The 130,525-nt window shown below is 43.7% G+C and overlaps 24 protein-coding genes, 3 long non-coding RNA genes and 6 other non-coding genes across 49 annotated transcripts; 14 read left to right on the forward strand and 19 right to left on the reverse strand.

The window, feature by feature from the left end:
• The first annotated feature begins 796 nt into the window (after positions 1-796).
• LOC9270344 (uncharacterized) lies at positions 797-2,487 on the forward strand. The gene has a single exon (XM_015783632.3). It carries the CDS (start codon positions 902-904, stop codon positions 2,165-2,167), a length of 1,266 nt encoding a protein of 421 aa, XP_015639118.1. The 5' UTR covers positions 797-901; the 3' UTR covers positions 2,168-2,487.
• Positions 2,488-3,150: 663 nt separating this feature from the next.
• LOC4339457 (beta-galactosidase 8-like) lies at positions 3,151-10,281 on the reverse strand. 3 transcript variants are annotated; one of them, NM_001420762.1, is made up of 19 exons: positions 9,776-10,274; positions 9,534-9,647; positions 8,881-9,076; positions 8,299-8,387; positions 8,111-8,191; positions 7,890-7,984; positions 7,312-7,382; positions 6,926-7,016; positions 6,714-6,831; positions 6,538-6,633; positions 6,398-6,446; positions 6,116-6,306; positions 5,951-6,022; positions 5,724-5,870; positions 5,024-5,074; positions 4,741-4,933; positions 4,011-4,156; positions 3,850-3,915; positions 3,151-3,539 (listed from the first exon to the last, which is right to left on the reverse strand). In NM_001420762.1, exons 1-19 carry the CDS (start codon positions 9,848-9,850, stop codon positions 3,459-3,461), a joined length of 2,022 nt encoding a protein of 673 aa, NP_001407691.1. In that variant the 5' UTR covers positions 9,851-10,274; the 3' UTR covers positions 3,151-3,458. The 3 variants fall into 3 exon arrangements, with proteins under 3 accessions (NP_001407691.1, XP_015639208.1, XP_015639207.1); XM_015783722.3 differs by having other exon boundaries at positions 3,166-3,539; positions 9,534-9,642; positions 9,776-10,281; XM_015783721.2 differs by lacking the exon at positions 7,890-7,984 and having other exon boundaries at positions 3,166-3,539; positions 8,111-8,183; positions 8,268-8,387; positions 9,776-10,281.
• Positions 10,282-10,418: 137 nt separating this feature from the next.
• On the forward strand, positions 10,419-14,056 carry LOC4339458 (putative uncharacterized protein YDL057W). Of its 4 annotated transcripts, none has more exons than XM_015783725.3 (7): positions 10,419-10,504; positions 11,321-11,439; positions 12,051-12,133; positions 12,372-12,493; positions 13,006-13,170; positions 13,375-13,468; positions 13,560-14,056. In XM_015783725.3, exons 1-7 carry the CDS (start codon positions 10,474-10,476, stop codon positions 13,765-13,767), a joined length of 822 nt encoding a protein of 273 aa, XP_015639211.1. In that variant the 5' UTR covers positions 10,419-10,473; the 3' UTR covers positions 13,768-14,056. The 4 variants fall into 4 exon arrangements, with proteins under 4 accessions (XP_015639211.1, XP_015639212.1, XP_025881417.1 ...); XM_015783726.3 differs by having other exon boundaries at positions 11,324-11,439; XM_026025632.2 differs by lacking the exon at positions 13,006-13,170.
• Positions 14,057-14,366: 310 nt separating this feature from the next.
• Positions 14,367-17,824, forward strand: LOC9270318 (probable ADP,ATP carrier protein At5g56450). Its single transcript, NM_001420842.1, has 2 exons — positions 14,367-15,025; positions 16,773-17,824. Exons 1-2 carry the CDS (start codon positions 14,627-14,629, stop codon positions 17,397-17,399), a joined length of 1,026 nt encoding a protein of 341 aa, NP_001407771.1. The 5' UTR covers positions 14,367-14,626; the 3' UTR covers positions 17,400-17,824.
• Positions 17,825-17,839: 15 nt separating this feature from the next.
• NAP1;2 (nucleosome assembly protein 1-2) lies at positions 17,840-21,299 on the reverse strand. Its single transcript, NM_001420843.1, has 11 exons — positions 21,026-21,299; positions 20,871-20,914; positions 20,655-20,750; positions 19,901-19,993; positions 19,544-19,625; positions 19,296-19,360; positions 19,027-19,211; positions 18,763-18,940; positions 18,636-18,679; positions 18,373-18,547; positions 17,840-18,287 (listed from the first exon to the last, which is right to left on the reverse strand). Exons 1-11 carry the CDS (start codon positions 21,087-21,089, stop codon positions 18,219-18,221), a joined length of 1,095 nt encoding a protein of 364 aa, NP_001407772.1. The 5' UTR covers positions 21,090-21,299; the 3' UTR covers positions 17,840-18,218.
• A 3,104-nt stretch (positions 21,300-24,403) lies between these two features.
• LOC4339461 (protein REVERSION-TO-ETHYLENE SENSITIVITY1) lies at positions 24,404-27,500 on the reverse strand. 4 transcript variants are annotated; one of them, XM_015785214.3, is made up of 4 exons: positions 27,409-27,500; positions 27,138-27,264; positions 25,627-25,997; positions 24,404-25,027 (listed from the first exon to the last, which is right to left on the reverse strand). In XM_015785214.3, the coding sequence occupies exons 3-4, from the start codon at positions 25,906-25,908 to the stop codon at positions 24,608-24,610; spliced, it is 702 nt and encodes a 233-aa protein (XP_015640700.1). In that variant the 5' UTR covers positions 25,909-25,997; positions 27,138-27,264; positions 27,409-27,500; the 3' UTR covers positions 24,404-24,607. The 4 variants fall into 4 exon arrangements, with proteins under 4 accessions (XP_015640700.1, XP_015640699.1, XP_015640701.1 ...); XM_015785213.3 differs by having other exon boundaries at positions 25,627-26,010; XM_015785215.3 differs by lacking the exon at positions 27,138-27,264.
• A 1,999-nt stretch (positions 27,501-29,499) lies between these two features.
• LOC4339462 (uncharacterized protein ycf36) lies at positions 29,500-32,809 on the forward strand. The gene is made up of 4 exons (NM_001420856.1): positions 29,500-30,102; positions 30,188-30,216; positions 31,379-31,435; positions 31,809-32,809. Exons 1-4 carry the CDS (start codon positions 29,619-29,621, stop codon positions 32,022-32,024), a joined length of 786 nt encoding a protein of 261 aa, NP_001407785.1. The 5' UTR covers positions 29,500-29,618; the 3' UTR covers positions 32,025-32,809.
• A 603-nt stretch (positions 32,810-33,412) lies between these two features.
• Positions 33,413-37,373, forward strand: LOC4339463 (glycosyltransferase family protein 64 protein C5). The gene is made up of 4 exons (NM_001420846.1): positions 33,413-33,984; positions 34,077-34,199; positions 35,128-35,295; positions 35,383-37,373. The coding sequence occupies exons 1-4, from the start codon at positions 33,715-33,717 to the stop codon at positions 37,054-37,056; spliced, it is 2,235 nt and encodes a 744-aa protein (NP_001407775.1). The 5' UTR covers positions 33,413-33,714; the 3' UTR covers positions 37,057-37,373.
• A 1,565-nt stretch (positions 37,374-38,938) lies between these two features.
• FEN1A (flap endonuclease 1-A-like) lies at positions 38,939-42,970 on the reverse strand. 2 transcript variants are annotated; one of them, NR_175297.1, is made up of 17 exons: positions 42,876-42,970; positions 42,623-42,739; positions 42,135-42,193; positions 41,994-42,053; positions 41,865-41,918; positions 41,707-41,755; positions 41,553-41,600; positions 41,294-41,359; positions 41,079-41,129; positions 40,879-40,998; positions 40,723-40,807; positions 40,528-40,609; positions 40,191-40,299; positions 40,057-40,113; positions 39,912-39,977; positions 39,772-39,826; positions 38,939-39,276 (listed from the first exon to the last, which is right to left on the reverse strand). NR_175297.1 is itself a non-coding variant. In NM_001402619.1 (17 exons), the coding sequence occupies exons 1-17, from the start codon at positions 42,885-42,887 to the stop codon at positions 39,205-39,207; spliced, it is 1,143 nt and encodes a 380-aa protein (NP_001389548.1). In that variant the 5' UTR covers positions 42,888-42,970; the 3' UTR covers positions 38,939-39,204. The 2 variants fall into 2 exon arrangements, 1 of the variants encoding a protein (NP_001389548.1); NM_001402619.1 differs by having other exon boundaries at positions 39,931-39,977.
• A 207-nt stretch (positions 42,971-43,177) lies between these two features.
• Positions 43,178-44,281, forward strand: LOC4339465 (uncharacterized protein At4g29660). Its single transcript, XM_026025668.2, has 2 exons — positions 43,178-43,462; positions 43,945-44,281. The coding sequence occupies exons 1-2, from the start codon at positions 43,280-43,282 to the stop codon at positions 44,077-44,079; spliced, it is 318 nt and encodes a 105-aa protein (XP_025881453.2). The 5' UTR covers positions 43,178-43,279; the 3' UTR covers positions 44,080-44,281.
• A 159-nt stretch (positions 44,282-44,440) lies between these two features.
• On the reverse strand, positions 44,441-49,084 carry LOC4339466 (chaperonin CPN60-like 2, mitochondrial). The gene is made up of 17 exons (XM_015783834.3): positions 48,953-49,084; positions 48,711-48,857; positions 48,407-48,566; positions 47,782-47,957; positions 47,459-47,554; positions 47,250-47,354; positions 46,752-46,838; positions 46,576-46,665; positions 46,326-46,406; positions 46,163-46,231; positions 46,024-46,101; positions 45,816-45,911; positions 45,629-45,728; positions 45,404-45,507; positions 45,216-45,321; positions 44,972-45,050; positions 44,441-44,883 (listed from the first exon to the last, which is right to left on the reverse strand). Exons 1-17 carry the CDS (start codon positions 49,016-49,018, stop codon positions 44,778-44,780), a joined length of 1,746 nt encoding a protein of 581 aa, XP_015639320.1. The 5' UTR covers positions 49,019-49,084; the 3' UTR covers positions 44,441-44,777.
• Positions 49,085-50,044: 960 nt separating this feature from the next.
• LOC136351158 (uncharacterized) lies at positions 50,045-51,923 on the reverse strand. The gene has a single exon (XM_066310375.1). The coding sequence runs from the start codon at positions 51,821-51,823 to the stop codon at positions 50,192-50,194; it is 1,632 nt and encodes a 543-aa protein (XP_066166472.1). The 5' UTR covers positions 51,824-51,923; the 3' UTR covers positions 50,045-50,191.
• Positions 51,924-52,285: 362 nt separating this feature from the next.
• LOC107280889 (uncharacterized) lies at positions 52,286-58,503 on the reverse strand. Of its 5 annotated transcripts, none has more exons than XR_010741265.1 (6): positions 58,373-58,503; positions 57,616-57,652; positions 54,396-54,488; positions 53,858-54,327; positions 53,596-53,671; positions 52,286-52,675 (listed from the first exon to the last, which is right to left on the reverse strand). It is a non-coding gene; the product is annotated as an uncharacterized lncRNA (long non-coding RNA). The 5 variants fall into 5 exon arrangements; XR_010741264.1 differs by having other exon boundaries at positions 54,396-54,493; XR_010741268.1 differs by lacking the exon at positions 57,616-57,652 and having other exon boundaries at positions 54,396-54,477.
• LOC4339467 (uncharacterized) lies at positions 54,945-56,755 on the reverse strand. Its single transcript, XM_066310345.1, has one exon. It carries the CDS (start codon positions 56,743-56,745, stop codon positions 55,057-55,059), a length of 1,689 nt encoding a protein of 562 aa, XP_066166442.1. The 5' UTR covers positions 56,746-56,755; the 3' UTR covers positions 54,945-55,056.
• Positions 58,504-58,651: 148 nt separating the features above from the next.
• On the forward strand, positions 58,652-65,769 carry LOC4339468 (SWR1-complex protein 4). The gene is made up of 17 exons (XM_015784204.3): positions 58,652-58,866; positions 58,958-59,053; positions 59,379-59,444; positions 59,525-59,584; positions 59,668-59,724; positions 60,024-60,153; positions 60,674-60,741; positions 60,836-60,928; positions 61,033-61,080; positions 61,442-61,579; positions 62,036-62,146; positions 62,298-62,393; positions 63,539-63,610; positions 64,488-64,542; positions 64,638-64,672; positions 65,151-65,276; positions 65,368-65,769. Exons 1-16 carry the CDS (start codon positions 58,753-58,755, stop codon positions 65,226-65,228), a joined length of 1,317 nt encoding a protein of 438 aa, XP_015639690.1. The 5' UTR covers positions 58,652-58,752; the 3' UTR covers positions 65,229-65,276; positions 65,368-65,769.
• A 1,447-nt stretch (positions 65,770-67,216) lies between these two features.
• LOC4339469 (pathogen-associated molecular patterns-induced protein A70) lies at positions 67,217-68,591 on the reverse strand. Its single transcript, XM_015782033.3, has one exon. It carries the CDS (start codon positions 68,458-68,460, stop codon positions 67,330-67,332), a length of 1,131 nt encoding a protein of 376 aa, XP_015637519.1. The 5' UTR covers positions 68,461-68,591; the 3' UTR covers positions 67,217-67,329.
• Positions 68,592-72,101: 3,510 nt separating this feature from the next.
• Positions 72,102-74,994, forward strand: LOC4339471 (protein IQ-DOMAIN 6). Its single transcript, XM_015784918.3, has 4 exons — positions 72,102-72,467; positions 72,561-72,788; positions 73,922-74,035; positions 74,122-74,994. The coding sequence occupies exons 1-4, from the start codon at positions 72,189-72,191 to the stop codon at positions 74,725-74,727; spliced, it is 1,227 nt and encodes a 408-aa protein (XP_015640404.1). The 5' UTR covers positions 72,102-72,188; the 3' UTR covers positions 74,728-74,994.
• A 1,931-nt stretch (positions 74,995-76,925) lies between these two features.
• LOC4339472 (probable cytokinin riboside 5'-monophosphate phosphoribohydrolase LOGL7) lies at positions 76,926-79,354 on the forward strand. Of its 2 annotated transcripts, none has more exons than XM_015784919.3 (7): positions 76,926-77,362; positions 77,518-77,615; positions 77,783-77,813; positions 78,353-78,452; positions 78,581-78,651; positions 78,766-78,909; positions 78,991-79,354. In XM_015784919.3, the coding sequence occupies exons 1-7, from the start codon at positions 77,231-77,233 to the stop codon at positions 79,084-79,086; spliced, it is 672 nt and encodes a 223-aa protein (XP_015640405.1). In that variant the 5' UTR covers positions 76,926-77,230; the 3' UTR covers positions 79,087-79,354. The 2 variants fall into 2 exon arrangements, with proteins under 2 accessions (XP_015640405.1, NP_001407786.1); NM_001420857.1 differs by having other exon boundaries at positions 77,116-77,362; positions 79,012-79,354.
• An 8,951-nt stretch (positions 79,355-88,305) lies between these two features.
• On the forward strand, positions 88,306-90,143 carry LOC9269440 (Transcription factor LATE FLOWERING). The gene is made up of 2 exons (XM_015782994.3): positions 88,306-88,436; positions 88,668-90,143. Exon 2 carries the CDS (start codon positions 88,751-88,753, stop codon positions 89,999-90,001), a length of 1,251 nt encoding a protein of 416 aa, XP_015638480.2. The 5' UTR covers positions 88,306-88,436; positions 88,668-88,750; the 3' UTR covers positions 90,002-90,143.
• Positions 90,144-93,790: 3,647 nt separating this feature from the next.
• Positions 93,791-96,194, forward strand: LOC4339473 (uncharacterized). The gene has a single exon (XR_010741732.1). It is a non-coding gene; the product is annotated as an uncharacterized protein (transcript).
• A 1,662-nt stretch (positions 96,195-97,856) lies between these two features.
• On the reverse strand, positions 97,857-99,461 carry LOC107275701 (putative F-box/LRR-repeat protein At3g44810). The gene has a single exon (XM_026025780.1). It carries the CDS (start codon positions 99,459-99,461, stop codon positions 97,857-97,859), a length of 1,605 nt encoding a protein of 534 aa, XP_025881565.1.
• A 435-nt stretch (positions 99,462-99,896) lies between these two features.
• On the forward strand, positions 99,897-105,692 carry LOC9268470 (uncharacterized). The gene is made up of 5 exons (XM_066310346.1): positions 99,897-100,116; positions 101,540-101,833; positions 103,460-103,769; positions 104,937-105,014; positions 105,123-105,692. Exons 2-5 carry the CDS (start codon positions 101,559-101,561, stop codon positions 105,171-105,173), a joined length of 714 nt encoding a protein of 237 aa, XP_066166443.1. The 5' UTR covers positions 99,897-100,116; positions 101,540-101,558; the 3' UTR covers positions 105,174-105,692.
• A 1,554-nt stretch (positions 105,693-107,246) lies between these two features.
• On the reverse strand, positions 107,247-108,951 carry LOC107281109 (uncharacterized). Its single transcript, XR_003242422.2, has 3 exons — positions 108,811-108,951; positions 108,429-108,478; positions 107,247-108,267 (listed from the first exon to the last, which is right to left on the reverse strand). It is a non-coding gene; the product is annotated as an uncharacterized lncRNA (long non-coding RNA).
• On the forward strand, positions 108,938-110,386 carry LOC4339474 (jacalin-related lectin 19). 2 transcript variants are annotated; one of them, XM_015784205.3, is made up of 3 exons: positions 108,938-109,108; positions 109,236-109,463; positions 109,887-110,386. In XM_015784205.3, exons 1-3 carry the CDS (start codon positions 109,106-109,108, stop codon positions 110,286-110,288), a joined length of 633 nt encoding a protein of 210 aa, XP_015639691.1. In that variant the 5' UTR covers positions 108,938-109,105; the 3' UTR covers positions 110,289-110,386. The 2 variants fall into 2 exon arrangements, with proteins under 2 accessions (XP_015639691.1, XP_015639692.1); XM_015784206.3 differs by having other exon boundaries at positions 108,982-109,108; positions 109,214-109,463.
• Positions 110,387-110,868: 482 nt separating this feature from the next.
• Positions 110,869-113,866, reverse strand: LOC4339475 (large ribosomal subunit protein eL28z). Its single transcript, XM_015784207.2, has 4 exons — positions 113,802-113,866; positions 113,153-113,310; positions 112,883-113,049; positions 110,869-111,245 (listed from the first exon to the last, which is right to left on the reverse strand). Exons 2-4 carry the CDS (start codon positions 113,298-113,300, stop codon positions 111,117-111,119), a joined length of 444 nt encoding a protein of 147 aa, XP_015639693.1. The 5' UTR covers positions 113,301-113,310; positions 113,802-113,866; the 3' UTR covers positions 110,869-111,116.
• On the reverse strand, positions 111,351-111,442 carry LOC112939139 (small nucleolar RNA R24). The gene has a single exon (XR_003242681.1). It is a non-coding gene; the product is annotated as a small nucleolar RNA R24 (small nucleolar RNA).
• LOC112939141 (small nucleolar RNA R24) lies at positions 111,671-111,761 on the reverse strand. Its single transcript, XR_003242683.1, has one exon. It is a non-coding gene; the product is annotated as a small nucleolar RNA R24 (small nucleolar RNA).
• LOC112939142 (small nucleolar RNA R24) lies at positions 112,006-112,096 on the reverse strand. The gene has a single exon (XR_003242684.1). It is a non-coding gene; the product is annotated as a small nucleolar RNA R24 (small nucleolar RNA).
• On the reverse strand, positions 112,325-112,415 carry LOC112939143 (small nucleolar RNA R24). The gene has a single exon (XR_003242685.1). It is a non-coding gene; the product is annotated as a small nucleolar RNA R24 (small nucleolar RNA).
• LOC112939140 (small nucleolar RNA R24) lies at positions 112,660-112,750 on the reverse strand. Its single transcript, XR_003242682.1, has one exon. It is a non-coding gene; the product is annotated as a small nucleolar RNA R24 (small nucleolar RNA).
• Positions 113,867-116,775: 2,909 nt separating the features above from the next.
• On the reverse strand, positions 116,776-119,721 carry LOC4339476 (uncharacterized). The gene is made up of 3 exons (XM_015784208.2): positions 119,595-119,721; positions 117,615-117,697; positions 116,776-117,039 (listed from the first exon to the last, which is right to left on the reverse strand). Exons 1-3 carry the CDS (start codon positions 119,671-119,673, stop codon positions 117,004-117,006), a joined length of 198 nt encoding a protein of 65 aa, XP_015639694.1. The 5' UTR covers positions 119,674-119,721; the 3' UTR covers positions 116,776-117,003.
• A 299-nt stretch (positions 119,722-120,020) lies between these two features.
• Positions 120,021-122,595, forward strand: LOC107281117 (uncharacterized). Its single transcript, XR_001546123.3, has 4 exons — positions 120,021-120,209; positions 120,295-120,588; positions 120,675-120,886; positions 122,261-122,595. It is a non-coding gene; the product is annotated as an uncharacterized lncRNA (long non-coding RNA).
• Positions 122,256-126,247, reverse strand: LOC4339477 (uncharacterized). 2 transcript variants are annotated; one of them, XM_015784511.3, is made up of 11 exons: positions 125,821-126,247; positions 125,496-125,691; positions 125,041-125,123; positions 124,796-124,896; positions 124,586-124,681; positions 124,437-124,490; positions 123,834-123,982; positions 123,620-123,737; positions 122,980-123,067; positions 122,685-122,768; positions 122,256-122,593 (listed from the first exon to the last, which is right to left on the reverse strand). In XM_015784511.3, exons 1-10 carry the CDS (start codon positions 125,927-125,929, stop codon positions 122,686-122,688), a joined length of 1,077 nt encoding a protein of 358 aa, XP_015639997.1. In that variant the 5' UTR covers positions 125,930-126,247; the 3' UTR covers positions 122,256-122,593; position 122,685. The 2 variants fall into 2 exon arrangements, with proteins under 2 accessions (XP_015639997.1, XP_015639996.1); XM_015784510.3 differs by having other exon boundaries at positions 122,685-122,894.
• Positions 126,248-130,525: the final 4,278 nt, after the last annotated feature.

Consider the following 130,525-nt stretch of genomic DNA (forward strand, 5'->3'; position numbering starts at 1 on the left):
CGTGTAAATTGCAAGACGAATCTTTTAAGCCTAATCGCGTCATGATTTGACAATGTAGTGCTACAGTACATACATAGAATTGATACAAGGGTTTAAGTGTAACATAGAATTAACACATAAGGAAAGACATGTATAAGTCGACGTAATGACATGTAAAGCGTTATGTAGATGCCACGTGGAACAAAAATTAAGTCAAAACGCCACGTAGGATAAAACTGTTGTTCTAAAACACTTAGGTTATGTTCTTCTCCTTTCTTTCCTAACTCATATCTCTCCTTTTTCACGCACACGCTTTTTAAAACGGTATGTTTTTTCCGTAAAAGTTTTATATAGGAATGCTGCTTTAAAAAATCATATTAATTCATCTTTTAAGTTTTTTTGCAAATACTTAATTAATAATGTGTTAATGGGTAACACCGTTTTCCATTCCGAACTCAGCTTTAGGGACATGATTTACACGTTTTAATAGTTGAAGGACGTTGTATACCCGATTTTGCAGTTAGGGGATGAAAATGAATCTCAACCTATAGTTGAACTTTTTCCTTTACATAGATGGGCCGGATAATTCAGGCCCTTCTACGAATTGGGCCGCAAAGTTGGGCTTAGGTTGCGAAGCAGACTTCCACGGCAAGCAGCCGCGCGCTTCGTCTTCTCGCAACGCAAGTCGCAGGAGTCTTGCAAGACAAGCCATCTATCGCTCCCGGATCTCCGCGGCTTCCAGAAGCAAAATCGAATCAAACCAACGTTAGTTTCCCAGCATTTAAAGCGTCGTCTTCCTCGTCGAGTCGTCGTCGTCTCCCCGTCTCGTCCCCCATTCGCCGCAGAATCCCCTAGCCTCCACGACCCGAAGAAACCCTAAACCTCTCCACCACGATCCCCTCGCTCCCGTCTCCGATAATCAATGGCTGATCAGCCTCCGCGGCGATGGGCGGCGGCGAACGACGACGTCCTGCTCGAGATCGTCCGCCGCATCCCGTGCGGGATCGATCGCCGCAACATGGGCCGCGCCTGCCACTCCTGGCGCGTGGCGCTCGCGAAGCTCGAGCCACCGGCGCCGTCTCCGCCGCTCCCGTGGCTCCTCCTCCCGAGAGCCGACGGGCCGCCTACCTTCTCCTGTGTCCTCAGCGGCTGCCGCTCCCACCGCTTCTTCATCCCGCCCGGCGCGGTGCAACGCGCGCGCTACTTCGGCTCGTACGACGGCGGATGGCTCTTCCTCGCCATCGGCGGCCAAGGCCAAGCTCAGCGCCACCTTCTCCTCAGGCACAACCCCTTCCGGCTCCTCGTCCTCCCCAACGTGACCCACTTCCCCGACATGGTGTACCCGCCGGTACTGGGAGTGGTGAAACGGGACCATCAGATCAGCATCGTCGCCGCCACCCTCTCGTGCAAGCCAACCGAGGAAGGATGCATCGTCGCCGGAATCATCGATTTCGCTCACTCCCCCGGCCGCGCCGTGCGGCAGATCGCGTTGTGGCGCATGGGCGATCAGGTGGTCTTGCCGCCGTACTGGGAGCAGGTGCCGAACCAGCCGATGATTGAAGCAGTACCGGTGGACCTCATACACCACGATGGAGCCTTCCATTTCCTCATCCGATTGGAGCACATCATCGTGTGTGAAGAACCCCCGGAGTTCCAAGAAGAAGCCGTGCATCTGGTCCCGGTTTACATGTACTTCCAGCCGCGCGGCGGCGACAACGGCGACGAGACGGTCCTTGCTCGCTACCTCGTGGAGTCTCGCAAGAAGCTGCTCATGGTCGTCAGGTATTCCAGTGGGCGTCAGCACTTGCCGACGTCGGCGTTCCGGGTGTTCCAGATGAAGAAGTTCAACAATGGCGAAGAAGACGAGCCGCTCAACAATGGCGGGTTTCAGTACTACTGGAGCGAGCTGGACAAGCTCGAAGGCCGGATGCTGTTCGTCGGACGAGGCTGCTCCAGATCCTACGAGGCGGGTGACAGCTACCCCGCGGGCATGGAGGGCGTCTACTTCCTGGATGACCGGAGCTTCGCCGAGGCGGCCATGGCTTTCGGTGAAGGTGCAAACAAGCTGCCGTACCGCTGCAGCGACAACGGCAAATGGTCGGGAGCACCAGCTGATTCCCGGGTCGATCGCTGCTTCCCGTCGCGAGGCCCGTCGATCTACTCACCTCCGGTTTGGCTTCTCCCTTGAGTTGAGATCGACGACAGGTTTTCGATCGGAAACGTTGCTCAACAGGTCAAGTTAATTAGTCTCATGCCCTTGATCTACAGTTGTGTTGTTTGTTTCTTTTTGATGAGTTCGAATGGTGTTCGCATGTTGAAACTGTTTGCTGATTAGTCGATAGAACGGCCTGCATTTGTTTGTGGTGTAGTAAGCAGTAAGCTGGTGATGAACAGGATTCGTTTAGTGCAGGATTCAGTGAATACAGCTACACTTTGTTCTGTTCAATTTGCATTCAGTTCAAGATTCTTTTAAGTTGTAATGATGTTTCAATGTGCATCTCGACTCTGGAATACTCCATTACAGATCCGTATATCGTTGACACCTGCAGATTGTCCTGTTTCTTTGTGATTAGAGGAGTAGTTGCCAACATGATGCTCAATTGCTCATATTATATTGCTGATGAGCTGCATTCTGCACTACTGAATTTTAGTTTGTATGCACTCTGAACTTCTGAAGTTATTGCTGTTGGTTCAGTGCCATACTTCATTATGATTCAGTGCATTCAGCTGCACTTTGTTCTGTTCAATTTGCATTTTTCATTCAAGATTCATTTAAGTTGTGCTGAAGTTTCAATGTGCATTTCAACTCTGCAATATTACAGATCCGTTCATCTGTATATCGTTGACGCCTGTAGATTGTCCTGTCTCTTTATGATTTCTAGTTGCCAACATGATGCTCGTATCATAGTGATGATCTGCGCTACTGAATTTAGTTTGAAACTGCAAGATGTTAGCACATCCTTGTGTGGCAACTGATAATTTCAGTGTGGACATGTGCATGACCATGGTTGTGCTTTGATTTTCTGTGACCAGATCACGTCTTTTTTTCCTGGATGTAGATAGGGGTGTCCTTTGCGTGCAGTCAAATTTGGTTCTGCAAACACTGGCAGACTACTTTCCCTTGCTTGAATTCATTTGCTATGTGCAAGGCTTCATGTGGAGTAACTAAGAATGGGAACATTGAGGTTCTTAGCTCAAATGCAGAACTAACAAGATCTGAATGTTGATTTATACATGATTTGATACTTGGTACAGTATCTGCTGTTCATGTCATCATGTGCCATCCCTTTTATTTTGTTGGTACCACATTTCTAATCCTGCACTGCATATACCTAAGTGAATAGTATGCACTGTAGAATTCCGTCATTTTTGTGGAATCACAGCGGAAGAGAAGGAAATGTTCCTTCACCGGAATTGGGCGACAATGCCACAGAAACCTATACAAATCATACCGAATGGGAATAATCTATGCTCCAACTTCACTGGCCGCATGTGAAATCTGGATCCTTCACTAACTTGATGGTGAGCTCAGGGTTTGGACTATGCAGTTCAAAGATCACCTGTCAAAACAAATTGAACGTAAGTTAGTCGCGTTTTCACCTGCTAAACAACAGTGAATGCTCACCCTTACAAAAGGAACTATGCTTACCACAATTCAAAAACATTTGAGAAGTTACTTTTACTCTCTTTTTTTAGAGAAATATGTACCGAGATTTTAAGCAATAAACAGATCAGGTTACATAGATTACATGCATGTAAATTCTGAGCTCAGTGGAAGGGAACTATCTCTCAACAATCCGATATACTGTAAGGTAGTAATGGCAAAAAAAGAAAAGGGTCCCTTCATGCAAGAATAGATAGATCACATACAATGACATTATCTCCAGGTTTGAGGATCGGCGCAGGAACATACAGAGCGCATTGTGGTCCAATGGCCTAAAACATCAGTTAATTTTCATCTCATGTGAGCAAAACCTATACTGTATTATTTTTTTTAAAAAAAAACTGAGTATGAAGTGTCAGTATTTTACCGGCCAGAACCTTCCAATGTTGAAGTTGTTCACAAAAGCGACTCCTTTATTCCAACCTCGAAATGATATGAATGTGTCCTTTTTCTCAGATTCAGAGTCAATATGAAAATGGCCTTCATAGAATGCCGGTTCCTCTGAAATCCCTTCTGTAAATGCAGAAGATATAGATAGTGATGCAGCAATTAGACATGACGTCTAAATGTGAATGCAAAACCAGTTCAATATTCATGTATAACTAAGAAAATACTGAAAAAAAAAATCCAAGAAAGATGCATATTTTCTTTTGTGGGAATCTCAGTTCGAATTTTGTTGATTGGTACAAAATAAACTCAAATATTCGAGTAACTTGTCTTGCCTTAAAAACAAACATAGTATTAAAGGCCAATCTTTGTTCATTTCCTTGCTCTATACACAACTTGTAGACAAAGCAAGGTGCAGAAGTTTTTTTTTGCATTAATTAGTTTGACATTATCTAAGCAACTTATATCACCTCATAGTAACATCGGAAATAATATCCTAGAGTTGAACTGCCTCTTATAACAACATCACATGATGGCACATCATGAGTCATGCCTCAAAGAAAAGAACTGGACATGAGCATGGCTGTATGGGAGCTAATTATGACCGGATGTTCACCATAATCATGACTTCATGGGAATTAGTTATGCCTTACAGCCTTAGCTTGGTTATTTCTATGCTTGCATAGTAATCAACATATACATAAGTTTACCATTTAGATAGAGCGATACATCCTGCAACTTATTTTCTGAATCACCATAAATGGATACTTTGCTAGCTTCAGCATCAGTCATCTGCATGATTAGTTGAAGTTTTGAAAGGTTGCCCACCGCATTAAGTGAAACCGGATGCATTTTCCAGTGACGGAGAATAATGCCATCTATTTCAACAGAAGATAGTATGCCCTGTTAACAGAAACCGGTTACCAATCAGCACAAACTTATAACCGTGGCCCATGTTGATGCTGAAATGTACAGATGTTGTGATGGACTTACCTTCTGGTCAAAAATATATGGTCCATAATTTACTCGACCCATGTTTTCTACCTGTGGTCAGAGTGCAAATATGTGTTTGTAAGGCACAGGACGTTAATGTATGTAAATTAGTTTATTTGTTAGAACGCTTCTAAGATAGTACTCCCTCCGTTCTAGTTTACTTGTCATTTTTTTACCACAAAAGTTGTTTGCAAATACTTGTCCCTACAGGGAGTATTTAATTAATACAGTACTCTAATAGAGTGCTTCTTTTGTGCATACTAAGTAACAGTAGTTAGATATTTTTCTTTGCTAGGGTAACACTTGCACAATGGCAGATCTCCAAAAAAGTTATGGAACAATTACCAGCCATCCACTTGTGCAAGCAAAAAAGTTACAGAAGCATGCCATGTCTTCCCAGTCATCAATTTGTACAGAAAGCTTGAAGTCTGAACTCAATTTCAGGCAATCCTTAAGTGTCACGCGACGCCTATGCTTGCACATCACAAGCTACATCTAACTTTCACTGTTCGCGTCAAAAAACTTTCACTGCCCTCTAGTATAGACTGCAGCAGTAGTCTGAGTCTCGAGAATTTATGAATCATAGTAGGACTATGAAATAACAATTCGGTAAAACTGAGCTGAGTAACAATGAACCATACTATGGAAGCATAGAAAATTCATGTTTCATACTTCCAAGAAAAATATGCGATAATATTACCAGGATATATAAGCTGACATTAGATGAGCAGCTTAAGCTTGGTATTTGTAGTGTTTTACTCGACCATCTTTCAACTATGCCAACATATCTCGGTTTTCTGACATCACCGTGTGAGCAGGACACAAACACTTGAGCTCTGTCATGTACCTACACCATAATTTACAATTTTACATCTCAAATGATGATTTTGAATGTCATACCCACGGAACGAAGGATGAGTTGAAAACCTTTGGAATTGATAGGATGCTGGATGAATGTTTTTCTTGATATTCTGATGTGTACAGTAGAAAACCAAACATCTGTAATAAAAAAAACATCATCATGGATATACATAAACCTATTTGATAACTTCAGTACAGGAGAAGGGGAAAACAACTTGCATTGGTTCTTACCTGGCCCATCAGTTCCATGGATAGAGGCTGCTCTGAAAAAGCCACTTTCAGAGCATCACTGATGTTATGAATGACATCAAACAAAGAAGCGACCTTCTGTACTTCTACAAGCCCATAACTAGCTCTTTCAATTTTGGAAGGAAGTTGGAGAAGAGGAATGCCAGTGCATTCATGTATAACTCTTCTTAGTGCTGCTTGATACCACTAGATGTAATGAGAAACACAAAACCAAACAAAAAATGATTTAAAATATAATACAAGAACAAATATAATACAGCATACCTTTGTATTTTGCATTATGCACGTCCCCATACTCCCTAATTGGTGCATCCTAGTAAAGGACATCACATAAATATAAGTGGACTTGCAAAATTGGTTCAAGGAATGAAAGGAACTACCTGGACTCTTGCAGAACTACTTACATAGTCATATGAAGTGAGGTCTGCCTTGTAGTCAGATTCATTTTGACCAGTATTTGCACCATTGTAAAACCCAAAATTAGTCCCACCATGAGCCATCTGCAAGGATATCTCAGTAAGAAACAGATTTAATAGAGAGGCAAACGAAATGAACTAACAAATAGGCTCCAGAGACAGACATAAAGTACAGCAGAACCGTTGCGGCACAAAATTCTTTTAAGAGCTTTAGCTGTACTGCTAGCATCAGTTGTTGCAATTCTTTCCCCCCAGTGTGTTAGCCATCCAGTGTAAAATTCTCTGGAATGCAAGAGTTAACATCACCAGTAAAAGCTACATCCAAGAAAAGACTATGTGATAAATAGGGTATTGAACATGATGATAGCCCACTCACGAGCTTAAAGGAGCTGATTTTCCTGGCAAGTTGTATTCCTTCTGTAGTTGAAATATTGGCCATGGATTGGAACCAGTATCAAAATCAACAGCTGCATTTGAACCATATAGTTATTTGCTAAACATAATTACTGAGGAAAGCCAAAGGCATACTACAGCTATTTCACGATAATGATATTAGGAAGATCAAATTACTTCCAGACTCAAAAACCTTCTATGTTATTTATAAGTAAATAAACCAAAAAATAGTTAGTAACTCATCTAACACCCTAGAATGCTCACTTTGAACTGTATTTGGGGAACAAAACAAAACTGTGATTTCTAGCCATAAACAAAACTGGAAGCAACTAACATTACACATCGCACAAGTTTTTTATTTTATTATACCAGCGAAAACATCATCCTGAAGAATTGTTCCATTCTTTAGATTTCCAATGGCACCACCATCAGTTGTATACCTGAAAGATTATTTAGGGGAACTGGAGAATTCATAATCACAACATTGAATTTGAATATCACTGTTGACATAAAAAGAAGTGTATTGATGTTGATATCTGCACGTAAGCTTCGCTCTGAACCATCATTTAAATTAAAAGAACAGAAAATTAACTTTAATCGCATGACATCATATGGATGATTCTGTCAACAATTTAACAGTGATACTTGGATGAATATTTTCAATATTTCATAATGGCACTGCGCCAATAAGGCATGTCATAGATGCAGTTAAACTTAGTCATGCATGCAACCTTCACATAACAATACCAATGCCTGTATGGCAATATCGTTGTTGTTGTACCAAACCTTCTACTGTTTCCTACCCTAAGTATGCAATTTGTGGTGATAAACGGCAATGACTACATATAGAATCTGTAAAGCCAGTTATAAAACAGGCATAGCAGCCAATACTAAAATAAAATTGCACATATTTGCATTGTGAAAATTATAGTTGAGAAACTGTATACAGCATAATGTCATTCCCAAGATATCTTCTGGCAACTTCAACAAGGTAATGAAGATAATTCTTGTCATCTCCAAATGAACCAAATTCATTTTCAATCTGTCAGATCAGCTATAAGGTTAGATTTATTTTTTCATGCATACAGGATGTGGTTTGGTGCATATACAAGAAAGGCAAATGAATAGGCAGTAGTGAAAAAAGAAAAAGGAAACACAATTGACTTGCCTGCACCATGATGATAGGACCTCCATTGCTGTATAATAGTGGTGCGATTTTTGGGAGTAGTACTCCCCACCATCTGTCCACCTGGAAACTAGGTAAGATTGGCCAAAAAAATTCTCCCGAAATATTTCAAAGCAAGAATTGAAGTATCACATAATACCCCATTCTTGATGATATTTTGATAAGCATACCAAGGAAAGATAGGTTGAATCTGAAGAACGCAGTTCGATGGTTGGTTCTATGGTCAGTAACCAAGGTGGAAATCCCCCCAAGTCCCATTCTGCATTAACAGATTACAGAAATCATAGACCCTAAGTGCATAAAGCTCAAGCAAAGCACATGTACTATCACAACCCAATCAAATCTTAACTTTCAAACCACATTGAACCTGCACTAACATGACATTTATAAGCCAATAGAAAGTAGCATAAGTGAAAAAACAGTATCTGTTCTTCAACAACTTTAGGAATGCTGAGTGTGCTGTGGCAACTGAGCGACATGAGAATAGATCATACTGAAGCTTTTCCCTGATTTTCCCTGAACATAATTACTATGTTAGTCCCTTTTTACTTCTGCCATAAAGATTATCTTCTGCATATCATGCGAGATGAAGTGGCGACTTTGCTGGATTTTCAAATTATCACTGTGAAGTTTATAAATCTTATTTGATTATAATAGCTTTGTTTGTTCTACTTGGCAGTACAGATATTGAGAAAAGAGTGGTCCTGATAATCACATAAGAAAGTAAAATTTCAATCAGAACATGGAAATACCTCCACAAATATATGGACCTACACGAAGCATGACCAGCATATCTAATTCATGAGCAAGTCTTAAATATGATTCAATATCTGTGAAACCCTTGAATTCCCAGCTCAGCGGTTTTGGCTCATGCAGATTCCAAGGAACATATGTCTGAATTGTGTTCAAGCCCAGCGCCTTTGCCCTTAAAAGGCGATCTTTCCAGTACTGCAGCACAAAATGCAATGTAGAAGTAAGTTCACAATAAGGATAATTAGAAGAATATGCTGGCATAAACTAATGGGCCATGATATGTGATGTATACCTCAATCAAATAAATATGCAAATACTGTTCTTTTATGAATATATCAAATTCGTTAACCCAAAACATTACAGAATCACAATTTTGTCAATCTATGAGTTCCATCTGCAAGCTCAAGGTCATCCAAATATCCAATGTATATGCGGATTAGATACAAACAACAATACAATCATCCACAAGTCGTTTACCTAGATATAGAACCCCAAAATGTTCTAAATTAATCCCAACTCCCAAGCCTCAACTGAACTGAGATAAATTGTTCGATGACAACATTACCAAATCCTACACTCAGCTGCACCCCTCCAGTAGAGCGAGCAATGAAGTATCACGTCAAGATTGCACATTTGGTCGGGAAAACCTCACCTCAGGGACAATGCGGAAGTAGTGAACGTCGCCGCCGACGATCTGGAACGGGGCGCCATCCTTCCAGAAGGTGTCGTTCTCGACCCAGAACCTTCTCGAAGCCTCCCCGCTGGCCTAGCGGAACGCCCCCGAAGGCGACGAAGAGGATCAAACATTCAACAACACCAGCTCAGCCCATCGGAACCGAAACGCAGCGAGACGAGACGGAGAGGGAGGAGGAGGCAAGCGACGGGGGTACGTACCGCGGCGGAGCACAGGGCCAGCGCGAGGGGGAGGAGGAGGAGAAGAAGGTTCTGGAAGCTTCTGGACGGCCCCATTCCTCGACTCCGGTGGCTCACGCGTTCACGCCCACCTCGCTCCACTGACTTCACCTGCAGCTGCTGGATTCTTCTCCCCGCGAAGCGTGCCTTGCGAGCTACGCCCAAATTCTTTCAGCTCTCAGGCTGATGATGATGAAGACAGCGTGAGATGCCGTGAGCTGGATGCCTTCGAGATGGCGACGAACTAACGAATTCTGCTGCTCGGTGGTTGGGTTTGGACCGAGCGGGTGAAAGGGAACCGCGCGCGGCGCGACCCCCCACCGATTGTCGGGGCGCGGGGGGCTTACGGCAAGCAGCACGGGGGAGGAGTTCGCCGCGCGTGCGTGTGCGGGCCACCGCCGGCGCCGACGACGACGGCGGCCGCCGCCGCGCGCGTCGCCGGAACGGAACGGGCAGTGGGTGGGTGCGGCGTGGAGTGACGTGGCGGCGGGTGTGGCACTTGGGAGACGTCAACGCCTAGCCGCCTAGGCAAACTGTATTGGGCTGATAGGCCCAACTCAACTCAAGGCCCACTTAGGCCCAAACATGGCCCACCTTACGCTGCAGACCAGCTCGCCCACGAGGCGTGCGTCTCGCACACAGCACACTCTTCCGGTCTTCCCCACCGTTTGTCGCCTTTCATGTCGCCGGAGAAATCGCCGGAGTCCTCAGGTATTATGCTGTGCTCCCCTTTCTATCTCGCGCGTGCGCGTTCCGCGAGTAGGGTTCCTGTCTTGCTGACTTGCTGGTGGTTGGATCCCTACCGTGTTGCCTCCCAAATTTTTAGGTGATGAGTGCGATTCCCCAATTAGCTTGTAACTTGTGATGAATCAGATTGGGAATTCAGAATTCTGCACGGTTAATTAAAATCGCATAGTTCATATGATTAATTCGAGTTTTGGGGGGGTTAGGATTTTGCTGTCTCCCCTTCCATCTAAACATTAATGGGGTGGCTTTACACTTTAGTCATTCACCTGATTTAATGGAATTTTGGATTATTTTGCACCGCGGGCTTTTCCCCTAATGCTTCTCTTCAAAAGAACTGAGATGGAAGATTGTGTTTAGTCAGATCAGCATCTGAGCTAGGTCCAACTTGATAAATTCAGTCATGTGTGTGATGTTTATTTGGTTAAATCATTTTCTGAAGAGCTGCAAAGCATTATATACTTTTTTTAGATAATGGATTGAAAATATATAATGCCTTGCAGCTCTTCAAAAATTAAGATTGCCAAGCATGCATGTATGCTTCTAAGTTTGTTATCTTCAAATACCATGTATTTCTGTTGCACTCTCGGTAGCTTAGGGCAATCATTTGCTATCATCCACTAACAATATAAGAAAGCTCACGTGCATTGCTCGGCGAAAACTCACCTGTGTTAACTTGCCTCGACTTGCATAATTTGTTGTCTTGATGGAATATTATCTTCGTCAATGTTATTTCTTATTCTTGTGTGTGTTTGTACCATGATGAATATATATGACTTACAGTAGTTCGGGAACAAAGAGTTACAATTTCAAACAAGCATGGGGAAAATCTTGTTGGTCTACTGCATCAAGCATGTTCAAAGAATCTTGTGATCCTTTGCCATGGATTCCGAGCTACAAAGGCAAGTTGATCTGTAGCATCCAAGGATTTTTTACTTTTAATTACTTTAGGTATAGAGTTTATCTGCATAACATACTAACAGTCTTTACCTTTCCGGGACAGCCAAGGGACAGGCCGTGCAATCTCATTAAGATTAGGGATATATATATAGACACACACACACACACACACACAGAGTTCCAAGTTACATTTATATTGGAATTTTATGCTAAGATAAATTTGATATATAATCCTTTTGAAACCTCATAGTTCCTATTTTTTCCTTTATTAAGATATTTAGCTTAGGTGATAAATTATCTTGAATTTCTTGCACGCTTCATCTTTGGTTGTGGATGTGGATGAGATGCTGCTGTTTTTATCATCGTTTGTTTGAAAATGCAACACGCCAACACCCTACACGCTAAATGGGACTTACGATACAGATCCTTCTAATTGTTTTGTAGTTAAATGAGAGACAGACGGAAACGTATAATAACAAGGACATGCATCTGCAAAATTGCCATGCTCATAGTAGAAATCAATCTAACAAGAAAATATTATATTTTCAGTGGAGATCTATACTTTAGTCTCTCTAATACTAGTCTCACACTTCTAAAACATGGTAACTTGCAGGATGATAGCATCTTGGTTGACCTTGCTTATGCACTAACAAGGGAAGGTGTTAGTGCTTTTCGGTTTGATTTTGCTGGAAATGGGTAAGACATTTGTAAACGCAAGTGAAAATGTTTCTGAGTTATAGAGAGGAACTTTCTATTCTCAGTAGTCTGTGCTATGTCAGTGAGTAGCAGCTACCACAATTCTCCCATTAAAATTTGTTTTATCAATAACATAATGTTCCTAGAGTACTGTTCTTACTAGATGCCAGCTTGCCCACACATTAAATCTGTCTTCCAATGTTTACTCATAGTTAAAGGTGTTCCCTGTTTTTTCCAGGGAAAGTGAGGGTCAGTTCCAGTATGGAAACTACCGAAGAGAGGCAGATGACTTGCACTCTGTTGTATCATACTTCACAGAACAGGAATATAATATAATTGGTCTTGTTGGGCACAGCAAAGGTTAGCAAGCTGCTCTGACGTGCAACTATATTTATATCCATCAGTCTTCGGTATTGATTTATTGTTGCCTAATGCATACACGCTAACGTACATGCACATTCTTACGAGCAGCATTAGTATGCTTAGTTGACACCAGAAGTTGGTAGATATGCATATTTGGAGTCATACTGCTTTATGTAATCATTGCCGTGTGGAAGCGCATGCATACATGCACACAAACATATTTAACCATAAATAACTGAAAGTTTGAAAGTAATCACCTTATCTTGATCTCCTTTAATTTATTATCTGTGAAATATGATGTCTGAAGATCTGCTGGTATTGGTACTAACCAACATGGTTGGCTAAAGGACTATTTCTAATTCAATTAGCTTTCATTTTTAAATGTTCAGTCAGGTTTAAAACTGCATTCATTTTCTGATAATGTGCTTCCATCACTGAGACTCGAGAGTTTGTCACTCTGCTACTTTGGCAGTTTGATTTCAATGCTTTTATTGATATTCTTCCTACAGGAGGAAATGCCGTGCTTTTGTATGCTTCCATGAACCATGATATTCCTGTCATTGTCAACATTTCTGGACGCTTTGCGTTAGAGCGTGGTATTGATGGGCGCCTGGGGAAAAATTTCATGCAGAGAATAAAGAAAGATGGATACATAGATGTCAGGAACAGAAAAGGTAGAAGCTGCTTGGGTTATATGGCATTTTTCTTTTCTTTTTTTATTGCAAAGTTAGCACAAATCTCCGAATCAGTTGAAGGTTGCAGTTTTGATGTTGATTGATTTTGGTGTTGCTGTATCTGTATGCCTGTATCCACATCGCAGGCTTTCTCTGAAATCATAGCCCCATGAAGTCGTGACAATTATTTTCATCTATGTTCAGGGGAGTTTGAGTACCAGGTGACAGAGGAAAGTCTGAAAGATCGGCTGAGCACAGATACCCTTCTTTCAAGCCGTTCCATAAGCAAATGCTGCAGGTCGCAATCAAAAGCTACTATCACACACCTGTATCTCAGTATGTCTAGAAAAGAAATCCTTAAAGATTTCTTTTTTTGTTCTGATTTGCAGGGTCCTCACAATCCATGGCTCCAAGGATGAAATTGTTCCGGTGGAAGACGCCCTGATGTTCGCGGCAAATATCCCCAACCATGAGCTGCACATAATCGCAGAAGCCAATCATCGCTACACAGGCCATGAGAAAGAGCTGAAAGCATTTGTACTGGACTTCATCAAGTCCCAACCCAATTTCTCGTCGTCCTTGCGCCCGAAGTTGTAACTGTTTGACCTTTGCAATCCTTGATGCTTGAAGTTTAAATGTCATACTTTGCAATCCTTGACTACGTCTTAGCACAGTTCTGACTTCAAGTTCCATCAGAGCTGGGTATCTCTAGCTCCAAAAGTTTTTGAGTTGGAGCTCGGGGTAGAATAGCATTACTCCTACAAAGTTGAGACATCTTGTTAACATTCTAGACTAAGTTAGATGATTAGACAAGTTGAGACATCTTGTTTCTGTCCAAGAACTCATTTTTTTACTAGAATACAGGAACTGAGCTACTCCTGCTAAACACCAAACAGGGCCTGATTGTGTGTTCAATTCATCAGCTCTGAAGTTCTGAAGAACTACTACTACACTACTATAGAAGTCTAGAACACATTCAATGAAACTATCCAACTCATCCATTGCCTGTCATCTTCAATCACAATTCAGAGCCATCCTCACTCACACTGAGCTAGCCTAATCCAATCCATCATCACTTGCCAGAAGGAAGAGTCATTGCCATGCCTACCCTGACAGTGACAGGTGGGCCCCAGATCCCCTCTCCCTTTCTCTCGGAGGATAAAGCTCGCACACGCAGCCTTGCTACCTGCACACGCAACGCACGCAAGAAGAAAAAAAATGCTGCGAAGCCCATCACCTATCCGCGGCGCGATCATCATCGAGTCGCCGAGCCCAACCAACTCGGGTCAGGTCAGGTCGGGCCAGGTGCTCGAGCCCAGCAAGCTACACCAACAAACCGACCGAGCGAGCGAGACACTCACGCACACTCGCACGCACGCGAGCTGCACACGCAACGGCCTCGCGGCGGCAGAGGGGAGGGGAGGGGAGAGAGGAGAAGGGAAGGGAGGAGAGGCGAATGAGCGAGGAGGCGGCGGCGGCGGCGGCGGCGGCGGGAGCGGCGGGAGTGGAGGAGTCGTTAGGGAGGCGGAGGAGTAGGAGGGGCGGTGGTGGTGATGGGGTGGGGATGGGGGCGGCGGCGGCGGCGAGGGTGTGGGAGTTCGAGCGGGATCTGGTGGCCGGGGCGGCGATGGGCGGCGCCGTGCACACGGTGGTGGCGCCGATCGAGCGCGCCAAGCTGCTGCTCCAGACGCAGGACGGCAACGCGGCGCTGCTGGGCCGCGCGCGCAGGTTCCGCGGGTTCGCCGACTGCGTGGCGCGCACCGTCCGCGACGAGGGCGTGCTCTCCCTCTGGCGCGGCAACGGCACCGCCGTCATCCGGTACTACCCCTCCGTCGCCCTCAACTTCTCCCTCAAGGTTCCCACCCCCACCCCGAAACCCCCCCGCCATTTTTGTTCTTACTGTTTGTTTGTTCCTTGTTGTCCGAGTTATCGATTCGTACGTTACAACCGCATCAATATTGCTTCGGTTTGAGATAACAGTGCCAGTGCGATCTTGTGGGTGTTTTGGTGCGGCGGATTTGGGGTTCATGGTTCCATTCCTTGCTTGATCGGTTCGTATGCTTTAGTGTGTGATTCGATGAGCACAGGAATTGTGGTGATGTCGGTAACTTCTTGGTTTGGGGAAGCATCTGGTACTGGTTCTACAGCGTGCGGTGTAAATTCTTGAGGATGAGAGATTGTATTAGGTCATTAGATTCTGCTGGGATTTCACTTTCGGGGGAGAAATGTTTGCGGACGGAAATAGAAAAGGAATCAAAGAATAAAGTGCTCTCGAGTCTTATGAAAGAGCACTATAGACTAGCACTCATGAACACTAAATGGCATCTTGATGCACATATTCTCACAACATTTGTCGTACTTGTTAGTCATTGTTTCCAATAGCAGCAATGCCAGTTAGCATGTAAACCTTTTTGTTCTCTATTGAGGATCTAGGAGATAGGAACAGTACTGTACATCGATATAAATTTCATGATTGGTTCATTTGAATGGTACTCCAATTGTACCACACTAGCATCTTGCTAGTTATTGCCATTATGTGGTGGTATCTTGTGAACTGATCCGTAATGAACATTTGATTCCAACAACAGTGATGTAACTACTAAATTAGTAAGAAGGCATTATGTGGACTTGCTCATGCGTTAAGGACTGTCATTGTTGTCATGGTGTTCGATGCAACATATGTTGTTATTAATGTGTGATGAAATAATCATATATAGTTACTGATTACAAAAGATGTACAAAAAGATCTGATGCCAAATATGAGAAACTTAGAAAAGCTTTTGGGCAAGATGACAGCCATTCTCTAAAATAACAAATGGCAAAGCGACATTGCTAAATGGATATTTGAGTTGCACCTTTTTAAGCAGCTGTAGGACTGTAGGAGTTGCAGGCACTTCCTGCCATAGTCAAATAGCATGACCATGATCAAATCCCTTGATATATAGTCATATTATAACTCAAGAAACAAATAGATTGCATCTACTGCCAGCTACTATAAGAGAAATATACATTGTACGGCAATATAGAACATAACAGTGATAACTATTTGAAGATGGCCAATTAATTATCGTGTTTTTGCCTCTGCTGATTTTCGTGATACTATTTGAAGCCAGGTTGCCCTGTGACTTGTACCGAATGCATCTGAGCTTATCTAAATTGCAGCAGGGTACTGCTTTGCCTTTACTCACTTTTACCAAATTATTCTTGAAGATTTATGTTGTGGATTATGGCCCATGCAACATATGTTTGGTTAATGTTAACATCTCTTCAGATGTGTCGATTTGACTTGATGATTTCCACTCACACTTAGCTATGTTTCCTTGATGCTCAATTATGTTGAAACAAGAATTGCTCATCTTAGTGGCGAAAGACATCGAATGTATGATAAGTTGATAAACCATAATGGTATAACAGATAATAACCGATGAGCAACTATGCACTACTTTACAACAGAGGTATCTAAAATATCTTATTGTAGAATAAGAGTTTTGTAAGAAAGCAATTATGGAAGTACGAACAATGAAAATGATGGTTGGAGTGGCTTTTAATTATGAATGCTTATCTCAATTGGTATCTCTAATCACTGATCGATATTCTTGCAGGATCTGTACAGGAGCATACTGAAAGATGCAGGAACCTCAGCTGATAACAAGTTCTCTTCTATTGCTTTAACCAACTTCATTGCTGGTGCTGCGGCTGGATGTACTACTCTGGTCCTCATTTATCCACTTGATATTGCTCATACCCGTCTTGCAGCTGATATTGGCCGGACCGATACTCGCCAGTTCAGAGGCATTTGCCACTTCGTTCAAACCATCTACAATAAAAACGGCATCCGGGGTATCTACAGAGGATTGCCAGCATCACTACAAGGGATGGTCGTTCACCGGGGCTTATACTTTGGAGGCTTTGACACCGCCAAGGATGTGATGGTACCACTAGACTCGCCCCTGTGGCAGCGCTGGGTGACAGCACAGGCAGTCACTTCCATGGCGGGGCTCATCTCGTACCCGCTGGATACCGTGCGAAGGAGGATGATGATGCAATCAGGGATGGATGTGCAGATGTACAGCAGCACCCTTGATTGCTGGAGGAAGATCTACAAGGTGGAGGGGATCAAGTCGTTCTACCGCGGAGCACTTTCTAACATGTTTAGGAGCACTGGCGCTGCCGCCATACTTGTTTTGTATGATGAAGTTAAGAAGTTTATGGACAGGGGTAGGTTATGACTTACGACACGTATAGAGGGTTTGGTTCAGGTTCTCCACAGATTTTTGGATTCAGTATGGAGATTAGACCGCCAAAGGTACAGGGAGCAGCAAGCTCGAGCATTTTGTAATAGAGTTGTAGTACTGGATTCCTCCAGGTCACTAACCCAGCTCGATGTAACTGGCGTTCTTCATGGTCTGAAGATGGTAGCTCTTGTTTGTTCATTTGGTTTGAAGGCAGAGCTTTGCTTCTTGTGTTATTGTCATTGGTTGTATGCCAGCCTACACGTGTGACTCAAAAGTTCACTCTTCAGAGTTCAAACGGTAGTTTCACGGCGAATTTCGGTCAATTTCTGCGTGGCAGTCGAACAAAATTGTCTTGTCAAGAAATCGCTTATGAGCACGCAGACAAGGCACTTGCGAGATTACTTTACTCAAGCCTCGGTTGAATTGCAAAACTAAAAAAAAAAAAGAACAATTTCCTTGCCATCAAAGATGCAACTTGGTCGCACAAAAACATTGCCTCTCCTAGATCAAAATTTCTCAGCACTATGCCAGTGGTATTGGCAATATGATAATACCAAACCGGCGATATTCATCACTCAACCATAAGCTTCGCACAAGATATGTCGACCCAATACAACAATGGAAAAAGCTACCAAACATATAATACCATGTCCCGAAAAAAATATCCCCCGCCAGTTCCACTAAACCAACTCAATCCCAACACTTCCCCAACTGGCTCTCCAAACCAAATGGACGAGACATTGCATCAAGCCGAACCAAACATTCTTCTTCACTCCAGGACCGGACTTTGGAAACGCTCAGGTAGGAAGCATCTTACTGTTGCTTGCATTCTGCAGGTCGCTCTCCCTGCTGCCCTTCCCCTGCAGGAACTCGTCCGCCCTTCTGTTTCAGGAAGGAAAGCAAAATAGTAAGAAAAAGAGTTTGGTTGAAACTAGAAAGTGCATGAGAACCATGAGTTTTCCGTCACCTTTTCATCCTCGTCGTCTTCATCATCACCCTCGTCATCCTCATCTTCATCATCGTCGTCATCTTCATCGTCATCATCTTCATCATCCATAATGCCTTCGAAGTCCTCATCTTGAGCAGCCTCTCCAGTAAACCATGAAACAGCATGTGGAATGATCTTGTCTCTGATGGTAGATCTGGCAACAAAAAAGGGACATTTAGAACTAGTACAGTGTACTGGACAGAAAGCAGCCACTGCAAGTAACAGAATACACAAGGGCATACCCAATGTCATAATCTTGCTCCATTTGGTTCTGCAACTGTTCAGCCTATTCAGGAGATAAACATAAGAAGCATGCCCATGAATACATGCTTTAAACTTTAAAACATGCACAGAAAATATGAAACTTACTGTATCCTCATCAATTTCCTCATCATCATCAGGAACTTGAGGTGGGCTGAAGAAGTTAAAGAAGCTCTCACAGTTTTCAGTTTTTGTGATAGGTTTAGTGTTCTTTGAGCCCTTCTTTGGTTTCTTCTTGAGAACCTTTTGTGTCAAACACTTCCCAGGGAACCATTCAATTTCAGTACTGAAAACAAGAATGTCAGAGATATGTTGGTGAAACTGTCCATTCATCTAAAAGAGTAAAACTTCACGAGTTGAAATATTAGTTACCCAATGGCTTTCTCCAGAATTGGTTCATCTTCATCAATCATGTGGTATGTTTTGGTAAGCACCGAGTTCTTGAAGAATGGATTAGTATCGAAGTAAAATTCAAGCTTGAAACCCTTTGGCTCACTAATTCTGTACCATTTGATGTCCTTGAGGTACTTAAGAGCTTCCTCATCCCTCTCCTGGATCTGCATACGAGCCAGACAAATGAAACTTAAGACATGCTAGACCAAATTAGAAGAATTTTGTTTTATAAAAGTGCGAAGTCTCACCTCCTCAGACAGAATTTCATGGTTCTTCATGGCATTAAGCCAGAACTCTGGTACACCCTTCTCCTCTGCAAGGAAGCATTAAATTTTAATTGAAAAATAAAAAAAGATGATTTCTACTCCCTCCGTCCCAATATGTAGCAGCCTAGGATGGGATACCCTAGGTTGCTATATATTGGGACGGAAGGAGTAGTAAGCATTAAGCCAACTGGGAATAGACAAACATGTTAGTAAAGGAAGAATATGAGAACCTTTCTGCTCTGCAGGGGTTTCATCTGCAGCTTCTTTGGTGACACCATCTACCTCAACCACACCATTCACGATTTCATAACGCTGTCAACACACAGATGGAAAAAAACTCAGACAGATCATGACATCCATATGATACAGGGATGGCAAATGTTAGAGATATCTGTCTTGTGTGAGGCGATGAAGTATGAACCATGCAAAAACGAAAAGTCAAGGTCTGCGAGCTATTCAAGCAGTTGTTTCCATGGTGAGGTGATACATGCTTCCAACAGATCAAAGAGTTAAGAGTAAACATACAGCAGGGTGAGACAGCAAAAATGCATAACACAGGCAATAGCAGGCCATTAAAAATAGTTTACCTTGGAGTAAAGTGGTTCATACATCTTCTGATATTTAGCTTCAAGTGCAGCTCTCTCCTCAAAGAACTTCGCCTCTAGATCATCGTGTTGGCTCTGGCAGATATTAAACGAAGCAGCTTAGCACCAGATGCAACAGGGATATTCCAAAATTCAACCATTGTGCTTTGTAGTTCCACAATTAGTGTTGATACAGCACAGATAAAGCAATTTGAGTTAGTAACATAACCTGACAATAGCTAGGTGGAAACAATTCACATAAAGTAAAAGAACAAGGCTTTCAAGAAACTCCACAGCTAAACTGTTTTGTAACTGCTTGGACTCAATATCAATATTCATCGTTTGGGTTTGAAACAAAATAGTTCAACGAAGTACAAAAAAAATCTAGAGCTGGCATCACCAGTAACATCAAGTTGAAACGTGAGTCATCCTACAGTAGTTACTAGTAACACACACGCATAGTTTGTGGCATTTTTCCAGAATCTCCCATACAATTAATAAGAGCACCGGAGTAATCCAACTTATAAGCAAGCGTGCAACCTACACTAAAAGTCAGTCCTAGCCCCAACTAGGAATGAAATTTCTCGTACTAGTACACGCCATTCTGTGCTGTTTAAGCAAGTGACATAAGAATCACAGTATGAGTCGCTTCATCAGTAACCATTAATCATCCAGGATCGTGCAAAGTGCCACATCAAGCATGGTTGAAACGACCATAAAAAAGGTATCGTGCAGGGAAAGTGGAAATCTCCTATACCTGGATCTCCCTAAGCACCTCCACGCGCTTCCTGACCTTGGGCTCGAGGCTCTCGAGCACGTCCGTGTGCCGCGCCGCCAATCCCTGCAGCGTGTTCTGCGCAAGCAAACATCGAAATCACCACAAGTTTCATCAGAAAACCCCTCCCAAGCCCGCCCAAACCCCGATAGAAGCAGCAAGCAGCAAAAACAAAAACACCACCGCAGAAACCCCCACCTTAATCGACTCCACGAGGTTGGCCTTGTCCTCCGCGCTGAGCTCTGCATCACAGCCACCGAATCCAAATCCAGTATAAGCCAACCACACCAACAACAACAACAAAACGGAGCAACCGAGATCGAACTAGAGAGAGAGCGAGAAGAGCCGCGAACCTTTGGCGTTGGGGACGGCGGCGCCGAGGCCGGAGAGGTCGAGGGAGTCCTTGCCGTCGCTCATGGCGGCTATGCGAGGGTTCCCGAAGCTTCGGGTGGTAGGTCTCCGCGAGGTAGGCTAGGGCGGAGAGAAACCCTAGCTGCGGCGGCGGCGCGAGCTGTGGGGGTTGAGAGGAGGGGAGAGGGGAGTGGAGGCGGAGGGGATAGAAAAAGGGAAGAGGCTAGGAATGCGGGGATGCGATTTATAGCCGGGCGCGTGGGAACTGCGCTTCTTGCTTGCGGGGAGGGGAGGCGCCGGTTTTTGGTGTGTTTCGGACTCGAGAGCAGCGCGGTCGTGTGGGGGCCCACCTGTCGGCGAGAGGGGGCTGCCAGGCCGGAATATCCCCTACTACCTACACGATGCCACTGTTCGCGTTCCCATTGGCTGGCATGGCAGGGTGTGTTCACTTTGTTAAAAGAAAAAAAAAAGAAATTTTAGTAGTAGTATTAGGAATGTTGAACTTTCGTATTGTCAAATTTTGATAAGTAAAGGTTGGGTGGTGTTTGGTTTAGGTCTGACTACTAGTTTTGGTAGGTTTTTGATATTGGAAAGTTTTTGAATTACCGAAATTTGGTACTAAGGGGCTGTTGAGATTGATGTCATTTTTAACAATATTAATTTTTGGTAAAGTTGTCAAAAAATATATATGTTTAGTTTGTTGCCAAATTTGATAAATACATAAGAAATTCTTCCAAAATTTTAGCGATATTGCCATCTTAACTAGGTTTATTTTAGCTACAATCTGAGTAGGCCCTAGGTTTTATTTGTTAATGGTGTGTTTAGTTTGTTGTCGGAAGACATTCATTTTATCGTAAGATAACTTACTAAACTTTGGTAATGTCAAATGTTATCGTTATGAAAATTTGGAGAGGTAAGGTGAGATTAAGTGGTGTTTGATTTGATATTTGAGTGAGAGTAGTTTCAGAAAATTCCAAAACTTACTAAGGTTATGTTGGTAATGGTATGTCCAATTTGTTATCTTGAAAATAACAGCCTTGAGAATTCCAACAGAGTGAAAGCAGCTTATGCGCGAGATCGTAAGGCACATATATATGGCATAATTAATATTTTACTAGGAAAAAAAAGACAGTATCAATACAATTTTACTAGGGTAAAAAAACTGAGAAACGTCCAAGGGTCTTCCGGCTAGCTCCACGCCTCTACAGGGTGGTGGGCTAAACGACTTGGATTCGAAACCTCATCCCTTCTAATTATTTGATATTAGATCATACCGGTGTCTTTTTTAGATAAAAAACTGTCATTTTGATTTAATGGAGTACAGGAGCACTAATTTAGGGTTTGGGTTCATGTTCATTTGACCTTTTTTGGCCGTCTCGATTATAGTAGTGCGAGTCTGTATTTTTTGTCGGTAAAGCCCGATTTGCCTCGTTAGAAGTTGAATAATGGTCCTCTTCAGCCACCCCGTACGATTCCTGCAGGCAGTTCTCATTATTTTGAAGCAAATGGGCGGTCGAGACTCGTGTGAGGCTGTCACCTCCAAGGACCAAGGGCCCTCCTCTCCAAGTAGGATAATTGATTAGCGGGAAGCCGGGAAAGATGCAATTTTTTTTACTGAAGGGTTTTTAAGAAACTAAGAAAAATAGCTCACCTTATACAAACTTATAAAGGTGAAAGATCAATCAAGAACATCTATCACGCTTTAAAAGTGTATTGTTTGTCCATAATTTTTTTACCGACATTTATCCAAATGGTCATTCCTACTATTTTTCTGTGTTTTTTCAATCTATAGGATGTGAAGGTCCTCATCGGTTGCTCATATTCCATAAAAAGTAAAAGTAGCTTATTATAAAATAAAAATTAATTTATAGGTAAAACTTGTATATATGTGTTATTAGCGACTTAAAAGCCAATTTAAAAAAAAGAACCACGTTGAAAATATTTTAAAATCAGCTTTAGATTAAGTTTGAAAATTCAAATTTTAGTTTTGTCTTTGGCTTCTTAGGAAAACCAATGGGCTACTAGGACACTCCAATAATATATTTTTCATATTTTTGTGTCTTGAGAATTCTATGTTCCAAAAGAAGCCCTATATATACACGTGAAAACCCAATCTTTAAAAAAACACATGTTTGAAAAGTTTGGGCCTAGTTCTTTTCTTCATATCCAAATTACAACTTTCTCCTTTTTCATTAAACACATTTTTTAAATTGTTAAGTGATGTGCGTTTTGAAAAAAAATATAAGTTTCTTTTAAAAAATTAATTAACCCATTTTTAAAGTCTATAATAACTAATACTCAATTATTCATTCATGTACTAATGGTTTAGCTCATTTTACGTGTCACTAAAATGCTAAACCAAGTTGAAAATTCAAATAGGCCCTAAGTCGACCATAACTTAACATGTGAATCAAACTGTTTTTTTTTACAAATACTAATCATATGCTAAATTAGCTGATTTGATACTGTTTTTCTTTACAGGCGTCCTAATTTAAGGTTCGTCTTGAGTTTGCACCAGGCAAAGTATACTCCTATTGTGCAGTCCTTGAGCAATGAGTTTACTTTTTTCAAAAAAAAAAGAAACGACAGAAAACTGTGAAGTTTCAATGTTTCAACGAAGACGAAAGTATATTCCGGGTAAAATTTTAAATGGATTTTAAGAATTCAAATTCAAAACAGCAAATGTAACCGAATTTTGATGAAAACTGTCATACCGCCTGTAGTTGGGATCCAGCGCTGAGGGCCTGTTTGGGGGAGTTTAAGATTCTGAGAAGCAGCTGCTGAGAAGCTAGCTGGTGAGAATCTAGTTCATTTTCCTGATTCTACAACTACAGATTCTCAGAATCTGGATAAAAATCTGGACTGTTTGGGGGAGCTTCTGGCAACTGGAGATTTTAGGAGAAGCTGCAGCTACTAAAAGCTCCCCCAAACAGGCCCTGATTAGGAAAGGTAAAACTCTGGCTGGGCACAGCTTGATGCCCGGCCTCTCATTGCTGTGTGACAGATGGAAATCGAACTGGCATGGCAAGTTTCTTTTTTTTTAAAAAAAAAGGGAAAAAAACTGGCATGGCAACCAATCGCTCCTTGCCTCGCTGGCTCATGAGCTCATTGCATTCTGCCATACTCCTACTCACGCAGAGCCTGGTACGTGCCTTCAATGATGCAATCAATGTATCGTGGCACGAACACAAAGGATTACTCGTGATTCATGATCTGGAGTACTACCATCCATCTAGAGTAGGAATGCTCACGAAGCCGAGCAACAGGGAGAGTAGTGCCATCGATGAACACGATTTGAGAATGAGCAAGCTTGAATGCTTTTCTTTGATACCACGGCTCAAGTCACCGACGGAAAACGTGATGCGATCACTCGTGAACAGTACAGTAGAAATGGTCTTTTCATCGGTTCTCCTTCATCATCATCCATGAGATTATAGTTCCATGAAACTTCAAAGATGACTACAAGTGTACAACTCTCTGATTTCACTGTAAAAACTGTCTATAATTTACTGAAAGTGCGCGTTGCGTAACTGAAAAAAGATGCATATTCTGGTCGAATTTCAACAAAATGGCCTTCAGATCGATCAGCAGACCAAGCCCTTGAAGCAGTAGACGCCGAGGACGAACCAGCCGAGGAGGAGGGAGGAGAATGCCGCCATGCTGATGAGGAAGGACCAGCCGGCCATGAGGACGCCGACGCAGGCCACGGCGGCGAAGGGGAGGAGCGACCGGACGACGGCCATCTTGCCCAGCCACCGGCCGCGCAGCCACACGAGGGCGGCCAGGTTGAGGACGTTCCAGCCGACGGAGCCGCCGTAGGCGAGGCGGTTCAGGCAGCTCGCCACGAAGGAGTGGCTGTTGCAGGTGAAGAGGTTGTAGCACTTGTGCTCGAACCGCCTCGCGCCGGACTGCAGCGCGTCGTCCCACGAGATCGCCGTCCCGGCCTCCGAGTGCTCGTAGGACCTCGCGCACACATGCGCCGCGAGGTTGGCAGGGAAGCAGCACTGATCACCCCCAAGGCAGCAGAAAAATCAATATCAGCAAACCACAGCAAAGTCATAAAAGTTTCAGTACTAAAAGACAGTTAAGAAGAAAGAACATGAACCAAAAGACAGTAAATAAGTGGTTATGTTGGCAAGATTTCAGATCTTAGGATCACAGTTTATATGAAAAGAACTTTTTCTTGCAACAAGAAGAAACGCTGTAGGTTATAGACTGTTAGTCACAGCCCGCAACACCCCCATGGTCACAGTTTATATGGAAGCTTCCATCTGAATAACTGTATGAATGCAGGATCTGAATTAAGTGCCCAACAGGCAAGAATATGGCATGCCCGGCAGGCTTACTGCTTTACAATGTTTAAGATCACAGGCTCACAGTCACGTGGCAGGATGGTGTACCAAAAGAAAATATATGTAAGAAATAACCGTATCATTCATGTAATCATGCCCTCTGAATTATGATGGTGTCAAACCACTATCTCATTTCTGAAATGGAAGCAAAGAAGTTTTCATAAAGTAAACTGCAGGTTCATATTAGTGGCCTGGTTTCTAAAATATTCAGATATTAAGTGCAGCATAAATCCAGGGGAGAATAAGTATACCTTTCTCCTGTCGAGCTGGAGGTACCTCGCAGCAGAACCATATGCAAGGTCATCTACACTCACAAAATTTGAACCTGCAAAGTCCATGACAGTTCCATCCTCCCGGGCAATCCCGACATGACCTATGTAGGGAGCCAGCCAAGAAACCACTGGCAGAGGTGTCCAAACAATGCAACAAGGGAACCTGGTTCCCTTTTGGTCTACTTCACCTAGTGGCCACAATTCCTGCATCTCATTGCTTGAACTGACTACTCCATCACCACAAGCAGCTTCAACCTCCATTGAAGGCAATAATCTCAGAAACTCGGACAATCCTCGTACTATCAAACATAATCAAGCATTTTCCAGTTGCATGTCATGATCCTGTCAACCTACAATAAAACACTGTGCACCACTTGTTATGTTGTCCAAGAGAAATAAGTAAGGTTAGATATGTTTAAAAATAATGATGAATGTACAAATCAAAATGGTGGGCAATTACGCTATCAAGTGATGGGGTATGACAATGTCAAGTAAGAAAAAATAAAACGCGATGGGAAAACAGTAAGAACAATAGTATGATAGGTGTCGTCCCCCTTTATTTTTCCTCCTTATGGAAATAGGGTTACTATTTGACAATAGTTATGAAGACTAAAACAGTTTAGTACAATAAAATACTCCATTAATCCGCTCTAATAGTAGGTCCCATCAGCTCTCCAATAATCATGTTGTTGCTTATGAACAGCCAATCTTGGTTTTTATTGACATACTTACCATATCAATATTACATGATCATATAAGATGAATAGACTCTACAATACATTACGAAATTCATTTTATAATAACACAATATTAAATTGATAGGCCAAACTCTCCAAAGACAATCCTCTGGGGCACAAGTATTCAAACAGGAAAACCTAGATGTAGCCATAGCAATTTATCATCCAATTTTTAAATAAACTATGAACAATGTGATACGGCTGCCTTTAGTTCCATCCAAAGTTTGGATTTTGGTTGAAATTGGAGATGATGTGACTGAAAAGTTATGTGTGTATGACAGGTTGATGTGATGGAATTTTGCAAACTTTGGATCCAAAGTTTGGATCTAAACACACCCGTTGTAGCCATGCCATTCAAATGCCATGACAACCGCTCCATTTGTAAGAAACTCAATACCAAATTACCAGTCAAACATTCAGACAAATTTTGGCTAAATTTTAAATTACTTGTTTGGCATTATTTTGCATCCTCAAAACAACCGATAACACAGTGTGCTAAATTATTACTACTTTTTTTGTTAGATAATGGACTAAATTATTGCTACTGTACAATACAATACACCATGTGTTACACGCAAACATGTGTAACAACTTTGTTGGCACTTGGCATGCAAGAACTAATAAAGCAGACCACAAAAATCACTTCACCGAGATAATATTCAATTTTATCGCCAAAAAAAAAACTAATAAAGCAGACCAACTTACTAACTGAACACAATGAATCACGATTCACGCAAAATCTTTATCCTTTACCTCTTCGTCAACACCACACCAGAGCCCTCCCTCCCAGCTCAACCTCGCTTCCTCAGCAAGCAAAACATCCAGCCACCAATGCACTAGACGAAACACCCCGATGGCCTTAATCCCATTCGGACTCGTCCTACACACCCCCAGGAAAGAAAAATCCCAATCAAACCTCTCCTGCCACACCACTAACCAAAACAAAAACAAAAAAAAACCCAGAAATCTCTCTCTGAACCAAAGATCCTAGCAGAGCAGGATCGCGGGCGGGCGGGGGGCTTACCAAGAGCAGCGGGATCCTCCTGAGAAGTCGCATTGGGAATGGATTGGATTGGGACGCCACCGCTCCGAGCAAGTGCAGGTCAAGTGTTTGACGCATTGGGGAGGAGGCGGAAGCTGTACACTTATAGCGGGGTGGAAGAGAGAAAAGGAAAAAAAAAAAGGAGTAAAGTTGGGGGAAGGTGCATGCACCTGGGGTGGACGGGGAGGGAGACGCTACGCGCACCCACCCCGTGTGGATGACATGTAGGGCCAGGGGGCACTCGGCAACGGGCGACTGGGCTGAGGTGGAGGTGGGCCCGCTTCTCAGCCGGGACGCGGCGGGTAGGGTGGGTGGTGGCATGATCTGCCGTTGGATTGAAGATGACCGGTCGGGATTTGGTGGACGTTGCGCGAGAGCTGACGTGGCAGGCTTGGCTACCGCTGCTACTTGTGAATCGGTGAGATTTTTTTCCTTTCCCGGGTTGGAGAGTTGAATAGTCGCGGTCGTGGTTGCTTCATGGCGAGGACAACATCAATCGAGTGAGCAACTAGCTGACGATGGTTTGGAGTCGTCATAAGCTCATACTAGTATTGGCTTGTTAACATCATTCCTGATACGATTATAGTCATGGCGTGCTAATTAATCATATATATTTTTTATCTAACACTAATACGTGTGTATTAATCATATATATTATGTTTTGCCCTAGTATATATATACTCTCCTCGATTTAAAATATAACAATATATAAGAGAATTGGACATATCCAAATAAATATACTAGGGAACTGTTTGTCACAGCTTCAGCTTGAAGCTCAGCCTAACAGTTTTAACTTCACTTAAAATAAGAGCAGTGATGAATGAAGCGTTATCACAAGATGAACAGATATATAAGTGTAGGTTGTGTCTAATCATTTTAAATTGTGTATATTCTAAAATAGAATAAGTACACATTATTTGAGAAAACCATTTTGAAGATTTACACGAATAAGCATCGCTCCACATTCCCATCACACCCACCAAACCGTGAAAGTTTTTCACACCATGAATTCTTAGGAACTTTCTGTAATCACGTGTCATGTTCTTTAATCTCTCTGGAACTTGCTTTTTGCGCAAATATCTCGGAAAGAAACCATTATCAAGTGATGCTCCTGTGATCCGGTAGTTATTCGATAAAGATGTTTCGCTAATTATGTTACAATAATTCCATTAGAAAAGTAATCATGTGGTTAGGGTAGTAGCAGGCAGGCGTGGCAGCATGCTCTCCGTCTAAGGATGATGCTTCCCTTCTTTAATTAATCAAAATCAGGCCAGTGTTAGCCTTTCCTAAAAGACGATTTTAGACTAATCGATCACAATATTGATTACGTAAGAGGAAATGCTTATGTTGCAACACAAAACTGTTTATCCTCTGAACAAACCGGCGGGCGGCGAAGGTCCTTCTGAGAATAAAAACGCTCTTTCACGTGGCATCAAATAGGACGTTTAATTCTCCCAAAAATAGTTTATTTTAGGGTGCGCTTAGTTCACGCTAAAATTGAAAGTTTGATTGAAATTAGAATGATGTGATGGAAAAATTGAAAGTTTGTGTGTAGGAAAGTTTTGATGTGATTAAAAAATTGAAAGTTTGAAGAAAAAATTAGTAACTAAATATCCGATTCCAATGTTTATTGTCATGACTAATGTATTTCGTCACGAATTAAGGCCTTGTTTAGTTTTAAACTTTTTCTTTAAACTTTCAACTTTTCTATCACATCAAAACTTTCCTACACACATAAACTTTCAACTTTTCCATCACATCGTTCCAATTTCGACCAAACTTTCAATTTTTGCGTGACCTAAACACACCCTAAAGCATGGTTCATAGAATCATTCGCGCTATCGAAAACCACTCCAGTCATTCTGTTGGCTTTCAACGGTGAAAACCGGTAAAATTCGGATAGATTTTGTTAAAAGAAATTAAAGTCTAATTTGATATTTTTTATAATCGGTTTGCCAGCGGTTTGTCAACTCGAGACGTCTTAAAATCTTCAAACTTTGAAAAAACCAAGTGGTTTTCATCAAATTTGTGAAACATGTTTCTTAGTAGGAGTCGCCGGGAACAATGTGCACTTGTGCAGTGAGCTTACTGAAGTCTGCAACACGAGGCAGAGCCACGCACGCAACGAAACCCGAAGCCGTTGCTTCGCGGCTCTCGCAACCCTCACTCTCCTCGCCTTCCCTTCCACGGACATGGCCGCCGCTCCCCTCTCCCCTCCTCCTCCCCTCCACGCGCGCCTCCTCCTCCTCCCGCCTCTCCTCCCGACGATGGCCGGGGGCTCCCGCGGACGGCGGCGGGGGCGGGGGCGCCGCCGGTTCGCGGTCCCGCCGTCGCGGAACGGGAGCTCGTCGCAGGGGACGGAGTGGTGCCCCGTGCCGCCGGAGCAGCTGCCGGTGAACGAGTACGAGTCGCTGGCGGCGTCGCTGCCCTTCTCGTGGGCGGCGGGGGACCTCACGGTCTACTGCTCCCGCCTCGCGCTCACCGGCGCCGCCTTCGCGCTCTTCGTCGGCCTCCCCGTCGCGTCGTTCGGCGGCCGCGGAGGGGCCGGCGGCGACGCCGTGCACCTCGCGCTCGGGGCCACCGGGTCCGGGATACTGGCCGTCACGCTCGCCGTGGTGCGGATGTACCTCGGGTGGGCGTACGTCGGCAACCGCCTCCTCAGCGCCACCGTGGAGTGTGAGGAAACCCCAAATTACTATATCTCCTTTCTTTCGTTTGTTTCCATGTTTGCGGATCTGATTTCAGTGCCTGATTTTCGCAGATGAGGAAACGGGATGGTACGACGGGCAGGTGAGATACTACGCTTGATCCTGTCATTGACTCATTTCTGTGATTCTAGTGCAGTACTAACATGGAGTTTATGCTTACACTGGTATTTTTGGGATCAAGTAGAGAAAGATTTGACAGGATATATATGCCTTGACCTTGATCTGATACTTGGCATTGATTTGGTACTTGCTGGACAATTTGGCATGCTATTTTTCGTGGAACATTTGGTTTGCCACAGGACAAGATCGCTCATGTTCCTTTACAACTTACAACTACAATAACTGGGATATCTTTGACAGCACGCTTATTTAGCTCTGGCTTAACAAGATTTTGTGGCTTTAGACTTTACTGCTTTAGCTAAACAATAGTGGAATAAAAACCAACTTTCCTTTGCTTTCTTAAAAGCAGGGCTTCAGTGCCTTTTGTCTCAAAAAAGGGGAAAATCAACAGGGATCACTGAATCAGAAATATATGCAGTGCCACCAAAAGAACACTCCCAAAAGTCACTGCCTTGCTTATCATTGTACTCAATAGTCAATACTGTTGATGCTCAAGTCATACCAATTCTTATTAGATATCACACCAATAACCAACTGCTGAAGTATTAGATTTGCAGCTATATGCAATTTCATAGAATTCTCAGATTGTTAGCTTGTTATCAAGGTGATTATGAAATTCAGAGATAAAAATGACATGCATTTTTTTAATCCTAATTTTCCCCTTGTCACCAAGATAAATGGGGTTTTAGATCACAACAACCTTTCATAATAACATACCCACAGATATATTAAATTATAAACTGCAGTAGATCTCCTATATTCCTGTAAACTCTTAAAATACCTTTCTTGTTCACTGAGCAGCAACGCGTCCCAAAAAAGAAACAGAAAGCTCTATTTTGTTCTTCTCATTGATTGATCATATACAAATACCAAGTTCATTCTTCTGTTTGACACAGATACATTTTTTGGATGTCGTCCTTTAGATTTGTCTTTCGTTTTGTGTAGGATAGTCCACGATTGCCCACTTTACTTATCTAATTCTAAAAAATGGTACTAGAAATATTTCACTTACTAGATTGTTGCATGCACGTCAAGCTGATGGGCATGAGATGATAGTATAATTGTGCAGCATTCCGCAACACAATTAGCTCTTGCATCATGACATTTTTTCTTGTTCTTGACAGATATGGGTTAAAACCCCAGAAGTTTTGGCTCGTGATCGGCTTCTAGGTTCATTTTCTGTAAGTTGCCATGATTCATGATAACCTTCTTATTTGAACCATTCTACTGTTCTCAGATTGTGTGTGTTTGTTCTTTTTCATTTTTCCCTTTTCTGTTATACCTCTGCAGTACTCTTATGAACTGAATATTGAATAGCGTATGCACATGGCGTGAGCTGTGAAATTCTTCAAAATAATATAATCATATCAATAATTGATACTCTGGATCTATGGGTCTTATCTGGAGCAGTCCTTTTCTGAAACACTACATATTATTTTAAACATACTTGTATGTTCATGCCAATAAAACAAATGCACTTTATGGTATACTTGTGAATAGTTCTCTGCAACTGCATAGCAGATTGTAACCACTGAAATTTTTGTTATGCATCAGGTCAAGCCTGTGCTGAACAGAGTGAAATTTACCTTGGTGGGGCTGGCAGTGTCCCTGATTCTTTGCATTCTTCTCTACGCCAACACCGAAAACCCAAAGGATCCTTTTGAAAACACTGTCGGGCGTGCTATCCCTGGAGTGTACGATGATACTTCTGCAAGGTCATTCGAGCCTGATGCGTTCTGTGGAGAACCTGATCTCGGTGATCTGTCATAACTGTAAAGATCGTGGATGATACCTACTCGTTGTAATCTGTGACATGGGCCACATGGTGTTTCTCTTCCTTAGCATAGCTCGAACGGAGGAGATAGCATACATATAACAAACACCATAGGTATAAGGTATTCCATGGGAAGGTGACAAGATGTCTCCGTCCTAGAATTGCTGAATTTTGTGATGCTTCATAAAGAATGTAAATATTTAACCACATAATATACCCCCATAGTTATAGCTCATAGTACAAAAGTTTTTGTAAATTGGGGGAAACACGGGTGGTGTGGTGGTGGAGTCGTGGATGCATGACTCCACTTATCAAGTTTAAATCTTGATGCCCACAAATATTACACACATGTAGGTGAACTTTCAACAAGACTTTAGCGAGACTAGTTGAATGCTTGTGCTTTGCGACAAGAATTAATGCTTGTGCTTTGCGACAAGAATTAAAAAACAGAACCTCACCGTCACCGTACACTCAAAGCCTAAAAAAATAAAATAAAATAATTCTAATTGTTAAAATCTTTAGGTAAAATATTATTGTCATTATTTTTGACACAGTTTAATGGCTTGAGGTTGGGGAAGGGAAAATTCACATATTTCACTCTTTGTGGACCGACACGGCAATGGTGGTGGGTGGTTGCAGATTCATCACTCACCATCACCATTGGAGTCTTTTAAAAGAGTATAGATAAGAGATGTGCCGCTGATTTTCGTCTCTTAGAACATGTTTAGGAGACGTATTCGTGGGGGTGTTGCGTGTGTATTGGTGTGTGCACGCGCGCAATGTAATCTTTAAAAAAAAGGTTATTGTATATTGTTTATTTTGTTTATACAAGATAACGAATGTTGTTGTAAAAAACTGTATGTACGATGTGCTGATCCATTATTGCTATGCTTGATGCGCATGGGTTGGGTCATCCTTTTGGCATGGCACGGCGTAAACGGCAAGATGACGGACGACACGATAGATTTGACCGCTAAAATCTCGGTGTTTCTGGTGAAGCTTTCGTCACTGCAAACTTGTCCGGTTGTCTTGTCCCCCCTGCAGGCTGCCGAAATCACACAGGAAGCTGCAGAAATCCTGAAATCAACACGGAACAGACCGCCTTCCAAAACAAACCGAGCACGTATTCCACCATAGCTTCACAACGGCAACATGGAACTTAATTTTTACGAGAAAAGTAGTACTACTATGAAGAAAATAATTTTCCCTCTTAGATTTCTCAAAGAAAAATTCATTTTCTCTTCAGAAAAAAAAAACGAAGCAAAGCAAAGCATGCCGTTCTCCGGTCAAACCTGCCGTCGCCGCCGTCGCGTCGGGAAAGGAAAGCCTCTCGCCACCCGGTCCAACCCATACAAAAAGTCCAAAACTCCAAAGGCGCCGCCTCGTGCACCAGCTCATCCATTCCCACTTCCCCCCACAAGCAGCAGCAGCTTAGCGCCGAGACATACAGCGAAGCAAAGCGGCGGCTTAATCCGCGCTAATCACCCACTAATACTCTTGTTTAATCACTCAGGCCTCTCCTCGCCTCGCCTCCTCCGCCTGCTTAAACTAATCTCTCCCCCCTCGTACTCCCGGGCCGGGAGGGCGACGAGGAATCCATCCAGCTCGGAGCACGAGGTCGCGCCCAGGCTGGGATCCGATCGGGCGGTCGATGCCGGCTTCGGCGGCGGCGGAGGCAGGCTGGGGATGGCGGGGCGGCGAGCTATGAGGCCGAGCGGCAGCAGCATGCGTGGGGTGGTGGCGCGGCTGGCCGCCGCGCGGTCGCCGGCCGTGTCGTTCCTGGTGGCGGCGGCGGCGGGCGCGGCGCTCGTCGGAGGGGTGTACTTCTGGCTGGTGGTCTCGTCGTTCCGCCTCCCCGACTCCCGCGCCGTTGGGTGCTTGCCTGATGGCGAGGGGTCGTGGGCGATCGGGATGTACTACGGGAAGAGCCCCCTCGAGCTCCGCCCCATCGAGCTGGTGAGCTGAGCTCCAGTAGCCTCGACTCTGCCCATTTGCGTGCGGTTTTGAGGAATTTGGGTGCTTATTCCGGTGTGTGATCTGGTGAGCAGGAAGGGAGGAGCAATGGGAACAGCTCGGCGTGGCCGGTGGCGAACCCCGTGCTGACCTGCGCGACCCCGACGGAAGGCGGGTACCCGAGCAACTTCGTCGCTGACCCGTTCCTCTACGTGCAGGTGAGCCGCTGCTCTGGCTCTCGTGGTCAACTGTGGAATTTTGTTGATTTTGTGTGTTTCAAGCGAAATTTTGAGCTCAAATAGGCAGAATTCAAGCTGATGGATTGCGAATCCAGTTCATATGGAGGGTGGTAAGGGTTGTGTGTTTTAGATGCTTCGACGAGAGAGTGATAGAGTACCGTATGCAGGGGTGGACTTGTTCTAGCTTACTAGCTGGATATTGTTGAAGTGTTATTAGTAGTGAAACACAATGTCCTAATGCTGGGATTCTGCATAATAGGCTTCAAGTTTGGAACCTAAGCCTTGTGCATACTGAATTGCCATTCTACTAGGGAACAGTAGTTGGGGAAGGATTGCAAGCTTTTCTCCTTAGATTTATACAAAGTTCTAACCGCTATTATCTCCTTGATAAAGTTAATGAATGTTCATGCTTATCGAAATTAGTACGCAAAGATGCTTCGCCTTTAAGTTTATCATGATTCTGAAATGTTTGTTGAAACACTGAAGAGAAAACAGTTCTTTGACCGAATATGAAACCAGAAAAAATGTTGCCTGAGACTTGTACATTGCATTACAATTGAAGTGAATTTGGGCCATGATGTGGTTTCTATGAGTGTCAAAACACATTTTAAGGATAAATGATGAAATAATTTAAAATTAAATTGGCACTACACTGGATTTCATATAGATATGTAAACGATGGGTTTTATTTTTTTGGAGATATTTCCTCAACTGGGACAGGGGAATTTTATACATGCTTTTGTAACATCAATATTGTTTGTTACAATACACAAACAGAAACCTTCTTTTATTGAAGGTAAATTTCTGTCAAATCCAGGCTTTTGAATTTTTTTAAGCCCATCGTAATATTTTTTTTTCTAGTTATTATTGTAATGCTCAACCTGATATGATAGTATGCATCTCTCAGGGGGACACACTCTTTCTGTTCTTTGAAACAAAAACAGTAAGCACAATGCAAGGTGATATTGGTGTTGCAAGAAGCTTGGATCAAGGTGCAACATGGGAATTTCTTGGTATTGCTTTAGATGAGGCATGGCATCTGTCATACCCGTTCGTGTTCAAATATGAGAATGAGGTAGAATTTTAACTTCAGTCATATCTATAGCTTAAGGAATGAGTAGCTGTTTCTGAATATGTCAATACGTTACCTTTTCTCTTGTAGATTTATATGATGCCAGAGGGGAACAAAAAGAAGGAGCTACGACTTTATCGAGCTACTAAGTTTCCTCTTGAATGGACATTGGAGAAGGTGCTCATTGATAAGCCACTTATTGATTCCTCATTAGTTCAATATGATGGACTGTGGTGGCTGTTTGCCTCAGATTTTACACGGCATGGTATAGAAAAGAATGCAGAGCTTGAAATTTGGTACAGCAACTCACCTCTTGGTCCTTGGAGTGAACATAAGCAAAACCCTATTTACAGATCTGACAAAAGTTTAGGAGCTCGAAACGGTGGAAGGCTATTCATCTTTGAAGGGTCATTGTATCGTCCAGGGCAGGATTGCAGTGGTACCTATGGACGGAAGGTTAAGCTGTACAAGATTGAAAAGCTAACTAAGGAAGAATACAAAGAGGTTCCGGTAAATCTTGGAATCGAAGAGGCAAAGAAAGGGAGGAATGCTTGGAATGGTATGAGGTACCATCACATAGATGCACAGCAACTTGCCTCTGGTGGATGGGTTGCTGTCATGGATGGTGATCGTGTCCCTTCAGGTGATTCAACAAGACGGTCTCTATTTGGTTACATGGGTTTTTTGGTAGCTGTTGCTCTGGTCACTTTTGTAGGTTTTGTAAAAGGTGCAATCAGTTGCTACATTCCTCCAAGTTTTTGGGTTCCTCTAACTAGGAGAAGTGAGTTATCTCGTATTTTACCTGTGCATCGCTTCAACCTGAAAATCCGTAGATATTCAACCAGTATTGGCAGGAATATCTCTGCTACCAAAGCAAGGCTCAGTGAGAAAACATGGTCAAACACACTATTCTTTTGTGTGATTGCTCTCATAGGTATTGTTAATGTCTGCATTGCTGTGCATTTCTTACTTGGTGGCAATGGCGCTGAAGAGGCATATACACATCAAGGGCAGCACTCTCAATTTACAATGGTCACAATGACATATGAAGCTCGACTCTGGAACCTGAAACTATTTGTTGAACACTACTCTAGATGTGAGTCAGTCAGAGAGATAGTTGTTGTCTGGAACAAAGGCAACCATCCTACCAGCGACGCCTTTGATTCAACAGTCCCTGTCAGAATACGTGTGGAAGAAATCAACTCCCTTAACAACCGATTTAGGGGTGACCCTTTGATAAAGACAAGGGCTGTCCTGGAACTGGATGATGATATCATGATGACTTGCAGTGATGTAGAGAAAGGATTCAAGGTATGGAGAGAACACCCTGAGAGGATGGTGGGCTTTTACCCTCGAATGATAGACGGTGATCCTTTGCAGTACAGGAATGAGCGATATGCTCGGGGCAAGAAGGGCTACAATTTGATCCTCACAGGTGCTGCTTTCATGGACAGTGAGTTCGCTTTCAGTAAATACTGGAGTCAAGAAGCTAAGGAAGGCAGAGACTATGTCCACAAGAACTTCAACTGCGAGGACTTGCTCATGAATTTTCTGTATGCAAATGCAAGCTCTTCGAGGACTGTGGAGTATGTTCACCCTGCTTGGGCTATCGACACTTCCAAGCTTTCTTCAGTTGCTATTAGCCGAGACACGCAGAAGCACTATGACATCAGAACGAAATGCTTGGCGAAGTTCGCCTCCATATATGGCCCTCTCCCCCAGAAATGGCTATTTGGCATGAGAGAGGATGGCTGGGACAAATAGTCTCGACAAGGCGGAATAGACAGCCAACACATGCAAATTGTTGAATATTTTTGTTCCTACAACTTCCTTTTTGGTAGAAGTGACTTGTTTAGTGATGTAATTTGGGTAGAAGCCAAGAACCTTGTAAATCATGATCTGTTCAAAGTGGATGATTCTCTGTAGCTTTTGATGAACATGTTAAAATAGCCAAATTCAATGCAGTTTTCTTTGTGAGTGAAGCGTCAAAACTGCATGGATTCAATCCTTCCTGTTTTATTAGCACTCTGGGAATTATAACTGTTCGATGTATTGTATAACCTTTATGAATGTTTAACTAATGTACAATCAACACATAGTTTGGTTTCATTATTCTAGGACCAATTCAACTTGGTCCATCGAACAGCAAACCCCCTCCATGATCTGCTCCTTCACGGCGAGCTTCTCCTCATCGCTCCAAGTACATTTCTGGCTCACCATCTCCCATTCACCTGGGCCTCTATCCTCGACGTGTCCATGCTTGATCAGCACAACACGGCGCAACGCCATGGATGCTTCCTCCATGACGTACCTCACAAACTGAACCTGCCTCTCTTTCTTGCTCTGGAAACCAATGACCACAAGCTCCTCCAGATTGTCACAATGCTGTGTTCTTGACGGCTCATTCTCCCACACTATCTCCAATCTCCGACGATCCGCCGCCGGGTCGTCGTCGTCTTGGCGATAGTGTTGGGAGAAGTGGACGTGGAGGCGCTCAAGCGACGGCGCCGCCGCCTCGACGACGGCGCGGATCCACGTCGCGTCCCAGCGCGGCGGCACGTCGGCGACCAGCAGCCTCCTCAGGCTGGGCATCTCCAGGAAAGGGCTCTCCGGGACGACCCACATCTGAGGCCCCGTGAGACGCAGCGCGAGATCCGTCACGTTAATGGCGGCCCTGCAGAGGTAGCCGAGCGCGGACAGCGCGGCGTCGCGCTTGATCCTCTCCTGCAATGGCTGCAGTCCGGGGGATCCCCTTCCATCTGGCCGACGCGGAACGCGACGGTGGCGCGCGCGAGGCGCGGCGCGGCGTCGGCGTCGGGGCGGTACAGCTCCACGCTGTTCTGGACAGCGACGAGCGTCTCGAGGCTGGGGAGTCCGTGGAGGAAGCGTACGCTCATGTCGCCGCCGCCGACGACGACGAGCTCCCGGAGGTCCGGCAATGGCGCGTCGATCACGACCTTGGAGTAGCGGCATCGGCAGGAGACGAGGTGGAGGGCTCGGAGCGACGGGCAGCTCGCCACGGCGCGCTCGTAGACGGCCGCCCGCGTCGTGCGGGGCAAGCCGCGCAGGACCAGCGTGGTGAGCGCGTCGAAGCCTCGGAGATCCGGAGGCCGGCATCTGGTGAGCTCGAGCGTCCTTAGCCGGGAGCCGTGGGGGTCGTCGCTGATGCGGCCGTCGGGGAACCTGTAGGCCGGGTGATCCAGCTGCGCCGACGACGACGACGTCAGGAGAACGGCGGCGACGTCGAGGTGCTCGACGCCCCACGCGTCGACGGCCGTGGTGATCAGGCGGTTGATGTGGTTCGAGCTGTTGGTGTCGATGAACTCCACCGCGAGCCTGTGGACGCTCCGGCGCGGCGTCGACGGCGAGAGCTCCTTCATGCAGGCGGCCATGGCGCGCATGGCGCGGCGCTCGTACCGTCTGATGACGGCGTCGTACTTCTTGCCGTAGTCGTACACCCAGAACGACCTCTTGGCCTCGTCGCGCCGGCGAAGCTCTAGGTAGTAGTCGCGCGGCAGGATGTCGGCGACCCTCAGATCGAGGCTGGGCAGCTCGCGCGCGAGGCCGGCCCAGCGCTTGCCCAGCGCGGCGCGGGAGTTGACGCGGCGCAAGATTTCGCGGAGCACATCGTCCGGGAGATCGCTGATTTTGCGAATCGGAACCAGTTAATTTTGCGCGGCAAAGCCAATTTTGTTGGTTCTTCATACACTACGCAGCAACCAAACCAACACTACAAATCCCTAGTAGAGAAGAGAGACGTACTACATAGATGAACTAGTATTAGACGAAGTTCTGGACTTCTGGTTTACTAGGAACATAGAAAACATCAGATGGAGGATGAGTTACAAACATGGGAGTTAAAATTGAAATGACACGTGCAGGAGGTCTTGTTGATGAATGGCACAATCGAACTTATTTCTTCTTTCCGCCGGCTCCCTTTGTTTTCTTGTTAGCGACTGCTTTGGTTGGTTTTTCTGAAGTGTCCTGCCATTATATCATAGAAACAAATCATGAGACATAATATTGCTACAAAAATATAATTATGGCCACAACATTTGCAAGCCTACATATAGTATAGCACTATGGTTGCAGTTTTACATGGAACAGTACAAGATCTGCGAGAAAATCATGCCAAACAAGGCTATAACCTTCTCATAGTAGAAGGATTTTAGCATGGCTTACAAGATTCAGCTTTGGCTATTGTATCTGCCTACTTCTGGCTGCTTGCAAATATATTGTTGAGTACTGGTCTAATGGACATATTTTTATCATTCATCTGTGATCTGTTATTTGGCAGGTACATTGGACAATCAAAACATCAAACCACGTGATTCAACATTGTTAGTTGAATGGACAGATAAAGTACGCAATTCAATGACATGAATTGGTTGTATATCATGCTACAATGGATGAACCTGGAGAAGGCTAAAAGTTCTAAATTTAAGCACGACAAGATTGATGGCATTCAGGTTAAGGTACCTTTCTTTTCAGAGGCACTGATGTGCTAACAACTGGCTTGAAGAAGGATTCGAGCCTGGTCACATTAATTCAAGAGTTGGTATGGTTTAACAAATGATATAGGCATGCAACACTCTTAGAACCAAAGTATAAAAATGTACCACAATGCTCACGTCTCACCTTCCTTGGGAAGATTTGTTCTTGGCAAATTTAATCTTCTCTATGGCCTACATAAACCGGAGAAACAAATTGCTGATAAAAATATTTCAAGAATATAACATAGTAAGTCAGAAGAAAAGTGCATGCCTTTGTCACTCTATCTTGGTTGAAACCATTTTCTTTCACCAGAAACTCTACAAGACCCTGGAGAAAGAATTAAAGTATTGGGACGACATCACTTGTAAAATTTGAAGGCAAGGAAAAAAAGGTGACAGGCATACTTCCTCATCGGGAGCATTCCATTTCAGCTCAGGAATATCCAATGTAACATTGGGTTCCTTGAACAAGCGTCGAGCTTCTTGATAAGGCCAGTCCTCAGGAATCTGATATCTGCAGTAGGCGATAGATATGATCAAAATTTAGCACAAATTAGCATAGGAAATGGTCTTCATCACATTACAATACATCATTACATCTAAGTAAGATAATGCGACCAAGAAATGAAATAAAGTGGCACATATAGAAAATTTTGGGCTGCCTTTGCCACACAGCTGATATACATGTCTCAGTTGAGTTCTCAGTCAAGTGGGAAATATTCAAATAGTTCAAAAGATTAACCTGTCTTTATTTATGTTTTCCAGAATGCTTTCTATGGACCCATGTTGACGAATAAGTTTCAGAGCTGTTTGACCTCCAATACCTAGCGGACAAGCACACATAGTTGGTTAGGAAAAAAAGTTTGCATGGACAGAAATTCAAGCAAGCAAGAATTTATAGGAATACTACTCATGAGAAGAGGGAAAGCAAAAATACCTTTAATGCTATCACAATAGTCACATCCAGATAGGATGCACAAGTCAATGAATTGGTCCATAGTGAGTTCAAGCTCCTCCAAAACCTGCAATATGAAAATTGGTCAAGTGTGTACAACATCAGTGTCTGTACCAAGCAAATCACAGTGCTGCATACTTTCGCGACTTCAAATTCCATAACTGGAATTTTCTTGGAACTTGGATCCATCAAATGACGAAGAAACCGTGGAGCTCCAAAAGTAAGAGAGTCCATATCTTCTGATGCAACTGCATAAACCTATAAAAAAAACAGTAATTAATAAAAATGGAAGCAAGAGATGGAAACAAGAAGGCAGAAGTCCACTATGTTAACATTACCATATCATTTATGCAAAGTGCAGCACATTCTGCTTCTGCTTCACATGGCGCCTATTGGTACCGGAAAGAAGATGTCTTTGGATGAGATTGAGAGCATGGCAAATACATGATAAATCATAGATTTTATGCTAGCATAGTAAAATAAACAAATCCAACGATTATATATTGACTCATTCCCTGAAAAAGCATGTGGCACCAAAGAAAATTGGATTTACCTCTACAACAGGAACCCCCATAAGTCTTAATAGTCGTTTACATTCTTCATTGTGCTGCTTCGTGACCTGCTCAAGGAAAAAGAAGATGCAAAGATAAGGTTACTCTCATACTTACCTTTTTTGCATCTTCCATATCATGTTATTCAAACCAACTGTTTTCATTGATATTTTTCTCAGCGAATGAATCTGTTGTCCCTCAAACATCATAGATTTTTTTTTTACATTTCTTTTAGTGTGTAAGATCAACCCCCCTTCTCACCTTCACAGTTCTCTTGCTGAATTTTTCAATTGCGTCTTTATCTCCTTCCTGCACATTAAAAGTCATTTCTCTGGGGATCAAGGAAGGAAGGAGAACAAGCACAGGACAGAACATAATAGAACATTGTAAATAGCACAACAAACTGTTAGCTCACCTCTACTGCCTCTGTTAGTTCTTTGGTGGCATCCTCCCTCTTCGAGTACCTGCAGAACATGCCATGTTAGAAACAGATCATAGCCCAAAATGGGATATAGGACAAGTTATAAGTAGCAGCAGGAAAAACAATCTAAGGATGAAAGAAACATATCATGCCTTTTTGCGAGCTCTTGTTTCTTCAGATCAGGAGGCTTGCCGTCAAAAACATATCTGCATGAGTGTCACAATTTTAAGTGTATTTATATGGATAATTTCAATAACAACACATGAGGAATTTGGGTTTACACTGGCTTGATTCCTGCCTCCAGCAACCTTATTGTCCGGTTGAACATACCTTGCAAATGACTGCACAGCAAAAAGTTCTAATTTATAAAAGAATTAACAGAATCCTAGCACTAGAAACGGTGTAAGATTAATATTTAGAACCTGGTGACTTCACCGGCCTCGTTCGTGAGGGTTTCCATCCCCGTCCTTCCAACTACAATCTATACAAGTAAAACATAAAAAGCTGTCCCAACTTATAAAGCAGTGGGTAAGGATTTCCTAATACCTCACCAAAACTTGTCAAGCATTTGCACACAGAACATATAGTGAATGTAATATGGAATTGCTATGCTCTACTCCCATTTTTAAAGCAAAACATCCAATGCTAGAGGTGTTTAGTTTAATGTTAATAAATATAGCCGACCAAAGAAGAAAATATGAGGCACAATGGAGGTATCCCAATTTCACCCAACCCGATTTGGTCTAAGAGAGCAATTTGAAATGAGGAATCCTTACAACACTGGGCAGTTAAATAGAAAAAAATACAATCTCTCTCGCGCAATCAAAGGCTTAAGAAACCCTAAACCCCAAGTAAGTGAGCACATTTCAAAGCCAACTCGCAGAATGTGAGAGGAGACATGGGGGCATACGAGGAACTGGTAGATGCTCATGCTGGCGTCGACGGCAATGCGCCGGCCGAAGTAGCTCTCGAACTTCTGCTCCTTCATCGCCTTGGGCGCATTGTCCGCCAAAAGCTTCGTCAAACCCTAACAAAAAAAAACCCGCACAAAATCGAGACGAAAACCCATCACGAATCGGCCGCAAAAACAGCTACAACCCACACCACCGGTCACAAATCCGAACGAGGACGGCGCGGCACCCCCCCCCCCCTCCCGCGCTCACCTTGATGCCCATCTCGCCTCCGACGGATGCGGCGAGCGGCGGAGGCGGCGGCGGCGGAGACACAGAGAGAGAGGTCGCGGGCTATTTCGAGTTTTCGTGCTCGGCCCCCCGCCTTTGCGTTTTCACTTCCCGTTCTCGGGCCGGTCTGGGCTAAGGCTGGGCTGGGTAGAACCGGTCTAGTTGGGCCTCGAGTACGGGCCGGGTCGGGCTGAAATTGGACTGCAACGCAACGTGCGGCCCACGTGATCTGCAGTCTCATTTCGGCCCAATTGAAAGCCTAATCAGGTGACGTGCTGAGCGGTGGCGCTGTTCTTTGCCGGTGGCGGCGTTGCAGAGGCTTGCGGCGGCGAGGGGACGGAGGCGGAGGCGGAGGCGAGCGGCGGCGGCGGCGAGGGGAGAGAGGGATGGCGAGGCGGTTGTGGAGGTGGTACGCGGACCGGCAATTCAACAGGTGGGAGAAGACGGTGCTCTGGGACATGGTGGAGCCGTACCGCCCGCCGCGCTCGTTCGCGCCACTCATCGGCACCTACGTCGCCGCCTTCTACACCGGCGTCGTCGCCTCCGCCATCACCGAGCAGCTTTACAAGGTCAGGATACTCTAGGAACAGACCGCTCCTCCACTCCTCCTCCCCCCTCCCTGCTTCACTCCTTGTGGTTGCCCTCGGTGGGGCTTCCGCGCATAAGGTGCTCGACGGAATGCTTAGGCCCCTTGGTCTCGAAACTTGGACATGAATTTCGCATGCTTCAGTGATCAAAGGTCTGTTTAGCATATGTTCCCGTATGGTATGATTAACATGTACTCGGTAGTAGTAGCTAGCTGGATCACAACAAATTTTGGTTGCATACTTTGTTGAACTGATTAGGAGTTTAGGACTGTCAATTTACCCTACAAGCAAGTTTGGCCAGGTTTGATTGGTGATATATATATAGAATCAGATCGCCCTATTGTCCTATATGAATCAGGTTGTACAAAACAATGCAAGCAATATACCTTTGAAATAACTAGGATTGGCAATTTGACCTCAATTTACAGTTGCTTTTGCCTGATTGTGACCGCATTTTGGAGCAGGAGAAGTACTGGGAAGATCATCCGGGCGAGGCCGTGCCGCTCATGCCGCCCAAATTCTACTGGGGGCCATGGAGGGTGATGAACGGAGAAGTTCCACGCTTTATGCAGACACCAGAAGAGGCGAAACCGGCATAAAATCTTCAATGATCACTGAATCTTTTAAATGTTGCGTGTCTGTAAGGACACGATATGTAGTGTTTGTTGCGTGAATAAACAGTTTGCCCCCATCGATCTCAAGGCAAGTAGAGTTAGATACGATCTATATTATACGGTATAAACGGTTTATTTCCCCTTATCCCCTTATAATGAGAAATTGGAAGTGTTCATGAGTCATAAATCTTCACTCCTTGTTTGTCTACTTTGCATTTTCGCCTTCCTGATAACAGTCGAGTTGTGATGTGTTTGAATCAGTTCGTGCTTATGAACATGTGCAGCGTACGCACATTCAAGGAGATCAGGGGAGAATAATTCGTTCAGGTGGTCGGACAAATGGTGGTTTTGCGCAGGCAAAATTATTGCCAAAATGCATAGTAAAATATTGCAGCTTTCACAGTATCAATTTCACATATGTAGTAATCTACAAAATGAGGTGCTGCTCCACATTAGTTCAGTTTACATCAGACGGATTCCCAATTCCCAAGTTTAAAATAAATTATATCTGTAACGTCTTTCTCCCGGGCCGTGAAATTCTGTAGAAATATTAAGTACTACTACTGCCTTTCACCACGAAAAGACAAAATCACGTCATATAGCTTTCAAAAAATCACCCCTTTCATTTGAGGGGCACTGCCTTACATCAGGAGAAGACATATCATAAATCATGTTACTTGCTCTCAAAAATCCATCCCGCTCATCTGCGGCATCCGACTAGCCATTCTGGCCTTTGCTGCTGGGGGCTCAGCAACAGCTGCCTCTGTCGTTGTCATCAGCAAAGAAACACTGAAACAAAAACACAAGTTATTAAGCAAGTGTGGAAATTTTAGTAATGCAAAGGAAAAATAGTAATCAACTTAAGGAACGTGCGTACCTTGATGCATCTTGTAGCGCTGTTCGGATGACTTTCACAGGGTCGATGATCCCAGCCTTAATCATGTCAACATACTCCCCTGTAGTTGGCAAAGAGCAGGAATCAGCTAATGAATCATAAAGATTACTATGCTTTTGAAGGCATATGGATAGCCTTTTCAAGGACTATCTAAACCGCAATAAAGGAACTCAACATAATTTTTGTTACAGCCAGTAATGCCAAAACATAGCTAAACAGCACAAACCTCTTGCTGCATCATAGCCCATATTAAGATTATCTTGTTCAATTAGCTTCCCAATGACCACACCACCATCAATGCCAGCATTTGCAGCTATAGTCATCAAAGGAGCCTACAGAAATTCAGAGATTATTACATGTTTAAGAAACAAGCCATCAGGCACATGAAACGCCAAAACCAATACAGGAACTAACCTTCAAAGCATTCTTGATAATTTGAACTCCAATCTTTTCATCCTCATTTGCTGTGATAATCTTGTCAAGCTCCTTGGTGGCATACAGAAGGGCAACTCCACCACCTGTTTGAAGTTCCAAATTGGCACAAAACATATGGACAAGTTACACGAAAGCAAAACATCAAGAAACAAGTTTAGGAAAAAAGACACCAAAGTGGAAAAAATAAGAAAACCGTCACTACACCTGGTACAATGCCCTCCTCCACAGCAGCCCTTGCTGCATGTAAAGCGTCTGTTACCCTATCTTTTTTCTCACCAACTTCAACTTCACTAGCTCCCCCAATCTGCAGTCAAAATGGATATCCTGAGAGGAGCAAAGTGGGGAAAAGAAATACAGTGAAACATCACTGTGCACCTGAAAAATAACAAACCTTGAGGACAGCAACACCACCAGATAACTTTGATAGACGTTCTTGAGCCTTTTCTTTGTCAAATACAGCAGTGCTTTTGTCCATTGATTCTCTAAGCTGTTAAGGGCATTCACATAACAAACAATTTAATTTCTATCAAAGGAGAATCCGGCCACTATTATCTAGATAGTTGGGATGAAGGTCAAGAGTGACAATTTTATTGCAGCACCTGTTGACACCTCTCCTCTATCTGCTGTTTGTCGCCTCCACCATCTAGAATGATAGTATCATCAAGGGATACAGTAACCTGTAAAGGAAATTCTCACTGTCTGTTTCTCAGGTGAAATAATTTGTGAAGATTGACAAACCTTTTTAGCAGTGCCAAGCATTTGTAGTTCGACTTTACCAAGATCAAGACCTTGGTCCTCGCTGACAACCTTGAAATTAAATTAAACGAAATAAGCAAGCCAATTTCAGTCATATTGTATCACTTGTGTTTAAGGACTTTTATGGTTGTTGATCATGACTGACCTCTCCTCCTGTCAACACAGCCACGTCATCCAGATTGGCTCTTCTGTTTTCACCAAATCCAGGAGCTTTGACAGCACATATCTATAATCGATGCATGATAATTACTAATTTACCAGAATATCAACGATCCATAGCTCTAGCTTGAAGAAGGTAAGAAGCTTGCACTTTAACTAACAACGGACACATATCATCAAGCAGCTTGTATACGCAATTCAGTATTGTATACAGTAGGACCAGTAGTTAATATCACCTTTAATCCAGCACGATGCTTGTTCAGAACAAGCATTGATAGAGCTTCTCCCTCAACATCCTCAGCAATGATGAGAAGAGGCCTACGATTCTGCATACATGAGACACTGGTTAGTACTAAACCAATTTACCATTGCCATATTCAAAAGAAGCTGAGACATTATGGGACATAATCACCTTGATAGACATTTCTAAAACTGGAAGAAGTGAATTCATCGTTGAGATTTTCTTGTCATGAATTAGAATAAGAGGATTTTCCATCTCCTGCACAAACATAGGGATACATGAGATCGTCTCAGACCATTATTTGGAATATTCCATGCCAGTTGATACAACTCTCATATATATTTTCTCTGCTCTCATCAGGTCTTTTCTGGGTCTAAAGCTATCTAAGAAACCAACTTAACAAACAGGAAATAAAACCTTGCAAGGATAAGCACCCTGAGTCATCCTATAAGGTCAACACTAAGAGACATAATCTACTAATGATTATATCAAAGTGGCAGAAAACCAAAACCAATCAAAATACACAACCTGACTCACAATTATTACTGATGTGATCCACTTCCATGCATATTTCCATCATAAAGTCAAAGCAAATGAGGGAATGTAGCGAACTTTCTACAATGTAGTTCATGCTGGATTCACTGATTTGACCAAGAAATACAGACTTACACACTTCTGAGTCTTCTGATCAGTCACAAAGTAAGGAGATATGTAGCCTCTGGAAAGTTTCATTCCCTGTACCGCTTCAAGCTCATTGTCTAATGTCTTGCCATCCTGCCAATTTCCCAAAATAAGTTGCAGCCTAGGTAAGTAGGTATTACCAAATAGAATGATTCTGCAGTATGAGGCTAATAATAAAAGCAGCACTTGGTACTCACAGTAATAGTAATAACTCCATCCTTTCCAACCTTTTCCATCGCCTTTGATATCAAATCTCCTATTTCCTTTTCTCCATTTGCAGAAATAGTTGCTACCTGGTTTACAGAAATATGAAATAACATATTCTTAAGCATGCAAGAATGCGGGATAATTACTATGGAAAGTTTGCAGTAATATAGAGTCAAAGTGATTATTTAGCTTATTTACAGCAGATGCAAACAATAACTACAGCAAAGATGCATAAGCAACTCAATATGGTTTATACAATGTAGCTGGAGGGAGCAGAGAGATCAAAATACCACTCCAAACCAGAGCATCCCACCTGATTTATTTCTTCTGAGGAGTTGATAATCCATGCTTTACTTTTGAGGTGTGTAGTGATAGAACTTATGGCCTTGTTTATGCCATTACGTAAGTCCATAACATTGACCCCTGCTGCCACAGCCTTGCAGCCTTCCGTAAGAATAGCCTGTGTAAGTACAGTTGCACAAGTGGTACCTGTTACCCCATACAACCAGAAATGCAGTGAGTGACACTGAATATTATATTCATGCTAGTAATTATGCTATTCATAGGGTTGATAATGTTTGCGATGAGGCCCCCAAAAAAAAAAACAGAACATGAAAACCACACATATCAGAAACTATTGCCGCCATTATCCACTGTGAGAACTTAAGTCACTGAGCATCACACTCAAGTGAGTTTACTTAAGAATCAATATTTTGATTCATGCTATCAGAATTTACCTATCCTGACGACACATTCATTACTAGCTGACAAGAAGGATTAACACATATAGCAGAAAAAACAGATTAACAATATGCTTGTTTGCATTGAGTAGGCTTACAAATCAAACGGGATGCTAATCTGCTATGCTCAAAGCTCAATCGAATATATAGTTCATATGGCAGCTCAAGTAAAGTAATTTCCTAGAGCTCGGTCCTTACCATCTCCTGCGACCTTATTAGTAGCTTCAGCAACTTGCTTCACCAGGTTTGCACCAACATTCTTAGCACTGTCCTCAAACTCAATGCTTTTTGCAACCGTGACTCCATCCTTTGTGACTTTGGGAGCTCTATGGGATCTCTCGATAATCACATTGCGCCCCTACAACGACACAGACAAACACGCCCATTCAGTCGCCAAATCGAGTGCGAAAATCTAGCGCTTCCACCACTAGATCCAGCCCGATCGCTGCAACACTCTCCCCAACCAATCCACGCATCTCGGAGTCTGTCAGAGAGCACGAACCTTGGGGCCCATGGTGACCTTGACGGCGTCGGCGAGGTCGTTCACGCCCTGCAGCAAGGCGGCCCGGGCTCCGACGCCGAACGCCACCTCCTTCGCCGCATACCCCCGCGCCCACAGCCGCTGCTCCCCGCAACCGCCGCGCGACAGCTGCCTCGCAAGCAAGAGTCCCCGTCCGTTAGCGTCGCCCGGAAGAGATGCGTCAGGTGGGAAGGAGGAGGAGGCGGAGGTAGCGCGCCGGTTACCTGCTTCCGCAGCGCCGACGAGGACCTCGAAATCGACGACGCCGCCGCCGCCGCCGCCCGGTACATGGTGGCGAGTACTCGCGATTGCTCCTTCCTCCGGCGGCTTTGCTTGCGGCTTCGCAATTTCGATTCGAGAAGAGAGAGAGAGGGTTTTGCTAGGGAAGAAGGGTTTTGGGTTCCGGAAGCTTCGGCTCCACGTACGGTCCATGGGCCTAAGAAGTCCAATGGGCCTAGGTCCAGTTTGACAAAATGACAAAATGGTCCCCGAGACCCCGACTTCTTGCTTTGGTGACTGATATCGCTAGTGAAATAGACAATCCATTATATGCCACTAACTTGTCTATGATTTGTCACTGACTTTGTCATGTTCTACAATATGTCATCGACTTTTGCTTAACTTCTACGATTTACCATCGCCGTCCGGTTAACCTCCGTTAGCACTGTATAAATTTGTTCAAATGACCAAAATACCCCTAGGACAAATTTTGTACAGTACTACAATACTACAACATTAAATCTATATATAGTGAAACATTATGAGTACACTAGGTGAAAACATTTTTGTGGAGACACATAGCAGGTTGGGGCATGACAAATGGTGGGGCCCGGGGGGCACACGTGCGCGTATGTAGGGGAGTGCTCGATTTTGCTCCCCCCGCCAGTCGACTAGCAGAAGGAAAATCGGCTTAAATTAGGCAAAAGTAAAACTTGAGAACGAAACTGGATGGCAGGTAGAAACATAAGGCTTCAACTAAATACAAACGGATATGTATAAATAAAAAAAAACAGAGTTCGTGCAAAAAAACACATAAAAAGTAACACAAATAAATTAAGAGCAATATATTTTCGCTTATACTTAAAAGTCAAAATTTAAATTTTAGAACTAATTTTTTAAGTTGCTTTTGTGGTTTTCTTCATCATATTTTATTTTACAACATTTGCTTTTGAATCGCTAATAACATATATAAAAATGTCTTTTTTTTAATGGTCAGGCTGTTATCGACGTTTTATATATAGAAGAAGGTGTCTCATTTTAATGAGGAAAAGAGAACAAACAATACAGTGAACAGTTACTTAGGGAAAACTAGGCTAAAACGGTATAAAAAAGTTTTACCAGTTTAGTTGCTAATAAGCGGTATGAATGCGCATAAACATAAGACAAACAGTGACTCCGTAAGATCAAAATGCATGCAGTATAACTTAAAGCCTTGTATACAGGTAACACATTAATATAAGAGATCACTCTAGAACTACTTGAACTGAAGTTGTGGAGCAAGAATCTCTATGGGCAAACTGGTTCAGAATCTGGGATCTCTCCTCATCACTCCAATGGTGTTGGAGCCTCACGATTTTCCAGTCCCAACGCCCCATTTCTTCAACACGCCCATATCTAAACAGAGCAACAAGCTGCAATGCCGTTGATACTTCCATCACAAAGTTAACAAAGTAAACCTGTCTCTCTGTTCCCTCGAAGCCAACTACAACCAGCTCCTTCAGCTTTTCATGCTGCAAAGTGGATGGTTTCCAAATGATTTCATCACAATGCTCATCATCCCAAGGGGTAATATGGATGTGAAGGCTCTCCAGGCATGGTGCTGCTTCGAGCAGGAGTCGAGGCCAAGAGACATCCCATGATGAAGGCACATCAGCAATCAGGAGCCTTGTGAGATTAGCCAGCAACAATGAGGGGCAAGATGGCACGAACCATCTCCCATATCCAGTGAATCGTAGGACCAGGTTCGTTATGTTCTTGGTGAATCCAAGAAACCTCTCGATGTTCAAGTCCCAACCAATACATAAATCACGCAGACGATTAATGTAACCATGGCGTAAGTTCAGGTTTATGTGCATAACACGCGAGAAGGAGGAGTGATGTTTGTAACTCACCCAGGTCTCCCTGATAGCTATTCTCTCGAGCATCCCAAGAGAGTGTAGCGCGATGACGCTGCAGAACTCCACGGTAAGCTGCTTGATCCCTGACCTGGGGGCGTCGATGACCAGAATTCCCTGACCCACCCAGCGGCATGATTTGAGGTGTAGAACTTGCAGCTGAGGGCATGAGCTGATCACGGCTTCGTAGGATGATTTGGGCATGGAGTTTTGCAAGTCTTGCAAGGTCAATTCGGTGAGAGCTTGAAACCCCTGCAATGGCGGAATGATGCAGCCTCCTAGCTTCAGGCTTCTCAGGCGGGACTTCTGATTGCAGAGACCATGGTGAGGAAATCTGTGGACATCCGGCGGTATAGACCAATAAGCAGATTTGGCGAAAACCTCAAGATCCTCGACTCCCCAAGCGTCCAATGCCTTGGTGATCAATCGGTTCATAAGATCGGTGTAGTGAGTGGCAAAGAACTCCACCCGCAGCCTGCCGATCCGACGACGACGACGACGAGCTCGGCCGGCACGGTCATGGCTGTCATCCGCGTCGAGGAAGCAGCCGATGGAGGCGGCCATGTTTCGCATGGCGAGGCGCTCTTGCCGCTTGATGGTGGCGACGAGAGCCTTGGCGTCACCGTTGTACGCGATGGTTTTGTGGAGTTGGACGGACCTGTGGTAGCGCGGCGGGAGTACGTCGCCGACCACGAAATCGAGGGCGTCGAGCTCGCGACGGAGCGGGGCCCAGCGCGTGGAGAGCATCGCGGCGGCGAGCGCGGCGCGGGTGTCGAGACGCCGCAGGATGAGGAGGAGCACGTCGTCGGAGAGGTCGCTGATGCGGTCGCCGTCGCAGGGCGCCGCCGCGGGTGTCCGGCGTCGACGGAGACAGTACAGCGCCGCCGCCGCCCCCTTCCTCCCAGCGGCGTCTCCGTAGGTCGCGGGATCCCGGTGGCGGCGCCGGTAGAACGCACCTTTCCTCCCCTTCCTCCTAGCCATGGCGGAGGAGTGTCGCGGAGGGCGCGGCGGCGAGGTTGCCTGAGATCGCAATCGCGGCCGCGGCGGCAACGAACCGCACGTACCAGTAGCGAAAAGCGACAAGAACTCTTGCCCTGATGTCAGCCCATGTACACATAGGCCCAGTAGACTTCTTGGGGCTGCTATAGGTACTGTACGGATGAGAATCTGGAAAACTGGGTTTACTTTTAGTTCATTTTCTAAATTTTACAAATATGGTTTTTTAAAAATCGAAGTGAAAATCTGAATTGTTTGGGGAGTTTCTGGCAGAAAATAGGCCCTATACTAGGAAATCAGATGAACTGCTGCTGATTTGCTGAACATGAATTTAGTTATCGAAAAAAAAAGAGTACATGAATTTAGTTAAAAAAAATTCAGGAATTTACTAGAACTTGGTCCTTACCATCTAATGCTATAACAATCAATATTTTGATTCATGCCATAAGAATTAACCTATCATGACAACATATTCATTACTACTAGTTGAGAAAAAACATTAACCGCACATAGCGGAAAAGACAGGTTAACACTATGCTCGTTGGCGAATTGGCATTGAGTACGCTTAGAAATCAGATGGACTGCTGATCTGCTATGCTCAAAGCACAATCGAATAGATAGTTCATATGGCTACTCAAGTACAGGATTTTCCTACAACTCAGGTCCCATACCATCTCCTGCGACCTTATTAGTAGCTTCAGCAACTTGCTTCACCAGGTTTGCACCAACATTCTTAGCGCTGTGCTCAAACTCAATGCTTTTTTGCAACAGTTACTCCATTTGTGACTTTGGGTCTTTGAGAGACCTATGGGATCTCTCAATAATCACATTGCGCCCCTACAACGCAACACACAAGAACACCCATTCAGTCGATAAATCAAGTGGGGTACCATATCACATCTGTAATTGAGCAATAGATATGATTTCAATGTTGAAATTGAGCATCCTTTTACTTCTGAAATGTGCCAGTATAATGATTAGATAGCTCTTGTGGAATGTACAATGATTAGATTGGGGGGCATTGGGAAGGCAAGCAACAGCTCCATCAATTTCCTACTCCTAACTCTTCAAGATTTAAACAAAATCAGGTCAATAACAACCCTTCATTGTAAATAAAACTGAGGGGTTCTGTAATATCAATGGACTCGTGCGCTTAAGTATTGGTAACAGTTCAATAAGACTAAAATTGCTTGCCACAAAAATGATACTTTCTTATTTATTGAAGTAAACACAGTCGTTATCCCCAAATAAAGGGTGTCTGATTATAATTAACTTACTTATAGTCATTAAGCAATTCAAACTAAAAATGAGATCCAACAAAGCATATGCAAGAAAATTGAGCTACCACTGCACACTTAATTAGTTACAAGTTTCTTCTCTGGCATATGTTATCCTAAGCCAAAAAAATTGAGCTAATCCCAGTTTTCTTTGCTAGCTTATATTCAACAAAATAAAATGATCTAAACTCATATCACAGTAATAGAAAAACGACAACCAATATCAACGACATCCAAATTCTCGCTAATGTTTTGTTATCTATTAAATTTGATTGATTGAACACTGGATCATAACAGCTTCAGATGCATTGCTGAAGGCAATACTACTAAACACAACAGTGGAAAAAGTACACTATCATAATCTACTCTATAAGGAGATGGGGACTTCAGTGCGATCGCGTTTGGGAGGGGAGGAGCCAGGGATATAAATTTGTATTTTGCAGTGAACAAAGATTTACTAATTATTGGACAAGGCATTACCACAGATTCATCTGCTCACCATACAACCAATCTGCAAGATGCTCTCTACCATTGTGACCCTCTCACTCCTGCTGTCCTGCACACACACACACAAAGAACAAATAAAAAGAAATCAGATAATGGGGATTCAAGTCAAGAAACAGAGATCAGCAAAGACCAAGAAGCCAGATCCATGAAAGGATCACAACTGATGGAGACACACATATTTGCAGCAGGCACAAAATCCCTGGGCAGAAGGGGGTGACGTGGTGCCGTAACTCACCTTCAACATAGGCCAACAGGAAGGGGATGGTTTGCAGCCATTATTGGAGACGTGGAAGCGTGAAGCCGTGCTGTCCATGCTCAGCTATTTCTGCAAGGCCAACATGACAGATCTCATGCTGCGGCTAACTGGACCTCAAATGTGGGTCACGCCGGAGAGTCCTTTCTTAGAGATGCCCAGCCTGAGGAAGCTGCTGGTCGTGGACATGCCGCCGCGCTGGGATGCCACATGGATCTGTGCCCTTGTTGAGGAGGCTCCATCGCTTGAGAGACTCCACGTCCACTTTTCCCAACGTTGTGAAGACGATGATGAGATGGCCGTTCGTCGGAAGTTGGAGATAGTGTGGGAGCAGGAGCCCTCAAGAGCACTGCATTCTCATCTGGAGGAGTTGGTGGTCATTGGTTTTCAGATCAAGAAAGAAAGAAAGGTTCAGCTTGTGAGGCATATCATGGTCGTTGCGCCGTGTTGTTCTGCTCAAGCATGAATATGTCAAGGACAAGAGGCTAGGTGAATAGGAGATGGTAAGCCAGAAATATACCTGGAGTGACGAGGGGAAGCTCACCGTGCAGGAGCAGATCAGACAGGTGGTTTGTTGTTCAATGGACCAAGTTGAAGCGGTCCTAGAATGAAACTAAACTGCACATTAGTTAGTTTGATTTTATCTTTTATAAATGATTCTAATGAATATCCTGTACACGGAAGTCGTTAATTATCAAGGCACATCCCCTTGCACAACAAAATATGATCGGTGACTCAGTGAGACATTGACCCCATTGTCATAAGAATCTATGAACACTAATCATCTTGTTCACGTCAGTTACAAAAGACATACCTCTCATGAAATTTATGACTTGGTGTCCTATGATGCAAAAGTAAAACTTGAGAACCTCTAAAAAAATGTAAAACCTTAGAGAAGAGGAGTAGAGAACAAACAGAAGGCTCCACTTAAATACAAAAGAACATGCATACAAGGCATAATAACAAAAACAGAGTTACTGTAAAAGTAACTTATAAAAAGTCGCACAGAAATAAATTAAGATCATAATGCATGCAGTATAACTTAAAGCATTGTAAACAAGTAACACACTGACATAACAGATGCATGCTTTATAACTTAAAGCCTTGTATACAAGTAACATAACAGATGCATGCTTTATAACTTAAAGCCTTGTATACAAGTAAAACATTAACATAACAGATCACTCTACAACTACTTGAACTGGAGTTATTGAGCAAGAATCTCTATCAGCAAACTGGTTCAGAATTTGGGCTTTCTCCTCATCATTCCAATGGTGTTGCTGCCTCACAATTTTCCAGTCCCAACGCCCCATTTCTTGAACATGCCCATATCTAAATAGAGCAACAAGCTGCAATGTTGTTGATACTTCCATCACAAAGTTAACAAAGTAAATCTGTCTTTCTGTTCCCTCGAAACCAATTACAACCAACTCTTTTAGTTCTTCATGCTGCAAAGTGGATGGTTGCCAAATGATTTCATCAAAAGAATCGTCATCCCAAGGGATAATATGGATGTGAAGGCTCTCCAGGCATGGTGCTGCTTCAAGTAGGAGGCGAGGCCAAGAGACATCCCATGATGAAGGCACATCAGCAATCAGGAGCCTTCTGAGATTAGCCAGCAACAACGAGGGGCAAGATGGCACGAACCATCTCCCATATCCAGTGAATCGTAGAACCAGGTTGGTTATGTTCTTGGTGAATCCAAGAAACTGCTGGATGTTCAAGTCCCAACCAATACATAAGTCACGCAGACGATTACGGTAACCATGGCGTAAGTTAAGGTTCATGTGCATAAGATGCGAGAAGGAGCAATGCTTATACCTGACCCAAGTCTCCCTTATAGCTATGCTCTCAAGCATCCCAAGAGAGTGTAGTGCAATGGCGCTGCAAAACTCCACAATAAGCTGCTTAATCCCTGACTTTGGGAAATCGATAACCAGAATGCCCCGGTCCGCCCACCTGCATGACTTGAGGTGTAGCACTTGCAACTGGGGGCATGACTTAAACACATCTTCATAGGATGCTTTGGCCACGGAGTTTCGCAAGTCTTGCAAGGTCATTTTGGTGAGAGCGTGGAACCCCTGCAATGGCGGAATGATACAACCACCTAGCTTCAAGCTTCTCAGCCGGGACTTGTGGGGCTCAATGCAGAGACCATGGTGAGGAAATCTGTGGACAATCGGCGGCAGAGACCACTCAGACCAATATGCAGGCTTAGCAAAAACTTCAAGATCCTCGACTTCCCAAGCATCCAATGCCTTGGTGATCAATCGGTTCATAAGATCGGTGTAGTGAGTCGCAAAGAACTCCACCCGCAGCACACGGGCCCTCCGTCGAGCTTGGCCAGCACATTCATCACTGCCATCCGCGTCTAACAAGCTATTGATGGAGGCCGCTATGTTTCGCATGGCAAGGCGCTCGTGTCGCTTGATACTTGCAACGAGAACCTTGACATCAACGGGATACGCAGCAAAACCAGCCGCTTGGTGGAGTTGGATGCACCTACGGTAGCGCGGCGGGAGTATTTCACCGACCATGAAATCGAGGGTGTCAAGCCAGCGCAGGAGCCGGGCCCAGCGCTTGGAGAGCATAGCGGTGGCGAGCGCGGCGCGGGTGGCGAGCCGCCGCAGGATGAGGAGGAGCACATCGTCGGAGAGGGCGCTGATGCGGTCGCCGCCGCGGGGAGCCACCTGTGCCCGGCAGCGACGAGGCCTATCCTTCCTCCTCCTCGCCACGTCGCGTAGGCGCGCGGAGATGCTCGCCGCCGCAGGCCGCGGGCGTCTGGCGGCGACAGAACGCACCTCCGGAGTTGCGAAGGGTGCGGTGGAGTGGGTGGAGGGCGGCGGCGCTGGCGCCATGGGCGGATCCATCTTGGGACATGGGGGTTCAGTTGAATCCCCCAAACTTTCTTTTGTAGGTTCAAGGCTGTGGAATTAAGGGCTTGTTTGGTTCAATACCCTACCAAAATGTTGGTAGTGCCAAAACCTAGGCAAGTTTTGGTACTACCAATTTTTTGGTAGGGTAGAGTTGTATTTGGTTTGAGGCCAATTTAGAACCAAGCATTGAGTAGAATATAGAAAATATCAAATTGGGCATTGGCAATGCCAATGATTTGGCTTCAAACCAAAATCACCAGATACACTGTTCAAACTACCAAAGTATTGGTAGGGCACGTTTTTGGCACTAATCCAAAACAGCCCTAAGAAAATAATATAAGGCCTGTTTAGTTCACGAAAAGAAAATTTTTAGGTGTCATATCCATGTCGGAAGGGGGTTTTCAGACACGAATGAAAAAACTAATTTCATAATTTGCCTGGAAACCGCGAGACGAATCTTTTGAGCCTAATTAATCTGTCATTAGCACATGTGGGTTACTGTAGCAATTATGGCTAATCATAGACTAATTAGGCTCAAAAGATTCGTCTCGCGATTTCCCCCATAACTTTGCAATTAGTTTTTTTAATCTATATTTAATACTCCATACATGTGTCCAAATATTCGATGTGATGTTTTGGGAAAAAAATTGGGAACTAAACCAGGCCAAATAACGTATGATTGATTGAGTTTTAATTATTACAAACTTGAAAAATAGATTAATATGATATTTTAGAGCAACTTCCATATAAAAAGTTTTCACACGAAACGTACCGTTTAGCAATTTGAAAAACATGCAACGGAAATCTTAATCTCCATCCAACTTTTATTGGAGAAAAGACCAGGACCCAGCTGTGGATGCTCACCAGGACGACGTCACCTCCCTCTTCCCTGGCTTCTCCCCTGCACTATGCTCGATGAGAGATTTGATAATTTAACACTCCTTAAAATGGGTTTTGATTATTTGAAATCCTGTCCCACTTTCATTCACTCAGATGATCCCACATGTCATTCTCACAAGTGTCAACTAAAACAATTGGACAATGAAAAAAGTGTTAAATTATCAAATTTTCCTGCTCGATCGGCACAGGCGAGACAATACGGGAAGAATTTTTTTTTTTACGCAGAGAGGATGGGGGAGATTCTCGACGCACAAAGAATATATTTTTATCGTCTCCGTCCCAAAAATAATTACTACTATATTTGAGAGGGTAATATGCAAGTTCCCTCTGTCTCCCAAAATAAGTTATTATGAGATATGGCATATTCCCTCTATCTTATAAAAAAAAACTCATCCTTATATTTCCATTGAAAGTTTAGTACTAATGTGAATTACCTAAATGCCCTTCACCCGAAGGGCAGTTTCCCAACGAGGCAACGATCGAGACGATGCTAGAAGCAAACAGAATCTCATCCCCAAGCGGCCGGAAGACGCAGCCTACCAGAGAGAGAAGGTGCGTCTACCAGAGAGAGAAGGGGAGGGGGAATTACCGCCGGTGTTCGCCGCCGATTCAAACCCCAGCTTCCACGCCCAACGATCGAGAGCAAACAAGCAGAATCCTACCCACCCCAAGCGGCCGGAAGACGCAGTCTACAAGAGGGAGAAGGGGAGGGGGGCATTACCGCCGGTGTTCACCGCCGATTCGCCGGAGCGCCGTGAGGGGTGGCGCGTCTCCTCCTCCGCTCAGCTCCGCGCCTCGGCCTCGCTGGTTCGCCGTGAGACACGGGAAAGAGGAAATAAAAAAAGCTACCGTGCCAAGAAGTCGGACTCGGACTCGGTCTAGCAAAGGCCATAAGAAGTTGGGCCGGCCCAATATGACTAGGCCCATACAATCTCAGGCTTTCCCTTCTCCAATCCATCTCTCTCGCGAGGCCAAGTTGAGGTAGAGCTCAGCTCGACGCAACGCAGACGCAGGCGGCGGCTTCGGCCTACCTCGATCTCTCTCCCATGGCGCACTAGACCAAAACCCTAACCCTAGGTCCGCCTCCTCCGTCCGGCGGCAATGGACGCGAAGGACATCCTCGGCCTCCCCAAGACCGCCTTCCCGTCCGTCCAGGAGAAGAAGCCCCGCGCGCCCAAGGAGCCGCAGCGGAAGCCCGATGGCGTCTCGCGCGAGGTACGGCGCGGCCTAATCCGCCATCCTCCCGCACACTTCGACCCCGCGTTTCTCGTTGCTGCTGAAGTGCTGATGGTTGTTGATGATCCAGGTGTACGCGCTCACTGGAGGGGTGGGGATGGCTCCACTCATGCCGACCATCGAGGCTTCGCACCTGAAGCGGCGACCAGCTGTTGAGAAGGAGAAGGTGAGCTGATATGTGCTGAAAATTTGATAACTCTAGTAGAAGCACATGAACTGAGCTGAGAGTTTAGCTACTCGTATACTTAATACCTATTAGGAATTAGGCATTAAGGGTAAGGTGCTCATGGGATTAATATGGGACAAATGAAATGATGATTTGATCATGTGCAACTTCTGTTTTGAAATTGGTGGTCAACCCAAATAAGCAGATTGAATCCACCTCACATATTCATGTCCATTGAGTCATATGGGTAATTGCAGCAAGGTGTTTCGTGCTCCCATTTTGATGGAGCTTGTACTAAATCTGACCATTTGAAGTACTTCTGCAGATAGCATGGCAGTGGCTACCTTTCACGTCCTCTGCACGGACTGACAACCTTCAACTTTACCATTGGGTCTGTTTCTCATGAATTTGTAGTATGGCATACATATCTTAGAAAAAAAAACTCAGAAAGTCACCCTTTTGATCTTTCAGGTTAGAGTTGTAAATGGTGCTCCACCCACTGGTGACTATCACTTTGCAAAATACAACAAGGTAAGAAGTATATTGTGTTGGGTACATCCTTCATATCCTGCATTGATGCTTACTCAGTTTTTGCTTGTTTTTTCCTATTGCAGAAGGCGGATGTTCTCAAATACACCGATGAGGAGTATGAGAAGTATTTAACCGATCCTGTAGGTACTAGTTGCAATAATAAATTTTTATAAATGCTATGTTTGATCTTTTGTTGAAAATCTTATATTGCTAAAAACCTTCTGTGGATATCATTGCGCTCTTGAATACAATTGATAACAATGTTGGGAAGTTCGAAAATTATACATAATTATGTTATCATCTCATCTTTATATGCTTGTTATGTGGCATTTGAGCATTCATTTCGAATAGTTGCAAGCCTTTGTTTGAAAATATTATATTTGCAAACAATTTTATTGAAAGCCCTTCTATAAATAATCAGTTGTTGATTTCATTTCAGGCATGGAGCAGGGAGGAAACAGATAAACTATTTGAACTATGTGAACGCTTTGACCTTCGCTTCATAGTAATAGTTGATAGGTTCCCAACTGATCGCAGCATGGAGGATTTGAAGAGCCGTTATTATTCTGGTACCTTATATCTTGATATAACCTCTATGCTTAGATAGTGTCCACCACAGAAAATTCTCCTTTGTTGTTAATTTTTAATGTTCTACACATGCATTTACTTGGTCAAAAACCAACAAGTGATTTACTGTGGTTATCATATCCATTTATTTTCCCATTCAATATATGAAACAAGAACAGTTAGTAAATTGTCAGCTCCGTAACCGTTCCACCGAATTTGTTTTTATCATAACAGCCAGAATATTGCTCACATTACTTATGTATAATGGGGACTTAAGAAAAGGTTACACGCACACAAATTGATATAAGCAATATTCTGGTCATTGTCCCATTATACATCCCCTGCCCTTCTTTTATGAGAACAAGGTGATTGCATGGCTTGTTATTTAGAATAATCAGTCAACTGCTGAAGCTGCCAATTATTATATTTCAAGTTTGGTATAATTCTATGCTCAACAATTCAGTCTGTGCATTACTATTTGCTTTTGTGAATTCTACACCAGTATATTCTTTGTTATTGCAGTTACTCGTGCTCTTCTGATTGCTAGAGCTCGGTCATTTGATGAAGTTGCTGGTAATCCCCTTGTGAAGGTACATGTTGATCTAACCTATGAATAATTGAGTAATTGTTTTCTTATTATGTTTGCCCTTGTACTTATTTCTGTCCATATGGGTTTCTTCTCAGGAAACATTCAATGCTGCTCATGAGACCGAGAGAAAGCGTGCTTTATCTGCACTTCTCTCCCAGACAAAACAGCAAGAACGAAAGGATGCTGAGGTGAGAAATTTGTTGATGATAGTATTATGAGCAGCTGACTTGTGCAGTTTATCATTCCTTAGATTCCAATGTTTTATGTCTGATTACAAGTGTTACCTTTTCAGATTTTAGCAGAAGCAAAACGCATTATGGAAACTCGTGCTGCTAGCAAAGTGAGTAATCAGCACATTTAATTCCATACATCTCACCACAAAAGTAATCTCAAGCAAGAATGTTCTGGTGGCAATTTGCATTATATTGCAAATAATGAGTTTTTTTTTAGAATTCCTTCTGTGATGCAAGAGATGTCAAATCATCTAGATATCTATGAGACTCCGATCTGTTCAAGCAAATAGCGCTTAGCCTTTTGGGCTTTCCCAGATGCCTGCTGTCATGCAGGGATGATAGTGTTGTTCACTAATAAACCTTATGAATTTTGATGGTAGTTAGTTTGAAGTGATATAGTCTGCCTGATCTATCTGATCAGTGGTCTGGAATTTACATGTCTCTAAGCGTTTGAGGCTTTGTCTATAGCATACTGAGGAAGCGGGAGCACTGGCACACTTTGATAATGTTGATGGTGTATCTCCCTTGAGCAACACACACCCATTGTCAACTGCTACACTTCCAGCTGCAGCAGTGAATAACTCCATACCTGCTTCACTGCGAATGGTAACTCTGAAACTATGGATTGTTGCTTTCTGTCTCTTATATTGAGCTGCCGATGAGTTAACATTTTGTTTGTTACAGTAGACATTTTGTTCTATTTATTTAAAGCTAACCATATTTTGCCCCATTCTGTGGAAACCACATTGTCCTATCCTTCATCTTACCATGCCATAATGTCACTATTAAACTAAGTGTAAAATTATGTTTCCTGAGCAATTATAGCATGTCCCATTTATTCCTGAAAAACAAAGATAGTGTAAGTTATCTTGCTCATTGCATGGGAGGTGGCTGTTATTAGGATTGTGCCGAACTCATCACAAGCAGACCTTATGTTAATTATATTACTAGCGGTCTTGTTCTCATTAACTGTGGATGCCTATGAATCACATGAAAATTGGTATATCACTCTTCACACTGTTCTTTTTAGATGTTTTTTACTCGCTATACATTCTTTTACAGCTTCGAGTGTATTTGAGAACCCAAGCGCTTGATCAAATGGTCCAAGCAGCAAGTGCCTCGGCGGGCCTTAGAGTTATCAAAAGGGTTGACCAGACTTTACAAGACCTCGGGGTTTGTTTCCTAGACATCAATCTGTACTTGATATGCACCGAACTGATGTTGTTCAAGTTCTTTTTGGGTCTAGTAGGTTTGCAGTGCATTTTCTTTTATAATTTAATAACACAATTAGATACATGAAATTGTATGCATTGTTTCTCTGTAGGTGAATTTGAAGCCCAAGGTCCCGACGAAAGCAGTTTGCGTCGAGCATCTTGAACTACGGAATGAGATACTTACACTGCTTAACTTACAGAAGCAGGTACATTTAGGAAGCTTGCGATAACCATGCTGCTCCTGAAGTTAGCATTTCTTAGAGTAGCGATTAGCAACATGCTTTTAATCTACAATTTGCACTTAGGCTTCCATCCCAAATGTATGCACTGTTTTATTGAAGCACCTATTGAAGAATATCATTAAAAGATGGGAAATCGATGATAAATGTTGGTTATAGCGATTTACTTTCTTGAGAAAATTAGGTATATACAAAATATCTTCCCTCTTTAGATACCATTGTAATTGAAACAGTTAGGTTCACTTTAATAACTTCACAAATCTCCTCCAAGTACCTTCCCTTGCCTCCTATCACTCCTCCTAACGCATAAACCAACCCCTTCCCCATAAAGAGCAGGCTGACATAATCCCCAAGCACCTTGACCCACCCTCCCTTCCCACCTGCTTCTCTGCTGAGAGCACACGCCACTGTTGTCCCCAAGGAAGTTCTATCACAAGCAAACACCTTCCTGTTGATAGAGTGCCAGCACTGCTTGGTCATTTTAGCATTCTAGGGATATATGTGGTATTACTAGGAATTAGATGCAAGCATTACAACTTCACTAAGCTTGCACCTCACTTGTAGAGTTCACACGATCACCGTTACAGCGCAGTCATCCAGAAGGACACCATGAGGTGTGTATCGTGGTAGCACGTCCAGATTTCGTCTGATAGGTGCTCTCTCAAATGGTATCGGCAGTGTTGTATTTGTAGATAGTGTCATGCCTCGGCAAATAGGTTCCCCATTAGGCCTTGTTTGGCTTAGCTTGTTGCCATTCAGAGGTCACCGCTTTATCTAAATCTTACTAGTACTATCTTCCAATGCCAATAAAGTGTACCACGAAAGATAAATGGCATATACTCAGATAGTGCTAAGGTGGTGGGTCTTTTGGTAGAGAAACCAAAATTTCCAATAATGTGATGGAATTGAACCAAACCCTTATGGAGAGATGACAAGAGGCAATGGAATGGTATTTTGAGGAAATTTTGAAATTTGGGTGGTATTAAAGCGAACTCATTTATTTCAATGGTGTATATACAAAGAGGGAAAGTTTTTATGGTATATGCCTTATTTGCTCTAATTTCTTTCCTTTCATCTAATACATCATTATCTTTTGCCTTTCGTGTTAACAGCTGCAAAATAAAGAAGCTGAAGTTTCAGCTAACAGAGAAAATTCCTTTACAGAGGCACCAAGCACACCTAAGGTATATTTCTACATAAATGGACCCCCTTCACAGAAGTATGGTAACTAGCTCTTTCTCTAGTATGCTCACTTTGGAATGTTGGAGTGCTTTAACAGCTAACAGAACTAGAAAATCTTAGTGAGATCTTTTTGAATGAATAAAATGTGGGATAGTAAGGAGGGACTTAGCATCTATGACTGATAAAGAAGAAAATTGGCGAGAGAACCTGTCTGAGAGGACTTGAACACAGGCTGGCCCAAGCTCCTGGCAGCTTCATGACCACTGGGCTACAATGCTGTTCTTATAAAATCTTAGTGAATTCTTAACAGGATAGTGCCAAGCAGTGGCAACTGAAGCTCACTTTCAATACATGAAGATTTATGCCTGTGATATTTATATTAATTTAAGGGAAAATCCATAAACACTTCCATAAGTGGACAAAGTATTCACTCGGGGGGTGTTTTGGGACATGGGGGGCAAAGTGAGAAGGCAGGGTTTTTCAAACTTTCCCTTGATTTAAGTAGTTTGCCTAAGAGCCCGTGCATTGCAATGAAAAACAAATTAAGTTTCTAGCTTATTGAATCAATCAATAAACACTTATTTAGTCTAAGTAATACTATGATTTTTCTTATTGAACAAGTAGATAATTTTGAAATTTGGGGGGAGCCAATAGTGAAATGGGGGAGGATTTGTTGAAAGGTGGTGCAATAGTATAGATTGTGGGGCCCAATTTTAGTGGTAGGGGTGGTGTGGGAATAGACACCACCACTACCAACATTTTAACTAGTATAGATATAGAAAACTTTAATCAGAACCAGTTAATATGAGTATATGATTGAAACAAAAAGTTTATTAAACTGTTAGTTGCTCTTTAGCTAATAACATTGTTTGTTTGCAGCGTGCTAATAGAGATGTTGATAGACCCTTTGTTCCTGATACTGTTGGGTTTGCAGGTAATTTGGAAAAATACATTTTGGTTTGCTTTCTTCTTGCCTCTTCAATCTTATCAGGGACTACTTATACTTTTTTTTGTTTCATGTTACCTCAGGTGAGAGAGCAGGCAAGCGGGACCACAAGCGGAAGGTTTGTTCTTTCTCATCCTCTCTGTGATGATGTTCTTAATATAGTTTCATCTTTAATGTGTGTCTGTGGGACATCCTGCTGACCTTCTAAATATCTAGTTTGAGGGGAGACAAAATTGAATTGAGACATAGTTCAACTGCTCTGATTTTCTGAAATCTATCCATTTGTACTTTACCATCCTGATAGGACATGCAGACAGGAACTATATGTTGATTTTACTTATGTGTGGCAATACCATTTAAAACATCAAACAAGATGCTTCAGTGTGTTGGATCATCCAGTATCAAAATGAAGTGCAATCTCTATTGTTAATGGCCATTTTGGTTGAAGTTGACAGTCATATTCTTGCTGTCCTAAAATGTTTGCATTCTGGAATGCTCCATATTTTAGAATTCAATCAGGGACTTGTTTTCTTCTATAAAACTATATGATTACTTTTACTTGGTTTTATCATTTACATCTGTAACATTTTCGCCAGACCACTGGAAGATTTATAGATGCACCTCCCTCACCACCCCAGTCCAAGAGGCCTCGGAAGTTGAAAGCATCTGATTGATGAGTTTCAGATTGAGCTGCATAGAATTTCAACAAGCCAAAACCCCTGGTATGCCTTACTGGCTTGAATTGAACTTGCACTTGAATACTTGATCATTTGTTGCTCGCTTCATGGTTGACAACTGGACCTTGTGTTTCAGATAGTGCTATGGATCAACTCCATTCTTGCTTGGAAGCTTCCCGGCGTGCACTTTCACCAAGAGTTTGCTCCCGTCGGTAGAAGCCGTTCTTGGCTTTTGTCTGTACAGTGCATCTGCCCTGAGAAGGTTTTCTTCGTACTCCTCGTTGGAAGATGAGACGAATCAGGTGGAAGCAGCTGCTGGCGTCACTGAGAAGTGATCGCCTTGAGCCCTTGACGTCTCCCCCTACTCAACGAAGAGTGTAACTGTTTCTTTTGTTTGTTTGAGCTGTAGCTACCGTTTGTAAAATGAGTTATCTGACAATACCGTGTTTGTTCAAGTAGAACTGTAACACAACTGTTTACACCCAATCAATCCTGTAATCTTGGACAATTTAACGAGGAACCGCGATCCCAATGCAAACCTGAGCCTGGTTTCCATGTGTGGTTGGCGTTATAGCTTATCAACAGCCTTGTGCAGTTCAACACAAGGTACTCCATCTGTCTCATAAAGAACCAACTTAGTACTAGATGTGATACATTCTACTACTATAAATCTGGATGTATATCTGTCTAGATTTATCATACTAGAAATATGTCATATCCAATTCTAAATTCGTTTTTTATGGAACGGAGAGAGTACTCTTCGAGTCTTGATAACTCAGCCAACACAGTTGACGGTGAACACACCTGGAGAGGAGAAAGCAGAGGTGTGCACTGTATCTGTGTATCAATCAGGCCGAGACCGACGCTTTGTCCTCTCATATAGACACTGATCGACGTCTCGAGATTGACTCTCGACTTTGCCCCGACATGCAGTAGAGCGTTGGGCAGTGACGTGGCTTAATCTCTGGCCGTCCGTGTACCGATCGATGGCCACGGATCGGATAGAATATGCCGGAACACATGTCGTCAGGTTGGTTGGCATGGATAGAAGATAGATTGTGTCACGTCGCGGTAGGCAAAATTTTCGCTTCTCGAGTGGTCCAGTGGACGTTGCCACCTGCGTGTGTGGCACGCGGCTGAGTGGACGGTTTGTACAAGGCGATTTCTACAGTTCTACTGGCTATGGGGCCTATGGCCAATTGACCATGAGCAGCTGGTTGGTGCCCAGTTCACCGGAGCCGCCAATCCAAACGGCTTGATGCGTCGCAACTGTGGAGCTTTGCATGGGTGGAGTCAGATGTGGAGGGTGGTTGTTGAATTCGTTACTACTACTACTGGTGCATGACAAGTTAAATCGGGAGAGAAAAAGACCTTACAAAAGAAATTGTGAGAAAAGGTGAGAGACGTAGCCAAATACCTGATGAACTGTGACGTCTGAATATATCCGAGTATTCTGCCCGTTTGACGTGTCATAAATCTTATATAATTATTAGTATATCCCAGTATTCTGTTCACTTGATAGAATGATAGCTTACAAAGACACAAGTATTTACTATTTGTGCTGACTAGTCACTCAGTATGCAAAAATCTGCAGGTTTGGTAGAGACAACACATTTAACTTTGGACAGCAACTAATCCTAGCATCAGATTAATGCTGAGAATGAGAGCTCAGTTTCATCCATCTTGGGAGTCATGGCCTCATGGGTCACCTGCATGGGCCACCGTGCCCAAGATCCTAAACTTGCTCCCAAATTTATGAGTAGTTTTTTTTTCCGAGGTCAGAGAGGCATAATCACAATTCACAAAGATCTCAATCCCAAACGAAAGAGACGCCCGACCCACCTCTCCTGTTAACATCACTGCTCACTTATCTCATCTCACCTCTTGATTTGAAGCAGACAATGCATGATCCTCAGTCACAAGATAATTCTGTTAAGGCAAAAATCTTGCAACTATTTCACAGTTTAATTCATTAACACCACATATATAAGAAATCTCTTGATTGATTTAGCATTGCTAAGTAGTATAATTAACAGGGAGCTTAGTGAGCTTGCTGTGAAATTGCAAGGCTCTTGTTGTTCTTGGCGAGTGTGGCTAGCTACTGCTTGCTGCTGCCGCGGTTGAGCATCTCCTTGTAGTTGAGCAGCGAGTTGAGCCTCTGAAGCTGCAGTTGCTGCCTGAATTTGTTGATGAAGTCGTCGGCTCTGGCGTCCACGCCGCCGTCGTCGGCGTCCTCCGCCGCCGTGTCCTTCCTCGCCTCCGAGCTCGACTTGGTCATCGTCTTCGCCTCCGACGCCGCCTGCTTCTTCGCCTTCTTGTCCTGCTCCCGCGCCGGCTCCGACCGGGTCCTACCGTAGTGCGCTTGTGCGGGCGTTGCCGCCGCCGCTGCGTCGGCGGGGATGTCGTCGGTGGCGAGGTCGCCGGAGCGGAAGCTGTAGAGGGTGAACGAGCGGAGGCGGTCCAGGACGGACGACGTGCGCGCGAGCGGCGCCGGCGCCGGCGCCGGGGGAGGAACGTATTCTTGCTGGAGCGGCAGATCTCGCTGCTGCTTCGGTGTGAAATCGTCTTCGGCCGTCGCGTCCACGGCGGCCGCGGCCTCCTCCGGGAACGCCTCGACCACCCTCGCCGGAGCCCTCACGACCTCTGCCCTCCTCACCTCGGAGCTCGAGTTCCTCAGCCTCGACGCCGCCTTCCTCTCCTCCTGCGCCGGCGCCGCCGCCGGCTCCGACCGGCTCCTCGCGTAGTGCCCTTGCAGCTTCACCTCATCCACCGGAGACGAAGACACCACCTCCTCCGTGCGCTGGTGGTGGAGTTGGCTCGTCGCCGCCGCCGCAGCAGTAGCGTACTCGGGAGGGAAGTCACCGGAGCGGAAGCGGTAGAGTCCGAACGAGCGGAGCCGGTCAAGAACGGACGACGTCCGCGCGAGCGGCGCCGGCGCCGGCGGCGGAGCATACAGCGTCTCCTGCATCATCATCTGCTGGTGCTCACCGCCGCCGTAGTATTGCTGATGCAGCAGCGGCGGCGGCGGTTGCAACTGGTCGTGGTGGAGTATCTCCCCGTCGTGGTGATACTGGTACACCTGCCGCCGGCGGCGCTGGTGCGTGCGGGAGGTGAGCGCGATGGTGCCGATGACGATGTTCACGACGAGGAACAGCGTCGCCGGCGTGAAGTACCCGCGGATCGCCGCCCACGCGCCCACCCCCGGCGACGCCGCCTCCGCCACGTCCATCTATCACGCGGAGGCTAGCAGGGGAAAGCGCGGAAACGGACGACGCGGGCGAGAGCTCGGTGAGCGGCTGTGGTGTACAGGTGGGGATTAGCGTTTTTGGGGCGGTGTACGGGGGTTTGTGTGGGTTGGCTAGCACGAGGGCGTCGCGGAGGCGAGCGGTTAAAATGGCGGGCGAGGCGAGGCGGGCGGGGGCGACACGCGGCGAGGCGGGGTGGGAGATGGCTGACTTGGTGGGTGGAAAACGTGGGAATCCAAGCTGCCGCCCAAGCAGGCAAGCAGCAGCAGCGCGGGGAGCCGACCCGCCGGGATTGCAGCTGCTGCATCTGCATGGCATCTTCCGCCAAAAAAAAGACGGCCTACGACGCGTACGCTGACACTGTAGTATGTGGTGGACTGGAGTACAAGTCACTGTTGCTACTCGGCTACTCCAGCCGTCCTATGGCACGTGCATATACAGTGGTATGTACAGTTGACATTTTTCCATGGAGCACACGACAGAATAATGATACTACGAGTACATGCGTACATGAGATGCTACAATATACTCCCTTCGTTTCAAAATGTTTGACACCGTTGACATTTTAGCACATGTTTGACCGTTCGTCTTATTAAAAAAAATTTATGAAATATGTAAAACTATATGCGTACTTGAAAGTATATTTAAGAATGAATCAAACACGTACTAAAAAGTCAACGGTGTCAAATATTTTGAAACGGAGGAAGTATATTGTACGATAAAGAAATGTTAGGTACACATGGATATGGAGTATATCATGAGTATATCATCGAGCTTGGCACAGAGGATCTTGTAAGAGTTAAGCGTTGTCGTTGCTGGTGCACATTGACGCACAGATGCCCTCACGTGTTGCTCGATCGATTGATCAGTCCACGCCCTGCTGCAAGTCAACCTGCTCGCGTCGTGGCGCGGCGCCCGTCAGTCCTTGATTAGTGCATTAAACCGACGTTGGGGATAACCGATAACCTGTCCCTAAATCTCCATGCTTTTCTTCTTCGATGGTCGCTTTCAGCGGCAGATATGATAACGTATCAACTCCAAATGTTCCAATCACATCTTTGCTTCCAACGCAACCAACCATCATCCAGGCAGGCTCCACCAGATGACCTTTTTAATTTACCTTCACCGTTTAGGTAGTATGCAACTTTGGAACGATCTCTTCAGATTAGCCATCTTGAGCTTGTACGTTATAGAAAAAACCGTTTTTCTGATGGTGATTTGGTGACGCAGATATTCTCGTGGAGTGACGAGAGGATGGGACTCACTGATGGAGCAGCGCAGATCAGGGGTTCAGAGTGACACACTTGCACACACATTTACATTTTTCCTAGAGATGGCAATTGTGCTACAGAAGTTTTCGTGTACAGCGTTTTTATGGATTCAGAGTGACACGCTGGTGGAGCACACGACTTGGTGATTTGAGTCCGATTACAGTCGGCCTGGAACGGCACTGTGATGTTACCTTCAGCCCATTCTAGTTGGGCCAGAAAGGAAGTACTTAAATGTGGCCCCATTATACTTGGGCCTGGGAGGGAATACGAGTAGGGATGGCAATGGGGGGGCTACACCTACAAGGCTACACCCGTCGGATTTTGCTATCCTGTCCCGTCCCCGTAGTAGAAAAAAAATCCCGTCCCCATTCCCATCCCCGCACGCGGGGGAGTGTTTTCCCCTCCCCCGTTCCCGCCCCCGTGCGGGTATGGGGCACCGTCGGGTGCCCACACCCGACAATATCTCAATAGATTTGGTAGCAGCAAAGCAAGACAAGAAATAGCCAAACACCAGTGAATAAGCACCAAATCTTACCGTAATCCAAGTATCCAGGCTATCAACAACAACAATTAGCATGATTGCATAAGGACCAAAGGCATCATATTAGGTATTCACGTTCACATGCGTGTACATCACCACAACACAACTACACATGCAGTGAATATGCACGCTATTACAGATCGATCGGAGTAGGCTGTGGCGGCAGCGGCGCCGAAGCGAGGCTGCTTGCTAGTTGCTCCCTTGGAGGCGGCGGCGCGAAGCGTCTCGCACGGCAAGGACGACGAGAGCTCAACGCCGCCTTCTCGCCTGGAGGTGTGGATGCGGCGACGCATCAGGGAGGCCGAGCTCGTGGCGGCGCGCAGGGAGGGAGTTTGAGCTCGAAAACGAAAACAATTTTAACATATAATTAAGTCTTTAATTATTACTTTCTCCGTCCCATAATATAACGTACGAGACACTCCTGCGGTCCAGATTCATTATGCCATGAAGTGTCTCATCCAATACTAGGTTGCTATATTATTGGACGGAGGGAGTACAAACTTAACAAATTAACATATTTAATATGTTAAAACAATTTCTATATAGAAAGTTTTCGTACGTAACACCGTTTAGTAGTTAAAAAAAACTATGCAAATAAAAAACGATGTAAAATCCGAATCTTAATTAGAAAATAACAGGATTGACCAGAGTCGCCACCACACTCTTAGCCCTTGGAGGCTTGGAGGGTACTCCCTCCGTCCCAAAAAAAGACAAACCATGGTTTCCGTGTCCAACGTTTGACCGTCCGTCTTATTTAAAAAAATTATAAAAAAAAATTAAAAAGACAAGTCACGTATAAAATATTAATCATGTTTTATCATCTAACAACAATGAAAATACAAATTATAAAAAAATTTCATATAAGACGGACAGTCAAAGTTGGACACGGAAATCTAGAGGTGGAACCCAACGTAATAATCTTCAAGCTCCTGAAGGGCGGGAACATATATGTCCGGTCCTTGCAGTCACACTGTCGAGTCAAGTTCGGGTAGTTTCGTTATATGTTTTACCATCAGCCATGGTAGGCTATGCTCTCTCCATTTTAAAAAAAATCAATCTAATATCGGATGTGACACATCCTAACACTACGAATCTGGATATATATATATCGAGATTTATAGTATTAGAATGTGTCACATCTGATTTTAAATTTGTTTTTTATGCGTTGGAGGGAGTAGTGGTCGTCGAAGCCCGAGTCCGCTCAGCCGGGAGCCGTGTCCAACTGCCTCAGGCTCGACGAGTTTTGATTGAAAAACTCCATTCTGGCTAGCTCGTGTCGCCTACTCGCCCTCTCGATCGTCCGTGCCACGGTCTCCCATGCGATGCGATCCCACCGTGTCGTGTCCGCCCCGTCGTCGGCAACGCGTACTACAGGAGGGAAAGCCGTCGTAGTGGACGCACAGTTCGTCCACTCTCCAGGATCCAGATCGTGCCGACGCACAGTTCGTCGTAGTGGACACTGGACACAACCACCACGCCACCCCACCTCTATCTGCATGACATATGGGCCCACGATGTCGCGGACCCCACGCGCCAGCCTCTCCTAACACGTCCCCCGAGAAAGCCGTCGCCTCCTCCCCCCTTCTCCAAGCCCGAGACGTCCGAGAAAACCACATCACACGGCCCCACTTGTCAGCGACGCCAAGGTGGGTCCCACCTTTGCCACTTGTGGCTTCTTCTCGCCGTTCAAATTTTGAATCCCCACGCGGCCACCGCTAATTGAACGGAACGGAACGGTTTGCTGCGGAGTTCGCGTCGTCGTGGACGAAAAAGACAACGGCTAACTCCCCCTACCCCCACCACTTCTCCTCCTACTTCCATTTTGTCTCTCGCCTTGGCTTCTTCTTCTTCCTCCTCGCGCTGCCCCCACAGGAGGAGTTTGTGAGCTCTCTCAGCGTCGATGGGGGCGTCGGGGAAGTGGATCAAGTCGCTGGTGAGCCTCAAGGCGGCGCCGGAGGGGACGACGAAGGGGCGGAGGTGGACCCGGCTGTGGCGGAGCAGCTCGTCGGCGTCGGCGTCGGCGTCGACCGCGGGGGACGCGTCGGAGTCGGCGTCGTCGGAGGCCGACGCGTTCAGCTCGGTCGTCGCCGCCGTCGTCCGCGCGCCGCCCAGGGACTTCCGCGTCATCCGCCAGGAGTGGGCCGCCGTCCGCGTCCAGGCGGCCTTCCGCGCCTTCTTGGTAAGACACAGATTTTTCTGATGCTGCTCTTGATGTGGCGCGGTGGTGGTGATGCTGTGCTTTGCGTGGTGTGTCAATGGCGTGTGGAGTTAGGCGCGGCGGGCGTTGAAGGCGCTGAGAGGCATCGTGCGGCTGCAGGCGCTGGTGCGGGGGCGGCTGGTGCGGCGGCAGCTCGCCGTGACGCTCAAGTGCATGAACGCGCTGCTGCGGGTGCAGGAGCGCGCGCGGGAGCGGCGGGCGCGCTGCTCGGCGGATGGCCGGGACTCGCAGGACGCGGTCGGCGAGCGCGACGGCCGCGCCGACCCGATCAAACAAGCAGAGGTACATGGGAACACAGCCTGACCCGCGTGCTTCTCTTACGATTGATACGTGCAGTGCTATATCCTTCTTGCGTTAATTTCTGAATGCAAAAAATTGCATTGGTGGCGCTTCCTCTGTGCAGTGGATTAAAGAATCGAAATACTTGTGTAGTGGAGTATATATAAATGGTAATCTGCATGCCATTTCTGCAAATTCGATGGCATTGCTCCATTTCTTGGGACTTTGGGAGTGGAATTTGGTAGAGTCAGATTGAAGTGTGCCTTCCATTTTCCTATATCGGTATGTAAGATGGGCCTCTAGCTCAACACTGGTACGTCTATGGCCCATGGGCTGTGTGAGTGTGTGGTTGAATTCACTCCCATGTAGGCTTTAATATTGCAACTACTCCCTCCGTTTCACAATGTAAGTCATTCTAACATTTCTCACATTCATATTGATGTAACATCAATCTAGATTCATTAACATCAATATGAATGTGGGAAATGCTAGAATGACTTATATTGTGAAAAAGGAAGTATTTAGAACAAGATAGAGCTTGCACCAATCCAAATCAAAGTTATAAAGTAAGATTTTGAATTCAGTCCTCAAAATAGTTGTCTTACTGACATACAAAAATGATGTATTTATTTGGAGATCATTTGAAGGCTTGAAAATTGAAAATTGTTCTTTTTAGTTAAGTTATACTACTAGGTGTTATAATTTGAGAGGTTTGTACTGGTGCCTTAATTTGATTCCTTAAGAAGAAAGTGATGTATGACTTAATATGGTGGGGGTACTTTTACCTGAAAATGACTTTTCGGACTGATAAGGACAATTAAGGTTCCTTTTTTAGTAATGATTGAGTCCATTAAGATTGTTGTTTTCTCTCTCGTAATGACAACACATGTTTGAATCGATCTTGGAAGTGATCCTGTTAGGTAAGAAGAGGCAATGCTGACAAGACCGATAACGCCTTTTGCAATTAGTTATTGCCAGGCAAAGTTCTAAGCTGGAACTGTGCTGGTTCTTTTAAAAAGTCCTGAGGCCACACAGGAATATATTTTTTGGTGTTTTAATTAGAGAGAAAAAAAGCGAATTTTGCTTTAAAATGAGATGTATATCGTATTAACATGTCAAAGATTGTGGCATTGCAGGAACAATGGTGTGACAGTCAAGGATCGGTTTCTGAAGTAAGATCGAAAATACACATGAGGCATGATGCTGTGGCTAAGAGGGAAAGGGCAATTGCTTATGCGCTTTCTCACCAGGTATACTTTTGTATCATTAAGAGGAACTCTTGCGCTGGACGACGCAAGTTGATATAACATGCTGCTCACATCCATTTTCCTTTCAGCCTAGGAGTTCAAAACAAAGTGCAAGGCCAAGCTCTCCTGCTAGATCTCTGAGGAACCATGAGTCTAATAGGTGCAATCACGACTGGAGCTATATTGAAGGATGGATGGCAACAAAGCCTTGGGAGAGCAGGCTCATGGAGCAAAGCCATGCTGAATTGAAGTGTTCCAAGAACAGTGGCGAACTGAACTTAGCTGGCGCCCAACTTTCAAATGCAAGCTCAGTTAAGATGAGAGGGAACAGGGTGGCAGCAAAGCCTCCTTCTGTACTCTCAGCTTCTTCTTCAGACTTCCCGTGTGATGTGAGCTCTGCATCGACATCGTCAGCAACTCCAGCAAGATCCGACGGTGGACATGGTGAAGGTCCGAGTTACATGAGCTTGACGAAGTCTGCAAAAGCAAGGCAGAGCTGCAACAGTCCATTCCAGATTCAGAGACAGCGATCTGGAGGCATGTCATCTTACAAAAGGGTTGCACTCTCTCCATTAGATGTTCAGAGCAACGCCTGTTCAGAATTTTCAGTCACCTCCAGGAAGTTAAACAGTCTGTCTCTGAAAGGCCGTAGCATGACAAGGAGCTTGGACAAGGAGAATGACAATCTGTTCTAGCTTGCTGTTCTATGGACAAATTAGCTAATTTGCATCTTACATATATATTATCTGATCCGTTGTTAGCATTTATACATCCAAGCCAAGCTCAATGCCTCATTGCCTCTATCATGTTTTTTGTATGCACAACTGAGATTAGTCATTAGTTAAATGTCTGAACCTCTTTTTATCCCTAAATGCTGTGTAGTAGTATTATAAAGAGCTGCAGTTCTAATTGGAGATGGTGACAGTTTCTTATGTTTGAATATATATCAATTATGAATGCTAGCTTGGGGACAATGAGAATGATGCAACGTTTATCATCTTCCGTAAAGATCACATGACATGCCATTGCCGATCGTCTGATTGCTCAAACAATTGCCATAACTCTCGCCGATTGGTCGCTCTCATCACAATCACCGGGTAAACATTTTAGGTTTGGTGCAGCGATCGTCCTTGATTGGCTTCTTTATTTAGTGTCCTTTTGACTAACGACGTGATCAATTACAATAATCCTCTCCTCATTTGCTTTTCAAAAAAACCCTACGATTTGGTCATTTGTACCAGCATCAGCGACCAATACGTGGCGTCCTGAAATTAAAAGGACGAGAGAAAAGGATTAAAGAAAAGAATTCGAACACGACGAGATTGTGCAGAGCAGCAGCAGCTGCAACTGTACCACTCCCTGGTTGGTCACTGCACAAGAGAGTGAGAGGGACGTGGTGAAAGCTATGCCGAAACCGACCACCACATTAAACCGCACATCTACCAAAATCCACGTTTTACATCAGTGAGAGCACTATTTTCTGATGTCAAAACCAGTCTATGTTGGTTTACAGAAAGCCATCGAAAGCAGCCCGTAAAACCAACGACTTTCGGTTAATTCAGTAAGAAGAAGAATAGCTAAAACCGTTTGGTTTTTCATAAACTGCTTCTAGCGGTTTTATGAAAACCAAGTGCTTTACAATCGGTATTAAAAAATATCATCAAGTATAAAAATGTTTAATCGATGTCTTAAACAAACTATCTTCGGTTTATAAGCGTAAATTTTGTCCCCTTCCGCTACTTCGATCACATGTCTATGGCTTATAATCGTACAACTGCCTTTTAAGCAGCAAATTTAACTATTTGCCTTTGTCAAAAATATTTTTTAAAACTATTTGCCTCTCTTGTTACAAAGTGATATTTGTTGCCACTCACCCTTTCGAAATGGCAAAAGAAAAAAAAGAAGTTAATTACCTCCATTCAAGCAGGCTCTCTCGGTCTATCTCTACATATGCTGAAGCATGTTTGTTTAGAGAAAAAAAGGGGTTAATTATCTCCTTTTAAGCATGCACTCTCGGTTTCTCTCTAAATATGTTGAAGCATGTTTTTGTTTCTTACCGCAGCTGGGGTTGTTAGTGTCACTCACCTGATAGTAACTTGGCCACCCCTCACTTTGTCGCTAGGAGGAGGAGGAGGCAATTAATTCTGGTTGCGCAAGCGACACCGGCGCAGACGTGCCATCGTTTCAGCGACCCAGGAGCGGATGGTCCAGGGGGGGTTAGTGTGGTACAGTGCCACGCATGCCGTTATCCGGAGAGAAGAGGAAAGTGAATTCTTTTATTTTCAGAACTTTTTTTAACTCTTAATACTTACTACTTGTCTGCTTTGAGTTTTTTGTTTAAAAAATTTAATCATTCGTCTTATTAAAAAAATAAAATTATTATTTATTTTATTTATGACTTACTTTATTATTTAAGTATTACTTATCCTTTTTATATTTGTACACATTTTTCAAATAAAACGAATGATCAAACGTTGTAAGGAAAAAATCAAAACGATAACTACTATAAGACGGAGGTAGTATTTTCTAGATTTGTATCTTTTTACTAAAACAACGCGATCACATCGGTTTAAATGGCGTGACAACGTTATTGACATCACTCTACAAGCCACGTCATTTTAGCTGGTGTGGCAGAATAAAATCGCCACGTCCTTTGCGAGTGGCGTGATAGTATTATTTTGCCACGTCAAATGTTCAGATTTTGGAAATTTTTATTTTAGATATTTGTTTTCAAAATGAAAGGTTTCAAAAAAATAATAAAAGAAACGAAAAATGGAGGGAGGGTTCAGTGGACCGGAGGGAGGAGAGGGGCAGAAGAGGCAGGCGAGATTCTCGGAGACAGACCGGTGAGGGGGACAATTCAGAGTTACGGGCTTTGAGGACGGGGAGGCGGGGGCCCCGCCCCCACCGGCGTGTGCAGCGCCGGTGATTGGCGTGGCGTGGCGTGGCGTGGCGCGGTGTGGTCACCGCGAAAATGACAGCGGCGACGAGGGGGGGGGAGGAGGTGGTGGTGGTGGTGGTGGATGGCGCCCTGCTTTGACCCACCCCGGAATTAAAAGGGAGGCGATCATTGCGTACGTTGCGCGCACCGCCTCGCCCTTAATGCTGCCGCCTTCACTCTTCTCGCTGGAGCAGCAGGAGGAGGAGGAGATAGAGTGAGGCCGTGACGGCGACGGCGAGGTCTGGGGGCGGGGCGCGATGGGAGACGGAGCGGAGGCGGCGGGGGCGACCGCGGCGAGCAGGTTCGGGACGATCTGCGTCTTCTGCGGCAGCAACGCGGGGCGCCGCAGGGTGTTCGGCGACGCGGCGCTCGACCTCGGCCACGAGCTGGTACGCGTAGATAACGGGCGGGCGCGTGGCGCGGCGACGGTCGAGCTGTCTCGCTCGCCGCCGCCGCCGCCGCCATCGTACTTTTCCATCCTTGGTTTCACACTTTTTTTTTCAGGTGCGAGCCGTGAGATTCTTCTCCTTTTTTTGTTTTTCAGGTGAGGCGGGGCGTCGATCTGGTCTACGGCGGCGGCAGCATCGGGCTGATGGGCTTGATCGCGCGTACGGTTCTCGACGGCGGCCGCCGTGTCGTCGGGTACGTACGCACGCAGCCAGCTTCGTTTCTGCGCCTGAGAGCGATTTCCTCATTACTTTTGCTGCCTTGCTTTCGCGGCTGCACCTGCGGATGCCTGTGATTCTCGTGTACGTGCTACACCACCATCTAATGCGGCGTGATAAAATTTTTGCTTGATTTATTCGCAGGGTGATTCCTAGAGCTCTCATGGCTGTCGAGGTCTGCAATCTCTTCGACTTCCTTTCAGTATTTCGTAGATTTTTCAGGGTTCAGAAGTGTCGTTGAATTCAGCTCTGTATTGGTATGTTTTAGCGTTTGCCATGTTGTGTTCTTACTTGGAGAACTTGCCGTTGGAATCCTGTGGTGTTTGGATCAGAATTCCACATTTGAAATGAACCCTAAAGTCTAAACGAAATGATCAAGCTAGACAGGGCTAGGATTTCCGAAAGTTTGGTTTCTGTCCATTTTTAGGTGGCAGGTACAAGCCGTATAGCAGCATACTTCAATTCATTGTTAGTTTTCAGCTGAATTAAATAGTAGGACCAGTACACTTGCTATCTTGAATTTGTCAGGGTGATGTTTATCTTGAATATGTCAGGGTGAAGTTACCTGATCCTAACATAATTGATAATAGTACGTGTATGCGATCATTTAAAAGAGATGTTTTACTTTGACTTGGAAGGACTGTACAGCTTTGTGAAGAATTTTGTAAAGGGAGTGGTTTGTGTTGACATTTGCAAATATTGCTTTTCTAACAGATATCAGGTGAGAGTGTGGGAGAAGTAATAGTTGTACAGGACATGCATGAGCGGAAAGCGGAGATGGCTCGGCGATCCAAAGCGTTCATTGCTCTTCCTGGTAATTGATAATTCCAATATATGTGAGATGGACTGACGATCTGAAATGTTCAGTACCTTCTTTCTAACATCATCTATCACACTAGTAATTGATAATTCAAATGTAACTTGGTTATTGATTTTTATCAGGGGGCTATGGAACAATGGAGGAGCTGTTAGAGATGATAACATGGTGCCAACTTGGAATTCATGACAAGCCAGTAAGCATAATTGAGATATTTGATACTAGATATATTGTAAACGGCAAAGTAGCATAATGCTTTGTTGATGGATTAAGGTCTCCATCACATATAAAACCTTGGCCAATTGAACAGGTTGGATTGCTAAATGTTGACGGTTACTACGATCCACTGCTCGCGTTGTTCGACAAAGGCGAGGCGGAGGGCTTCATCAACTCTGATTGTAGACAAATATTTGTATCTGCACCAACTGCAAGTGAATTGCTGACAAAGATGGAGGTAATTTGACTGACCTATGAACTCTGATGTGAGCATTTGCAAAGCCTGAGCGACTTTTTTCATGCCCCCATTTGGACTCAGCAATACACTCGGTTGCACCAGGAGGTGGCCCCTGCAACAAGCTGGGAGATCTCAGAGCTTGGCTATGGAAGAACACCGGGCGCTGATCAATCCTAGCCCCCCTCACTTCAAAAGTGACTAGTACAAGCTCTACTAATGCCTTTGCTTTTGTTTTCCCTTGCTTCTTGTGATCAAGTGTCAAATTAAACTCCTCACCATGGACATGGTCTCCAGTTGCTGTGTTCTTGATTTCCATCGATCCGGTGACGAACCAAAGAAGCCGGTCGTCACCGTCTACAAATTTATTTGAAGTTTGAACTGCTGCATGAATGCATGATCATGTAGTGGGAGTAATATAATTTACTAGTAATTTATGTTTTGATTATTCGTGGAATCCGGTATGGGAGCGGCTGCGGGAAAAGCAGCTGCAATTTTCTCGGTCGCCGACGTCACGGGTGGATCAGTGGAATGACATCTGATTGGATTTGTACTACTCATTTGAGGCTTTTCTTTTGGGGCTAAGAATGATGATGATGATGATGCGAGATCGCGAGGGTGATGCACTGGATTCTCATCGCTTTGAAGGTAGGCCGCGGGGGGCGTACTTTCCTCTGCTGGGTCGGTCGGTCTTTTTTGGCATTTGGTTTGCTTTACGGAGCGCGTCTTGTGTTGGTCTCGTCGTCTTTGGTTGATGACGGTCACGTCGGCACGTCCACGACGTTGTGGATGGAGATCCCTCGCTCCTGTGCTTTTCCTTTTCTTTCTCATTTTTCGCTTGGTTTGGCTTTGCTTGCACCCGATCGATCGATGTATCTGCACGACACGTCGATACGATCAGCGGCGAAACCAGAAATTATAAGAGAATAGGGCTAAGATATAACTCTAGAGCTGTATTTAATTCACACCAAAATTGAAAGTTTGGTTGAAATTGAAACGATATGACGGAAAAGTTGGAAGTTTGTGTGTGCAGGAAAATTTCGATGTAATGGAAAAGTTGGAAGTTTGAAGAATAACTTTAGAACTAAACACGGCTTAATGAAGCATTAGTTTTCTAAAAAAATAATACTACATGGTGAATTGAACTTTAAGCATGTTTTTTGATGCGGGCCAAAGACTCAAAGCCCTAGCTGCACTAGCCTGCCCCTGCCCCTAGACACGATCACTGATGTGCATCAACTCTGAAGCGAACTTCTCTGAAGAAAACGACATGCTAGTTCCATCGCTTGTCTTTTTGAGATAAGAGGAAATAAGAAGATTGAGAGATGCGTAATGAATTTTAAAAACAAATATCTTTACATAAAAATTATAAAAAAGTTTAGAAAATGTGCGCTTTGAAAAACCAGAGAATTTTCCATCTCCGGACGAACGCAGCTTCGCAGGTAGGCTGACGAGGGGCGGGCCCAACTTGTACGGCCCGAACGTACGTGATACTCCCGTTCCGTTCCGGCCCAACTATAATGGGCCGCAGGTGTTGTTCCGGCTCAATTAGAGGGGGCCTAAACAAACGAGAGCTCACTTTGGTATCAGCTGCGTCTGTGTGTGTCAAGCTACCACTACTCGTGTATCAGGTGGCTGCCGAGCCAGTGGATCAGTGGATGGATGGGCAAAAGATCGAAAAATACCGGAAACCACTGTAGCAGCAGTCCACTAGTGTGCAGGAAATTTGGTGGTCATCGCTACTACTGGCTGCACCTACGCTACTGTTGCATCGTCGTCGAATTCGTTCGTCTAGTGCATCTCAGCCGCATTCTCTGATCATCTCATCGTCGTCCTTCTCTGTAGACTGTAGTGTGTATAAATGTACACACGTACTGATCAATAGTAGTAGTGGCGGCATACAGTAGACAAATAGAAAAATACGATATACTGTACTAGCTACTACGATACACTTGTACACGTACATGTGTAGTACAGCCTGCAAACCGTGCACGTGGATTGATCTGTACAAGAACCTAACAATTTAATTTCTTTTTTCCCTAGCTTACTATCACGTGTAGCGTGTGCTGAAAAGGATTGGTGGTAGTATGACCTAATGTATAGAAGCAAGGTTTAGGAGAGTGAACTAATGTGACTTTTGGAATTGAGTTTGTTTAACAATTCAGATCCACTTGTATATACTAAGTAAAATTCATGCTTATAGTATGAGCATATACACCACTAGTACAAAAACGATGTCTAGTGCACTAGTATTGTAGGGACACTAGAAGACATTTTTCTAGTACTATAGAGACACTTTTCAAATGTCTTTACAATACTATAGAGGCATTTTAAAAAATGTCTAATAAGTGCCTTATGGTGAATTGTCTCTATAAACGAAGAGGCATTTTATAAAATATCTATAAGGTGGTAGAGACATTTTCTAGAGACATTAAATTGTACCACAACCATATGAAACCAGTAAAATGAGAATAAAATATTTTCCCTTGTTTTTGCCAATCCTTAAACTCATGATCTCTTGAACAAATCATTCTTATCTTCAAGGCACTAACCAACTCAACCCCATGTCATTCATTGTATATGTTTATGCCTTAAGTTACTTATATTTAGTCATTTAGTATATTTTTATTGTAAGAAGTGTCTCTACAGAGTTTAAAGTGTCTCAAGCAAACGTCTTTACATGTTAGACACATTTTAAAGTGCCGAAAGAATGCCTCTACAAGATATAATCTAATAAAATGTGTTGAAAATATTTCTAAAGTGTCTCTAGAGTAAAAATTTTCTAGATAATTTTGAAAGTGTCTCTATAAAGTGTCTCTACGCTATAAACTCATGATCTTAGAGGCAATTTGCAAAATGCCTCTACAAAAGTGTCTTTATATAATGTTTTTGTTGTAGTGGGGAGAAATTATGAATGGCGTATAAGTAATTTGTTAAACCACTAGCCTCAACGGAACCCCTCCTCTTGCCTCGTGTCGTGTACATTGCTGATCCCCTTCCCCATCATCCACCTAAGGTGGTGCTGCACCAGTGGCGGATCCAGCGCAGAGGCTAAGGGGCATAAGCCCCCTACTTGTTGGATCTCTATGGAAAGAGAGGGTTATCGTTTCACAACTCTAGCCTAATATATCACCATGGCAGTGAATGAAGGGGTCGTTCCTATGGATGTTGGTTCCGCGTGTGTCATCCGTAATATAGTTACAGCTTGACGGTTTTACTATAGACGTTGGGCCGTCATCTTACATCAATCACTGAAGGATGAAGTAATGGGCACAAAGTTCCTCTTCCCAAGCCTAACGCCAAGTCGTTCACCAGTTCCTTTGCTGAAGTCGTCTCAACTATCTCTAAGTCCAAGGCGATGTGGTTGCTCAGTGGAAACCTCCTCTACTTCCATTGCCATTCCCTTTCTAGCCACCAGCCCTTCTCCACCCGAGGTGATGTCTCCCTAAATTTTTTCCTATGTTTTGGGTATGCCAGTGCACACCGACAATCCATGGGTTCACCCTGATATGGGATAATAAGAAGTGGTGTCTTACCATCTATTACTGATGAGAAGAAAATTTATGAGAGGACCGTTCTCACATTGGCATGATACCGTTCTGGTATGCCGCTAATAACAACAATTAATATGTAATTTAGGCTCATAGCTCGATATATATATGGATCGGAATTAATTAATGTACCACACGTAACTAGAAAAGTCAGCTAAAATCAAAGATGACACGAGAAACTAACGTACACATGCTACCTTACCACTCACGCCATAGCTAAAGGAGTACTACAGTGTAAGGCCAAAATATGCCGCATACGCTTACACTTCCATCGCCGGCTAGCTGAGACAACGGTGCAATGCAGTGATTACCGGCCGGTACTGCGTCAATTCAAGCCAACACACGACCAAACATTTCCATGTAGGAGTATAAATTTAAGTCTCGTACATCTGATTAATTGACGGTCGTTATTCTAGCTAGCAGCTGGCTCTCAAATCTCATCGGTTCAATTAATTCGTCTACAGTATACTAACTACTCGTTGATCATGCATACTCTCTCCATACTTGTAAAGGAAGTCGTTTAGGACAGCGACACGATCTCCAAAACACAACTTTGACTTCTTATTTCTATAAAAATATTTATTAAAAAAATTATATATGTATACTTTTATGAAAGTACTTTTCAAGACAAATCTATACATATAATTTTTACATTTTTAAACTCAAGAACTTGAAAGTTATTCATGATTTATATTTTTAAGGTTTGACTTAAACATTGTCCTAAACGACTTTCTTTATGACTATGGAGTAGTATATATCTACTCGATCAGAGTCTGCATGCATGTACCTACTATATAGGAGTATATGTTAGCGGCTAGTCTCTCTAAAAAGATGACAGAGTGTTAGATTAATAGTTAGGATTTACGGCCTATCTTTTCGTTTATTCTTATACTTATCAGCTAAAATTTAAATTTTCAATATTAAATTTAAAATTGATTTTAATATTTTTTTCATCATAGTTTATTTTTCAACATCTGTTTTTAGATCACTAAGAATATGTATATAAAAGTTTTATTATAAATTATTTTCCGTTTGTAAATATGTTGTTTGACTTATTTCTTGAATAAGCCAAATGATGGGACTATTAGTTTTCTATGGGATGGAGGGTGTACTGGTCCATGCAGCTGCAACAGGAAACCGGCCGGTCGATCGAGCAAATAATACATGGGTCGCAGCGCTACTGTGCACGAGAGCGATTGAGCCTGCACGCATGCAGTAAACTGTGGTCCAACACGTCTAAAAAGAGGCCGTTTTTGCACGGCGCGACGACTGTGGCATTGCCTACCTATAGTACAGCCCTACATATGCTAGCTAAAGAAAATTTCGTTCCAAATTAAGATATATTATATGATACATCATCGACACCCAAGTGATGAAAAACACACACCATTCATACATATATATTTTTTAGAAATAAGGTGTTGTCTAATATTTAAGTACATCGACAAAACGATATATATACATGTATATATGTCGGATTAAGTACGGGTATAGAAAACAATTCAGTCTAATCTCGCATGATAAACCGTTTAATTACACAGCCACCTATAATCTATGGCAAGTGAAAAATCAATTGTTTATATAGTCGTAAAATCGATCGTCTATTATAGTCTTATTAGGCCAAGTCCTAGATTGACCTACTATTTTAAACCACATTTAAAACATGATAAAAAAATGAATACAATATTATCGACTCATAGGCTAACAACTCTGAAAAATTGAGTTGTCCATATATTCAACACAACTACCCTACCACGTGGATCGGTGGATGCTACAGTGCATCCGATAGCTTATACCACTTCAATTAATGCATATGCTTCCGTTTCCATTTGACCAAATTAAACGAAGTGTTCGTGGTACAAACGTACGTTCCTTCAATTAAATTCGGAAATGATTGCACTAACGGGCGTACTTTCTCCGTCCTAATTTAAGTGCAACCATAAGTTTTCGCGTCCAATTTTAATCATCCGTCTTATTTAATTTTTTTTATAATTAGTATTTTTATTATTATGAGATGATAAAACATTAATAGTATTTTATACGTAACTTATATTTTTAAATTTTTTAAAAATAGTTTTAAATAAGACAAACGGTCAAAGCTGTGCACGAAAAATTATGACTGCACTTAAAATTAGACGGAGAAAGTAATTAAGTTTACGTTAGGTGCTAAAGTAGCTGTCAGAACAACACGACAAGTCGGTACAATATTCCTATGAAGTTTGTCACGTCAGAGAGAGAGTTATGGATCAATACGTGTCGTCGGTTGCATTGCATTTGCAATTAACACGTCCATCAATATGTAACAGAGGTACATCAAACGTACTTAAAAACACATTACCTACAAGCCTAAAACTAGCTAGCCATCGACACTGTTAGTGCAACATGCATCCAACAGCAATGCAAACAAATACAACTAGACATGTTTAATACTTTATCTTGCATGAGTAACTAGAAGGTCGTATAATTAACCATATAAAAGTACATTGAAACATAAACCAGTAGATATCACTTTCTTCATTAACATATATGACCTTTCTATAAATGCAGCTATAGTGTGGACTTTTAAAGCTCGAAAGTTCTTAAAATATTATCACACATTCTAAATTTGGATAAAAGGATAATTAGCCACTGTTGTTTCCCTTCATCTTTTGAGGGATTTTCTCTGAAGTTGTTTTAGAAGGGAGATTTTCTCTGAAGTTAACAGTTACTACATGAACAACCATCTGAGATATATAGAACGCCAAGTAGCCACGTAGGATATATATATATATATATATATATATATATATATATATATATATATATATATATATATATATATATATATATATATATATATATATATATATATATATATATATATATATATATATATATATATATATATATATATATATATATATATATATATATATATATATATATATATATATCTGTGTGTGCGCGCGCGCGCGCTGATGAGGATTGAGGAGACAAGAGAAGGAGGAGATAGTATAACATCATGTCACCATTAACAAGAGAAGGAGGAGATGATTCACCTTATTCAAAAATTTATTTATTTATTACTTTGCTATAATTTATTTTGTCACTACAACTTACAAGTAAGGGTGGATCCATCGTGGGTGCTAGAAGGACTCGACTCTCTCCTATCTCGTTGGATCACCATTGATAGAATGAGTTAAGGAGGGGGGGCTGAAGGAGGAAAAAGAAGATGAGCCCTCCCTCTAATCATCTATTTTATTTACAAATGATCGAACGTTTTGTTTTCGCTGTGTCGCTGACGGACCTTCACTCACTTGTCACTTAATCTCTAATGGGTAACGAGGGCTCTACCGGTCAGAGATTATATATAGTCCAAGCCCGTCAGATGGACGTAAGTAGAAAAAAAATCGTCAGAAAAAAAATGGACTAGTAGATTGAGTAGAGACTCGTGGCATGCAACTGTCGGAGGCGGCAACCCACGTACCGGCGGCCAAGCTTCCGGACCCTCGCGCGGCGGTTGCGGCCGGGGCCGGCCGGAGAGACGTACCGGAGACGCGTCGCGGAGACGGAGCCCCCACCGTCTCTAAATGCCGCCGCCCTTTTGGTACTTTGATGCTGCAGACGTACGACTCCCAATTCAATTCTCATGCTGTTTCCATTTAATTTTCGTATACAGATTGCCAGGGATTCTGATTAATTAAGTTTGTGGTGATCTTAATTAGCCCCCCGCCCTGCTACTGCTAGATGTTCCTTTCAAATACAGAGAAAAAGTCGCCTAGTAGATGCGAATGTGATGGAATTTTGCCGGAACTGAATTTAATTATGAGTTGGTACGCTTGAGGGGGGGATGATGATCAAATGCTGTAAACACTGTACTTAATTTTGCATGTTGAGTGGTGCTGTCGAGTGTAAACTGTATGGTTGCTGTGCTATGCTGCAATGGACAAGAGCAGTAGGATGTGTCTTGTGACCACAGTTGGTACGTAGTACGTGATCCTTTTTTTCTGATGATATGCATGGCTGCAAACTGAGACTCTGACAAAAGAGATAAAACTGCGCATATGTTTGGAGTAATGTGCTATATATGTAAGCGTTATGCTGCTAATTAAGCTCGTGTGAAGGCACACCAAACATATGCATCTCAAGCAAAGGAGATAAAAATTACGAGTGCTCCTAGTATTCTTCACACAGGACACACAATAGATGATATTCAATTGACAAGAGCGTCATGTATGATCTATCTGAGTATATCTGACCATAGGTAACAGATATACATAGACTTTATCAGCTCCAAGGCAAGTAGCTAGCAGGCAACCAATTTGTGAATGATATATATTATTCGCTTGTGAATTTTTCAGTGGATTTCTTTGGGTCCAACTTGTGGTAGATTGGTGGTGGATGCATGTGTACCGGGAAGCAGAATTTTCATATAGTAATTAATTATAACCTGGAATTAATGAGAGTAGACAGTGGAAGTTCATTACAGTATACTAGTATAGGATTCAAGATCCATGCAAGCTCGATCTCTGTCTACTCCTTTTGTACTGAGATTTTCCTTAACTTTTCAATAAAAAAGCAGGGTTCTTAGAAAAAAAATAATAATGAGAGGGCCACTTGATTTTTAGTATTACAATTCCAAAATGGAGGGCAATATATGTTACCATGTGCCGTATGCACTAATTAATCTGAAGCTTGACTACTTCAGTGGTACTGGCTAACCTTTTCTTTTCTGAAAAATGAACGCATGCATGACGAAAAAACCGACATCTTGTTACAAAGAAATGTTCCATAGTAGCTGAGTACTGTACATCTATCATGGATTGTATTTAAATAATGGATGTAAGTAGACTTTGTGTTCTTATCTTGTCCTTTGTTTATTAATTCTTTCTGAAGAAATAGGAATTCTTATCTTGCAATCGATTGTGGTTACATATCCTCATCAATATGTGGTCCTCATCTTATCATGGATATGATGCATGTACATATATATACTTTGCATTGTGTGTGGTTCCTTCCCTTTTGAATCAAGAAAATAATATCAAAATAAGTATCTAGTAAGGACCTTGCTCTGCATTACCGTTTGCTTGTGTCACGGATTTGTCTTGTTTCATCTGTTTCAGAGATGTGTCCTGCCTTCCTTGTTATCTTGTTCTTTTCAAAAAACGGACAGGAAATCTTGATGTCTTCCTGGACCAGCTGCTAGCTAGATTCAGCTTGTTGTAGTTAAAAACTACTGCTACTGCTACTAAATGTTACAGAAACTATACAAGTTATCGTGCTTAATCATTAGTCCTGTCACATGAAGAAACTCCAAAGTTTCATGTGATGTAGTACCAAGTCCCAACAAAAAACTACCAGATACAGTACAATCCAGAGATAAGTTACCTCAACTCCTCAACCAGACAAGAAACAAGAAGACAAGCAGAAGAGGGCACTGGCAATAATATTCATCAAAGCAATAAACTGGAACCATTTCCACAGAAGTAAATTCAGAAATATTTTTTAGATAATACTGAGAATCTCAGAAATCTTAGCACAGTAAGATATATACGGTCTTTAATCTAACCTTGCAGAACAAAGAAAAATAGCTAGTACAGTAGTTATCACCTAAATTGACTCGACTCAAGAGCAGTCAAATGTAACTGTCAATTAGTAATTAAGCGAGTGAAATTGTTGTGCTAGTACTCTCTGCTGTCCCCAACTGATTGCGCCCCACATAATGCAAGAAAGAGATAGAGAGAAAATGACTTATCTTGCTTTTTTCTAAGGAAAAAGAACCAAATTTGGCCAGCTATATGGATTAGATTTAGCCCACTGCTAGCTCAGAGCCGCCTATAAAAGACGCCCATATGCCCAGCCATCCCACAGGCAGAGGACCATCCTAGCAAACGCTGCACTTGTGCTCAGTTCGTCCCCATGCTACACCAATCTCTTCAGAATCTATCTCAGATCGGCACTTACCTATAGCTGAAATGATCAGATATCCTCACTAATCAGGTACTCCCAAGATGCAATAAAACACTATTTCTTTCCTGTTTTTGTTCTTCTTCTTGATTTCTACTCCGTTATGTTAATCTTGGCAGCAATAGATTCTGTTGGGCTAGATATATATCTTGCGTATGTTGATCAGCATTTTTGGTTGGGAGTTAGATTCTGAATTTATTGCTAATCATGCAGTTGCATACTCTTGCATGTGTTTCTGCTGACACGAGCTCATTTAATTTGCAGTTAATTGCAGTGGTAGTAGCAGCAGATAGCTACAGGCGAGTTTAGCTAGCCAATTTGGAAGCCTCGCCGGCGGCGACCGCGTCATGTACATGGACGCCTTCGGGTGGAGCGCGCCAGCCGCGCCGTGCCAGCCGAGCTGCGGCCCCGGCGGCGACGACGACGACGACGTCCTCCTCGCCGCCGTCTTGGGCGCGAGCTTCGAGCTCCACTCCCTCGTCGACGGCGGCGGCAACGGCGCCGCCGGCGCCGTTCGCTCTGACGATGCCTACGGCCTCGACGTCGACCTGCCGTCCCACCAGATGAGCCTCCTGCGTTGCCAAGATGGTCTGAGTGCTCTTCACGGCGACGCGTCCCCGACGGCGGCGGCGGCGGCGTTCCTTGACTCGGTGGATGTGTTGCCAGTGCCGGCCATCGCCGGCGCGACGCACGACGACGGCGGGCTCCTCGATAGGTTCGCGTTCCCGAACGTTGCCGAGACGACGACCGTGCAAGCCGCCGCGTCGAACACCGCCTTCTCCGGATACAGCAGCAACACCACCGGCGGCGGCAACATCTCCTCCGGCGAGTCGAACACCTACACGGAGGTGGCGTCGACGCCGTGCGCCGTGTCGACGACGACGACGACGACGGCTCTGCCCCCGTCGAAGCGGAAGCTACCAGAGAAGTACCCCGTCGTAGGCACATCACCAACGACGAAGACCACGACGACGTCGGAGACAGCCGCAGAGCGCCGGAGCACCAAGAGAGGGGCCGGGGGCAGCAGCAGCATCACGTTCGGCGGCGGCTGCCACGGCGCCGGTGCGGCGGCGGCGCTGCTCGGCCTCGGCCGCGGGTACGAGCCGGACACGGAGGCGATAGCGCAGGTGAAGGAGATGATCTACCGCGCGGCGGCGATGCGCCCGGTCACCCTCGGCGGCGCCGCCTCCGCCTCCGACCCGTCATCGGCGGCGCCGCCGCCGCCCCAGCGGCCGCGGCGCAAGAACGTGCGCATCTCCAGCGACCCGCAGACGGTGGCGGCGCGGCTGCGGCGGGAGCGGGTGAGCGAGCGCCTGCGCGTGCTGCAGCGGCTGGTCCCCGGCGGCAGCAAGATGGACACGGCCACCATGCTCGACGAGGCCGCCAGCTACCTCAAGTTCCTCAAGTCGCAGCTCGAGGCGCTGGAAACCCTAGGGAATGGCAATGGCAACGGCAACCTGTTGCACCATGGCTACTACACTGGATCAAGAAATGCTACTGCTACTGCTGCTACTGGTTCTAGCAATAGCACTGTACTTGCATTTGGGCGAGATGGACTTGCTGGCTTTGTGAAATCCAATAGGAATTTGCAATTGTAGTACTGTGTACCATGCATGATTCATGCATGCATGCAAGGTGTGTATTCGTGTGAGTGACATATATATATTTTATACATGCATGAGACAAATCTCTTGCTGTTCAAGCTGATAAAAATTAATGCTTCATTTTTACCTTTTGATCGATTGAGAGGATTTTATATGATTAACAGTGTGTAACTAGGGCTGAGTTCTTATTTTACTTTTCCGACTCATCTCCCTCGTATTTTACACGCACGCTTTTTAAATTATTAAATGGTGTGTTTTTTTAAAAAAAAATTATATATGAAAGTTACTTTAAAAAATCATATTAATATATTTTTCTAATTAATGTTAGCTAATATTTAATTAATTATGTACTAAACGCTATTTTGTTTTGCATGGATCGATGCAGTAATAACGTATAGTACATGACATTGACATGAGTAAATTAATCAGTGATCTCTTTTTTGCCCAAGTACTTCAATTCCAAGGGTAAAAATGAGAGAGAGAAAAAGGTGTATGCACTTTCTGTCTGCCTGACATCGCCGAACTTTTTCCATGTTGGACGATGCAAAAAACCATCAGAAAGACCTGCTCCTTTTGTTGCTAAAATTTAACAGCCTTTTTTTGCAATGCATGCATGCAACGCAAGCAAGCAAAGAAAACACAAAGTAAAATTGGAATCATGATAGTTCTGATGATTGATTACTATAGCTACCACCCCTACACATCTCTGAATTGGAATCACGCCACATATGATGTGAGAAAATTGGACAGGAATTGATCAGACACAATTGGGACATGTACATATCCATGCTTTGTGTCCCTTTTGACATGATCATCTCTTCCTGGGTGTTGTTGCTGTCGACCATGCATCTGGGCTTGAAATGTGCCAATGTGCCATTGGAATTGGAATCGAAATCTTTGATCTTTTGCCGGCTGCAGGGCACTGTAGCATCTTGCATTTGCACGCCTTTAGCTCGCTTTTTTTTGTGTGTGTGGGTTAGCTAATTGAGCTTAGCTAGGGGAATAACAAGATGAGAAACGGAATGCATATGTTGGTGTTGGTGTATCGGTACCACCACGCTTTGGGCTGCCCAATGCCAAAAGACATTCCCTTTGGGCCTGACCCCCATGTGTGGCAGTGTACCCCTGTCCCCTCTCTCCATTCTGGAGTACTACACCTCGTTTGCTGCCAAAGCTTGCTACCTTGAGAACACCACCACTGTGCACTGACCAAAGCTGCTGCTGCAGCAGCATTCTTCAATTCTATTCCTGTGTGCTAATGGCAGTATGCCCCTCCATCTCTTTGTCTCTGAAGAAGTCTGAACCTTTTCTTTCTTTTAAACCAACCGCACCAAACGAGACAAATACGAGGTTTTATATATTGCTATAGTAGAAAAAATATAAAATTATAATCCTAATAGGCTAAATCATAAAAGAAAAAAAAACACAACACCACGAACTGATGTCTTCTATACGTCAGCTTGAGAAAAGAATCGACACCAAACCAACCATCGCTATGTGTGACCGATCACCAACATCTCTACAACCGTGTATAGGTGCACTTTGAAGTCTGAACTTTGAAATGTATGAGGAGTATTATTGTTCATGCTTCTCTCTATCTATCTCTGAAGAAGAAGAAGTCTGAACTTTCACCTGCAGTTTTTGTGGTGACATGAGGTGAGAGTTCGATGCAAGTTTCCATGGTTTGATCACTCGCATGCATCATGCACTGCCGGCACCGCGTTTTTCTGTGCGTAACAAACTCGTGGCGTCATGGCGAAATTAAAGGCCGGCGAAGAAATTGAAGGGGGCTGTTTTGACTGGAACGATCGAATCAGAATTCAGAGAGCTGAATTTTGGGCGTGGCTAGCTGTTCATGAGTGTGTGTATATGTATTCTTGTGACGGGAGATGCAGCTGTGTGGCTGGCTGGCTGGCTGGGCAGTTTGATGATGCTTGTAAACGGCTTTGCTATAAATTTCAGGAACAGATCGGCTTACGTTGTTTTGGTTACTTATTTATTTCTGTCCGTTGGAGAAAACGCACTGCTGATTCAGACCTGGATCAGAGTGATAAAATTAAACAACTGTTAATTTTTTTTATATATATATATGAAACTCCACAGCATATTAATTGATACTGTTTGTTCTGTGTAGGTGTTTGTTATGGTTACGTTTAAATATACAGAGTATCTTAGAGTATCAGTACGACTATATTCTTGTCAGACATGCTAAGTTACATAGCTGATGGCCTGATATATATATACACTGCTATTTTTTTTTAACAAAAGCTAGCTTGATGTATATATACAGCAAGCTGTTCACGTTTTGTACTGTTGAATACACTATTTTAGATTGTTGGCTAAGACTTTATTTCAAGTACACTGTGCAAAGGTCACAGTAGATTTAATTATAATATCCGTACCAATTTTTATATGCTTTATATATGTAGAGCCTGTTTATGAGGACTCTGGATATGCTGCTCTTCTAGGTGCACATCGTGGTTCATGAAGAATATAATCTACACTATCCGTATCGAAACATATATAGCAATTTTTAGATAGTGACACTTGTATATATCATGGAGGAGGTTAGAAGGACTTGTTTGCATTCTCATAGCAAGGTTAATAGTACCGGCGACTGCTGGCTGCAACCGAGTGCCACGTCCAACAATAGACAGCTAATCTACAATGTATACAACAACAGGCAACACTTCTTTATTTTTTTTAATCAAGCTAGTGTCTACTCCGAAGGAACCAGCCAGTATTTCACGTCCATATTCATTTTTCCATTGGTTGTTGTGAGAGCAGGTGGGCCCATGGTAGGTAAAATGCATAGGCTCGCGCGAAGAGCCGGCGACTAAATAGTCGCTCGCTTTTCTCTCTACAATTTTTCTTTCTCAGCCACATATACAAAAATCATCCTATGTAAGCAGGCTATTAGCCCACTGTTGTACCTGCTCTCAGGGTGGGTGTGTGGGTGGGAGCAGACCCGGAATTGGTTAGGATGATAATAAAGCTATAGGGTTTGTTCGACTGCCCTTATTTACACTGTGTTGCAGCTTATACGACGATATTTTATACGTGCAGCATGTGGCAACAAAGAGCAGCCGAACATACCCATAGTTAGTACATGCAGTTTATTAATAAAATTTAGAATGAAATTTAAATTCTAGAAGTTGTTATTTTTAAGACATGAAATACTCTATAAAGAATAAAAACATCTTAAGGAAGAATGTCTATATATGGAGATAAAGTAAAGTAGCAATTTAAACTAAAATTATATAAGTACTAGGTAGGTAGGGTTGTGAAAGAAACCATATATCTTGACCGATTATCGCCCCTACACATGTGACTCGAATTTTCTGATAAGAATCAAGCTACTCGTATACTCCTTGAAGGAAGCATAAAACATTTTGTATGCCCACACTAGCAGCCTACTACACTAGTGATTAAAAAACAACGAGCTTGTTCTAAGCAAATTTCCCATTGGTTCATTCTATCAAAATCCCTTACAAACAATGCTTTTAACTGTGATTCTTTAAACTCAGTTAGAAGTTACTGGAAAACCAAGATGAAATCACAGTGCTCTAATTATTTGTATCTTACAGATAGATGACAGAGCTTGGGCTTCTCGCTCTTGGAGAGGGGGAGGAGTTGGGGGTAGCCCACAATATCAGGCCCATCTACTGTGAGATGGGCTGGATATCGCACTATTAGGCCCATCAATGAAATCTTGCCAGGTTTCACCCATGGGCCTTCCACATTTTCTATTATTTATTTTTTTAGGCCTAATCCTTCTTCCCTACCGCCTCGCCGTCGCCGCTCGCCACCGGCGCCGGAGCCGGCCGCTGGATCCGCCAAACCACCGGCGCCAGAGCCTCGGCGGCCTCGCTTCCTATCTTCCTCCTCCCATGGCTCCACTGGATTCCGGCGGCGTCACCGCCTCATCGCCCCTCCCCCCCGATCCCCAAAGCCACCCGTCGAATCGAGTCCGAATAGTATGAGCAGCTGCGGCCTCGGTGCGATTCCGGTTCGGATTCCAGCTGCGGCCCGCGGCGGATGCTATCTAGTCGCGGCCGCGGGGACGCCATTGCGATCTCAGGGCATCAGATGCGCGCGCCAAACCCCACGCCGCCGCGCGACTCCGCCATGGCTAGGAGGAGGAAAGGTTCGTCCTATCGCCGCCGCCGCCGCCGCCGCCGGCGGGCGCCCGCGGCTTGCGGCGACAACCGCATCGACGACCTGACGGACGATCTGCTGCTGATCATCCTGCGGAGGCTCGACACCCGCTCCGCGCTCGCCACCGCGGCGCTCTCCAGGCGCTGGTCCGGCCTCGCGCGCGCGGGCCTCGAGGCTCTCGATTTCATGGTCGGCGACATCCTCCCGCCGCGCTACCACCGGTGCATCCAGCTCCACGAGTCCGCCAGTGGTGTGTTCGATGGCGCCGACGAGCTCAGAACCATCGTTGCTAGCATCAGGCGGCACGAGCGCCTCGCCATGCGAAACATGGTCGCCTCCATCAACAACTTCCTCGACGCCGATGATGGTTTTGCCCATGGCGACGGCGGCGGCGGAGCTCCACGGAGGAGGATCAGTAGGCTGCGGGTGGAGTTCATCGCCACACACTACCACGACTGCATCAACCGCTTGGTCGCCAAGGCTGTTGATACTTGGGGAGTTGAGGATCTAGAGGTTCTTGGTAGGACAACGTATTGGCGGCATCATTTTCAGGATGCCCACATCTTCCGTCGCCATGGTCTCTGCAATGACCCGCACAGATCCCGTTTGCGAAGCCTGAAGCTGGTGGACTGTGTGATTCCCCCATTGCAGGGGTTCCAAGCTCTCACCAAGCTGGTCCTGCAAGACTTGCGGGACTCCACACCCGCGGCAGCCTACGAAGCAGTGTGTTCAGCTCATGCCTACAGTTGCAAGAGGTGCACCTCAAGTCCTGCCCCTGCAAGCGCGGCAGTAGTGTTTTCGTTGATGCCCCCAGGTCAATGATCAGGCAGCTTGTTCTGGAGTGTTGTGGCGTCCCTGGGTTTGAGCTGCACGCTCTGCCAATGCTTGAGAGTATAGTTGTCATGCAGACCTGGGTACGGTACAAGCTTGGATCCTTCCCGCGCCTCGTGCGCCTGAACCTCAAACGCGATGGTCTCAGGCATAAACTTAACTTTTGCTTGCCTGCGAACTTGGATCTCAAGCCGCATCTTGGATTCACTCCAGACATAACTGACCAGGTTATACGATTCACCGGATATGAAAGATGGTTTCGGCCTTCGTGCCCTTCGTTGCTGTTACCAAAGCTTACCAGGCTTCTGATTGCCGATGTGCCTTCATCATGGGATATCTCTTGGCCCCGACTCCTCCTAGAAGCAGCGCCATGTCTGGAGAGCCTTCATATCCATATTACCCCTTGGGAAGGAGAGACTTGCAATGATATTTTGTGGCAGCCATCCAAGTTGCAGCACAAACGGCTAAAGGAGTTGGTGATCATTGGTTTTGAAGGAACAGAGAGACAGATTTACTTTGTTAACTTTGTCATTGAAGTGTCAATGGTACTGGAGCTTGTTTCCTTGAGTATGGCCGTGTTCAGGAAATAGGTTACTGGGACTGGAACATTGTGAGGCAACAACACCGTTGGTGTGATGAGGAGAGAGCAAAAATACTGGATCAGCTTGCTGATAAAATTTCTTGCTCAGCAACTCCAGTTCAAGTATTTCTTGAGTGATCTCTCATGTTTTGTATCCAAAGCTTAAGTTATCAGACCTAGTAACCTCAGGAGGCTTTTGACCGCTGCTGTGTCTTTTTACCATGGATGCCTAGAGAGTCTCTTGAATCCATATTGCCCCCTTGAAGTTGGCATGCTCAGCTAATAGAGTTGATGATAGTAGGATCTGAGGGAACAGAAAGACTGTTTTAGTTTGTTAATTTTGTAGTAGAAGTATCGATGGTACTGTAGCTTGTTGCTTTGTTAAAAAGTGAGCATGTATACATGGTTCATAGAGCCTGGGAGATGACTACTGATGCAGCAATACCAGATTTCTGATAGAATTTAGTGCTCAATTACTCTAATTCAAGTAGTTTTGGGAAAGCCTTCTCATCTATACTTTGTTAGTTACATGTGAAAGATGTCGAAAAGCGACTGTATATTACATGCATGATGTGGATATAGTTTTGCCTTTAATAAATTGAAATGTTGCGACTGAAATGAGTCCATGGTTTTAGTAGCATTATTGTTTTGTTTTGGTTGCCATCCTCTGTCCAAACTTCTGCTGAAGCAATTCTTTCAAAGGTAAGATGGAGAGTCCCGCTGCAATAGCATAAACCATGCTATGTGAAACAATTTGTTCAATGAACTGATAAAGTAATACCTTCCTCTGTTCTTATATATTTTTAATAATATTCTACTGAGAGGATGGATTCCTACATATATTTAGATGCTTGCAGAAATATGTTCTTACCTGGTGAGAGTATGAGACAAATTTCCACGGGATGTGGATGGCATCAATCATGAAAGCTCTTGAACTGACAAGATTCTAAGGTCTTTTGCGAGTAGATCCACCCCTCTGATCTTTTCCTCAACCTCCTTTGTTTTCCCTCTTTTTTCAGGGGCCGCGTCTTTACTTAGTCGCTAGCTGGCGTATGTATTCTCTCCCTTTCCCACCCCCAGTGCTTGGTTGTAAATTGATTTTTTTATAGCTTCTAATACAAATGACATGCAAAGTTTTTACGTGTTCGAAAAAAAAAACTACTATGTACAAACCTGAGTGGAATCACTATGCCTTCCTGTTCAATTCTGGTTGTTCCGATGGTTTTTAATCACATAATGACCATTTCCCGTCTATTTATTTTTTTGGTTGCTTTAACTGTCTATTACTGAATTGCCTGGCAGACTGCACATCTTCTTATAATCCATGATACTGCATTTCTTCTGTGAATGCGCAAAAATCTTACGCATCGATATATTAGCAAGGAAAAAAAAGATTTTACAACTATGATCTTTGGGGGGTTACAGGGAAAAGGGAGGGCACAGTGGACTAACTCGGAAAGATAACCGGACTCCTGAAAATAACAAGAGAAATGGAGAAAAGAGTTTGTGTCACATGGTACTGCATTTCTTACATGTGATGTGAGAACTCACGAGAACTGTATTGTTATTTATTCTATTTTTTTGTTACCGCTTGAGTGTCAAATAATTATTTGGTTCTGATAAACAATGTTGGAAAAAAAATGTACATTGCGAAGTTGTGGTTACTGGCATTTCATACAGTGATTGAGAAGTGTCATTTTGTTAACCATGCATATTGGGAAGGAAAATTCGGAAGACTAAACAAGAACATATGTATCTATTATTTTGCAAGGCTAAGGAATTAATTCACCACATGTATGCAACTTAGGGTTCAATACGGGTCCTAATCGCATACATCTCTTCACTATTAATTTCAGTAATGCAAGTACCAAAACTTACATCTTACATTAATTGTTTGAAACTTACAAATCTATTTCACATATAATAAAATTAACATTGATGGGTGCAAAGCCTATAAAAAGTTATACCTAAGAACTTAATAAGAAACATAATTCAATCTTGTTAGCACAAGTATAATAGCATACTATAAGCTAACTATAAACATATATGTGGAGGAGATAACATAGGAGAGAGAATAAAAACGGACTACAAATTTAATACGTTGTGTGTATGTGAGAGATGTTTTTTTAATGTGTATGAGAGATATGACCAGATATTAATAATATAATATATATATTTACAGACAATTATTATATGAATAGACTATTAGATTAGCAATAGATGATTTAGAGCTATTAGTTGACTACACTATTAAACTTACTAGCTAGTCAACATGAGAAATCACTCCCGGACTAACTGAACCGGAATATCTGTGCAAGAAACTCTCTCACCGATCTGCTTCAGTACATCAGCTCTGTCGTCACTGCTCCAACGACGATCTTCACGAACAATGTCGTAGTCCCAGTAAACACCTGCATATTTGCACAGACTCACAGACTTCAGAGCTAATGATACCTCCATCACAAAGTTAACAAAGTAAACCTGCCTTCCCGTCCCCTCGAAGCCACTCATCCCCAACTCCTTCAGCTTCCTGTGTCGCGACTCGCATCGCCGCCACGAGATCTCGCCGCGGGGCTCGTCCTCGCAGGCGGCGACATGGACGTGGAGGATCTCAAGGCATGGCGCCACCTCCAAGAGGAGGCGCGGCCATGAGACGTCCCACGACGATGGCACGACGACCACGAGCTTTCGGAGGTTTGGCAGCGACGGCAATGGCGATGATGGCGGCGCATCCATCGTCGCCGCCCCGCGTCCGGTGAACTCCAGGAACAGCTCTGTTATTTCTGGGGTGTACTCAGCAATCTGCATCAGGTTCATGCCCCAAGGCATGGAGGTGGAGTGATGATCATGCTTGTATCGAAAGATGAGGTTCAGGCGTTTGAGGCATGGCATGGAGCCACGCTGGAACCATACGCAGGTCTGCACCACGGCCATCTCCTCGAGCTTTGGAAGAGCGTAGAGAATGATCAGGCCACCGCCGCAGTGGTCGAACACAAGCTGCTCGATCGATGAACACGGAGCGTTTACCCGTAGAACGCCATCGAACATGCAGGATTTGAGGTGCAGCACTCGCAGCTGTGTGCAAGAAGTGAACACCGATTCGTAGTCTGCTGGACGCGTGGAGCTTGGCAGATGCTGCAAGACGAGGATCCTCAGAGCTTGGAACCCTTGCAATGGCGGGATCGTGCAGTTAGCCAGCGTCAGGCTTGTCAGAGTGGAGCTGCGGGGATCAGAGCAGATACCTTGGTGAGGGAAGATGTGGAGGCGGTCCAGCGGCCGTAGCTGATGCGCGGGCGTCCCAGCAAGAATCTCGAGATCCTTGACCCCCCAAGCATCAATGGCCGTGGCGATCAAGCGGTTGATGCTGTCGGAGTGGTGATTGATGATGAACTCCAGCCTCAGCCTAGTGATCCTCCTCCGTCGATCGGGGTCGTCGTCGTCCGGCGCCGCGTCGAGGAAGCTGTCGATGGAGGCCACCATTTTCCGCATGGAGAGGCGCTCGTACCTGCCGGCGACAACCTTGGCATCGTCGGCGTCGATGCCTTTAGTGGCGTGGGGGTGGTGGAGGAGGAGGTGGTCGCGGCACCGGTGGTAGCGCGGCGGGAGCACGTCGCTGACGAGGAAGTCGAGGGCGTCGAGACCGCGACAGAGGGAGGCCCAGCGCCTGGAGAGCGCCCCCGTGGCGAGCGCCGTGCGGGTGTCGAGCCGGCGCAGGACGAGGCGCAGCAGGTCGTCCGGGAGGTCGCTGATGCGGTCCTCGCCGCCGCCGCCGCAGTCCCCGGCGCGACCGACGACGACGACACCCTTCCGCCTAGCCACGGTGGCCGCGCGCGACGTCGCCGTCCGGAGGCGAGAGAGCGCGCCCTTCTTCTTCATCCTAGCCATGGTGGTCGGTGGAGAGAGCGGCGGCGAGCCGGCGAATATATATGGATTCCGCAGAGGCGCGATTCCGATTCCGATCGGAATCATGAAATCGAGTGGCCGAATCGCATCGGAAACGGCCGGGAATTGGATCACGGCAGGCCCACGGTACTCGGCCCACGTCATACGGCCCATGGTCCACGGCCCACATTCTACGGGCCATGTAGCGGCCCAGCCCATTAGTGGGAGCGAGGCAATTGCACGTTTTACCGCGGAGAGGAGCGCGGTGGGGCGATCTGGACCGTCGATCTGTAGATCAACGGCTGAGGACGGGCCAGCGAGGCGCTGATAGGATCCGGATTTGGTGTGCTCATCCCGAGACGGGTCGAGAAGTGGGGGAGAGAGAGAGAGGGGAGGAGATGGCATATAAAATGGGCTTCATCTTCTTCTTCTTCCTCTGGCTCTGGCTTCTGGTGGTGGGGGGGAGGAACAGGAAGAACACGGCCGGCCACAAAGGCGTCCCGATTTTCTCTCTCTGGGTTCCGTACTCTTCTCACCGCAGCCTGAGGAATCCATTTTGTCGGTTCTTCTCTTGATCTGTCGGTGTTCTTGAGGAGGAGGAGGAGAGGAGTGAGGAATCTTTGGCTTTGTCAGGTGAATTGGAGCGAGGTGTTCGCAGGTACTGCCCTTAACAGTTTGATTCGCTGCGTTTTTGGTTGTCTCTGTGGTGTTTTGTTTGGTAAAATTTTTGGTGGGGATTGGAGTTGGAAAAGTTTTACTTTCACAGTGATGGATAAATTTTCCCTTCTGAATTGTTGTGAGTTCTGGCTTGTGGTTTGTTCGAATTCTGGATTCTTCGGTTCTTGCTAATTGGTTGTTTGATCTGGAAGATTCAGTTCCCTCTTTATTCCCCCGGGATTAAATTCCTTTTTGCGGCTGCTTTTTCCTGTGCTGGAATTCTTCTGCCGTTGTCTGCGCCTCTGTCTGCGATTGGGAATGGAGTGAGGGATGATTCAGACTGGGTAATTTGAATCCAATTTCGCCAAGACGCATTAGTTGCATCAAGTGTGCTTCATATCTGAGCTGCCTAACTTGGGATTTGCGCGGTTGGGGGTTCTGATTGGGATCGACTTGATTTCGTCACAAATCTTGTCAGTTTTAATTTGGTTTTCCTTGTAGTAGGTCGATTGGAAAGAGGGAGCTGATTTTCCTTAGGTAGGATGCTGGTAATGATTTGGGTCATCCCCTGTGTTTTGCTTCTCTCGTGTTGATGATTTTGTATACCTCACCAAGTTAGCACATTTTACTCTTGTTTTTTCTGCTCCCAAATTGGCTTGTTCGTCTGCTCGCCGTTTTCTTGTTCTCGTCTCAAATTTTGTCCGATTTGTTGTCCCCTCTTTCTAACTTTTTCACTGTCCATTTCTGTGTTGAATTTTCAATATTGGTTCTCTACTGTAGGATTACCGAAAATTGTATCGTTCTGTTTTTTCTCCCCTTTATCTAGGTTGCTTTTTCTTTCCAGAATAGATGAGTTAAATTGAACTGAATATCTACCTTCATCTTAAATTCGATCTGTTAATTTGTCTGATTCTTGCCCGATTTTGAGTTCGTTCAGTCTGAATTTTTTTTAAGGTTTCAGTCTGAATTTTTGAAAGCAAAGTGGTCGCAAAACTCCCAAAAGTTTGCAACTTTATCTGGCTGATTTCCTCGGCCCCTTAAAATTGAGTTGCATTTTAGTGGTGTCTCATCTTGTTCCGGTCATTTGATCGGGCAGCTGAGAAGATTTTTTTTTTTTTTACTTTTGGGTGGAGGGTGAAATTGAGCTAAAGTTTGTTGAACTTGCCCTTCTCCTAGTTCGTACGGAGAATTAAAGCGGAAGATTTGTAATAAAATCTTGAGATTATTTTTAGACCAATTGGTCTGAGCTGAATAGCTGATCTGTCCTCAAAGCAATTTCCTCTGCAATTCTTCACTATTCCAATCTGATTGAAATTCTAGCAATTTCCCTTCCCACCATGAATCTTTCTTCCTTCCCTTCTGCTGCTGAATTTCTGTGTTTTTTTTTTCTTTTCTTTTTTTTTTTGTTGCTGTGACACGTGCAGGGCGAGCTCTGGTCCGGCAATGGAGAAGGAGGCGAGGAATCACTACCACACGCGGGGCTCCACCCGCGGCGGCGGCGGCGGCGGCGGAACGGCGGCGGAGCGCGACCTGCTCCTGCAGTGGGGCAACCGGAAGCGGCTGCGCTGCGTCAAGGTGCACCGCCGCGACGTCGACGCCGCCGCCACCGTGGCCGCCGAGAAGGCCGCGGCTAGCCAGCGCCGTGCGGCCGCCGCCGCGGCGGCTCACCACCACCGCCACCACACAACCGCCGGCCACGCCCACCACCGCGCTGTCAGGTAGCCATTTTCTCTCTCTTTTTATTTCTTTTTTTTTTGTTTAAAAATCATTTTTGGTATTTGCGATGTTGCCGTGCCCGTTGCGTGTGCTCTCTGACTGCTTTGTTGTTAAGCGTCAGTTAAACTAATGCGATAAGATTTGGAGTAACTGTTGCGTTGAAAGAACAACTGGCCGTCACGTGATTGGCTGCCCCGGGCACGTGACATCGAGCAGCGTTAGTGTTCTTGATCTGATTCGGTTTCACTTTGGGTGTCATTGCCGTTGTGACTGTATGATGCAGAGGTTACTAAGCACAAATAGTGGTTTATATATTGATGTAGGCACACATTATAAGCAATGAATTGATGGTTTTGGTTTGTAACGGGAGATGATTATGGTGTCCAAAATCGTTGGGTTTGTCTACGGGATGTGAAATGAAGACCATGATGTTTTTGTGGTCTTGACACTAATTTTCTTTGTTTGATTCTGGTGTGCTAGATACTGGTTTTACTTTTTATGGGTGATTGTGTTACTTTTTATGCTCAAATTGGGTCTTTGAAAGGCTAAAATATTGGACAATTTGAGGGATATGTTCTTTCAATAACAAGCAAGATGGTACTTGCTGAATTTTTTGGTCAATCTATCTCCAAGGTTCCAACTTAGCTGACTTGGTTTGGCTGTCGATCTCTATCTAGGTCAGGGCCATATGTGAATTATTAAGAGTTCTTTTCTGAAACGGAACTGCCAATTGTGAAGGCTGCTTCCGTTTCGGTTGCCTCATCCAGTGTATGCGGCTTTGCTACAACGATGTTCTTTGCGAAACAACTGTGTATGAGGTTGACGCTAATAGCTTATCATAATTACATTCGGTCTGCCTTTGGATGCTAGTCTCAGCTAATTTTCTGTCGACTAATTTTGGCTTGAGGGGGGAACACCATATTTATCTCAAGTCAGTCACAACCACTCGTAAGGTGGATGGTGACAACTTGTTCATTCATTGTGACGTTCTCTTTCTTCCTGTAATACTTTGTTTCTTATCTGGAGATGATGAAACATGACATAGGTAATTGCTGAAATTTATTGCCTGCTTACTTGTCCCTTCCCCCAAAATGTGATGAATCATGCATTTTTGGTGCTCCATTTCTCCCTATGTGAGAATCTAAGAATGATTTGCTGTAAGAAGATTTAGAGATAAAAATCTATTTATCCAGTTTTCACCGCGAAATCAGTCACTGTTGTTGAATGTTCATTTTGTTTCTAGCAATAGATTATCTGTCACCTTATTTTGCTTGACTAATAAGAAAAACACAGGACTGCCTACTGAAGATTAAACATACAGTTACTGTGCTTAATGGAGGTTAGATGTACACAACCTTTTTATGAAGAGAATTAAATGCACAATTTTGTCAAAGTGTTCGGTTTGTCTAATTCTACTACTCCTCGGATGAATAGGCAGAGCTCCAGCCAAGTTTTTCCTCTAAAAAAAATAATCATTTTTGGCTCTATGTTCTCCTTTTCGGCCAGACAAGCTTCAGAATCTAACATTGGTTGCTTGCAACCACAACCAAACCAAAATCAAAAGATAACATTAGCACGTTGCCATTTTTTCTGCATCACTTATAATAGCCGGTGTTCTGGATTGGTAGGAATTCAGAGGAGTCTGGAGCAATGAGATCTTCAGCGCAGCAGCATCAGATGAACGGGATCCGGGCAGTCGCCTCACCTGAAAGAGAACGCCCTGCAAGGGGCAGCAACATCATCAACAACAATGGAGGTCCGCCGACCTCCCCAGATGACAAGAAGGGTTCGTCGTCAGGGAGCGAGGGGTCGATCTGGCCCAAATTTGCAGTCGCCCTGACGAACAAAGAGAAAGAAGAGGACTTCTGGGTGTTCAAAGGATCCAAGCTTCCTCAGAGGCCCAAGAAGAGAGCCAAAGTCATCCAGAGGACAGTGAATGTATGCACCTTTCATCTTAGCTTTATATCTCATTAAATTCAATGCATTCCAGTTCACATCAATGCGCATAGGATTCTTATCTTGGGGCATGTTTAGTTCCCAAAAACATCACATCGAATATTTGGATACATGCATGGAGCATTAATATATTGATTTTTAAAAAAACTAATTGCACAGTTATAGGGGAAATCGTGAGATGAATCTTTTGAGCCTAATTAGTCCATGATTAGCCATAAGTGCTACAGTAACTCACATGTACTAATGACAGATTAATTAGGCTCAAAAGATTCGTCTCGCGGTTTCCATGCGAGTTATGAAATTAGCTTTTTTATTCGTGTCTAAAAACCTCTTCTAACATTCGGTCAAACGTCCAATGTGACACCAAAAAGTTTCCTTTTCGTGAACTAAACAGGCCCTTGGTGCATATGATATGGTAAATAATTGTGTATATGTTCCTTGCTTGTTGCACAGAGATTCTAAACTCATTATTGCAACATGCTATTAGCCTGTAGTTGTCAGCTCCTAACTTACTGTGCTATAGTTCAGTAACACAAGAATTTGCCATGACATACTGGCTATGCATTTTTTTAAAAATTTTAAATAGATGACATGAGATCACATGGAACATAGGGCCACCTCTGCGCACGCTGCCTGCCTTGCTCCTTAACCAAACAAGACGTGCAAATATAATACTGATATGCAGTGGATGCTTCATTTATTAAATTTGTTTGCCTAGAGGTGTCCATAATTCGGTATGCTTCTGTCTGAAGCAAACATAAGACAGATTAAAAGCTGATTGCTGATTTCCATTTGATTGCCACCTCAATGCTTGATCTGTACAGTCCCTACCATTGAGTGTGATCCTTACCTTCCTTCATTGAAGCAGCCAAACGAATTGCCATACTTTTCATCTTGTGACTACATTACAGTTTCTGTATCAATGAGCTGATCTGGCAGGCAATTTGCCAGGAAGTGCTGTGCTGTTTCAGTTGAGTTCCATTTCTAATATATGGCAGATCAATGATTAGTTAGTTGTGTCCTACGCAGGCTTAAGTTATGAGTCAGACAACCATTGATATCTATTGTTTTGTCGATATGATTCTCTTGAGGTTGCATATAACCCCGTCACCATATTATTCTTCCCTAAGTTCTGTTCATCTTTGGCAGCTTGTATGCCCTGGAACATGGCTTTGCGACTTGACACTGGAAAGATACGAAGTCCGAGAGAAGAAGGTTTCTAAAAAGGTGAGTTGGATTGGATTAGTAACATGCTAAAATCAATTTCAGTCTTGCAACTCCCTAGATGACATCCTCGATTAAATGAGCCTCCTTGATTGTTTTCTGGTTTCACAGCGCCCCAGGGGGTTGAAAGCAATGCACAACATGGACAGCGACTCTGAATAATAGGATCACTGAACACGAAGCAGCTGAACATTAGAAAGGAGATAATTGCGCATACCCATTTAGCTGAAGATTTTTCAGCTTTCTGATGGAACAATCACGGGCTCGCCGCTTCTCGCGCTTAATTTGAGGAGATCAAGATGACTGGACTGTCGTAATTTGGAAGCTGCACAGAAGAACACAGAGGCTGCAGGAAATATGTTTGCTCTGAACACTGTCTGCTGTCTGCCTACCAGCAACGCGGCTCTGAATGTTTTCCAAGTTTCTCATGTATACGTCTTGCTACCTAAAATGTGAAGCACACTGCTCAGGCCAGTCCAGTTTGATCGATGTGTAGCTTGCCCTGTGCATGACAATAGCAGTTAACACGAATCTGATAGTCTTCAATATTTTTATCACCTGGTGCTGTAAATTCAGAGAGTGAGATAATGCCAGGCGTAAATCTTCTGTTGTAATTCAGAGCAGACAAAACTGTCGAACGTTTCGATTTGAATGGCCATTGTATTCCATTGTGGTCTGAAACCGACTGACAGCTCTACGTCGAGCTAATTCTTCATGTCGCATTCGTGTCATTGCAATTTCATCGCTCGCTTTCACAGTAAGGGGGTGTTTATCTATGGGTGTAAAGTTTTGGCGTATCACATCGGATATAAATATAGACTAATAACAAAACAAATTAGAGATTTCGCCTATAAACTGCGAGACGAATTTATTAAGCCTAATTAATCCATTATTAGCAAATGTTTACTGTAGCATCACATTGTCGAATCATGGAGCAATTAGGCTTAAAAGATTCGTTTCGCAATTTACATGCAATCTGTATAATTAATTATTTTTTTCGTTTATATTTAATACTCTATGCATGTGTCCAAACATTTGATGTGATAGGGTGACAAATTTTACCAGGAAATCTAAACAGGCCCTAAAATGTACTGGAGTACTTCTGAACTGCTAAATCCTGTACATTTGCAACGTAGGAAACTGGAGATCCGATGAAAAATCCGACATCCGATTCATGTCAGAATTGCAACGCATGTCACTTGCAAATCTGCAACTATGGTATATACATTTCCTTTTGCCAGCATATATGTTAAACAATTCGAAAGGAATTCCAACATGTACGTGTACGCCTGCTGCTTTACAGCCATGAGATGGCTGCTTTACTGATCTGCTTTTACGCTTTATCCCATTTGTTAACCCCTTTCTATCCCAACTAAAGCTTCACCTTTTCTCTCTAGGAATGGGATGTAAATTGTATGAGAAAATACCAAAAAAAAAGAAAGAAAAGGAAGTGATATGTGCTTTGTCCAAACAGAAAGAGCAAAGCAGACTACGACACTACAGTTTTTTCTCTCTTTTTTTTCTTTGAAATAATACGCCACTACTGATTAACTATGAAAGAAAGTGATTTTACGTTTTTTATCAGTAGGTATAACATTCTCTAGTGAAAATTTTGGTAACTTAAAATATTATTTTATTTTATTTTTTACATCTCTGGGTACGCCAAAAATTTTCTCATGAAAGAAACATCACTCCAAAAGCAACATGTATCACCATCAAAACAAATGATCAGTCAAGCTCTTAGTGCTGAAAACGATGAAATACTGAATCAGATTGAATGAATGCTGCTGCAGGAATTGTCTCAACTGAATCGATAAAAATACATGCCACACAGGTCAGAAAACGAGCAATCTCAAACAGAAGAAGAACAAGAAGAAGAAGATATCACGCGATGCGTAGCACATCACGCATGTTTGACAGCAGCATTCGATTCAACTATGATCTTCAAGCTCATTGGCGGAGGTTGCCGAGGAGGAGCGCGACGGCGGGGCAGAGGACGGCGGCGACGAGCGACGACGAGACGGCGGCCGCGCCGGAGGTCGGGCTCGGCGCCGGGGCGTCGGCGGCGTAGGCGACGCCGGCGAGGGACGACACGGCGACGGCCGCGACGACGGCGGCTGCGTACAAGATCCTGGATGCCATGGTAGTAATAATAATACTGCAAGAGAAAGAAAAATTTGTGTGCTTTGAAATTTGAAGAGAAATTTGTGAGAGGGGTTAGAGGAGAGTGTGTGCCTTTATATAGGAGAGGAGGAGACTGGCTGTGGGCCCCACATTCAAATCAGACAGCTCATTGTAGATTTGCAACAATAAGTGGATTCTAACCATAGCTTAAAGACAGGAGACTGCTAACTGTTAATCACTTAATCATGCATACCAAAGCTATAATTAGCAGTTCATAATTTGGCGCATTAGCTCAAAAAAAAAGAAGCAAAAGCAATTAAGCAATTGGGGTTTAGTATGCTTTTAACACTTGACAGCCAATGCAAGAAAAAGATGCAGCATGGTCCAAACAGGGCCCAGACACAGCATACACACCTGTCAAGTTGTTATTGTGGGACTCACTGTCATTTGGGTTGCTTGAACTTGATTAGCTCTTTGATTAGCTCAGGACAGATCAGCAAAAGCTTTAGGTGGCTGTACACCTAAGATCAATACTGCTGCTACTACAATGTATGCCAAATTGCCAATGGAATGTGGTTGCCACTGCTGTTGTACTTGCTTCTCTGCAAATTGCCATTTTATTGGGTCAGGAGTTGAAGAGAATGCAATTGTTTGTAGTGTAAGCACCGGCTCTGACTGATAGGCCAGGATTCAGGAGAAGATGATGAATTGCACAGCCGAACCACTTCAGGAATCTTGTTGTGCAGTAGATGGTTGGCAAGAGATGAACCATTTGTGCTACTAGCAGCACTGATGCAAGTCTTGAATTGTATTTCACTTCTCTTTTTCTTTTTCTTTTTATGGAGATGAGATGCAAGTCTTGATCGGAGGCCTTATCACAAACACTTCAATCATTTGTCTTCAGACAAGTGTTTGATGTATACAGAAATACTACTTTCTTGAAGTCACAGAGAACATCATTGTTGCAATTTGCAAATGCTGTGAAGCCCACATCTGAAGTTAGAAAACGACAACTGCTGGTTGTGTTTTCAGACTTTCTGGATGCTGTCAAACAAGGTTGTATTGAACATTGGTTCAGCAGTAGTAGTACTCAATCCCAACTGGCCATGAATGGTATTTCTGGGCACCAACCCTGCGTAATAGGCATGTAATAATATGTGAGATAAATTGTGTTATGCGAATTTCATGCGTCCAATTTGGACTGAGTTTATTTCCAGAAAATTCAAAGGATTGAGTTGTTCAGTGGGGACTGGGGACAGACGAATTTGGAACGAACTAAGTTCTAGGAGTTACCTATGAGTATGAGTCCACTGTCTACATCTTCATTTCTGTTTTTCAAAGCACTGTAATGACATGAGGTACAACATTTGTTTCAGGTCTTTATCTGATGTTAACGTGCAAATGCTTATGAACTTGGAGTTTAAGTGAGCAATTCATGATTCAACATGAAGGCATTTTTTCTTTTTTTTTCTCGAATAGACAGGAGAGCTGCATATCCTTCCATATAAGAAGAAGAACAAAAATAACATGAAGGCTTTATTTTCCAAAATATCAAACTTTGATTTCTTTTCCCTAAAAAACTTGTACTACACTAAAGCTCTGCGATATGTAAATAAAAAATCACCAGGAGTGGTAACATTGAACTGAAAACTAGGTATTGGCAGGATCATGTTACCGGAATTTATACTTGGACTCTTGGAGAACAAAAACTTCCTGTACAATATGCTTAGCTTTCCAGAAAGCAGCGTACTGCCATTACAGCATCCGGTTCTGATTCCCACTTATCACCCAATTGCCACTGTGTGGTATTTTTCCTATATATCCTAATATTTCTGTTCTTCCATCTGGTTGTTTCCTGCAAACAAAAAAAAATCCCTATCCATTTTTATCTGTTAGCGCACTTGTTCTCTGAATAAGTTTAGCTGCTCACCTTACTACTTGGTGTAGTTCTTAACATATCTGAACCAAACATGGTATGCAAGTCATGCACTTCATTTTCAGTCTTGCAGAACAGAAAAATCATCTGAATTTTTCTATCCAAAAGTTCAGTGAGCAACTCATACACTTCAATTATACAGGATATCCCTTTTTTTTTTGCAGGAGCAGCAACCTCAGAAGAAGATGGTTGTGTCCAAGAAGATCATGAAGGTTGGGCCATGGGGCGGCACCGGAGGGAGCCCCTGGGACGACGGCGGTCACACCGGCGTTCGTAGCATCACCCTGTCGTACGACCGGTGCATCGACTCCATCGCCGTCGAGTATGACCGGAACGGCGTCGCCGTCGCCGGCGAGCGGCACGGCGGCGCCGGCGGCAACCAGACCACCCAGGTGCACACCCAATACCATCTGCACCTTGTAATGTTCTTGGCACAGCCATAGCTGAGGGCCTGTTTAGATCCCTGGCAAAAATTTTCAACATATCACATCAAATATTTAAACACATGTATGAAGTATTAAATATAAACGAAAAAAATAACTAATTATACAAATTTCGTGTAAATTGCGAGACGAATCTTTTAACCCTAATTGTTTCATTATTAGATAATGTGGTGCTACAATAAATATTTACTAATTACGGATTAATTAGGCTTAATAAATTCGTCTCGCGGTTTACAAACGAAATCTGTAATTTGCTTTATTATTATTATACGTTTAATACTTCAAATGTGTATCCGTATATCCGATGAGACATGCAAAAATTTTACATCCATGTATCTAAATACCCCCTGAGTCTGTTTGGCTGGGACGTAGATCAAGCTGGGCTTCCCGGAGGAGTACCTGACGGCGGTGAGCGGGCACTACGCGGCGGTGGCGCAGGGCGGCGCGCCGGCGGTGATCAGGTGGCTGGCGTTCAGGACCAACCGGAGGGAGTACGGGCCGTTAGGCGGCGGCGCGGCGGAGGGCACGCCGTTCGCGTTCCCGGTGGACGGCGGCGCCATCGTCGGGTTCTGGGGGAGGAGCGGCCGGCAGCTCGACGCCGTCGGCCTGCACGTCGCGCCGCTGCGGCCGGAGACCATGTACGAGAAGGCGCACAAGCTCGGGCTCATGGCGTACCGCTCGGTCCGGCAACGCTTCGGGCCTCAGCAGCAGCAGCAGGTGCAAGTGCAACATCACAACAGCTTTGCACTCTCACAGAGTGGCAGAACTTTCTAGAGCTTCCGCTTGTCAGAAACTCACAATGCAAAATCATCTCCCTCACGGGTTCACATTCTCTACCATAATAACATTATCATTGCAAATACTTCAAAATATTTGACACTATTGACTTTTTAGTACGTGTTTGACTATTCGTCTTATTCAAAAAAATTTAAGTAATTATTTATTCTTTTTATATCATTTGATTCGTTGTTAAATATAATTTCAAGTACACATATAGTTTTATATATTTCATAAATTTTTTTAATAAGACGAACGGTCAAATACGAGGGAGTATAAAGATATGACCCATGTAACATTATGGTAGGAAAATCACCAGGAACTTTCGAGGTATAAAGCAAAACTTGAAAAGGAACTTTCGATGGTATAAAGCAAAACTTGAAAACTTTTGATGGCATAGAACCAATTTTCCCTATGGTAAAAGATCCTCGCCCCGCTCTCACTAACGTATGAAGTGCTTGATGTAATAAGCAGAATGATTTGTCAAATGGCAACAGCACATTGATGCCATCATGCCACAACCCTACACAGCTTGATCAAAAATAGGTAATCTGGTCGCAGAAGCTACACGGGGATGTGTACAAAGCAAAACGGCACCAGCAATTTGATGACATTAGCTTAGCTGCTATTATCAAGTGCAACGTGAACAATGACACAGCAGACCAAAATTGTAGCGAGTACAAACTAGAGTAGATTTGTAGCATAGTTGATCCAATTCTAGCATAGATATCAATTCAAGTCTCAATCACTGTTACGAACAGAGGTAGCTGGAAACATGAACACCACGAGGCCCCTTGACAAAAAAAAAAGCGAGCTTTAAGCGATTTACAGCTTAGTTGGCTGCCTGTTCTTCTTCTTGGCACCAGACTTGGAAACCTGGAGGCTGCGGTACACTGAGCTAAGCCTCGCAAGAGCCGGCTTGGTCAGGTCAGGCCTGTAGTAGTTGTCACTCACCTGAAGGGCAGAATAACAGCAAATTAAAGAACAAACTACTGATGATTGTTCAGTAAGGTACATAAAGGAAAGCTGCCGTATAGAGAAGAAATACTAGAGGCAGATTCAGCTCAGAAGCCAAGCGTAACAAATATATTTCATCGAAGAACCAATTGATCGGTTTGGCCTTCTTATGTGTTACGTCTCATCACAGCTGCATCTTGCATTATCAATTTAACTCAGATAGGGCAAAAACTTGGTTATTAAAAAGCAAATACTTAAAATCTAACTTGCAATTCATTGTCAAATACCTGAATTTTCAGATAAAGTTGTATCAACTGCTGCTAAAACTGGTGTTTTAAGTATCAAAATGTTCCATTTGAAAATCTGAAGGTTTTCACAGATCAGGCACTTCAACATATCAAAAAGGCAGGATGCCAGTATAAGTCGCTCAGAAGCCAAGCGTAACAAGAGTATTTCATCAAAGAACCAATTGATCGGTTGGCCTTCTTACGTGTTACGGCTCATCACAGCAGCAGTTAGAATTAGCAATGTAACAAAAACAGGGAAAAAAAGATGGTTCTGAAAACGAAAAACAGGAATTCTCACAAACTAACTTGCAGTTCATTGACACCTAACTGCTTTTTTAACAGCAAGTTATACCAACTTCTGTAAAAAACATTGTATGAGTTTTAAGTGTTCCGTATGAAGATCTCACAGTTCCATCCTAACGTCTGAACCCCACAAATGAGAGCCACTTCAACATATCAAGACAATACAAAATGCTCAGAAGCCAAGCGTAACAAGAGTATTTCATTGAAGAACCAATTGATCGGTTGGCCTCCTTATGTGTTACGGCTCATCACAGCTGCATCTTGCATTATCAATTTAACTCAGATAGGGCAAAAACTTGGTTATTAAAAAGCAAATACTTAAAATCTAACTTGCAATTCATTGTCAAATACCTGAATTTTCAGATAAAGTTGTATCAACTGCTGCTAAAACTGGTGTTTTAAGTATCAAAATGTTCCATTTGAAAATCTGAAGGTTTTCACAGATCAGGCACTTCAACATATCAAAAAGGCATGATGCCAGTATAAGACGCTCAGAAGCCAAGTGTAACAAGAGTATTTCATCAAAGAACCAATTGATCGGTTGGCCTTCTTATGTGTTACGGCTTATCACAGCAGCAGTTAGAATTAGCAATGTAACAAAAACAGGGAAAAAAAGATGGTTCTGAAAACGAAAAACAGGAATTCTCACAAACTAACTTGCAGTTCATTGACACCTAACTGTTTTTTTAACAGCAAGTTATACCAACTTCTGTAAAAAACATTGTATGAGTTTTAATTGTTCCGTATGAAGATCTCACAGTTCCATCCTAACGTCTGAACCCCACAAATGAGAGCCACTTCAACATATCAAGACAATACAAAATGCTCAGAAGCCAAGCGTAACAAGAGTATTTCATTGAAGAACCAATTGATCGGTTGGCCTCCTTATGTGTTACGGCTCATCACAGCAGTAAATAAGAAAAGAGTAATGAAGCCAAAATATAGGATGCTTTATGTTCATAGCAGTGCATTTAAAGCTTCTAGCATCGCAAGGCATAACAAGGACAAGAAGCTATGCAAAGAAGTAGTTTCACGTGCTAATACCTGGTTCTTGACAGCCTTAGCCATTTTGCGGAACTCCTTGCGCATCACAGACTTGTGGTAGAGCTTCGCTGGGGCATTCTGCTTCTTGGTCTTGGTTGTGGAGAGGACCACGGCCGCGTCCTTCACGCCTGATGGCTGGATCGTCACGGTCTTCTTGTTCGCCAAGCCTTACAAAACACATCATCACCCAAGTCAGCACTTTGCAGATGCTGAATGAAATGCTTGGTTTCCATCAAAAAGCCAGCAATGTTGCAAGAAGCGACTACTGACCAGAGTGCTTGTAGGAGTGGACATTGTACAGGTTGTTGGGCTCCTTGGTGAACTGCACCTTGGCATTGCTATTCCCGAACTGCTTCACCAGGAAGCAGTTGTTCTTCTTGACAATCTCCCAGATCAAAGGCTCCGGAACCGTCGCCATTTCGCTTCGCCTACATAACCAAAACCAACAACCTACTGTAAGATCCTGTAACTAATGATCAGCAGGAAAAAGTGACCCATATATATGATTATTATAACGCAACATTTGCCCAGAATTGGCATCGATTGCAAATGAAATCTGGGGTACAACCTTTCTCGTGACAAGAACAGTTCGTGCCCCCACACATCAAAATCGCTACATGGCTCGTTTTATATTACCAGATCTAACCGAGCGAAACAAATAACCCGCTAGTAAACAAAATCTAAGTAGGTAACAAATCGTCTACAAGAAAAATCTCGAACTAAGCTTACAGTTCTTGCAGTAATACTACTGGACCAACAGCCGGATAGGATCGTAGAAGATATTAGACAACGAGCAGAACGAGCAAATGCCATCGAACTGACCAAAACTAAGAGCTATCCATCCATCCATCGTACTAGTAGAGATCATACGGTTTTAGGGTTCCGTAAGAGAAGGCGAGGGTGAGGGACGAAGACTCACCGGAGAAGATGGGGCTGCGGCGCCGCCTCGCTGTGCTCCGGTGTGGGGGTGGTGGTGGTGGCTGCAGGGAGGGACGGCGGCGTGGAGGCTCGCTTTTATACGCTCCGTGCTCATAAACCCTAGGTTTGCTCGGGTCTTTATGGACCTTATTGGACCCTGCTCTAATCTGCCTTGGCCCATGTATTACTGAATGGGCTGAAACACCAGACTAACTGGACTGTTGCGAAATAGGCGGCCCACGGAGGCCCAGCCCAGTTACCACTAATTGAGCCCAAGGGTTGGAGGAGAGTATTTGTACAAAATTGCACGTTGATTGCTAGACTGGTTTTCTTGTATTATCGCATAAGGTCTCCTAGGCTGCTTTCGTTTGTGTGATATAGGGTGAGAAAGCGCCTCGTTTTTCGCGCGCACACTTCCCAAACTACTAAACAGTGTATTTTTTGCAAAAAATTTCTATAGAAAAGTTGTTTTAAAAAATCATATTAATCTATTTTTGAAATTTAAAATAGTTAATACTCAATTAATCATGCGCTAATGGCTCACCTCGTTTTGCGTATCTTTCCAATCTCCCCGATCTCCTTCTACTCAAACACACCCCTGGTCTATTGTATTCTATCCTAACTCTGTCTAGATCCTACTCCCTCTGTTTTATAATATAAGAGATATTGTGCGGATGTGACACATCTTATACTACCTCCGTCCCAAAATAAATGCAGCCATGAGTTTCCGCGTCCAACTTTGATTGTCCGTCTTATTCGAAATTTTTTATAATTAGCATTTTTGTTGTTATGAGATGATAAAACATGAATAGTACTTTACTCATGACTTATGTTTTTAATTTTTTTTCAAAAAAAATTTAAATAAGACGAACGGTTAAAGTTGGGTGCGGAAAACCATGGCTGTACTTATTTTGGGGACGGAGGAAGTAGTACAATGATTCATTGTCCTAAGATGTATCACATCCACTCAAAATCTCATGTACAGATTTATTGTCCTAGGATATATCATATCCACTCAAAATCTCTTATATTATAGGACGGAGAGAGAATATATAATCCGCATAATAACTTACTCCCTTCGTCCCAAAAAAAAATCAATCTAGTATTGGATGAGACGTTTTCTAGTACAAAGAATCTGAATATAGAAAACATCAAATCCAATACTAGGTTGATTTTTTTTTTTTTTTTGACAATTGAGAGTATAAAGGTCTCCTAGTCAATTTTTAACAGAGTATATTGGATATGACATTTCACTCAGGCTACAACATGCCACCTGTGACGTGGAGGCACAACATATAATTCAACTAATTATGTAAGACAAACAAAACGGCAAGAAAGATCATGGGCGCGCCTCCTGTACACAATTAGATGAATTACTTGTGTTGGACTGTATGGGTGATTGTGTAAGACAAACAAAACGGCAAAAAATATCTTAAAGCCAATTATTGTACCTCCAAAATCCAAATACAATTGTCCTGAGATATATCCTCAGTTCAAAACATTCATAAAATTAACCAAACAACACATATAACGTTTCTAGTGATTTACTAAACCAAGACCCATAAGGTCATGCACTCATGCAATATAGAGAGTCATGACCACTGTATACACAACAAATTCAGGACTATTGATAATAGAAATAGCAAAACCACTAGTAGTGAATGTTACCTCTTTTTACCTCTTCTAAATTACACAACAAATGCTTACAGGAGTAGTGATTAAAAAAGAGAGGTAAAAACCCTCTCTAGATTTCAGTTTAACCCTATGTTTAACTCGAACCCTCTATATATGAGTAGATCTAGAGCATTATCCAATAACAATATAAGTTTCCCCCTAAATATATCAACCCGTGCGTGATGATACAATAATAAATTAATATTAGAAAGAAACATAATAAATTAAACCACTAGGAATATTGTACACTATAACAAATTCTCATGGTTTTTTTTAACGTATTCAAACTTGTATATTGCGTCGCGCTATCGTGATCAAACTTTGCATCACGACAAACTTATATATTTCCATAAGCAGTCGTCGTTGCACTAATAATGTGATCGAACAAGGAAGTTCAAAATTTTTCCTCTTCGGCACGAATAGCAAAGTGGCTTATTAACACATGATTAATTAAGTTATAGAATTTTTAAATTAACACATGAATAATTAAGTTACAGAATGAAAAAAAGGTAGTAGTAGTTCGGGAAGAATTTTTAAAATTAACACATGATTAATTAAGTTATAGGTTTTTTTGAAAAAAATGTAGTAGTTAGGGAAGCATGCTAACAGATTTGCAGTATTTCTTCCATCGCCAGAAACCAGGGGAATTGTAGATGAAATGATCTTTCATCTACAATAAAAAATGTTAAATTTAAATAAGAAAACAAGAGTAAGCTACTTCAGCTAGCTGGTGTGAACTATCGAGTTGCTGCTGCGATGATCCTCCGGCGGCGGCGCGCCGAAGCTGAGCTGCCGCACCAGCGACACGACGGACTTGGCCCACCGCCGGATCTCGTCCTTCATCTTCTCCGGCTCGACGTCCCTGAGCACGCCGCCGGCGTCGAGCCCGGACAAGAGGCGGCTGAAGCTGCCAATGCGCCCCTCCGTCTTGGGCGCATCGCCGGCGGCGACACGCGGTGGTTCTGAGCCCATCTGGTCGCCGGACATTGGCCGGAGCTCCGATCAGCCACCGTGTACAAGCTATGCCGGCGTCTCGCTGGCTCTTATACCTCGCGACAACGACGATGCTCCGCACGTCATCAAAAGAGTCTGGCACGACGGTTTCTTCCCTGATGCTCCAAGGCTTTGCTTCCAAGCCAGTACTGACTTCACAGCTTGCTCAAGCAAGCGTGGCCACTGACGATAGTGCTGCACACAAGAGAATGTTTGCCACAACTAATCTGCTGGTGTAAATCTTCACAGAACCAATCGGCACCAGCAATTTTACGATATAGGTTAAGGCTACCAATCAATCCACACGCTTTGCTTGCAAGCTCAAAGCTGAAAATTGCAGCATTAATTTCATTATGTTGAAAGTAAGTTCAGGTACAACACGATTATTTTGCCGATCACATGTAGTACTGTTTTCACACTGTGCTGGACATATGAATGGATGATCCTAATCATCTGGACTGGGAGAGGCTTCCCATCCGGAGTCAAAACAAAGAGAAATCGTTGCGACAACATTAGCAAGTGGAAAAGATGCCAAGTCACTCCTTTTTCTTGCCGGTGACGCCTGCAACAACCTGCAGAAGTACCAAAAATAGAAGGAATTAAATACTGGTGTTCTCAATGGAGCGGGGTTGATATTCCAGTACTTCAATAATGTGAATCTGGAGATAACCAGGTGAAGCATGGCAAAGTCGTCAACAAAGGAATCGGTAACATGGCACAATCTTTTAAAGGTCCTGTGCAATTCAGTCTAGGTTGCCAGTCGAATATTCAGAGTGCTCAATCCTGGAATTTTACAGCCTACTTGAAATAATAAGTAAGGGGCAATTGCAAATTTACCACTGGTTTTTTTAATATTGCAAGGATGCCACTCGAATGACAGTTCTAATGGCATTTTTGCAATTTTCTAGTGGCAGTTTTGCAATAACGATTCAAAGTAGTGGTAAATTTGCAATTGCCCCAAATAATAACAACGCCCAAAGAATAAGTTTACTTCATAATTTTCATAAGACTGTCTAGTGCTTGCACATATCTTGGGTGGCACATTATGAACATGACAAAATAAGGACATGATAAATGATGTGGTCAGAAACTAAGATATGGTTGCAGATCATTCTGATGTACTAAAAAACAGAGAGGAATCACATACATCATTCAGCGCAGGTGGAGGAACTTGTTTTGCTGTCTCCCAAGAATCCAACATTGGTCTGACAACTGCTGGAAGAAAAAGACCTGAAATTGCAAATAATAAGATCAGCTGAACCTATTTGATAGAAGCATGCAGAGTGCTCCTCTGATGAGCAATAATTCCATAGACCAATCCAATCATACCAGAAAATCTCAGGAATCAAATTTGCTCTAGTTTCTTGTTCAAATGTTTAACTAACATTAAAGCAGTCTGGTTAATGGCTTAATGCAACAAAATGGATGTTCTACACACTCATTTCTAGCATGAAGAGTACTGAGAAAAGTCTCAGGGAAGAATATTACAATCTTGCTAAAGGAAGCAAATCAGAGAAGACCTAAAACATAGAAATAACAATGCGCTACTGAGGAACTTCAATGAAGGCGCGATACGAAGTACAAACCAGCTAACCAAAGGCAGAAATTCTGGTAAATACAAGCAGAAAGATACTAAGAGCTAATCAAATTTTTTTCTCAAAAAACAAAACTAGACAAAAACTTGAAGCCTTAAAGGCAATTTCAGGAAATCGACTGATTAATGCTTCCATTCTCAACATCCCTAAAGCTTGATCACCAAATACATGTAGAACTATCTAAACTGGCTACGTCAAATTATATACTTAGATTTTACATTAAGAGCACTTTCATAATATTAAAATTTTACTATTATACGGGAAAGCTCCAGACATGTTTCTGAAATTCTGAATGATACTTTGCCTCAAAAAAAAATTCTGAATGATACTTTGCACAATCAGGGTTTCCTAAAGAAAATTTAGTGTGCCCATACATCGGGCAAAGTATTGAACTTAAAAATTGCTAATCATTGTAATTTTCAAATAGAACAAAACCACATGGAATCTAGCTAGTTCACTTTCCCAAGCCACAAAGCAACTCATTGTTCATGTGGCCTCAATGTATTCCTATGCATCAACCATTTTCTGCAAGCCAGTGATTAATAGAAGGCATCCAGTGCTGGTATTTAGGAAGAGACTTTAGTTAGTTCAGACAAAGGAAGACCCTCAACCTTTTCAACACCGTTTCAAGTTTCACCCCTGGCAGCATAATGCAAACTAAGCAAGCGTTTCAACACCAATTCAGAGTTACCAGGGAACCCCAGGGATACTACATTTCAGCACGAGATTCAAAGGACCTTTATCAGTCATTATTACCAACCTATTTCTCTACAACCTTAAAAGCAGAGTCGTCCTCCTAAGTCCTTCTGCCAATCTGCCCCCTCCTCCCACTGCACGCACCGCTTACACGAGTAGCGTTCATAGGTAACCACCGGATCCAATGTTTTATCCCTAATCTCGTTATAACCCATCCCTACTTATATGGGCCTGGCGCATTACAACGTAGAGACATATATTACTAGTAAATACCAGTGAAGAAAAAATGCAGCTGATAGAATATCCTTCTTTTTTTTAATCCAAATCGACAAGGTGCATCTTAGTTCTTACACAGGCCAACTCCATTTAGCTGAGCTAAAGAATGAAATTGTTTGAACAAAACACACTGCTTAACACTTGTGGCATTCAACAGACCAGACTGTTTGGCTGGGAAGGAACAATTGGATCTTATCTTTCCCAAAAAAAAAAAAGTATAGCTTATGGAGTATGAACTATGAGACTACTTGAGATCTTGAGCCACGCAGCATGGGGAACAGGCAGAGCTACTGGCTTGCAAAGAAGAACACCTCTGAAGCGATTTGAGAACCCTAGATCCAACAGAAAATTAGCAAGCGAAAAAATCACATCAAGGCGTTCTGAACCCATCCACCCCAGCCCAGAGAGTCCTAGAATCAATCCTCGGTCACCGAATTCGAGCTAAACAGAGGCGCCCAGTGCAAGGCAACACCAGCGTCCTCAATGGGGGCGAGGAATCACGACCAGGCCACTACTAGGGTTTCGGCCACGGCAGGATCGAGAGAGAAAGGGAAGCGCACCGAATCCGGCGATGAGGCAGGAGGCGGTGACGACGGGCTCCTTCACCGCGAAGATCTTGAGCTTCTCCATCACTCCCATGGTGGCTGCGCTTGCCTCCTCCTCCTCGATCCCCTTCTCCTTCCTCTCACCTCGCCGCCGCCGCCGCCGTCGCTGTAGAGAGAGAGAGAGAGAGTGGACACGTGGGCCCTCTCGAAGCTCTCATAAGCGAGGCCCACCTAAGGCCGATCAAAATTTAGGGCCCATTCAAATATGGGCCTTTGTAGGCGGTAAATTGGGCCTTGGATGGAGAGAGAGTCCAGTGGATCACGTGGTCGAACGATTTGACGCCTTCGTGAAAGGGAAACGTATAGGGCATATCCAGCATCGCTCGGAGGAATATTCGCTCGCGCGGTAGGAATATTTTGCCGCGAAGTGCGAATCTTTGTACTCTTCTTCGCTTTGCCTCGCTCTGCACGCACGGCCACCCATCGTCGTCTCCAGTCTCCACCCCTCTTCTTCCTCCATTGGTGGTGTACGCTTGCCTCCGTCTCAGCTTCGTTTTCAGATGTCTCCTCGTCGTCGAAGCCGGGAGAAATTAACCGTGCGTGTTTGCCATGATCGATTGTTTTGTCCAGGTTAGTCTCCCGTGCTTTCGCCGGAAACTTTCAGTTTGTTTCTGCAGCGTTTCTTACTTTGATCTGCAATCTGTATAATATGTAGCAATTTGAGCGAACAGTAAAGAATTACTGAGCCATGTCAGAGTGTGTTCTGAACTTCTTGTTGGAAGAGCAGCGAGGCGCTGTGGATGAGGATCGATTTTAATGATGAATCCATTATTATTGGCTTCGATTAATCCACTCGAGTGTGGAAGTTAATGATGTCCTCTTAATCTGTGACACACGTCACCTGGAACAGCCTTTCCACATTCAAATTTGGGACAATTTGCAACTTCAGAGTTCAGACTTCATGCCATGGAGGAGAAACGTCCAGAGGTATTCCGGCTAGTTTTATAAGGTGGTGGGCTAGACAACCTGAGATTAAATCCTTACCCCTTCTAATTATTTGATATTTTGTCATTTCCTAATATTTGCGTACTTCAGGTCATGAGATAATTATATAGAATCCGGCAGCAGTTTTTCGAGTTGAAAAATTGAACTAGAAATTCCTGGAGAGGCCACATTTTACGTGAGAGTGAGACACGGCGGCGGCGGCAAACCCCGGCAGGCCGGCAAAGCGGCAGCGGCGGCGAGGTCACCTACACCGTCCGATCGGATACGCGCGGTTCAGATTGGGAACAGTTGAGATTTTAGAGGTACGTTTAGAGTATAAACCCTTTATACTACTATATGGAGAGTGAATTCTAATCCCTCGATGTTTGCATGTCATTTAAATTATTATAAAAAGAATGATAATAAATTTAACAAGATGGATTAATATGTGATAGATCACTCTATCAACATGTAAGTTAAAATTCAATTTCTACTAGTTGTAATAAAAAACAAATTAAACTATGGCTAGTTAATATATATATTCATAGTTAAATTTATTATTTTCGTTGTAACTTGTAGAAGTTAAATTTGATGTTGTAAAGTTATTTATCATATATTAATTTATCTCGTTGATTTTTTTAATTTTTTCATAATCATTTAAATGGCATACAAATAATAAAGGGACTGTTTTTATTATCCTGGTCAGATCAGTTCGTGTAGCGATTGAAAAGTACGAGCCGTCCGATTGGGTACATGTGGTCTGGATGGTGATGAGGGGCTTTTCGTAGAAATTTGCCTTGAGATTCCGGTTGACAACCTTGGCGTCACAATATTGCTAACTAATGAACATGGATTTTGCATCGAGTTTACAAATTTGCGAAGTTCCTGTTCTAGTTTTATCTTGTTTTTGGTTTTTTGAAACGGTAAGGCGGCAAAAGCTCTGCCGAAATTTGTAGAAGGGTCCATAGCAGAGCTTTTACACGACGTAGGGTCTGTTTGGTTCTTGGCCACGTTTTGCCAAACCTAAGCTTAGACCTGCAGCAAGTACTTAGGTTGGTATTTGCTTTTCTACTAACCATAGGCTTGCCCTAACTTGATAGGCATGTTTCTGCAAGTTCGCTGTGTCTTTTTTTTTTTGCCAGATCTGTGGCGTTCTTTTTCTCCGCCACAAGTGCGGCTTACTTTAGGCATGGTAACTTTAGTCCCCAAACCAAACAGGCCCGTAGTCCTTTGAAGTTAAGAAGATAATCAGAAGTACAAAAAAAATTCAGATTACAGCTTAGGGAGGTTCAAAAATGAATTTTTGCTGGTCCATCCTTTCGAAAATCAGATAAAAGCCACCTGATTCGCCGACATGCTTTTATGTAACCTGGAAGATGTTTCTCTCCAGCCATACGTTGCACATTGTGAAGATTTGGTAACTTTAGGCTCTTTGGGCTTAATCATAGACAAGGAGATCCACCAATCCTTGTGTTCCAAAGAGGGATCAGGAACAAGTTAGTCCAAACCTTTTCATATACAGATTGTTTGCCAGACCGATCGGGTGAATTGGCAATGAATGAAAAGGTTACTGTTCTTGTTTTGTTAGACCAGTTAATTATGATACGATTTATGCACTCTTTTATAGCTTTTTGTGTCGTTCAGTGGGCGTTTACACATATTACTGTTACTTATAATTACATACATATATCATGCAGGGAACCAGGTTTATTATTGATGGGAATAATCACATTTCATGCTGATACAAAAGAATGGCGACAGCATAAGGCCGTGATACGGTAACAACATTTACACTCATACGGGTACATCAGTTTGTGCATTTCTGCCCTGGGACGCTTCTGTCCAAGGCGCGCACCAAATACCTCATCAATTTTCTTCCGTATTGTTCACTTATTCTGCTTAGAGCAGAAGTTTTCTCAGGAAGTCTTCGGAGATGCTATTCTAAAACCATCATCTCCACAGTACTGAGGAGACATGAAAATACCAGGTCTCCTCGACGGCTCTGAGAGTAATTTACATGAGTTTTGTTTCTGCAGATTAAAGCAACATAGCTCGGTTAAGTGTTTGCTACAATTTCAGAAACACTCTGGATGGTATTTTGATGTAGTTCTTGAAACCTACCTTATGATTCGATTGCTGCGACCCTTACTGGCTTCATTACTTTTACAATGTTCCTCATATGCTCAAACCCCATCAGTATCACTCCTATGACATAAAGAAAGCTTAGTTGCAGCTTGGCAAGTAAGTTATAGACTGCTATTGCGGCATTTCCCCCATCATCTGTTCGTATTGTGACGGAAACAGGTCTTGCAGAAATAAGAGCCCCGGTTTCTGATAAAGACGTAGCGTAAGAAGTGTGCCTTGGAACATAGCCTTCGAAAGAGATTTCGGGGGTGTTTGGCCTTTCTAAGCTCACCTGATGAATTCTCTGGCTGGGATGACCATTCCTCAGGTTTCATCATAGATTTTGTGGCTTTTATTAATTCCATTAGTGCATTGTTGACCTGCAATAGAGAAATACTCAGATGAGTCAACTTACAATTTCCTGCAACTCTGTAAGCGTGATGAAATAATGAGAGAAAAGAACAGCGATTTGGAGAAGGTATAAGCCTTAAAATAACTCTGTAAGTTACATGTTTATGATTCCATCTCAGGTTTGGGATAACCATTTCATTGGTGCCTAAAAAGCAGTTTCAGAGTTGGCCAAACAATTTTCTTCAAAAGTAGCATCTTCCCTTGTACAGTTTAGGTGGTGAATGATGCTTTCAGAGAACGGCCTGCCTTTAGTTCGGTTTGGCAACTTTGGAAGAATTTGTGCAAGTTGCAACAGCACAAGCATCTAGTAACGTTCTAACTGGTATAAGCAAAAGCATTCTTCCAAGTTTGGGCTCAAAAGTTACATGCCCATTAGTGCATCTATGTTAGAGTTTGATGCTTGCAGGGAACCATGATTTCTAATATTGCCTCGCTCGGTCAGCTATTTAGGAATATTTTCAGCATTCCAGCATAATTTCAGCTGCCTAACAATATAGCATTTTGTCAAAGTCCATGCTTACCTCCTCTGGTCTTTCATGGCTTACTAGATGCGCACCATGAAGTTCGACCATTCTAGCAACAGGAATAAGCCTTTCTGCAAGTCGTCTCGCATGACATAATTGCGCAATAATGTCAGACCTGCATCATTTTTAAACCAAGTGATGAGAAACAAACACACAGTGTGCTTGCGAACTGTGGGGAAGGGATGTGTGCTTTTCTCAAGTCGCCACTAACCTCCCATGAATAACTGAAACTAGAAAACCGGCAGACCGAATTGTATCTAGTTCTTTAGTTGTCATATTGTGAGTCCAGCATGCATTAACTTGACCTTCAAACCCACAGTTAGACTGCATCCCTGTCGATGATATGCCCTTCACATATTCCTGAAAATACATAGTACAGAATAATTGAAATTTGGTACATCAATGAAATAAGTAAAGCTTTGTTTTTTTTTCCGGTACAAAGGCCTAGTTGTAATGCTGTGATCTTGTGACTGTAATACTTTACAGTTTATACAGTTCAAAAGAACAGACATAGAGGAATCATTCTATGTGTACACGCAACTAATTTTGTCCAAATCAATTTTGGACTTAATCCTGCCCAGAATTTAATGTCGGGAGGTAATGAGTACCAAGGATCAAACCCTGGCCAGCGGCTTGCTCCTTGCAGCTCCTGCCAGCTGAACAACATACTGTTCTCCTTAGTACTCACCACCTCCCAAAATTAAATCCTGGGAAGCTCCTCCTCCCACAATTTTGGACTTTGGTGCTACATAAGTTATGATGAAGATTTAAATCTAGGTGATACACCATCAACAACAAACACTTTTAAACTCACTTGATAGAGGATTGTTCTCCTCGTGCATGATCCAACTTTCTCATCAAGATATTCCTGCATCGCAGCATGGTGCATTGGATGTTAACACTCAAAATGTCAAGGGAAAAAAATTACATCAATTGGCATATGACAAATGGATGCATTTTCACCTTTGTATAATGGGTTTCCAAATCTACCAGAGCTCTTTCTTCTGGAGTTCTTGCCCTTAAGAAACGGAATGCAAGCGAGAGCATCTGCCCATCTAACTGCAAATGCAGACAAGCTTCATTGATGAGAACTACAGAGGAAATTAGAGTCGACAGTCCTGCAAGGTCTGCAAAATTCCAGGTATAAACAAGCAGAATTCTCCATTCCGGTACCTTCGGGAAGCACTGGAAGCCACCTCCAGTAACATTAAGCAACGCCAACGAGCAAATCCTGTGCGGCGCCATGGCTGCCAGCTTGCAGGATATCATCGCGCCTGTGTTGCAAAGACCACCCAACATCAATGGCAATGCTTACAGAAACTCCTACTTACTACACAATTCCCCTCAAAAGAAGTCAATCCGCCAAAATTCTGATGATCATCATTCAGCGTCGCAGAGATGGAGACTCATGAACTCACCCATGGAATGGCCGAATACATGAGCTTTCTTCCACCCCAGATGGTCCATCAAGGCCAGAGCGTCCCTCGCCATGATCACCGTCCTGTCAAGACAATGGAAACATTCACATGGTCAGACAGTAACTAACACCAGTACACCGCCATTGCCGCCACTCGTCTGACTTTTCCCGCACAGCCGCGTCGTGCGTTCGAGGAAAATTATATCTCCGTCCTTTTCCTCTCCGTCACATATTTTCTCGTGGAAAGCAATCGCGGCTGGAATCGAGTAGAACGTGGATTTATTCTCATCGAAAGCTACATGAGACGCCAATCTTTACCCTCCTCCAGATCTCTCTCAAGATTGGGCGCGATGCTTCTACACCTCACGACGAACGATTTTGCCTCCTCGATCATGAGACAAGGTGGAGATTTGGATCTAGAAGACGACGATGAGAGGAGGAAGTAGAGAAACTCACGAGTAGTAGGATTTGTGCGGGAGCACGGAGCTCCGGCCGACGCCGCGGTTGTCGAAGCAGCAGACCTCGATGCCATCGCCGTCGTCCCCCTCCGCCGCCGCGGCGTCGCCGGACTCCTCGTCGTCGGCGGCCGGCTCCAGCGACCCGGTCAGCCCCTTGATCTGCGGGCCCCACGAGTCGTGCGTCCCCGCCAATCCTTCACGCCCCCAACCACACCCACCATTTCTCAAATCAGAACCAAGAAAACAAAAAGGCAAAAAAAAAACGCAGAAAATTTTCGATCGCCGGCAAAGGCGATGGGTTCATCGACGGCGTACGGACATACCGATGACGAGGAGCACCTTGGTGGCGCCGCGGCCGAAGCGGCGGTAGAAGAGGCGGACGCCGTCCCACTCGTCGCCGTTCTGGTACCTGTCCACCTCGCAGTAAGGCATTGCTCCTCCTCCCAACAATTTCCTACAGCTTCGCTCTGGATTCCGGCGAGAATGGAGGAGTACGATTACTACTACGGTTATGGGAGGAGGGCGAATTAAGGCAGGTGAAAAATGGGAAAAATATGAGAGGCGGAGGCGGAGGAGCGGTGGTCGGGATGGGGGCGCGGGTTATTTATAGCCGTCGTCGGCGTCGCCGCGAGGAAGGAGGAGGAACACGTGGATGGATGGGCTCGAGCTCGACGATGACACGCGTACTACGCGGCCGGTCGCCGTCGGCTGAGTCAAACGTGGTTGCGCTCGCATCGTCGCGGCGCGGACGGGAGGAGGGAGAAGAAGGATGAGATAATTCGGAGTACTTGAGAGTCGTGAGCTTGAGGTCCAGAATTTTCGGCGAATTTCGGAGTTTCAGGACCGTGCTGTAAGCCTGTAATAGTGTGAGAGATTAGTACAATACTACTGGAGATTGATTGGATGGATCAAGTGGCTTACGTACTGACCTGGAGAAAGTTTGTGCGTTTTTAATTGAAGGAAGAGGAGAAAGCTTGCATTTTTATGAGGTTTTCCTTGATCGTGTTGGTTGGAATACTTGATCAGGAGAAAAGGAGGGCATTTGGTTTTGGACCACGTTTGGAGGACAGAGAGTTTGTTCGAACAGATTGTGAGTCAGTATCAAGAAGTTAAGAAGCTGGAGTAAACTGGTAGGATCTGCGAAGTTGCTCGTTCCAAAGTTGATTTTGTTTCGGCCCGGCGATAGACGTTCATTTTGTTTTGAGATGGGCACCCAAGAAACACTTTGTTTTTGTTTGGAGTGTGATTACTGTTTGATTTACTGTAGAGCTGAGCTGCATGAAGTTGAAACAAGTTCAGTTCATGTTTTACTTGAAAAGAAAAGGTTCATATTCTTATATGAAGATCAGTTTCATTATCACTCCAAGTGGAGTTGTTCTTCGATTTTTTTTATCACCTCTGTCCCCTGCTGAGAAAAGAAAGTTCGCCTTTTTTAGTTATCAAAAGCAGTCCAAACGGATACAATTTTCTTCGTCCTCAGATGACAAAGCAATGACAAAGACCGGCCCTTTTTCACCTTCCACAGAAAATTAGCTAAAATATCCACAACATCTTAGCCCACAGTAAATTCTAAGAAGTAATAAGTCAAGGAGTAACCATTGGAAGATAATCACCGGACCGGTGAAAAAGATTGTCAATTCAAAGGAAAAAAAATGTTATTTTGGATTGTTGTCAAATTATGTCTTACCATTTTCTTTAGAGGTTGTTCAGATTAATGTCATTTTAAATCATATACTAATTTTTAGTAAAATTCTAAAAAATTGCATCCATTTATTTTTTTTTACCAAACTTTGTTAAATATATAAGAAATACAAAATTTGACAATATTGCCAAAATGTAAAAATTTGGTAAGTCTTATTTTGGCTACAATTTGAACAACCCTTTTTTTTTAATAGTGCTCTCTCCGTCTCATTATAAGTGTACCCATGATTTTCCGTACCCAACTTTGATCGTCCGTCTTATTTGAAATTTTTTTTTAAAAAAATAGAACATAAGTCACGCATAAAATATTATTCATGTTTTATCATCTTATAACAACAAAAATACTAATTATAAAAAAAATTCAAATAAGACAGGACGATCAAAGATGGGCACAGAAACTAATGGTTGCATTTAAAATGGGACGGATGGAGTAGTAAATGTAATGGTTTAGTTTAGAGCCAAGTGAATGGTAATGCCTATGGTTAATTTGGCACCATTCTAAAATTTTCTCCACCATAACATAAATTTTGATAATCTAAACACACCCACTTAAAATACTACCCTTCAAAATATACCACACTAAACCAAACAAACCCAAATTCCCAACCACTCAGGAGGATTAGAGCAGGTACAATAACAGGCTATAAACCAGCTGCAAACATATTTTAAGGAGATAAATAAGAAGAGAGAAGAGCAACGGGCTACAAATTTGTAGTCGGCTATAGCACGGACTCTAAGACACAGTATGTGTATAACAGGCGGGACCAGGTATTAATAGTATAGTATGTAACTATTATATAAATGAATTATTAAATTGGCTATAGATGAATTAGAGCAAGTAGTTGGCTATCCAATTAATTTTGCTCTTATCACCTATTTCTTTCCACGTGTGGCCGGCAGCGGCTGCTCCTTGCCTCGGGCTCAGTGATGCGGTGCGGTGGCTGGGCGGGCCGCGGGCGCGACATAAAAATTCATGTGAAGCGCGTGTGCGCTGACGAGGCTGTGGCGATCGGGTTGGGCGTCGCCGTCCACCACTCGCCGCCACCGCCCCCTCGCCCCAGCGCGCACCGTCCCTGTCGTCCGCTGCGCCCTCAGCTGGGACCCCGCGCCGCGCTGTGCCGCTCCCTCCCCGCTAGTGCCATGCATGCTCACGTCTCGCTGATGCTACCAGAATCCTCTCTCTTTCTCTCGCGCAATATATATATATATATATATATATATATATATATATATATATATATTCATTAATATCAATATAAATATGAAAAATGCTAGAATGAGTTACATTGTGAAACGGAGGAAATACCATTAACTTTTTTTAAATATTTAATCATTTGTCTTATTCAAAAAAATTACATGTATAAAAATATTTTATGATAAATCAAGTCACAATAAAATAAATGATAATTATTTTTTTTAATAAAACGAATGATCAAACGTATCTAAAATATTCAATGACATCATATATTAAAAACGGAGGGAGTATTATTTATTTTATTTGAACTTGTTTTATTACCAAAGAAAATATAATCTTAACTTATACTTTTATGTATTTTAAAAAAATTAATAAGATGAATAGTGTAATATTATGCGAAAAGTAAGTAGTGTCGTGCATTTCGAAATTGAGGCGGTATTTCTTAAGATGCACTTGCATCGCATCGCCGTGTGTACGTCAGTCAGAGTCGCTTGTGTTTCGCGTGTGGAGTGATCTCTGCATCAGCGGTTCATGTCAACCACCAACTGGTGAGCTGAATCGTGTGTCTTCTCCAAGGGGATCTCTCTCTTGCGTACGCTGTTACTGCAACGGTTGCACGTTCAGATTTGAGAGATTCGATCTCCTCCGGTTTCAGGGTTGGCAAGGAAGGAATCTGAACTCATATGCCTATACGAAGAGAACGATTCAACTTGCCGGGATCGATCGCGTCGAAAAATGTGTCAGATTTTGTCAGGCAAAACCACAGGTTTGCAAAATTACAGCGAATCCGAACCATGTTTGCGATGAATGTTCTTGCCATCCTCCAAACCTCAGGTACGGAGCATATTTGTGGATGAAGCTATGCAGTTACGCAACATGAGGAAAAGGATGAGCTGACCTGCCGCCACCAAAAACATGGAGTTGTTGGAGAATAGACCAATGCAAACCACCATCTGAAATAAAAAAGCGTATGCTTGTCTAGCTTATAGCACAATGCAAACCACCATTTGTTGTTTATCTTGAGTTAGAAAATTGTGGCTTTAATTTTATCAAACAAAAATAGTTTATCCTTTTGCCAGAAAATTGTGATCCACCGGTTATATTTTGCCTCATGAGGTGTCAAAGCTACTACATGCAGATTGTTCCTTCCAGCACAACGACGACGGATGAGACGAGGATGAGATATCCAATCAGGAAACGTCTTGCGTAGGAAAAAGAAAAACGAGAAATGGCCGACAGATCAATTTTCACTATTATTTTTTCAGGGACGTGGACGGTGGAAAGCCTCTTGTTTTCGTAGCAATTTGGCAATATCTCCATTAAGAGCCTTGTGCATGAATCATCACAAGGTGCTTGAAGAGCTTGATGGAGTCTAAAGCGATGTGTACTTAATTGCTTTCCTAATAGTAAAATGAGCTAACCAAAATAGTATTACTAGTAACCGATAGCTAATACTATACTAGTAGTACTTAATTCATCTTTAATCATAAAGAGCAGGTGTGCTTTAGGAGCCTAGTCCAAGTCCGGGTAATTATCTCAACATCATGTGCTTAATGAACGACCAAGTACTGCAAGCCATCTCCTTTGACCATGACTTTGTGTGTCTCTGCTGAACAAAATTAGAAGTCCCAATTTGAGGCCGTTGCTCATAATTTCTATAGCCAATAAACACCAGAAATCATTAATAAACTACTGTTTGGCAGTTGAAGTTTCTGACCGAACAACGCTTCTAGAGATTGATTAGAAATCTTTCCAAAAAAAAAAAAAAAACTAGTAGCATTGCTGCACTACAAGGCAACGATACAGTTGCCATTTTCCCCCCCTTCATCTTCATGTGTTTTCTGCAGGTGTTGCTACCCTCTTTTGTGTGCAGTTGTGATTTCCTATCTGCGAGGGTAAAGAAGCTCACAGATGCAGCACTGTTCATTCTCGAGAGTTCAGGTATCTGAACTTCTGGAAGCAGAGTCAATTGCTGCACGACTGCTTCGATCACGGATAAGAACGAGAACGGATAGAAACTTGTCCTAGTATGGTGATGATGATTGCCTTGTGTGTAATGACGGATTTATGCAAAAATGAAAAATCAAGAGACAGGCAAAATTCAGCACGCCATCAAATAGATTCAGACCTAG

This window comes from Oryza sativa, chromosome 5 (genome assembly GCF_034140825.1).
Source record: "Oryza sativa Japonica Group chromosome 5, ASM3414082v1".
Lineage (NCBI taxonomy): Eukaryota > Viridiplantae > Streptophyta > Magnoliopsida > Poales > Poaceae > Oryza > Oryza sativa.

Excerpts from the sequence above, each read along its gene's own strand:
- LOC9269440 (XM_015782994.3), top strand. The coding sequence starts at position 88,751 with ATGTACATGGACGCCTTCGGGTGGAGCGCGCCAGCCGCGCCGTGCCAG.
- LOC4339466 (XM_015783834.3), bottom strand. The coding sequence starts at position 49,018 with ATGTACCGGGCGGCGGCGGCGGCGGCGTCGTCGATTTCGAGGTCCTCG. Across the intron at positions 48,567-48,710 it reads AGGTCACCATGGGCCCCAAG|GGGCGCAATGTGATTATCGA; the intron begins GTTCGTGCTCTC and ends GTGTCGTTGTAG. Across the intron at positions 46,407-46,575 it reads AGCATCGTGCTGGATTAAAG|ATATGTGCTGTCAAAGCTCC; the intron begins GTGATATTAACT and ends CATCGATTATAG.
- LOC4339475 (XM_015784207.2), bottom strand. The coding sequence starts at position 113,300 with ATGGCGACGGTTCCGGAGCCTTTGATCTGGGAGATTGTCAAGAAGAAC. Across the intron at positions 113,050-113,152 it reads CCACTCCTACAAGCACTCTG|GCTTGGCGAACAAGAAGACC; the intron begins GTCAGTAGTCGC and ends GTGTTTTGTAAG. Across the intron at positions 111,246-112,882 it reads CTAAGGCTGTCAAGAACCAG|GTGAGTGACAACTACTACAG; the intron begins GTATTAGCACGT and ends TCTGCCCTTCAG.
- LOC4339476 (XM_015784208.2), bottom strand. The coding sequence starts at position 119,673 with ATGGGAGTGATGGAGAAGCTCAAGATCTTCGCGGTGAAGGAGCCCGTC. Across the intron at positions 117,698-119,594 it reads CTGCCTCATCGCCGGATTCG|GTCTTTTTCTTCCAGCAGTT; the intron begins GTGCGCTTCCCT and ends TTGCAATTTCAG. Across the intron at positions 117,040-117,614 it reads CTCCACCTGCGCTGAATGAT|GTTGTTGCAGGCGTCACCGG; the intron begins GTATGTGATTCC and ends GTACTTCTGCAG.
- LOC9270318 (NM_001420842.1), top strand. The coding sequence starts at position 14,627 with ATGAGCGAGGAGGCGGCGGCGGCGGCGGCGGCGGCGGGAGCGGCGGGA. Across the intron at positions 15,026-16,772 it reads CCCTCAACTTCTCCCTCAAG|GATCTGTACAGGAGCATACT; the intron begins GTTCCCACCCCC and ends ATATTCTTGCAG.
- LOC4339467 (XM_066310345.1), bottom strand. The coding sequence starts at position 56,745 with ATGGATCCGCCCATGGCGCCAGCGCCGCCGCCCTCCACCCACTCCACC.
- LOC4339462 (NM_001420856.1), top strand. The coding sequence starts at position 29,619 with ATGGCCGCCGCTCCCCTCTCCCCTCCTCCTCCCCTCCACGCGCGCCTC. Across the intron at positions 30,217-31,378 it reads CGGGATGGTACGACGGGCAG|ATATGGGTTAAAACCCCAGA; the intron begins GTGAGATACTAC and ends TGTTCTTGACAG. Across the intron at positions 31,436-31,808 it reads GGCTTCTAGGTTCATTTTCT|GTCAAGCCTGTGCTGAACAG; the intron begins GTAAGTTGCCAT and ends GTTATGCATCAG.
- LOC4339472 (XM_015784919.3), top strand. The coding sequence starts at position 77,231 with ATGGGAGACGGAGCGGAGGCGGCGGGGGCGACCGCGGCGAGCAGGTTC. Across the intron at positions 77,616-77,782 it reads GGCGGCCGCCGTGTCGTCGG|GGTGATTCCTAGAGCTCTCA; the intron begins GTACGTACGCAC and ends ATTTATTCGCAG. Across the intron at positions 78,652-78,765 it reads TTGGAATTCATGACAAGCCA|GTTGGATTGCTAAATGTTGA; the intron begins GTAAGCATAATT and ends CCAATTGAACAG.
- LOC4339458 (XM_015783725.3), top strand. The coding sequence starts at position 10,474 with ATGTCGCCGGAGAAATCGCCGGAGTCCTCAG. Across the intron at positions 11,440-12,050 it reads ATGGATTCCGAGCTACAAAG|GATGATAGCATCTTGGTTGA; the intron begins GCAAGTTGATCT and ends GGTAACTTGCAG. Across the intron at positions 13,469-13,559 it reads TCCATAAGCAAATGCTGCAG|GGTCCTCACAATCCATGGCT; the intron begins GTCGCAATCAAA and ends TCTGATTTGCAG.
- LOC4339461 (XM_015785215.3), bottom strand. The coding sequence starts at position 25,908 with ATGGAGGTTGAAGCTGCTTGTGGTGATGGAGTAGTCAGTTCAAGCAAT. Across the intron at positions 25,028-25,626 it reads TCCAGCTCGACAGGAGAAAG|TGCTGCTTCCCTGCCAACCT; the intron begins GTATACTTATTC and ends GGGGGTGATCAG.
- LOC136351158 (XM_066310375.1), bottom strand. The coding sequence starts at position 51,823 with ATGGCTAGGAGGAAGGGGAGGAAAGGTGCGTTCTACCGGCGCCGCCAC.
- LOC4339457 (NM_001420762.1), bottom strand. The coding sequence starts at position 9,850 with ATGGGGCCGTCCAGAAGCTTCCAGAACCTTCTTCTCCTCCTCCTCCCC. Across the intron at positions 6,634-6,713 it reads ACGGTTCTGCTGTACTTTAT|ATGGCTCATGGTGGGACTAA; the intron begins GTCTGTCTCTGG and ends ATATCCTTGCAG. Across the intron at positions 3,540-3,849 it reads AACCTGGAGATAATGTCATT|GTGATCTTTGAACTGCATAG; the intron begins GTATGTGATCTA and ends TTGTTTTGACAG.
- LOC4339465 (XM_026025668.2), top strand. The coding sequence starts at position 43,280 with ATGGCGAGGCGGTTGTGGAGGTGGTACGCGGACCGGCAATTCAACAGG. Across the intron at positions 43,463-43,944 it reads TCACCGAGCAGCTTTACAAG|GAGAAGTACTGGGAAGATCA; the intron begins GTCAGGATACTC and ends ATTTTGGAGCAG.
- LOC4339471 (XM_015784918.3), top strand. The coding sequence starts at position 72,189 with ATGGGGGCGTCGGGGAAGTGGATCAAGTCGCTGGTGAGCCTCAAGGCG. Across the intron at positions 72,468-72,560 it reads CGGCCTTCCGCGCCTTCTTG|GCGCGGCGGGCGTTGAAGGC; the intron begins GTAAGACACAGA and ends GTGTGGAGTTAG. Across the intron at positions 74,036-74,121 it reads CTTATGCGCTTTCTCACCAG|CCTAGGAGTTCAAAACAAAG; the intron begins GTATACTTTTGT and ends TTTTCCTTTCAG.
- LOC9270344 (XM_015783632.3), top strand. The coding sequence starts at position 902 with ATGGCTGATCAGCCTCCGCGGCGATGGGCGGCGGCGAACGACGACGTC.
- LOC4339469 (XM_015782033.3), bottom strand. The coding sequence starts at position 68,460 with ATGGACGTGGCGGAGGCGGCGTCGCCGGGGGTGGGCGCGTGGGCGGCG.
- LOC4339463 (NM_001420846.1), top strand. The coding sequence starts at position 33,715 with ATGGCGGGGCGGCGAGCTATGAGGCCGAGCGGCAGCAGCATGCGTGGG. Across the intron at positions 33,985-34,076 it reads AGCTCCGCCCCATCGAGCTG|GAAGGGAGGAGCAATGGGAA; the intron begins GTGAGCTGAGCT and ends TCTGGTGAGCAG. Across the intron at positions 35,296-35,382 it reads TGTTCAAATATGAGAATGAG|ATTTATATGATGCCAGAGGG; the intron begins GTAGAATTTTAA and ends TTTCTCTTGTAG.
- FEN1A (NM_001402619.1), bottom strand. Across the intron at positions 41,756-41,864 it reads AAACAAGAGCTCGCAAAAAG|GTACTCGAAGAGGGAGGATG; the intron begins GCATGATATGTT and ends CATGTTCTGCAG. Across the intron at positions 41,130-41,293 it reads TGGGGGTTCCTGTTGTAGAG|GCGCCATGTGAAGCAGAAGC; the intron begins GTAAATCCAATT and ends CGGTACCAATAG.
- LOC4339468 (XM_015784204.3), top strand. The coding sequence starts at position 58,753 with ATGGACGCGAAGGACATCCTCGGCCTCCCCAAGACCGCCTTCCCGTCC. Across the intron at positions 59,725-60,023 it reads AGAAGTATTTAACCGATCCT|GCATGGAGCAGGGAGGAAAC; the intron begins GTAGGTACTAGT and ends ATTTCATTTCAG. Across the intron at positions 64,543-64,637 it reads TGATACTGTTGGGTTTGCAG|GTGAGAGAGCAGGCAAGCGG; the intron begins GTAATTTGGAAA and ends ATGTTACCTCAG.
- LOC4339477 (XM_015784510.3), bottom strand. The coding sequence starts at position 125,929 with ATGCCTTACTGCGAGGTGGACAGGTACCAGAACGGCGACGAGTGGGAC. Across the intron at positions 124,491-124,585 it reads TGGAAACCCATTATACAAAG|GAATATCTTGATGAGAAAGT; the intron begins GTGAAAATGCAT and ends GCTGCGATGCAG. Across the intron at positions 123,068-123,619 it reads GCCATGAAAGACCAGAGGAG|GTCAACAATGCACTAATGGA; the intron begins GTAAGCATGGAC and ends TCTCTATTGCAG.
- LOC9268470 (XM_066310346.1), top strand. The coding sequence starts at position 101,559 with ATGGAGAAGGAGGCGAGGAATCACTACCACACGCGGGGCTCCACCCGC. Across the intron at positions 101,834-103,459 it reads GCCCACCACCGCGCTGTCAG|GAATTCAGAGGAGTCTGGAG; the intron begins GTAGCCATTTTC and ends CTGGATTGGTAG. Across the intron at positions 103,770-104,936 it reads TCATCCAGAGGACAGTGAAT|CTTGTATGCCCTGGAACATG; the intron begins GTATGCACCTTT and ends CATCTTTGGCAG.
- LOC4339474 (XM_015784205.3), top strand. Across the intron at positions 109,464-109,886 it reads GCGGCAACCAGACCACCCAG|ATCAAGCTGGGCTTCCCGGA; the intron begins GTGCACACCCAA and ends GCTGGGACGTAG.
- LOC107275701 (XM_026025780.1), bottom strand. The coding sequence starts at position 99,461 with ATGGCTAGGATGAAGAAGAAGGGCGCGCTCTCTCGCCTCCGGACGGCG.